Source organism: Peromyscus maniculatus, chromosome 7, assembly GCF_049852395.1.
Source record: "Peromyscus maniculatus bairdii isolate BWxNUB_F1_BW_parent chromosome 7, HU_Pman_BW_mat_3.1, whole genome shotgun sequence".
Classification (NCBI taxonomy): domain Eukaryota; kingdom Metazoa; phylum Chordata; class Mammalia; order Rodentia; family Cricetidae; genus Peromyscus; species Peromyscus maniculatus.
In genome coordinates, this window is record NC_134858.1 from 34,907,427 (window position 1) to 35,051,605 (window position 144,179).

The 144,179-nt window shown below is 42.3% G+C and overlaps 5 protein-coding genes across 7 annotated transcripts; 1 reads left to right on the top strand and 4 right to left on the bottom strand.

The window, feature by feature from the left end:
• Nucleotides 1-329: 329 nt before the first annotated feature.
• Spa17 (sperm autoantigenic protein 17) lies at nt 330-11,719 on the bottom strand. Of its 2 annotated transcripts, none has more exons than XM_042280651.2 (5): nt 11,561-11,719; nt 9,785-9,965; nt 4,791-4,861; nt 3,010-3,087; nt 330-651 (listed from the first exon to the last, which is right to left on the bottom strand). In XM_042280651.2, exons 2-5 carry the CDS (start codon nt 9,936-9,938, stop codon nt 505-507), a joined length of 450 nt encoding a protein of 149 aa, XP_042136585.1. In that variant the 5' UTR covers nt 9,939-9,965; nt 11,561-11,719; the 3' UTR covers nt 330-504. The 2 variants fall into 2 exon arrangements, with proteins under 2 accessions (XP_042136585.1, XP_042136586.1); XM_042280652.2 differs by having other exon boundaries at nt 11,258-11,575.
• A 49-nt stretch (nt 11,720-11,768) lies between these two features.
• Siae (sialic acid acetylesterase) lies at nt 11,769-51,966 on the top strand. The gene is made up of 10 exons (XM_006997695.4): nt 11,769-11,916; nt 15,686-15,847; nt 22,542-22,720; nt 28,264-28,402; nt 33,624-33,882; nt 35,187-35,296; nt 35,796-35,929; nt 44,230-44,387; nt 47,087-47,282; nt 48,679-51,966. The coding sequence occupies exons 1-10, from the start codon at nt 11,850-11,852 to the stop codon at nt 48,973-48,975; spliced, it is 1,701 nt and encodes a 566-aa protein (XP_006997757.3). The 5' UTR covers nt 11,769-11,849; the 3' UTR covers nt 48,976-51,966.
• A 1,062-nt stretch (nt 51,967-53,028) lies between these two features.
• On the bottom strand, nt 53,029-61,158 carry Tbrg1 (transforming growth factor beta regulator 1). 2 transcript variants are annotated; one of them, XM_006997693.4, is made up of 9 exons: nt 60,905-61,157; nt 59,020-59,090; nt 58,201-58,421; nt 57,205-57,341; nt 56,786-56,932; nt 55,431-55,528; nt 55,063-55,173; nt 54,065-54,207; nt 53,029-53,372 (listed from the first exon to the last, which is right to left on the bottom strand). In XM_006997693.4, exons 1-9 carry the CDS (start codon nt 61,046-61,048, stop codon nt 53,227-53,229), a joined length of 1,218 nt encoding a protein of 405 aa, XP_006997755.2. In that variant the 5' UTR covers nt 61,049-61,157; the 3' UTR covers nt 53,029-53,226. The 2 variants fall into 2 exon arrangements, with proteins under 2 accessions (XP_006997755.2, XP_076432163.1); XM_076576048.1 differs by lacking the exon at nt 55,063-55,173 and having other exon boundaries at nt 60,905-61,158.
• A 4,872-nt stretch (nt 61,159-66,030) lies between these two features.
• Nucleotides 66,031-74,481, bottom strand: Panx3 (pannexin 3). Its single transcript, XM_006997692.4, has 4 exons — nt 73,991-74,481; nt 72,113-72,255; nt 69,473-69,687; nt 66,031-67,547 (listed from the first exon to the last, which is right to left on the bottom strand). Exons 1-4 carry the CDS (start codon nt 74,169-74,171, stop codon nt 66,908-66,910), a joined length of 1,179 nt encoding a protein of 392 aa, XP_006997754.1. The 5' UTR covers nt 74,172-74,481; the 3' UTR covers nt 66,031-66,907.
• Nucleotides 74,482-121,450: 46,969 nt separating this feature from the next.
• On the bottom strand, nt 121,451-122,381 carry LOC102923614 (olfactory receptor 8A1). The gene is given in 2 exon segments (XM_015990703.3): nt 121,451-122,338; nt 122,340-122,381. Coding segments are annotated over 2 exon segments (930 nt in total).
• Nucleotides 122,382-144,179: the final 21,798 nt, after the last annotated feature.

Below are 144,179 nucleotides of genomic sequence, written 5' to 3' on the forward strand. Positions count from 1 at the left end.
TATAACAACTCAAACTATTAAACAAAAACTCAGGGCTCAGTATATAGCTCAGTCCAGGCTCTGGGGTTCACTACCACCACCATCACCAATAAAAAACAGAAAGCAGACTATACTTAAAAGGCAGTGAGGTTACCAGCAGAAGAGAAGCATGAACTGAAGCCAGTGTCCAGGAGTGGGGTAGAGCGGCTTTACTCACTAGGTATCAGACCACACAACCCAAGGCTGAAGCCTCAGGTACTACTGTTCAGATGCTGATATCAAAGGTGTTTATACACTGGCTGGGGACAAGCAGAGACAATTCTCCTGTTCCCAGGGAAATCTTCAAGGGGTGTGTTTCAATGGCATGTTTATTAAACAAATGCTCACGACAGATTTTCACAGCAGCAACAAATGTTATTCCACAACATCCAATTTCCCTTACTGAGGAAAAAATGACAATCACAACAATGATGGATTTGGAGTACTTTTCGTGTTTTCTAAGGGGGGGGGGGGGGACCAGTGTCCTCACTTGTCTTCCTCTCCTTTCGCCTGTTCACTCTTATCTTCTGACTTCATTTTCTTTACCTCTTCTCTGGCCTGATGTCCCCGGAAGACTGACTGGATTTTGACAGCAGCGAACTCCTCCTTTTCTCTTTCTTCCTCAGTAGACTCCTTCAATCAAAGGAGAGAAAGTGAGAGACTTTTCCAGAATGCTGCCTTTTTGATGCTGCAGAAATGGGTCTATAGATTTAACTAATTTCTAGATGCAACTATTTGAGGTCTGTTGCTTCCTGGGGGCGGGGGTGGTGTTTACACATTGTCACATTGTGTGTGTAACAAAGGCTGAATGCCCAAAGAGCGGGGATTCAGCTTGCCACTCTTTAATACGACTTAATACAAGATCGTTGTCAACGTCTTCTCTCTTGTTCCCAGATAGTACCTGTTTAAAGTTTCCTGAGAAATAGCATTGTGTCTGTAATCAGTACATGTGCTGTTTTGAAGTAATCATGATTATATAAGATGGATTAAGATGTTAATTCTAATTTCTAAATGTTTAGACAATTAAAACCATACATTTAGAGGTGGAACATCAAAAAGAAAGTCAGTTTACTAATATTGGGTTTATCAGAGTTGGCTAAACAGTGACATACAGTTTCTTCTTTTTCTTTTAAATTTAGGTATAATTTATAGATGGCAAAATTCATGGATCCTAAATGTAGAACTGAAAATATATATAACCCTTAATGTATCTTTTTTAAGCTACAAAGATAATAAACACACATTAAAAGTGTTCAAGTTAATCACTTGTAGTGAAAAGTTGAAACATTTTTCACATCCTCAAATCTTGCTCCTAAAAAGTAACCATTATTTTAGGTTGCATGTCTCTGTGTGTATTTGTGTATGCTTATACATCCTTCCAAAATCTCTTTTATGGATGAGCCCATTTACATGAAGACACATTTGCTTTTCATTTTGAAAACAAGACCACACTAATTGGAATGCTCTATAGTTACTTTCCCGTGAAACATCATATCTGGGTTCTCTTTCCTATGCTGTTATCTCATACATAATTTTGCTCAGTTTTGATGGGAGGGGCATGGCCACTGTGTTCCACTGTCCTAATTTAGTCATTCAGTCAACTACTGACGGAGCTTTGAGATGTTCAATCCCCTCCATTATCAACAGAATTTTAAATACAAACAGACTGGCATAAAATTCTTTGAGAGGATTCTCCAATATGGACAAGTGAACTACTCTTAAAAATTAATGGCACTGTAACACAAACTTGGAATAGCTTATAAAAGAGCCTTTAGAAGAGAAGTAAGGAAACGACTCTTTCTGTACTCCCTAAATTCCTTCAACATCTGATGCCATGGTTAGACTAATTGGGTTGTATGAGTATTATTCTACAATAGTTAAATAATGTAAGGAAAAGTTGTGTCTGAGTGGGTGTTGTTCATTTTAGGTATCAATATCGTTAACTGAGATACTAAGACATGAAAAAGAACTCAAACATTTGAACTCTGACATTGTACAGAATTAATTCTTTTATACAAAACCTGGTTTTCCTTACATTGTACAGAATTAATTCTTTTATACAAAACCTGGTTTTCCTTTTTCTTTTTCCTTTTTTTTTTTTTTTTTTTGGAGACAGAGTTACTTTGTGTAGCCTTGGCTGTCCAGGAAATTGCTCTGTGGACCAGGATGGCCTTGAACTCACAGAGATCCACCTGCCTCTGCCTCCTAAGTGCTGGGATTAAAGGCATGCACCACCATTGCCTCGTAAAGCCTGGTTTTTCTTAGTTTGGACTATGAAGAGTGCAGGCAATGATGTTTTGGAAAATGTTTAACTGGCTCTACAGAGAAATAATAGAACGAAACAATATTATCCTCCTAAAATACCACCAAAGCTCTGGTTTGTAGCGTTTACCTTAGTCTCAAGACCCTAAGGTGGCCGATTTTAAGTAACCAAATGAAGTTTGTCGCACTGTGCACAATTGTCTCCAAGTAACGGCTTTAGCACACCCCTGAATAGAGAGAGAGAGGCAGTATCTTTGAGGGTGGATTTTCCTATTTCTGCGTGGTTTGGATGGAGAATATCAAGGCAGGAAAGCACTTTTATAGAAGACCTTGCAGGGACCATGAGTAAGCCAGGCTGTGTAAGGCCATTTTATTTGGTGGTGTGTAAGTGTTTTCCTTTAGTTATCTCTAACCTTTGCCTTTGTGTGGTGGGTGGCAACAGCAACACGTGGTGGAAAAATTCCCCAAGTGGAATATTAATATGAAAGATGAGAAGAGGCCCAAGTTCAGCTGTCTGTCCTTTCCCATGGAAAGATTTCTGATCTAGATTTTTAAAGGGAAGAATGAGTTTATGAAAATAATCTGCCAGCTTATCACCGATGTTATCTAGAAAGCACAATTCTAATTTCAATAATATAACTAACATTGATATATATTTTGTGCACAACTTTAAACTTAGCGATGCCATTGTGTGTAGGAATACAAAAGTAAGTGGAAAATACTACATACAAAGGCCATAACTGGTGTTTCCTCTCTCTCAGGTGACTTGGACACTTCTTGTTCACATTTCTCAGTTTGTTCTGGGTCCTAGAAAGAGAAAAGAGGGCCACATAGGCATTGTGTTGAAGATAGCAAACTCTTAGACCGACTATTCTGCTTAAGGGAAATGGAAAGCTAAGGTATTGAGAAGCATGGGAAATTAAATATATATTAGTGTTTTTTTTTTTTAAACAAGAATTTGTCTTGCAATAAATGGAAGTGAAGGAAAACTCAAGGGATAAATGACTGCCTCACACTGAAAGCTGATAAGGTTTGGTAATAAATCTTGAGGACCATAGGGGGAAAAAGTTTATAGTTTCTACAATAGCAATAAAAGTCATTGTATTCCATAATATGAAGCCAGGTTGACTTTTTTTTTTTTTTTTTTTTTTTTGGTTTTTTTCCAGACAGGGTTTCTCTGTGTAGCTTTGCGCCTTTCCTGGAACTCACTTGGTAGCCCAGGCTGGCCTCGAACTCACAGAGATCCACCTGCCTCTGCCTCCCAAGTGCTGGGATTAAAGGCGTGCGCCACCAACGCCCGGCCAGGTTGACTTTTTAATGATAATTATAGAATAAAAACTAAGTCAATAGTACAGAAGAGGAGGTAATAGAGGGTGAATTTGATCAAAGCACCTTACGTGCATTCATGAAAATGTCAACTATTATTTTATGCAATTAAAATCAATAGTATATTAAACCAGGGAAGTGAGTTTCACTTTGGAAAAAGATGTATGCATAAAGAAGGAGCCAGCTCAGTCTGTTTTGACATGACTAGTCCAGTCTCCTACCAAATACAGGCACTGCTAACTCACTGCCTTCAGGAAGAGAGAGGCTTTAACACGGAAAATGGAAAATTGAAGATATGTAAATTAAAGGAAAAACATAAAACTCTGGAAACCCAAAGTAAAAGAAACACCTTGAATTTTCTGTGACACAAGGGCATAACATTTTCAACATTATCTCTTTGATCTCAACTAAAAAAACCCCCAAAAACCCATGAGTGCAGATAGTCAGAAAACTAGAAATAAAAGCATCAGCCTCATACCAGCAGGTGTACATGGACAGAAATTCACTTTTGAATGCAAAGTAACAGCTTCTACAAGACATTCTCCAAATCTACTGGCCTACATTGAAGTCTGAACTTTGCCAATGTCTCTGGAGTTTAACATCTGAGAAAATGACATTTTTCAGCTGTCTAGAGTAGTACTCTAAAAAAAATTTAATTTATTGTCTTTTTGTTGTTGTTCTTGTTATTGCTGTTGCTATCTTGAGACAGGGTTTCTCTGCATAGTCCTGGCTGTCCTGGAACTTGCTCTGTACACCAGGCTGGTCTAAAACTTAGAAATTTGCCTTCCTCTGCCCCTGAGCCACGAGATTAAAAGCGTGTACCATTACCATTATATTTAATTCAAATTAGTCTTTTTGCAATATGTAAATAAAAAAGTTGGACTAATAATGTTTTATTTTATGAGATATAATTCTTGACTTGTGATGCTCAATAAACTTTAAAGAATAAGAGATGGGAGTAACTGTGTGATAATCAAGCTCCTACTCCTGTTGGTCATCTTTAAGTTCATGTGAAGGATCAGTACTCAATTCAGATAGTTCAGAAGATAATTTCTCATTATAAAGAAGTTTTATTAAGTTATTAATAATGTTTGACACACTTCTCAAAAATTCGGGGAGACAATAATAATTTCTTTTATAGATAGAAAAATATAGCCAAATTTGGTAGCTTCATAGGACTATACCTTGAATGCGTGGTTGTTATAGAAGCGGTCATCTAGCTTAGCCCCCCATTCTGCTGGATCAAAGTTGGTTTCTAAATAACAAAAATAATTTTATACTTATTTTGTGTTCATTATAGTGAATCTAGAACAATACAGGAACACGAGCTTCTTGTTTCAAATCAGAGGTTCTTTTCTGACAGCTAAAAATCTTATTGACATTGAACAGCCCAGTGCTGCATAAATAATTACTAAATAATAATTATGACGACGAGTTTAACACTGAATGAGCCTTCCACAGACATTTACTCATAAGGAAATGAGAGAGAAAGAACAAGTGTCAATATTCTAAATAAATAGACACCTAGAACACTCATTAGCAACTGCATAAAAGTATGTGAAATACAGTAAGGAATCAGGGAGTCTGGAAAAGTGAAAAATAAAAGTTTTCAAATGAGACACATTAGAGACAGTTAACATAGACAAGAAGTACAAGAAGTATTTCCATCCAAAGATAATTTTCTTTAGTTTTCCATCATGAAGAATTTCATACTCCCAAAGTAGGATGCTCTAACAGGCCCCATGTGCACATTACATAGAGGCTACAATGATCCAATCATGGTTTTCTTATCTTATTTATACATTTTCTTCTGGTTATTTTCAGGCCAACCCCAAATACCGTTATTAATTAATCAACAGATATTTAAATTTGTACCTCTAAAAGAGTCTTTACAATATAAGCCTGTATCATTAACATATCTAAAATATTAACAATTCCTTACAATCATCCTGTATCTAGCCAACTATCCAAAATTGTCCCCATTGTCTAATATACTTATCTTGATCCTATCAGAGCCTCAAAATGGACACATAATGCCTTTTGTTATGCCTTAAAGAATTTTTAGTGGAAAATTCACCACCACCTTATTTTACTGTGCAATTTATTTATTAATGAAATTGGGCCAGTTTTCCTTTGGAATTTTCCAGTGCAGATATTTTCGACTGTCTCCACACAAGGGATTTTAACAGGGTCATTTGCCCTTGAATTCCCTGTAGATTGGTAGTTAGATTTGCAGGCTTCATCTGATTTAGGTTTGATTGTTTTGGCAAGAATACTCATTGGTAGTGGTACTTAATCTCAGAAGATAAGTCATATCCTGCTCTCTTTAGTTTTTAAATAATTTTTTAGGCCCCTGATGATTGTTCCTGAACTTATTTAGGGGTACAAACTGATAACATTCTAAATTAATCAGTACTTATTTTGGGGTGGACCCAATAAAGGAAATAGTCAACCATTTGGTTACCTTGAAATATGGCTCTTACAAAAACAAGAAGGGCCAGGCGGTGGTGGCACACGCCTGTAATCCCAGCACTTGGGAGGCAGAGGCAGGCGGATCTCTGTGAGTTCGAGGCCAGCCTGGTCTACAGAGCTAGTCCAGGACAGGCTCCAAAGCTACAGAGAAACCCTGTCTCTAGAAAAAAGACAAAAAACAAAAACAAACAAAAAAACCCAAGAAGGTTACAGGTTTGATTCCTTTACCAGCTTTCAGAATAACCAGCTGGCTCCCAGTACTTTCGTAGGTGGCCTGATGATGATTTCTTTGTGACTGATTTTAGCATTATGCGCTCACAAATGTTTAGTAACCTGGGTGAATTCTGGTCCATGGAGTTTTATTATTTTTCTTGATCCTCAATTTGTCCAAAATTTGGTCAGTGATGGCTTATTCATGTGCTTGGATGCTCCTCAGGCCTTTGCTAGCAATCCTAAAAATCATTAGGAGCTTGTTTTGTGGGATGGAAAGATGGTCAGCCTATTCTTACATATTTATCCCACATGTATGTAACTAATTGCAAGTTTGGTTCATGGGAAATAGTATTCAGAGATGATAATATAGGGATATTAGCCACTAACAGTTAGTCAGTCATGATTTTGAGGTTTCAAAATGTAGGGAGCCAGAAAAGACTTCCATTAAAAAATACATTTTAAAACAGTGGGTGCAGGCGTGAGTATGTGAGTGCATGTCTCTATATATGTATGGGTACGAGCATGCTATGGCACACGGTTGGAAGTCAGACGACCAGTCTCAGGATTCTGTCCTGTCCTTCCACGGTGTGGGTCTTCTGGCTTCACCAGGAGCCTCACTCTGAGCTGCTTCCATTACTAAAGAGAAAAGATCACACCAGTATTTCTAAATTCAGGTTCAAGATTACAGGGTTTTATTAAACTAACTATAATTTCTTTTCTTACACTCCAAATTTCATTCCCAACAACAGTAGCATACTTACTTGGTGTGTTCTCTCATAAACAGTTACAAAGTTTCTGGAATAACTCTCCACATTAGTCAGCTTTTATTACTGTCACAAGTACCTGTGCTAAATGGACTTAAAAGAGGAACGGCATATTTTGGTTGACAATTTTAGAGGTATTAAGGACTGATTTGCCTTGTTGTTTGGGCCAGTACAAAAAACGAAACAAAAGCCACCTAATATGTGTATTTGGGTTGTTTTCACAAACAATGCTAGAATGAAAAGTGCAGAGGTGGAGCTTCTGGGCTACAGGTTAAATAAATATGGAATTGTGGCAGATACTACAGAATTCCTTCCTTTCGATTTTGCTTTCCATCTCTAGTAGGAACGGGTGTGAGGGCTTATTTCTCTCAGCCTTATCTACAGACTGTCCGGTCAAACTCTTGGCTTTCTGACAGTATGAGGCAGGAGTGGCTGATGGCGGTTCCGTGTAATTCCGTTTCATTATGTGTATTTGTGTGTGTGCCTACGGAAACGAGGAGGAAGGCAGAGTCCCTGGAACTGTAGTCACAGGCAGTCGTGAGTGGCCAGAAGTGGGACTGCTGTCTGAACTTGGGTCCTTTGGAAGAGCGGTAAGTGCTCTTTACTCCTAAACCATCTCTCTATCCCCAGTTGAGTGACATTTTGACTTGAATTGCTATTATGGTCCAGTTTGACCACATTTTCAGGTTAGGGGCTATCTGTGTTTGCCTTTGTGCGAACTGTTTGTTGATATCTCTTGGTATTAGTGAGTTAGGACACACTATTTTTACAAGCTCTTTATTAGGTTTAACTTACTGAGACATAAATTGCAAGCATTTTTTTTCTCAGTTTGTTATCTGTGTTTTTGTTTTCTTCATTGTGCTTTGCCACATACAAGTTGCCCTTTTCTGTTGTCAGTTCTATCCATCTGCTCCCTTGTTGTTTGGGGGTTTGAAGCAAGGAAGCCAACTTAGCAAACCAGGTGTTTTCTTAGGTGATGAATTACATTTTCTCCTAGCATCGATATGGTTTCCTTTTCATATTTAAATCTGGAGTCAATTTATAATTTATCTGGATGTATGATATAAAGAGTTGATGCTATTTTGTTTTTCCATTTTTATCTCAGCATCATTTAAGAGCTCATTTTCTCCTACTGATTTGAGAGACCATTCACACTGTTTATTAACAGGTTTCCTGCCACAAAAATGAAGACTAATAACCACCTGTGAAAAAATGGTGGCAAGGGAATTCTTGCAGGCTGGGAGATTGGATTAGAAATCCACGATGATTTATTTTGGCTTTGCTGGGGAAGGCTAAATTCTTACACTGTATCAGTTGGAAATTCACGTTCAGTCGACATAGGTGGAAGTGGGTGTGGTGGTTAATTGTTTTCAAATGGCTTTCGTCATTTGTTTATCAGAGAGCCAGTATTCTGGGGCTGTTCGTCACCAGTTGTTTTTATTACTGTGACCTGGTAACAGTGACTCAAATATTTTTTTAATGGTATGTTCCTACGTTCTAAAATTAAACAAATGCCCAAAGATTTTTACTGCATGAATCTGCAAAATTAATATTATAATAACAAAATTCATGTTTACAAAAACTACTACTTTTAACTAAACGGTTTTAATAGCTTTTCTCCTCTAATGTTGCAGACTGTGCAGCAAATATTCACCCTGACTAGATAGGGGACAGACCAGCAGTAGTCAGGAAATCGGTGAAATTTGGAGTTCTTCAAAGGCAGGATCATAAGGGACAGGGGTGGAGTTCTTTGGTGTGGATGGGAGTTGTTTTATATTCTAGCCTCACTCTGGGTTCTTCCCTCTGTAAGATGATTTACAAAGGAGTGTCTGCCTGCCTGGGGCTGTTTCTAGTCTCCTCTGCCCAAAGTAATAATAACAAAGCTCATATACGATGATTGTTTCAGGCAAGAGCAGGTTCTCAGTACAAATTTAGGATTGTGATCATTCCCCTTTTGACCACTGGGTCAGACCCTCAGAGTCATGAATCTTCAAGGCTGGGATCTGGAAACTATTTATGAACTGAACTCACTTTGGCTCGAAATCAAATAGTTACTGTTAGTATAAACCTTAGTCTCTATGCGGGATGGGACCTGGAGAGTATATAGAATGTAAATTACCTTCCCCAACTGGCAATTCACTTGCCCAAGCAGTTTGTTTCTGTGCCTTCGCTGAAGAACAGTTTCATATACCCCAGCGAAAACCAATTTATCTAATCTAAGGAGGGTTGAATTATTTTTATAACACTTATAATACTTTCAAATGAGAAGAATCAAAATTTAAAGAAAACTGCAAATTATCCTCTCAGGAAGAGCAGGCAGTCAGCTAGGAGAGATGCCTAAGAACAGATCTACCTCCTTCAGCACCGGGCAGATGAGACATGCCGAGAGAGTGGCCTGGGGAGTGAACTGGTACATACTGTTTCACAGCAAGAACTGTGTTTGAAACCACTTGCCTCATAAAGGCTTTCTGCATAATGAACACAATCTTAAGTTTCTGTTGTTGCTGTTTTCTTTTTTGTGTATGTGTATGTTTTTTGTGTTCCCGTGTGTGTGTGTGTGTGTGTGTGTGTGTGTGTGTGTGTGTGTGTGTGCTGGGGTGTGTGGACATGTGTTTGCATACGTGTGGAGATCACAGGCCAGAGACAGGTATATTCCTCAATTCTAAGTTTTACCATAACGAAATGCTTAGTTTATTTAAAAATTCCTATTTTTTTAAAAAAGAGCTTACTCTCTCTTTTTTCTAGAAGGTTTTCAAAATACGCTGCGGCAAAAGCTGGTATGTTGCTCGGTTGCTCCCTCAGAATCTCCCGTGTCAGCCCTTCAAGAAGATTTCCAAATCCTTGTGGAATTCGGTAGTGGGTGTTGGAGAAGGGAATCGACATCTCCTTGGAATGACTTGCCTATGGTACCTGAAGATTCAGTAAAAAGCATCTAATTTTAATGTGTCTAATTGAAACTACATAATCACAGCTGTGACAAACCAACTCACAATCACAACTCAAATTATTTCTCAGACACAGTCTGGACTTTCAAAGGAAGAGTTCATACGATCCAGGCCTGGTGGTGATCTATCTCAGTAGGTAAAGATAGACCCGAATGAAAGCCCTGCAACCCATGTTGTGGGAGGAGAGAACCGACCCCCACAAACTGTCCTTGGACTTCCATAGGCAGGCTGTGTCCCCAAGGTTACATCCACGCACACTCAATAAATGAAAACAAAGTTCACCTCCAACCAAGTCTACACATTTCTTCTAGGGTTTTGAATTCTATAACGAATCACTGTTTTTTGTTTTGTTTTGTTTTTCCTTTTGAGACAGGGTGTCTCTACATAGACCTGGCTGTCCTGGAACTCACTATGTAGCCCAGTTTGTCCTCTAACTCGGAGATCCACTGACTTCTGTCTGCCAAGTGCTGGGATTAAAAGACATGCGACACCACAGCCGGAGAATTCTAGGATTATAAATGCAGATCCAGCCGGGAGGCGGTGGTGGCGCACGCCTTTAATTCCAGCACTCGGGAGGCAGAGGCAGGCGGATCTCAAATTTCGAGGCCAGCCTGGGCTACAGAGTGAGTTCCAGGAAAAGCGCAAAGCTACACAGAGAAACCCTGTCTCCAACCCCCCCCCCCCCAAAAAAAAGCAGATCCACTAATTTCGACAAATCAATTTTTTTAAAAGTTAGAGAACCACAGTTTTCACTAGATATTAAGTTCGTCTTTCTGTTCTTAAAAGGTGAGGGTTCTTTTTGCTAGTCCGCAATATTTAAGAGATAATGACTGCTGAGAAGCTAGTATAGTCAGTCCCTTGTACATCGCTAAGAAGAAACTGTTTAAAGGTTAAAATTAAAAAACAAAATGGTCAGCCGGGCGCGGTGGAGCACTCCTCTAATGCCAGCACTCGGGAGGCAGAGGCAGGTGGATCTCTGTGAGTTCGAGGCCAGCCTGGTCTACAGGGCGAATTCCAGGACAGCCAGGGCTACACAGAGAAACCCTGTCTCGAAAAAAACCAAACCAACCAACCAAACCTAGTCTTGGTTCTAGAAATTATTATAATTTGTTGAATAAAATTTCACTTTTTTAAATTCAAGGGCTGGTTTAACTGTAGCTGACACCGGCTGCTTGGGGGAGGGATTGGGTTTGTGACCCTGAGAGGCACAAAGGGGCGTTGGGAGGGGTCTAGGCTGGAGGTTTAACGAGGCCTGACCTGAGGGAGATTTCCCGTTCTCTCTTTGGGGCGGAAACAGGAGGTTAAATATCGAATCTTCGAGGGTTGTGAAAAGCCCTGAACCCGGCGGGAGAGCGCGGGCGGTAGAGGGGGAAGACAGGTCAAACCGTGGGCGGGACGTCGACGACCTAACGTTCCAGATTCTCCAAGAAAGGGCTTTCCGGGCTCCCTGTGTGCTGCAGGAATCGAGGGAGTGGGTGTCAGGGATGCCGAGTGACTCGGACACACGAAGGAAAAGGCGAAGCCTCCACGATGGAGAGGGAGTGGGGGAAACCGCCTCACCTCTTCTTTCTCTTCAAGCTGGTGCGGATGGTTCCAGTTGTTTTATCTCGTTGCTGGGTAACCGTTTTTTTTTTTTTTTGCTTTTTTTTTTTTTAAACTACGGCGGCCGGGAGGAGAGGGAGAGCGCCCTGTGTTGAGCCGCGGATGGTTTCGCGTATTGAGAGCTCGAGGGTGGGGCCCGCTATGTGACCCCGCCCAGGCTCCGCCCACACACAGACCACGCCCCCCGTCCCTGCCCCTGCCTAGGGCCCCGTCCGGAGTCCAGCACTAGACACGGATTTCCGCAAGCATGGTTTCCCTGGGGGCTGTGTTTGGCCTGCTGCTGCTCGTAATCGTTCGAGCCAGCAGAAGTGCAGGTGAGGTGACACGGCTCTGTGGGACCTTTGCCTTTCAGGTCCTCTGCAGGATCTTGGCTCTCGTTCCCTCTCCAGGTCTGGTTTGAGTCAGAACGGGTTCTTTCCCAACCTAGGCCTGGCGTGCAGGTACCGAGGGGCCGCCTGCTGCCTTGATCCCCACCCACGGTCGGTCCTTCGCTTGCAGCCAAGGGGGCAGAGGGAGACTTTAGTTTATCAAGTTGAAGAGGCTCCAATGTGCCCAGACCGAAGCCTTCAGGAGAGCTCCGAGAGAAGGGGGCGAAGCTAGTTAGATAATATTTGGAAACAGGTGACTGAGTCATCCAAAATACTTCAGCACCTGCCCCCTCAGCGGGGCCCTTGGGGAGGGCTTCTATCGGGATGGGTGCCTTGAGGGAATTAAATTTCACAAGTTTAAGTGGTTATTAGGGCTAAGAAATACATCCCCCTCACTAGCTCAGAATAATTTAAGGTTTAGCTCTGAATTTTGGTGCAGCGTCGAGAGATTGGTGGAGGGATAAGGCTCATCACCCTGGGGAGGGGACTAGCTCACATTGGCTATTCTGCAGGCCAGGGCTTGTCACCTGACTAACCTGAGCTGGACATTGCCCGTCAGAGTGGAGACACCAGAAGACAGCAGTCTGTCTGTTCATTCAAAGTAGAGTGACAATGCTGGATCCACCCACATTTTTCTTTGGATCACTGCAAGGGTGGACCCCAAAGACTGTCAATAAATGACATTTAGGGAGTTGGGATTATAGCTCAGTGGGATTAGAGCTCTTGGCTAGAAGGCTAGGAATTTGGACGTTCTTCACCACAGTAAATAAAAGAAATGAAGCTTGAGGTGAGAAGAAACGGCATGGTTGGGTTCTACTCAAGCACCAGACCGGCCCAGCCCATCCGTGGGTTTTCAGAGTTTCAAAGCTACTGCACTGTAGTGGCCGGTCCCCATTTCTCATCCCTCTCACGATCTTTGGGACCGATCATAGGAGGCAGGGAGAAGGTACAGACAGCAAGCCACTATTTTCTTAGTTTTTCTCTTAAGGCTTGCCATATTTACTACCATTGTTTTATTTCCTTTGGGCCGTATTACATGACCTTGATTTGCACTTGACAGTATCCATTCATGCTCCAGATTTCTCTCCCTTCTTCCTTGCATATCCTAATATCCTTCCGTTAACTCGCTCCTTTTGCTCATGTTTATAATGTAATAAAAAGTTACATTTAGCAATGAAAGTTACCTAGGAACTCACCACCCAGTTTGAGAACTACAACTCGGTGGCTTTTATCGAGACTGCCAGTGTGCAGTTGTACATTGGTTGACGGTTGACTTGCCATCAGAGGCAACCAACTCCCCTAAAATGTTTGTTAGTCTGCTTGTAGTGATTGCTTCTTTCCCACAGCGCTCATTCCTGTTTTCTACTTCACTTCCCAAAGGAAGGGAGAAATCCAACACCTTAAAAAAATTCATGTCTGAATATGCATGGTTGTTGGAGCTACGCCATTCTTTTCTGCCCCTTGCTCAGTTCCTCAGTTTGTTTCACGGTCTGTTCAACTTAGAATGCGAGCTTTGTAAGGATAGAGTATATAATTTTTCTTTGCATTATCGTCACAATCTAACTGAAGCAAAAAGGGAAGTTATAATACCTTTGGAATTAGATGACATGGATTCTAATGCTGTCATAAACTACCTTCTGAGGCCAGTCAGAAAAATTACTCTCTCCAGTATCTTAAGCACGCCATCACATGTGTAAGCCCCTAGTAGACTGCAAAATCCCTGGCAGCAAGAATTTTTTTTTTTTTTAAATCTATTATTGGTAGTATTTTCCCTTCGCCGTTACAGCCTCAGTGTGTAAAATAGTGTCTGGCACACAGTAGGTATCCACAAAGAGATATTTGTTGAATTCACAGCTGTTCTAACTATTCTTTAGAAATTGCTTAATTTAGTTGTGCCCTAGTCCCTTGATGGGTAATGTGTTTATATCTCTTGATCAGTAAGTAACACGATTTATACTATTATTATCAGATAGTTTCCACCTCTAGAATTCTTTTGCTCATCGTGAAGCCGTTCACAGAGAGGTTCTATAAATGTGTGTTGGCAAACACAGGCTGGCTTGAAAAGGCATCCCCCAGCCTATGGACTCCTGGCTGCACACGCCAATATGTAAGCAACATTTTCTTCCCTCCATGCCTCTGACTCCAGCCCTCTCTCTGCTTAGCTCTTATTTATGCATTTGCTTTTCAGCTTTTGTTCTGTATCTACCCAAGACAGGGCCCTCCCACACATATGCCTCCCGGTTGGTTTCCCCAGCAGGCTGCCAACCTGCTTATGCAATTCTGGGATGTTGTGGTCCCAGAGTATTTTGCTCATGGTACGTGCATCTTGAGCTTGTTAGGCCTTCTGGATGAACTTTGAGTGCCGTGGAGGCTTTGTGATCAAACGAAGTCCCGAGTGAGAAAGGGAGCTGAGGGTTTTTAGGCACTAGAGTCTGGTACTCGAAGAGCAGTATAAGTAGGCCACTAAGCTTGTGAGGAGACCCCCATTAGCGCTACTGCCCGGTTAAGAATAGCCTAAGGGGCCTGCCATCTTTTGTAGCTTCCAGGGAGGAAAATGTCGGCTTTGTTAATTCTAATTCTCTTTCCTGCCTATCACTTTTATTAAAAAAAAAAAAAGTGAAAAAACTAAACAACCCTCAATTTTGTAAATTATTTTCTTTGGAGATTTAAAAAAAAAACAACTCTTTTCTGTTGAGACAAATTGGGATGTAAGTTTTATGATTTTCCTAGTTAAATTTCTGTGAGCTCACTGGGATCATGTGGATCAATGCTTGTTATTTAAGAAGTACTTCGATATAGGCTGTGGGTTAAAAATAGAAATGATCTCGTTAAAGTGAATTCTTATTCAGTCTTGTTAGTGACTCTTAGCACAGAATCCAATATGCAAGTGTGCCTCCTCTTTCCTTTGCCTGTGAAATGGTGACAAGACCTTTTCTCTGAGATTTTAACCTTCTGCCTCTCCATGATCTTATTTTTGTGTCCTGAATTTATCTGAACTTACCAGGAAGATAAATTGCCACAGTCATAAGCGTGGTATACCGGGTCATCAAAAACAGAAACAAACAAAAACCAAACAAAAATAAAAACAAAAAAACCCCCACCCCCCAAATAAAATAAACCGAACAGCAATGACAAAATAAACAATAATAAGCACCAAGAGAAATGATTGAAGGGATTTGGCGGTGATAAGATGGAAAGGAGGAGATGAAGGTGGGCACAGCATTAGAGAAGCTGTGTTGGAGACCGGCTTCCTTCTATCCCTTCCTAGCTACTAGGAGTGGGCACAGTGATGGAGAGTTGGGGAAGGAAGTGGTTTGTTTTTCTTATAAACACCATCTGTGAGGTACATGGATGGTGCATTTTAGTGATTTGAAGAAGAAAAGTTAAGTGCTAGAGCCAAGTTTTAGAGCAAGGTGTGGGGTGTGGGGTTGATCAAGAACTATGAAGGGAGGGAAGGAGAATATGTACGTTGGTTGTTGCCTTGGGATCTAAGTTTTCCTTAATGACCATGTTAAGCTGCGATGCATATTGTTGGGAACTCTTCTTATGTTGCTTATCTAGTTAAGAGCAACAAGGTCTAGTTTTGGAAGATTATAAGGCTTGAGTAGATTCATTCTTTTGTATAGGGACTGCATGTTACTTCCTGTTTTACCATATCCACTTGGTGCTCAATCTCCCTGATGATATTTTCCTAAGTGTTTGCCAACGTTTTTAGGTATTGGTTTTCGCTTTGCCTCATACATCGATAATTACATGGTGCTGCAGAAGGAGCCTTCAGGGGCGGTGATCTGGGGCTTTGGTACACCTGGAGCCACAGTGACAGTGACCTTGTGCCAAGGTCAGGAAACCATTATGAAGAAAGTGACCAGTGTGAAAGGTAAGGCAGCCCATTCTCTGTTCAGTTATTGTCTTCTTCTGCCACCTGCTGGATTATCTGAAAATAAACGCTGATAGCTCCAGCTCAGGCTGTCTACCCACCCACCCACCCATCCATCCATCCATCCATCCATCCATCCATCCATCCATCCATCCATCCATCCAACCAACCATCAAAGTTATTTGAGTATTTACTATGTGGATAGCACCAAAGATACCACAAATAGTAACAAGGCTTAAAGTTCCTTTTGCCAAGGACCTTGTTGAACAGAACAAATTATGCAGAAGTTTGATGGACACTGATATTATCTGAGGAGTTCTAAGAGAAGAGCGATATCTACCTCAGCCTGGTTGTTATGGGAAAGTTGCACAGAAGATGATATTTGGGCTGAATTGTACATGCCAGAGAGCCAGTCATTCTAGATTTGAGAGGAATGGTCAGTGGTTAAGAGCTCTTGCTGCTCCTGCAAAGGACCTGGGTTCAGTTCCCAGCACTCACACTGGGTGACTTATAGCACCTTGTAAACTCCAGCTCCGGGGAATCTCATGCCTTCTTCTGGTTACTCTGGGCACCTGCATATCCATGGTGCACATGGATACACACACACACACACACACACACACACACACACACACACACACAAACACACCTTATAAAAAAGTCTTAACATTTAAAAAAAGAGTGAAATTGGAGATCTGATAAATAGCTTTGGCACTGGAGTCCACTGTCTAGGTTCTGATTCTGACGGTCATTTCTGGGTATATAATTTTGACATATTAGCAAATATCTCAGTGACAGTGTGTTTTCCCTGTATAAAGTAGAAGTGGTACTAATTCTTTTTTTGTTTTTGTTTTTGTTTTTTGAGACAGGGTTTCTCTGTGTAGTCTTGGTGCCTCTTCTGGAGCTCGCTCTGTAGATCAGGCTGGCCTTGAACTCACAGAGATCCACTTGGTTCTGTCTCCTGAGTGCTGGGATTAAAGGCGTGCGCCACCACTGCCTGGCGGTGGTACTACTTCTTAATGGATTATAATGAGGACTAAATGAGTAAACACACACGAAGTTGTTGGAACAGTGCTTGGCACATTAACTTGAGTGGTCATTACTGTTACTATTACTGCCACTATTATTTACCCAGATATTCAACTATTTATTGAGTCGCTACTATGTGCCAGATACTGATGATAAAGTGATGAATAGAAGTGATTAGCCTCCCCTTAGTGAAGCCTGAAGGTCAGGGGAGGTTAGGAAAGTAAAGAACACTTCTAGCTAGGTGAGCTATGTGCCACAGTAAGGAAGTGCGTGTGGGAGCTTAGCAGGGAGGTAGGGTTAATGCACTTAAAGACGAGCCTTGAAAGAAGAGGCACAAATTCATAGAGGGAACGTCCTGGATATAGGCAAAGGGGTAGGAGTACATGTGTAACAATGGAGAAGCGCCGTGGAGGGATGTGTTCTAGAACACTAGGCTAAGTGACTGGTGGCAGATGACAGGAGATGGGACAATGTGGCGACTTGTATCTTTGCTAAGGCACACATATCCTGGATCTATAGATTTTAAGCAATAAAAGCACACAAGCAGATCGAAAGGGCGTGACCACCATCAGATAGGGTTGGTGCAGCTGTTAGCAGGCTCTTATGATGTGCAGATAGATACACGACAAGGGCTTGACTTGAGAGCATGGCTGTGGTCTCTGTAGAAGGGATAGAGAGATATAAGAGTGGATTCTGGGAACAAGCTCAGGTCCTCCACAAGAGCAGCATGCACTCTTAACTGCTGAGCCATCTCTCCAGTCCCTCTTTGTAATTTGCGAGATATAACAAACGTGAAGAATTGCAAGACTGCCTGTGATTTCTGTCTAGTCTGTCCTCAAATATGTTAAGTAGCTGAGAATTACATTGAACTTCTTGTTCTTCTACCTTTGTTCTAAAGCAACAGCCTATGGGTCGAATGACTCTTTCACAGGGGTCACCTAAGACCATCAGAAATATCAGATATTTACATTATGATTCACCACAGTAGCAAAATTACAGTTATGAAGTGGCGATGAAAATAATTTTATGGTTGGGGTCACCACAGCATGAGGAGCTGTATTAAAGGGATGCAGCATTAGGAAGGTTGATAATCACTGTCCTGAAGGTGGGATTGTAAGCATGAACCACCACACCAGGTTTATGAGGTGCTGAGGTGAATCCAGAGCTTTGTATGTGCTAGGCAAGTACTCTATCAACTGAGCTATATCTCCAGTCCACTCTTTGAAAGCATATGAAATAATGGATTTAATTATTGGCATTTTATACATATGTATCATTGTATTTTGCTCATATTCACTCCCCTACCCATCTTCTGCCCCCTGACTCTGACTGCTTGTCTCCTTTTTCCCTCCAAATAGTCCATTCTGCTTTCATGTCTCATATTATGTTAAATATATTTTATTTAAATCTAGATTATTTGTGATAGAAAATGTGATATTTGTTCTTGTTTGCCTTATTTTACTTAATATGATGCTTTCTAGCTTTATCCATTATCCTACAAATGAAATAATTTTATTTTTTTTATGTCTGAATAAAAATCCGTTGTATATAGGTACATAACATTTTCTTCTTCCATCGATGGTATCTGGGCTGATTTCTTATCCTGGCTATTGTGAATAATGCCTCAGAGCATGTTAATTTTCTTTTCTTTTTTCTTTCTTTCGTTTTTTTTAAGACAGGGTTTCTCTGTATAGCCCTGGCTGCCCTGGAACTCACTCTGAGAACCAGACTATCCTGGTTCAGAAATCCACCAGCCTCTGCCTCCTGAGTGCTGAGATTAAAGGTGTGTGCCACCATTGCCTGGCTAGAGTGTATTAAATTTCATAGATTCTTAATCAGTTTATGTTTCCATTAGTAGTAGCGTTTGTTGTCATTTGTTTTCTTAATGATGACCATTCTGACTGAGATGAGATAGACTTTCCTTCTTCAGGTGATATAACCTAGTCTCAAGAGGGACATTTCACCTCTCCTCTGCTGTAGAACTATTGGTTGAAAGCACGTCACAGATTCTATTTGCTCTGGAGGGGAGAGGAGAGTACAAACCTGTAACTTTAGAATCCACTTTAAGGTATGTCTGCCACAACATGCTGTAGTTTATATAATTTTCATAAGCAGTTTTATTGACATAAAGTGTTCTATTTTTATTTTGTTCTTATTTGGTGGTGGTAGATTCAAATTTTAAGCTATAGATTAAATGTAGGTAGGAAGGGATGGTTTAGGCAGTAAGGCCTTCTTTACCTTTGGACCACATTTAAAAGGCACAGGCTCATGTTACAGCTGGTGGCGAGTCAGGGTTCTGTGTGGAGTAGTGAAGAGAGCTGTTTCTTTTAACCCTGGGTTTTCCTCCTGGGAAAATAAAGGCTGTGGGTATCCGGTCTCCCTTTTTAGTATTGGGCACAATAATCTGAAAAATAATTAACATTTGATGTGATTAATAATAAGAAAAGCAAAAAAATACTTTAGGACTAATCATCTCTACACAAATTATTTTTATCTTATCCTTTTGATTTTGGTTTCCATCTTGAGGCTAGAGTTATCTGGGTGAAGATGGAGAGAGAAGGGAGACAGAGAGCTCTTTCTTTGTGTATGCCCTTGGCTGTAATAGTCAGGGGCAAGCCACCAGACATGTTGTTACATGTGAACACATAAAGCCCTCATCAGTTTGCATGGCTTTCTGCTCAGTGTAGCCCAGGGTTGGAGTTTATCTTTCTCATTTACTTGATGGGGTGCTGGGTAAAAATGTATGCAGGCCAAGTAGCTGTATAATCAAGCAAGGAGATTAGTCTTCCTAGATGCTAGGAGAAAGGATGTAAGGAAGCAGAGGTCTTAATGCGTTGAAAATGAAAACTTAGAGAAACCTGGGCCAGGGCCGGCACAAGAATTTACAAAGTGGCAAGTGACTGTCGTCCAGAAGGCAAGACCAGAGCAACTGTGTCTCAGAAGGCCACGGACCAGAAGAAAGCCCATTGGATGTTGGGTGAATTATGGTTGCTGGCTCAGATTTACTATCTGCACCCATCCTAGTAGACCTGATGGGTAAACATACTTCCTAAAAGCTCACGAGTGGCCTATGGTATGCTCCCCATCAGCCAACCTGTCCTGACAATCTAAGTACTAGTCAGTTCTCCTTGTGAAACATGGTAGCTTCTGACTTTAGAATCCCACCCTTGGTCTAAGACATCCCAGGTGCTGTACTCCTTCTTGCAGACAGTATACACACAGAAGCAGATCCTATAATCTGTGTGAGTCATCTCTTGAATGGGTGTGCCCATCCATGAATTCTCTGCTGTACACCAAGTTTCTCCTGCTTTGTCACCCTATACAGCATTGTGTCAGGGCTTATTTTTCTTTTCTTAAATGAGAGAGGAAAAGCACTAGAAATCCAAAGATCTTAGGCTAGGTAGCCAAGAAGGAGGCTTTTTGAGAAGTTGAAGGCAAGTTTCTCTGGGACAAAAGATGTTGAGATCAGGGCTCAGTCTTCAGGTCCAGAGTTCCCCAGGTTCTAGGCCCATTCATTTTTCTGGCTGAGGTGAGATGGTGGTGCTGTTTTGCCAATTCTCTCTCCTTCTTGTCTTTTGTTGTTGGACATTGTCTTAGAGTTTCCATTGCTGTGAAGAGACACCGTAACCATGGCAATTCTTCGTATAAAGGAACACATTTAAATGGGGCTGGCTTACAGGTTCAGAGGTTTAGTCCATTAGCATCATGGCAGGAAACATGGAGAAGGAGCTGAGAGTTCTATATCTGGATAAGCAGGCAGCAGCAAGAGAGAGTTATTGGGCCTGGCTTGAGTGTTTGGAACACCAAAGCCCACCCCCAGTGACAGAATTCCTCCGACAAAGCCACACCTAATGCCTCTCTTCCTAAGCATTCAAATATTCGAGCCTATGGGAGACCAATCTTACTCAAACCACCATAGACATTAACACCTGTTGGAAGGGCTGGGGAGAGGAGTTTTTGTCACCAGCCATGGGTGCTGAAAAGCTAAGGGAAAATACCCAATTAATACCTCTGAATGCGCGGACGATTGCAGAAGTCTAAGAAAGTCCTGTGTTAGGCTTTCTGGCAGTTGACCCCATCAGCCCATTCGAGCAGTGTTGGTGGCAAGAGGACAGAGCCTCAGGGAGATGTGTCGGTGCAGGAAGCCTGGAAAGACCTTGGCAAGCCTGTATTAGGACAGATTGGAACGTCTGCCTGTTCAGAAGCGTGAGCCATACGGAGCACATCACACCTGTGCGACACAGTCTGTACCAGCTGCCCACTGTTTCCAAAACAGTGATTTTTCTGGTTTAGCAGTGGTTTTTCTGCAGTTTCTATGCTGATGCTTGGCTGTTGGTCAGAGAAATACAATAGTGAACACGTGGTCCTGGGCTTAGCAGACCTTCTGGAGGTGAGCGGCAAGCTCAGCTGGTTTTGCTTTTCAGAAAACCAAACATTTAGACATTTCCTCCAGCATTGCAAGCAACCTTTTATGACTTCAGTTTTTCCGAATTTTCCAGTGTGCATCTGGACATCTGTTTCTGCTTAGTTGTCTCTTAGTTGTCTAGAAAGAGCCTCGGGCAGTGTCCAGCATGGAGTAGGTATTTGGATGGCATTTATGTAATTATTTCTTTTCAGAGATTAGGAGAATAACTTTACAATGCTCTGTTGCCAGGTCTCTCTTTCCCTTTTAATTGAGATTGATCTGATGGCAACTGATAAGTCAGTTTGACATTTTTTATGTGAAAATTTTGTTTTCTCTGCCTTTTCTTTGTTCATATTTTACGATTCTACCTTTTTCATGTTTTCTGGTTCTTTTTTTTTTTTCATACTTTTACCATTTGGAGGACATTTTCCCTAAATCTCTGAGTATGACGCCGACAGCAGTGATCCAGTGACTGAGGAGGAGGGCAATGGGGGGGGGGGTGGTTTCCAGGGAGCAAACTATGGATTTCTAAAATAGGATCTTTAATAGCTTCTCCTTTCCTCAGTGGAGTCCCCAAACCTCAGGTTTTGTATGTCATTCTGAAATAATCTATGGGGCAAGTTAAAATATCTTTTCCACGGAGATGAATTTGTATGCCTCCCTCTACTTGTTGATGTGCCGATTCCTCCATGCTCCTGCTGGTTAATGGGAGAACCCAGTGCCACTGGCCGTGTTAGCAGTGTGGAGGAGGAAGGGGTGACAAGGGTGATCCTGCTTAGTAAAGGCAAGATTCAGATTAGAAATGATTCTTAGCCTGTGCTCCCATTTGATTGGAAAATTGCAAATTAGTTCAGGGTGCTGTGTAAATCAGAAAGATTAGATTATGGTAATATTGACAGTTGGATAGTGTAATGAGAATTCGATTTTATGGGTTTAAAAAAATTTTTTTTAACTAACCGTCCTTCCTTGAATTTTAATCTATGTGTATTTTTGTCTCTCCTAATTTAGGATTATAACTGGGTAACTAATTTTTCTTGTAAACGCCTTAGATAAAAATAAGAAAGGACTGGTACAGATTAAGATAAAAAGGCTGCTGTTCTCGACAGCCCCGTCCCCCTTGTCTGGAGTTTGGCCAGTCTTTATAGCTTTGAATACAGTTTGTCACAGAGCCTGGGCATGGCCACAAATGGAGTGTGTGCGGGGTTTTCTTCATTTTCGGTGGTTGGTTGGTTAATTCCTTGGAGTCTGTTGTTGTTTCAGCACAACCCTCCAACACCTGGATGGTGGTACTGGATCCCATGAAGCCCGGGGGACCTTTCGAAGTAACGGCACAACAGACCTTGGGGACAAGCAGTCTCACCCTGAGGGTTCACGATGTCTTATTTGGAGATGTCTGGCTGTGCAGTGGGCAGAGTAACATGCAGATGACTGTGTTACAGGTAATTTGGAGAGTCTCAGCTGACAGGAAATGTTGATGATAATGGGGAGGAGGAGGAAGAGAAGGAGAAGGAAAAAAAAGAGTAATAAGGAAAAGAAAGGCTGTTTTTTTTTTTTTTTTTTTTTTTTTTTTTTTTTCGAGACAGGGTTTTTCTGTGTAGCTTTGCGCCTGTCCTGGAGCTTGCTTTGGAGACCAGGCTGGCCTCGAACTCACAGAAATCCGCCTGGCTCTGCCTCCCGAGTGCTGGGATTAAAGGCGTGCTCCACCACCGCCTCGCTCTGTTTATTAAATACTTATCATGTGCAAGATCTAATCTGAGTGCTTTCATATTAAATAATTTTATTTAACAACCTAGAGAAGTAAGCTATTGATTAAATCAGTAGTTACTGGTTGGCACTAATTGTGTTTATATGCTCAGTTTTCTCCTTGAAGAGGTTAAACTGAGTTTCTGTTGTAGTTGATTTATCTCTTCTTGCCTTTCTTGACTAGCCATTTTGTTTTTGAGAAGTATTTAAGTTTGAGGTTTAGGACTCTGTACAACCAACCCACGCTTTCCTTTCAATTCTCTCTTTGATAAAAATATGAACTAGATGGGCTGGAGAGATGACTCAGTGGTCAAGAGCACTGGCTGTTCTTCCAGAGGACCCAAGTTCAATTCCCACCACCTACATGCTAGCTCATAACTGTCTGTAACTCCAGTTCCAAGGGATCCAACAGACACACATGCAGGCAAAACACCAACACCAATGCACATAAAATAAAAACAAATCATTAAAAAAGTATAAACTAGAATACTTTTATATACTGTAAGACTGTTTTTTTCTTTTTTGAGACAGGATTTCTTTGTTTAGCCCTGGCTGTCCTGGAACTAGCTCTGTAGACCAGGCTGGCCTCGAACTCAGAGATCCACCTGCCTCTACCTCCCAAGTGCTGGGATTAAAGGCATATTCAACCACTGCCTGGCTTGTTTGTATAGCTTTTATTCTTTATAGTTTCATTATTCCCTTTAAGAAAACCTATTGCTAAACAATTCTATTATAAAGATTGATATATATATATATACTTCATTTTACCCATGTTTAATAATTCAAAAATCTAATTTCTTGTATATAAATTTTTCTAATCAGTGTTTTGTGAACTCTTACTTCCTGCCTTAATTCGTTAATTATATGGAAGTATTTTGAATTTAAATGCCTATTAAGCTGAACTTGGCCTGGACCTTGTTGGCATGTTTGAATGGACACAGATGTGAGGTTTCATTCTGATAGAAAGCATGGTTTTGTACAGAAGTGGAATTACTGTTAAGTCATTAGAGAAAGCAGTGCTTTCCCTCATGTTTTAAGTACTTCTGTGTTTTCACAGGAAGGCATGGACCAGATCTGTTTGTATCTATATAGTAACTTTCTCAATTGCAGACTATGCCAAGGGATCCCATCCCAATTTCTGTCAAGCTAAATCAGATCTTGATTGCTAAGCGTAAACACGTTCTCTCTGCCTGGAATTTTCTCTGGAGCATCTTCTGAATTAACTCAGGGCTGAGAGCTCTGAGATGAAGGGGGACAGAAAAGAGGATTCTATCTGAAACATACATGTTAATTCTCTCTCTCTCTCTCTCTCTCTCTCTCTCTCTCTCTCTCTCTCTCTCTCTCTCTCTCAACGAAGCACTTAGTTTGCTAGGCAGCATTTTAGGTGCGATAGTACCATAAGCCACATTTTTCAGTCTTTTAACAGTTTGCAGAACCCTGTTTTCTGGTAGGAAGGGTGCTTTGCACGGCTCCCCCTTTATGTCTTTGCTCCTTCCCCTGCACGGAGTCCCAGGGCACATACGCACACACGCACAGTGTCTGTCTCTCTTCCCTTTCCTCCCTCCATGTGCCTTTTTGGGGAGGTAAGATTCTCACTATAACCTACCCCTCTTCACATTCAAAGAAGGAAATGGCAGATTGTATGCCCATCTTGTTGTTAGGGTAAAATGGAATTTTAAAGCTGAATGTTATTTATAACACTGAGTGAGATGTTTATAAATGGAGAAAAGTCTAAATGTTCATCTGCCACCTCAGGGTAGGTCTTAAGACTCAGATATTTCTAGTGAGGCTCAGGCTAGTATCAGACAAGAAGGCCGAGTTTTCAGTCACTGTGCACTCCCCTCTTTTGGATTTTACACATAGAGAAATTAATATAGAGAAGAGAGGGATGGGTACCACATTCCAATAGAAGACTCTTAGAAGTACTGTGGATGGCTCACATACAGTCATTACCTCAACCTTAGAACTGATAACGTAGAAGGTGAAACAAAGTACTAAATCTGCTAATTCTTCCATGTCGATTACTAGATACCTGTCTACCATGTGTATGCGTGTGGGCACACACACACACACACACACACACACACACACACACACACGTTTACATCTGCACACGTTCACATACACACACACACATGTCCTGCTCCCCCTTGCAGACCCCACGCTTAGATCCTCTGAGGGAAATAGATTTTTGACGTGTCTTCATTAATTCAAGAATGTGGTATAAAGGTTACAAAATGAACACTGGTGAGCAGCTGCTTTGAAGGGACTGGCCTGGTCCCTGGAGAGACAGCGGTGCTCTCCCTCAGCCCAGGCAGCGCTAATGACTTCAAATACCTTGGTATTCATTTACATCCTCATTTAAATACTTGGTAGGGAAATAATTACACTGAGGTGTTTGATGAGATGAAGTCTGATCTCAGCAGATGGAGTAAAGCTTCCCTTTCATCAGCAGGGAAACCAAGTGTCATTTAAATGAAAATCTTCCTGAAATCTCTTTATTCCTAAATTTGCTGCCAATATCCCAGAGGAAATGCTTCCATCAAAAAGGCAGTGGCATTGGGAAAGGGGACCAATTTCAGACGTCATTGTCATCAGGTACAGGAGGAATTTTCCCCACCCCCAATTTTTGTTAACACCCAGCTTTCCAGTTCTGGTAAATGTGAGAAAAGATGGAAACCTTCCAGCCAATGATTCGGACCGAGCGAGTTCCATGGGCTGGTAACAATACAGGAGAATGCCAGCCATCCTGACTCTACTGCCCTGGCACTACTCAGGCAGACTCAGCAATGGGGCTGCAAGACTGGGAGCATGTTCTCCCATCCTGCTTTCCCAAGCTGGCATCTCTTTGCTATGAGCTGCCTGCGTTCCCAGGCGGTGCGGAAGCTAGTGTGGGTGGAGAGAATGAAAGCAGGCTTCATCCACCGTTTCCATGGAAGCAACATACGATGCTTCGTGCTCAGTGCAGAACTGAATTTCAAAGGAGGTGACTTTTTACAGGTACCTACTGCGGAAAAATAATTTCCCTGCCAGGGCACACCGTGAGCACATCGGCTTGTTTCTCTTTGCCGTTTATTTTCCATTAAACCTGCCAGGTAATAAAAATCCTAAAGACAGATCAGGATTTCCAGTGGAACTTTCCTGAGACCGTATGTAATGTCTGTCCTGCGTATGGAGACCTGGACAGGCTGGAGTTGCTGCCACCCAGGAGACACATCAGACTGTGGCTCCCGCAGTGACCTGAGAGGGATTTCATTTGTATGTGGTTATGTTGTATGTGGTTTTGTTTGAGTTGGCGCAGTGGCCAACTCAAAGGCGATCCTGGGGGCAGCATTTTTCAATGAAATGCTGTGGGGCAGCCCAGCTCCTCTATCCTTTTCCTTCTCCTGGACCGTGGGCCGGAAGGCCAGCTGTATTCTCTGTGGTGGGTGGGAGGTAAAGCGAAGCAGCTGCTGTCTCTGTGGCTGGAGGCCAATGCAAAGTATCCAGGCTTCCTGTGCCTTGCTGTGGCAGCCAGACTCAGCTGGAGAGCCTGCTCCCTGAGGCAAATGGTAACTGGCCTTCCTGATGATGCTGCTGGTCCTTTGTTTTTTGAGAAGCTGGACTGCTGGGGAGGGGAGGGGTATAGAGGACTCAAGAGCAAACACATACGCAAATACAAAAGCAAACCAAGATATTGCCCATCTATTCTTTTTAAAATAAAGGAAACAACAATAACAACAAAACCTGTACTGGGTAGTTTTGTGTGTCAACTTGACACAAGCTATAGAGTCACCAGAGGAAGGAGCCTCAGCTGAGGAAATGCCTCCTTGAGATCCAGCTGTAAGGCATTTTTTCATTTAGTGATCAGTGGGGGAGAGCCCAGCCCGTGGTGGGTGGTGTCATCCCTTGGCTGTTGGTCCTGGGTTCTTTTTTTTTTTTTTTCCTTTTTGGTTTTTCAAGACAGGATGTCTCTGTGTAGCTTTGGAGCCTGTCCTGGAACTCACTCTGTAGCCCAGGCTGGCCTCAAACTCACAGAGATCCGCTTGCCTCTGCCTCCCGAGTGCTGGGATTAAAGGCGTGTGCCACCATCGCCGGCCTGGTCCTGGGTTCTATAAGAAGTTGGGCAGAGCAATCCATGGGAAGCAAGCCAGTAAGCAGCACCCCTCCATGGCCTCTGCATGAGCTCCTGCCTCCAAGACCCTGCTCTGTTTGAGTTCTTGTCCTGACTTCCTTCAGTGATGAACAACAATGCTGAAGTGTAAGCCTAATACACTCTTTCCTCCTCCACTTGCTTTTGGTCACGGTGTTTCGCCGCCGCAGTGGAAACCCTAACTAAGACAAAACCCCAAACAATAACCCAACAACAAACAGTGCAGGAAATGCAGAGGAAAGAAGACAGGGTGCTCCTAAGATGTAGAGGACTGGGCCTTCACAGGCCTTGTGAGGAAGTCACTGGGCAGTGCACACAGTCTGATCCAGAATGACACCAGACCACTGGGTCATGAGGGTTTGTGAAGTAGTTTGGGGAAATGTGGTATCTTTGGGCAGACACATTTCTTTCTTTAGTTCCTTGGGACTCTCCTGACCCTTTCCTTGGGCAGCACTTTTCAGATTACCTCTCTTGCAAGACTTTTCCTTGGTGACTACTCCCCAGGACCAAGATGAGAGTACCTTAGTTTCCAGTCATTTCTCGTGTTGTTCCTTTGTAATCTGTTTTTTTTTTTAATGGTATGTAGATTATATAAGTCATGGTCTATGTTGTCTCTACAGACACTCTCTAAACACCATTCTTAAAAGAAGTTCATTCAAATGCTTTGTGTTATCAGATATCAGAGGGAATGGGTCTTTTAGTTTCAAATTAGAGTAAGCTGTGGGCTGGGAGGTGTAGAAGGTTTACCTGGCATGCACTAGGCCCTAGGTCCAGTCCCCAGAACCATGGGGGAAAGATAATGATGTAATCCATCCTGTTCTTTAGCCTCATCTCTACACAGCTCCTCTTGTCCAGTATAGACCTGCTGTGGAAGAGATCAGGTTTCATTGTTTGTGAATTGTCTTCTGGAACGTGATTCATCATGGTCTCTGTTGGTCAGAGTGGATCCACCGTGTTTTGGTCCCACCCATTACTGATTTGATTATTCATTTGTTCTCAGTGTATCTAAGTGTCAGATGGAGCTCAGTGGATTGGACGAAGTGTTTACTGAGAAGCTGCAAGCCAGTTTGCCATCTATCAGGTTAACTGACCCACTGATCTTTCTAGATCTTTAACGCCTCGAAGGAGTTGTCTGACACTGCTGCCTACCAGTCTGTGCGCATCTTCTCTGTCTCCCTCAACCAGGCAGAAGAGGAGCTGGAGGACCTTGGTGAGGTTGACCTGTCATGGTCCAAGCCCACTGCAGGTACGTGAGTGCTTCTGCATGCACATCTCTAGGGGATGAGTTAGTCACTTAAGCAGAACCTTGTAATCAGAGGTTTCTGTCCTGCCAGCAACTCCCAAATACCCAGCAACCCCTTCCCAAATAATTGACTCAGAGGCTTAATATTACTTATAAATGTTCTGCCGGTAGCTCAGGCTTATTACAAACTAGCTCTTACCCTTAAACTAACCCATGATTCTTATCTATGTTCAGCCAGGTGGCTTGGTACCTTTTCTCAGTAGAGCATTCACATCTTGCTTCCTATTCTTCTGTTTGGCTTTCCCACCTAACTTCCTGCCCAGCTACTGGCCTGTCAGCTTTTTATTGACCTTTTTGAGTGACAGATCTTTACAGTGTACAAGAGAATTATTGCACAGCAGAACCTGTAGCCCCACTCCCGGTTTGGTTCTGCTTATCATTGCAGAACTATCCTTTTATTCCTATTGGGTCTCCATCCCATTCCCGATGATCATGGTTTCATGTTTCTTCTCAACTATCCACCCTGAATCTTCTGCTCGGTGTTCAGGAAAGGGCTCTTCCTTTTATCTTAGGACAGTACTGATGATGTTCAACGTGAGGTGTGCCAGCATCTTCCTTCATCATGGTAACCCTCTCTAGTCCACCACCCCCATGCCTGTGTCTGAGGACAACTTACTGATGTCCTTTCCGAGTGAATTCAGATCTGCTCCAGCTCCTTCCAGAGCCGTCTTTCATCACTCAGCTTTTATTCTGACCTTTCTCTCCATTAAACGCAGAGTTTTTATTTCACATCTCTGCCTCCTCCGCGGCAGGCTCTACACTAGTCCAAGGACACAGCAGTGAGCATGACACACAGTTCCTCCTCCAAGGGTTTAGCCTTGCTCTTTATTTTCACAAAATAGAACAAAGACAAATGCAACCAACATCCTTCTCATGAAGCCTCATCACTTTCTGTTGCTTTGTACTTTCTATAGTGTCTTTTGTTTTCATTCTTTTCACTGCCTTGACATGTTTCACTCTTCTTATTTTGTTTGTTTCAAGTCAGGGCTTCTCTGTGTGGTCCTGGCTGCCTTGGAACTCCCTCTGTAGACCAAGCTGGCCTCACACTTCAAGATCCGCCTTCCTGCCTCTGCCTCTTGAGTAATGGAATTAAAGGTGTGTGCCACCATCACCCCACAACATGGTTCTCTCTTTAGTCCTCCATAACCTGGTTCTTCTACCTCAACAATTTGTTCACCTCAAGCTTACTTCTCTCAGTACGAACTCTGTGACCTCTGCATCACTTGGCATTGTTGACCACTGCTCTTAGCTTCTGCAGACTCCTAACCTGTGTGGTAATTCTTCTTCCTGGCTCTCCTGCCACACTCCCCCCCACCTTTCTCTGCTTCCTTAATCTTTCCTTTCAAATGTGGTCTCCATGTTCTTTCTAGGTCCTTTCTTTTTTTTACTCTGTATACGCTTTACCTCAGAACTTTATGTATTCCTTCCTTTTCAAGTATCAGTGTATGTTCACCAAATCCCGGAGCACCCACCCAGTGCTAGGCACTGTTTTAAGTGCTTTGGGCAGAGCCATGCACGACACAGGTGGAAACACGTGACCTTATGTGCTTACAGTCGAGTGTGGGAAGAAAATACAGGAAACCAGTAATAAGTAAATTACATACTGCCTGATGCTTAGGGGCAGTGGGTTAAAGTGCATGTTTCCGTGTCTGATAACCTGAGTTTGATCCCTGGGATCCAACGTGGTAGGAGGTAGAACTAGCTCCCACCTCTCTCTCTCTCTCTTTCTCTCTCTCTCTCTTCTCTCTTTCACACACACACACACACACACACACACACACACACACACACACACACACGCGCCATCAGTTAATAAATAATTGTGATAAACATACTAAAGTGTTGGATGCTATCTATTCTCACAGTATTGGGATTCTGCTATTGAGAGAATTTCAGAATGGATTCAGGTGATGTTTAGATGAAACCTTTGCTCAAAGGACTCTTACTACATGCTATCCAAAGCTCAGATTTGGATAGTGTATAATACCTCATTATCTGAATTCCCCATTGGTGTCAGAACTCAAGACAGAATAGACTTGGATATCATGGGGCAGGTAGGATGGTGATGTGTGCTAAGGAGACAAAAATAAACAGATCAGCTCCATCAGAAAAGGGAGCTGTCAGGGAAACTCGGTTGGATACAGCGGTGTTTGCAGTCGGAGAACCATGGAGCCCATCTGAGCAAAGAGACATCTCAGCAGCAACCCGAGGGAGACAAGGCAGCTCTCGGGTGGGTGAGAAGGGCGGAGTGGGCCAGGTCTCTCTTAGATTTTCAGTTGCTCCCTTTTCTTTCACCACGTCCCTCTAACTGCATCACAGAAAATTTGATCTGATTTGGATGAAAGTAATTAGTTTGGACTCACTTGGATGGATCTAGGACACTCTCTCCATTTTCTAGCTCTGTATCCTCAAGCATTTCCAATATCCCCAGACAGGTCAATAACATAGTCCCAGGGACCACAGAGGCTGTGCACACACCTTCTGCTACTTCTCTTCAAGTGGCTTTCCACTTTGATTACTCAGACCTCCCCTCTACCACTGCCTTCTGCTAGTATTCCTCTGTAATATTTGCTCCCGCCAAATCAAGCACTCTTAGAATGTTTCCTATCTGATGCATGCCTTAATGCACACGCACATACACACGCACACTCACGTGCACACTCGTGCACACACACTGTAGAATGTCAGTTTTGCTGTCTAGTGCCTAGGAGATGGCTCAGCTGGTCAGATGCTTGCCATGCAAGCCTGAGGACCTGAGTCTGGAACCCCAGTGCTCATTTAAAAGGCAGATATGGCAGCATGTGTCTGTAACTCCATCACTGTGGAGATGGACAAAGTGATCTCTGGGGCTCGCTGGCCACCCAGCCTAGCTGAATAAGTAAGTTTCACGCTTAGTGAGAGGCCATATCAAACAAACGAATGCGTGAATAAACAAATAAATAAGGTAGAGGGTGATTGAAGAAGACACCTGACATCAACCTCTGGTCTCCACATATGTACACACACACACATACTTGCACATCTTGGCGCGCGCGCGCGCACACACACACACACACACACAAACACGCACACCCCACATACAAATAAATGAATTCTTGTCTATCCTCTGTCCCCCTAACCTCCTTTCTTCCTTCTCAGCTACCTTACTCCTCTACCTACCAGTCATTAGGTCTACCCTAAGCTGGCTACCCACAGCCACCGAACACTAGCAAACATACATTTGCTATGATTATATCCTACACGTTAGAGATACAAGTATGAATAAGACGAAGTCCTGCCTTTAGGTAATGAAAACTACATGAGGAGAGAAGTACTTTTCTATTGCTGTGAGACACCATGACCAGGGCAACTTACAGAAGAAAACATTTAATCAGGGCTTGGTTATAGCTTCAGAGGGTTGGTCCATGACCATCATGGCAGGGAGAATGGCGGCAGGCAGGCGTGGTGCTGGAGAAGTAGCTGAGAGCTACATCCTGATTTGCAGGCAGCAGGCAGAGAGAGGTGGTGGGGTGGGGGTGGGGTAGGGGCTGGGGGAGAGGAGGAAAATGGCTTGGCATGAACTTTTGAAACCTCAGAGCCCATTCCCAGCGACACACCTCCAACAAGGCTACATCTCCTAATCTTTGCCAAACAGTTCAACTAATTGATGACTAAACATTCAAATAAACACGCCTGCGGGACCGTCTCCTTCAGACCACCACAGAGGGAAACATTGAACAGATTATTACAGGAAGTGACTTGATGGAGCTATGGAGAGAGAGGAGGAAGTCAGTCTAAACTAGGCTTTTTAAAAAATATAATTTATTTTTATTTTATGGTCATTGGTGTTTTGCCTGCATGTATGTCTGTGTGAGGGTGTCAGAAGCCCTGGAACTTGAGTTACAGACAGGTGAGAGCTGCCATGTGGGTGCTGGGAATTGAACCTGGGTCCTCTCGAAGAGCAGTCAGTGCTCTAACCACTGAGTCACCTTCCAGACTTTTTATAAACCTTCATTTCATTTAATATTTTTTCTTTGTTACTAGCTCCACCTAAAACTTCTTTGTATCCCTTGAGACACTGTATTTTCCATTTTACTTAGCTGACCACTTGCCTTGTTCAGTCAACTGTAGAACTTATGAGAGGTTCTTTAGGGGTCTTTCATTGCTGCTGTATCTCAACCATTGTGTAGCTCTTGACACATAGTAGGTGCTCAGTCAATTCTAATTCATCTGCAATGGATTTGATTTTCTGCTTTTGCACTACCAGTTCTTGGGTTTGAGTCCTTGACAGCACTAAGCCAGGGCCTCATATGTGGTAGGTTTTTTACTGAGTACTGACTGAGTTAATCCCGTCGCTGTCTGCGTTTGCATCCCAGCTCCTCTCATCGACTTCCTCTAACGTGGAGCTCACATACAGCAGCTTAGGCTGGTTACTGGGCAGCATGAACAGATGGAATGAATCAGGCAGGTGAAAGAACAAAGCGGGGAACGGCTTGTGTCCCCCTTTCTGCTGGGTTTCTCAGCACTTACACGTCCACATCTTCATTGCTTTAGCCATGGAGTTGGTCATAAAATAACCCAGAAAAAAAAATACACCTCGTCTCTCCCTCCTGGCTGCTTGCCTTAAGTGAGTAGCTAGACAAGAGGACCGGCAGGCACAGGGATGGAAAATGGGCCTGGTGGTTTTGTACCACTTACCTGCTGAGGAGGACGAGTGGATTCCAAGTGCCTGAGGGTCTAGGGTACCTCAAAACCTGCTTCGTGTCTTGGCTCCCTGATTATGTCAGTAGATTATTTATAATCCGACTGGAACACAGTTGTTCCCATTTGCCTTCATGCCAGGCTGAGAGCTCTGTCTCCTCCTTATGGAAAAAACATTTGGGCCACTGAAAAAACAAACAAACAAACAAACCGGAGAGCAATCAAGAGAAACTGTCACTTACACTGTAGTCCTGCCCCCTCCTCCAAAAAAAAAAAAGATTCTCCTTAGGGGAGCTTTGGAAGCTACGCTTCATCTTGGGCTGCATCTTGTCTCTGCCTCTCATCTTACTCTGCTTCTGAAGGTCTTAGAAAGGGGCCCAGGGCTGGCTCATGTCCCCTGCTCTCACCTAGACTGATCTAACAGCCCCGATTTGTATTCCTTTGCTTTTCTCATGACTTTCCCTGTGACTGTTTCTCTGCCCAGGAAACTTGGGCCATGGAGATTTCACTTACATGTCAGCAGTGTGCTGGCTCTTTGGCCGTTACCTGTATGATACTCTGCAGTATCCCATTGGGCTGGTCTCCTCCACTTGGGGTGGGACACCCATTGAAGTCTGGTCATCTAGAAGGTCACTGGAAGCCTGTGGAGTCCCTAATACAAGGAATGAAAGATTTCTTCGGCCCAAGATAAAACCCATGAGGAGCGAGTGTAAGAGTGAGGGGTCCTTGTGTCCTTTGGGGAGGTAAGTGTGCACTGAATGTCTACACCGGTCCTGAGTGCGTGGAGTTTATCCATGCACAGGGCATGTGCCGTTATCATGAGCACTGTAGTCATCTGGGTACATGCCAAGAGGGGTTATGACCATTTAACTCAGTAACAGCAATAGCTACGTGCTTGCTGACTGCTTTCTAAGGAGGGTTCTGTACGGGGCTCTTACATGTACTAGTTCATCTGAAGTGTCCCTACTGCCGATGTTGCACAGATAAAAACACTGAGTCTCACAGAGGATCAATCATGGGCTTGTGGGCAGGACTGGTAAGGAGGCTGATGTGGCTGCAGCGCCTGGGTTCCTCCCGGCCACCGTGCTGTCGTGCCTCAAGAGCAAACAGCCAGACATGACGGAATGTATAAATATGCATTTAAAAATATATTAGTGTGCGGAGTATGAAAGCCTGCTTGGGAAAAGCTGGGTGGGAAGACTATTTGGTGAGAGAAAGACCTAGTTAGTTCAAAACAAAACAAAACAAACTAAAAACCACAAAAATAAAACTGTATGCAAATGGAGATGAATGGTATGCGCCCCACTTTTGGGAGCACGGTCTCATTCACTCCAGGAAGGCTTCTGGGAGGAGGAGAGCATTGCTTAGTACGGTTGGGATATCTGGATACAGGCTTGCCTGGGTGTGGGTGGGGTGGAGACATTAAGGTTGGACAAAAAGAATGGCCGTTAGTAGAGTAGGAGGGAGAGGCTTACCTAGCATGTGGTGGGGTTCAAAGCCAGCGCCTTCAGATCTCTGAGGAGTGGGAGCAAGAACTCCAGCAGTGTGGAAAAGTGGGGATTCTCACAGAAGCTACTGCAAAGTCAGATGCAGATATGTGTTCCACAGAGAAATTTGGGACCATATCCAAAGTTAAAAAAAAAATTCTTTTTGACTCAGTAATGCTGTTGCTGGGAGTTTATCTTGCAAAAAGAATTAAGCGTACGTGTATATACATTGGGTTAGCTATATGGAAGATAATCATGGCATTACTCACAAAAGCAAAACACTTAAGCTAGTCTAAGCAGCTTGTCTACTGAGTAGTGGTTAGCTGAATTTATTGCCTGCAAACCAGCCCTCCCTCTGGCTTTAATGGCCTGATCTGGAAATCTGCAAGGCTCACTGTGGACTCACACAGAACTGACTCAGAAGAGCCTGGAGGTAGAATTCCAAGATGTCCCCATGATTTCAAGTGAAATGCAATGGAATGTGCTGTTTTCATCCGAGGTTTGTCCAAGTGAACGTGGGTAGGCTGATCTGGTGACCATGCTCATCTTGCCTATTTCAGGTTTGTTCCACCTCATTTTGTGGCTGGACCTGTAAAGCACTCCGTCCTCTGGAATGCCATGATCCATCCACTGCAGAACATGACTTTGAAAGGGGTGGTGTGGTACCAGGGTGAGCTTACCCTTTCTCCATTGTGTCAGTTAGCTTTTGCTGTGTAACAAAATGCCCCAAGAAGTTAATGGCTTCAAAGCCCAGCAAGTTTATATTTTTGTTTAGCTCTCTTTTCTCTGGGTTAACAGGGTGGTTCTGTCTGTGCTGCTTCAGCTAGTTTTATCTGGGATCTCTTATTTGCCTTGGCTACCTTTTAAGTTATCCGGTGGCCAGAAGACCTAGGATGGCCTGTCTCTCATAACCATTGATTGGGGACTGTGTGCTGGGCATCATAATTCTCAGGTGGCCTGTTTTTAGCAGATTAGCTCACACTTGCAGTTCATTTCCATTATGGTCCTAGAGTTCCAGAAAGAGAAAGAGGGAGAGCCACGCCCAAAGCCTCTGGCCACAGCAAGTGATGATGCCAGTCTTGAGGCCACTACCTCAGGGCATGGAAGGGGGAAAAGAAGAATGTAAGGCTTTTTAAAAATCTACACCAAACTCCTCACAATTTTTTTAGGGGAGGCCAATGCGAATTATAACAGAGACCTGTATTCGTGCATGTTCCCTGCGCTCATTGAAGACTGGCGCCAGAACTTCCACTACGGCTCCCAGGGGCAGACGGAGCGTTTCTTCCCATTTGGATTTGTCCAGGTCTGTGTTCAGAGGAAGGGTGTTTATGGGCATGTGTGGAGGGTGTGTGCTATGCAGAGCGCTGTCCAGGGACTCGCATACCCACTTTTACCTTCACAGTGTGCTAGCGCCTAGCTGTATATAACCCTTCATTCATGTGGATTTCCGGAGGAGGTGATTAAATCTTTAAAAATGTTAATAAGCAACTAGTATTTCTTATTATAAAAGCACTTCAGTTTCACTGGAAAAAATTTAAAAGCTGAAACAAACTTCGAAACAAAAACCAAACAAAAAAAAAATCCCTACTACTACCACTACCATAAAGCTAAAATGATTGAGAAGCCAAGAAAAAGAAAAGTATATTTCTATTTGTGTACAGTTGTTGTTTTTCTTCATAGCTTATTGTAAGCATTTTCATGCCAATAAATAATATTCTTCATGATTTGTCATGATTACAGACAGAGTAGTCTGAAATATGGCTGCATTGTGACGTATTTACGTGATAGGGACTGGGTGGTTTCTCTTACTTTGCTCTTACAGGCTGTGTTATTTTCCTGAAAGCCAGATTCCTTGTAGCATAATTATTGCCATAGGATAAACTCCCAGAAATGAAACAGCTGGGTCAAAAGATATACCCCACCAAAGGCTTGGTCCACATCCCTATTTCTTATTAAAATTATGAATTTGTGTAATGTGTACCTTTAGCAACTATGTGTGAGAATGTGGACTGTCCCACACTGAGCAGGGTTGTGCATTTCCCAGCTGGCTAAGGCTGGCTCGGCTGCCTCACTAGACCTACTCACACACTGGTCAACCAACCAATCACGTTAACTTCCCCACTCTCTCCCTGACTTGCTATTATCCCCTATACCCATATTCTCTGTCTTCCAAACATTATGCACACTCTCTGTTTGACACAATTTTTTCCTTTTTACATGTTCCTAGTGTGGTCTTAGCCTGGATTTTAGGAAAGTATTTGTGACTATTTGAGTCTGGGTTAGATGCCGTGTAGTTGTATAGGTGGCTATGGGTTTTGGGGGGGTCAGTTTTGTGTTTCTAGTATGTAGTTGGTTGGCACCCTTTAAATAATGGCTTACTACATAAAATGAAAACATTGTCAAGAGAAGAAGCCGTGCTTTCGGTTAGAGGAAGCTAGTCAGAAATGTTCTGTTTTCATCCTTAGATTAAAGGAATACCATATGGGTCAAGTTCAAAAGTATGTTCACGACCTATCTAATGCCTAGACTTTTGAGCAGAGGTAGTTATGGTTTTCATGAACTAGGAAATTACATAGTTAAGATGTTATGAAAAGAAGGGCCAGCCATCAATGGAGTGGCCACTGTCATGGTTCAGGCATCACCTTGTGAACCGTAGATACTTTTATCTCATTATTCTTCCATCTCTTGTGTCTTGTCTTCTTTTATCCTACCTCTCCTTAAGAGGCCTTCTGTGTATGTGTGTTTGTGTGGTGTGTGTATATGTGTATTCCACAGTGTGTGTATGGAGGTCAGAGGACGAGTACCAGTCTTCACCTTCTACCTTGATTAAGACAGGCTCCTGTTGCTTACTGCTGTATATGCCGGGCGAGCTGGTCCACAAGCTTCTGGGGGGCCTCTCTGGTCTCTGCTTCCCCTCTTGTTGTGGAAATGCTGGAGTCACAGGTGTGTGCTGCTGAGCCTGGCTTTGTGTAGGTTACGTGGATCTGAACGCAGGTATTCATGCTTACGTATCACATGCTTTACCCACAGAGCCCGTTCCCCAGACACCATACCCTGTTTTTGAGAAAAGGTCTTTATTGACTTTCTTTCACCTAACATGGCTCAATGATCATTTTCTTTTTTATATTTGTATCCAGTTCTGTATTATTTCTTCTCTCTCAGCCTGTGTGCTTGGTTGTTTGAAGGTGACTAACTCTAATTCAAATAAAAAATATTCATTGGATACTTATAAACATGGCACCTGGTCTTTTCTCTTAAATTTTCATTTGTAGAAGTCCCTTACTCTTTAGCCTTAACTTTATCATCAACAAAAATGTGCTGATTCCTTGTAATATTATCATATGTATTTCTGTAAGTATGTGAACGCAAAGGGAAATGCTGAACATGACAACCCAACACAGTGGTTTAGGGCCTGGGTCTGGAGTTAGACATCTGGGATTCCAACTCACACCATGACACTCCTTGAGCTGTGTGCTTTTGAACAATTTGCCAGACATCTTTCTTATTTTAAGTAGTGCATAGCTTAATCTGTATGAAAACATGCTGGATGTTAGCATTTATTATTTTTGCAAAGTCAGGATATCATAGCTGTCTTGTTACGAGAGATGAAGTTTGGAGTTTGAAGTATGCCATGGTGAAGAGCACAGTTAGGGATACAGGACTGGAGCCCTGTGGAAGAGACCAGAACTGGTGGGGTACTTGAGTTACTGGTAGAGGTGTCTGGAAGCAGGAAAGAAAGATCTGGAGGTTGGGCTTTTAAAAGGGACCTTAGAGGAACAGATTGAAAACTCCCGTCACTTGTAACATCTTCGGAATGTGACCAGTTTTGTGGGTTTTTGTTTGGCAGTTTTATGTCTTCATTAGCCTCTGTATTTGTAAGAAGCACCACGGGAGACTGAACCATGCTCCACTGTTCTTCAGATTAGGAAAACATAGCGGTGCATTTGGGTGTGGAGTATGCTGGTGCCCCCACGTGGCCAGGGTGCAGTAGTGCGGTCCATGAAACTGGACCGTTGAAGGAATTCCCAGCCATTTTGAGGAAAGGCCCTTGGCTGGAGGGGCTGACCTAGCAGGTCTGTCTGTTGAACTTTAAGGCTATTTCCAGGGGCTTTGCTGCTATTATGACACTGGCTGGTGAATATGGTTCCATTTGCAGCCCTTGCATTGAAAGAAGTTGGATGACTCATTAGGGTGTGTGTGTGTGTGTGTGTGTGTGTGTGTGTGTGTGTGTGTGTTTCTATAGGTACATGTATATGCATGTGGGAGGCCAGAGGACAGCCTTGGGTATGGCTCCTCACGTGCTGTCCATCACTTTTTGAGATGAAGTCTCTCATAGCCTGGAACCCTGTCTGTGTTTCCACGGTGGGGGCTTGTGTGTTCTGGTGATCACACTTTCCATGCAGGTCCTTCATTGGCTGAGCTGTCTCTCCAGCCTTATTCTTTACATTTTTATGAGATTCTGCTGCAAAGCACGGGGCTTCATTTGCTATGTTAAGTCAGATTTGCATAGCAGAATCCTAACAAGAGAACTGGAATGTTCCTTTAATTTTGTGCCAGTCAGGCTCTTGTCACGGTTTCAACCTTTCTGTTTTTCTGATGTTGTGCTCATCACTCATGAAGCAGAAAACATCCTTAAAGTTTCATCTGGGCATGTGTATAGGAATGATGTCAGGTTTTTTGTTTTTTTTTTTCTGATGAGTAGGACTGGGTGGAACAGTCTGTGAGGAACGCAGCTTCTCTGGTGGGGTCAGGCATTTTGAAATAGTCAGACAGCAGTTTGGATGCTGGCCAGACTCTGGCCTGACTTACTGTTAGATCATGGTTTGTGAGAATGAGAGTAGGCTGATGTCTTGCATTGGCTGAGAATAAGATGCTGTCTAAATCATCAGAAAATGCCAGAAAACTCAGAAAGAACAAACCAGCAGGAACACATGTGTCACAGTGGTGCTAAGGCATTTTCTTCCTTTTTCTGTGATCTTTTATTGCTATATCGTAGTTATATGTAATGGTGGGTTTTACTAAGACATTTTCTTCATGTATATAAGCAATTTGGTTATATTCACCCCATTACTCTCTCTTGTCTCCCTCCCTCTCCTGCTAATCTTCCTCCTCTTTCCAGGCAGCTCCTCTTCTGTGTGTGTGTGTGTGTGTGTGTGTGTGTCCGTCCCAGTGTAGGATCATGGGTGAAGGTTTGTTAACAGGAACATAGATACCTTACCAGTAGCTACATCACTGGAGGAAATGTTTCTCCCTCTCTCATCAATCATTAGCTGCATACAAATCCTCAGGGAGGGGTTGGGGCGGGGACTCCATGAGCCCCTCCCCTTTTCATGACAGGTATCTTGTATCGGTCTTGTGCAGGTAATCACAGCGGTTGTGAATTCGAGTATACTAGTCACGTTATGTCTAGAAGTTAGTGGTCCATACCTTTAAGGTCTACCCTTCCTCTGACGCTTACATTCTTTTTTCCCTCCTTCCTCAGTGTGCCCTGACCTTTGGAGGGGAGGTATAGGCATAGAATGTATGGCTGGGTACTCACCGGTCATTTGTTCTCAGCACTTTGATTAGGTAAAGCATCTCTCAGGAGCCCCTGTTCTTTGCAGGCTAGGGGCATATCAGCTTCCAGCACGAAGTAGTTAGTCCTGTTTATTGCTCACTGTATAGGGTCTAGAGCACTTCCCGCTTACCCCGAGCGCTCCTTCACTAGCCAAAGACTCTCCCTTGACTTCCTGTCTCCTCTCAAAGCCTTCCTTCTTGTTTCTCCATTGACTCTTCCTCTTTAGGATATTCCTAATGAATTAGTCAAGGTTTGTGTGCCCCCCACTCCTTGACTTGCAACTAATGCCAAGAAGGCCATGTATGCTCTGCCCCCATCACCCAGGCCTCACTTCCTGATGCTCTCTGTCTGTTCCATGTGAGGCACACTGCTTGCCTGATTTTTTTTTTCCTTAGGTACACCAGACATACTTTGACTTTAATTCCCGACAGTTTCTTTTTCTCCTGCCTGCGAAGTATTTTCTCTTGCTGCATAATACTATATTTAGCAGCTTAAAACCATCCAGCATATATTTATTTATCATCTCACCGTTCCCATGTGGTATGAGCCTAGCACAGGTGCCTTAGCTGGATCCTGGGGTCAGGTAGAGCTGGGGTCAACTCTGAGGCTTGGGGTTCTCGTCTAAGCCCCCATGATTGTGGGCAAAATTAATTTCCCTGAAGCTTCTCTAGGAATTATGGCAGTTGGGTTCCTGAAAGGCAGCAGGGGCCACTCCCTGACTCCACCTTCTCTGAAAGGGCACCCCGACTTGGTCAGGCTCACCAAGATTCCTTCCCTTTTGGTGATCTTGAAGTCCACTGGTTGGCGACATTACATCTGCACATGCATTCTTTGCTGTGTGACAGGACATGATCCGAGGAATAACATCCCATTGCCGTAGTCTGCTGGTTAGAGGCAAGCTACAGGCCCCCACCACAGGGCTATCATATCAGATAAGGATATGGGTTAGTGTGTGCCATCTTCCAATTCTTCCTAACCTGCTCTGATATCCACATAGCTTGCTCTCTTATGCTGCTGTCTTTGTTCAGCCTTGGGCTCTCTCTTTTCAAAGTATATATATTTTCCAGTATACTTATTATTTTCTTGGTGATAAAGTGAGTTATTACATATATCTTATTTTGCTTATTATCATGTCTCTCCTCTGGAATGTAATCTTGTGAAAAAATGGCAACTTTGTGTTTTGTTCCCCACTCTATCTTCTTGGTGAGGTTGCTGCCAGAATGGAGTAAGCATTCATTAAGAGAATGAATGAATGAATGAATGAACTGACACTACACCAGCTGTTGACTCTTCACAGGCTCTTTCTGGAACAGTATTTTTTCCACACATTCTAGTTGTCTTTGGTGAGCTGCCCTAGATCCCAAGGAGACCATCCAAATGTTACTATGCACTCAATGCTTTCTTTTGGACCCGATGTCTAGTTGGCTGCCTGGTCCTGTTGGTTTGTTCCATTCCTGAGCATCCTGTTCCCATGATTACCCCTCTAGATAGGTCTGGCTTCCGTCCGTCCGTCCGTCCGTCCGTCTGTGTGTGTGTGTGTGTGTGTGTGTGTGTGTCTGTCTGTCTGTCTGTCTGTCTGTGTGTCTAGAAACATTAAGCTTTGTGCCACCATAATGAGTACCTGAGACAAGCCAACTTAAAAGGAAGAAAGGCTTGTTTTGGTCAGAGATTCCAGTCTGTGTCTGGTTGGCCTTGTTGTCACCATTGTGGGGTCATGTGTCAGAGGAGCGTGTTCACGTGATGATACCTGGAGGAAGGGGCTGGGGAAAGAGACTGGTGTTCTAATATCCACTTTGAAATGGACTTCCCAGGGACCTATCTTCCTTCCACTAGGCCCCATCCCTTCAAGATTCTTCCACCTCTTTAACAGCACTGGGGGCCACTTCTTGAATATGTGCACTTTTGTGGCTATTCAAGTTCCAAGGTAGGCAACGAATGTTGAAATGCTTCACGGCCTGTCAGTTTCTCTGTCCAGTCACCATGCCATCTTCACAACTTGCCTTTACTCTGTCCGCAGTTTCAGTGACACTCACTGAACTGAAATTCCTTTAAGGCTGACCATTTTCCAGTTCTCAGTTCAGAGGAGTTGAGCCACAGTGCTGGGAAGCTACCACATCCTGAGTGGTTCTCGTTGTTCACAGAATCAAGTAGCAACCATGTTCCCACCCTTGGCCAGCTGTCTTTCCCTACCCAGGGGGTCTGTATCCTCTCTCAAAACAGCAATTCTTCAAGAAGCATTTTTTTCTTCATCCAAGCAGGGCTCCTTGGATGGCCTCTTATATGTTACCTTTTTTTTTTTTTAATTCCTAAATATAGTATGTCTTTGTACAATAGTAATCACTGTCTGTTTGAAATGTACACTCAAATTGCTGTACCACCAATTTAGCTTTCAATCCATACTATTGTATGTGGCTGCCTATTACCTTTATTTTGTTATCCTCGGATCCGTCCCTTCAGCAAAGCTATAAAGTTCTTGTACTAGGCAGCTACTGCTTTGTCACAAACCACTTCCAAATCCCATGGCTCAGAATAACCTTTATGTTCACATACCCGAGGAACCTGGGGGTTGGATGATCTTGTCTCGGCCCCTTTGGGCTCGTCAGAGCTCTGTGGCTTAGCCAGGCCTCAGCTCCAGTTGAAGCCGAGCCGGACTTGTTAGTTGGACAGCTCTGTCCCACAGTTCTCATCCTTGTCTAGAGAGCAGTAGGCTAGCCCAGCCACATTCCTCTCTTGGCGATACCAGAAGTACGGAAACACAAGAAGAAGCAGGCAAGGCCTACTGAAGCCTAGGCTAGGCATACATTAATCTCAGCTTCCAAAAAGGCCAAAGCAAGCCTCATGACTGAACTCAGAATCGATGGGTTGAGGAATACAGTTTCTTGTAGTAGGAGGAACTGCAGAGTCACATTCAAGAGGTGTGGCTATGAGAAGGAGTGAAGACTTGGAGTGGTTTTGCAACTTGCCATATACAGGGTAGATTCTTTTTTGCTTCTCTGAAGTGCCAGCTCTACGCTGCATACTCATCTACCAGTTCCCTATCCCTTTGTAACAAACTACTCTAGATCAGTAGCTTAAAATGTTACTGTATCCACTCATATTCCATGGGATGGCTAGGCTGAGCCAACTTGGGATGGTTCATTTTTGTCACGTGTGTTGTTAGTGAGACTGGCTTGTGTGGCCATAATTTGACTAGATCTAGAGTTCACATGACTGGCCCCTCAGCTACTGTTTCTAGCTGTCACCATAATTTGTTCAAAGCCTCCTCTATTTACAATTTCTCCAGCAGAGTAGCTGGACATTTTTTTTTCCTTTCATAGTCAGTGCATGGTTTTAAGAACATGAAGCCAGAAGCAAAGGCCTCTGGGCAATGACTCAGAAGCTGCATAAAAATTCTGCTGAATTCTGTTGATCAGCAAACCACAGGGCGAGCCTGGATTGAGTGGGAGGAAGAATATGACCTGCAATACATTGTAAGAGGCAGGTGGCTGCTGGAGACTATGTCGTCCACCTTTGGAAAGACCTTGAAAGGCTGAGAAAATACTTGAGTAAATGTTTGGACGAAACAGTGAAGCAGAAGCAAAGTGTTAGTGAGAAGCATCCAGTGAGGAGTGTGTCAGTGAGGAGTGTCAGTGAGGAGTGTGTCAGTGAGGAGTGTCAGTGAGGAGTGTGTCAGTGAGGAGTGTGTCAGTGAGGAGTGTGTCAGTGAGGAGTGTGTCAGTGAGGAGTGTGTCAGTGAGGAGTGTCCAGTGAGAAGTGTCAGTGAGAAGTGTGAGGAGTGTCAGTGAGAAGTGTGAGGAGTGTCAGTGAGAAGCATCCAGTGAGGAGTGTCAGTGAGGAGCGTCAGTGAGAAGTGTGTCAGTGAGGAGTGTGTCAGTGAGGAGTGTGTCAGTGAGGAGTGTGTCAGTGAGAAGCATCCAGTGAGAAGTGTCAGTGAGGAGTGTCAGTGAGAAGCGTCCAGTGAGAAGCGTCCAGTGAGGAGTGTCAGTGAGGAGTGTCAGCATCCAGGAGTCCAATGCAGTAAGAATGACAGCGTCTTTCTTTTCCAGCTGTCTTCATACACGTTGATGAACACGTCAGATTATGGGTTTCCTGAGATCCGCTGGCATCAGACAGCAGACTTTGGCTCTGTCCCCAACCTGAGAATGCCCAATACTTTCATGGCTGTTGCTATGGATCTCTGTGACAGGGACTCCCCTTTTGGCAGGTATGGTTGCCTCTTCAGCTTTGCGTTAGCAGTGAATGTTCTTGCCTGTTGTCTTTCACTGTGACGTTCACTTGTCATGGGATGGATTGGACTGTGGGTTGGAGCTGAGACGTACTATGTATCAATCATCTCTGCTGGGATGTGCTGCGGTAATCCAAACCAAAGCACACCCCCTCCTCCAATCCAGAAACCCTCACCACCCCACCTAACAAGACCCCTTGGCCCCTCCCTCAGTGCTTCGATACAACAAAAACCTATGTCATGCTCACACTCAATCAGAGCAGCGCAGTGGAAGCTTGGCTCATTATAGTTGTTCTCAGATCCAGAGCAAAAGTCTCCGAAGATCTAGGATGTAGCTTAGTGGTAGAGTGCTTATCTAATGTGTCCCAAGCTCTGGGTTCGAGCCCCAGTACCATCCCTAAAGAAGTGAGTCTCCGAGTTTATCTTCCTTCCATCATTACTTTTAAGTCTGATATTGGGAAGTAAGTGCTGCCATCTGGAAGCCACGTGTCTTAGTGAAGGCTTCGATTGCTGTTACAAAACACCATGACCAAGACCACTTGGAAAGGAAAGGATTTATTTCAGCATCCAATTCTACATCACAGCCATCGTCAAAGGGAGTTAAGCAGGGCAGGAACTTGGAGGCAGGGGCTGCTGCAGAGGTCGTGTCGGAATGTGCTGCTTACTGGCTTGCTCCCCATGGCTTCTTGCTCAGCATGTTTTCTTATAGAACCCAGGACCACCAGCCCAGGGTGGCACCACCCACAATGGGCTGGGCCCTCCCACATCAATTATCAATGGGGAAAATGCACCACCGCTTTCCCACAGGCCAGTCTGGTGGGAGCATTTTCTCAATTGAGGTTCCCTGTTCTAAAATGACTCGGGCTTGTGTCGAGACAACGTAAAACATATCACACAAGTCACTTTTGCTTACATTGACTCACTAAACTAAGTCATGGCTAGAATCATCTTCAGTGAAAGTAGGCCATGGAATTCTATGTGGACTCAGGGAAGGGTGGCACATTTGTTGTTAGCACCAACGAACACTGCATACTAGCTGTAGGATACAGGACTTCAAATATGAAATGGAACCTGATATATGACCTTTAGATGAGAGAAGGAACTTGATAATATTAATTGAATGAACAAATAAAAGGCAGACAGACCCAAATGATGGACATCTGATCAGGTGAAGGATGGCTTTCAGGCAGGCACTAGATGTTAGCTGTCCTAGGCTTGGGTTGTTGCAGCACATCCCAGCAGAGATGACTGATACATAGTACATCTAAGCTGCACCCAGTAGTCCTGACTGTTCCCTTACACTCCACCCTTCTCTCTCCTTTTTTAGCCCTTTCTTGCCGTAAGGTTCTAAACCCAGTGAAGGTCAGAGCTTCATCTTGTTATGACTCACTGTTGTTCTTAAGGTCGCTAGCCACTGATCATTGACTTTTACAACTTTATGCTTTCTTTCCTCCTCTCTTTCTTCTTTTTCCTACTCTTTCTTTGCCTATTCTTTTTCCTCCTCCTCTTCCTTCTCCTCCTCCTCCCCTTCCTTCCTTCCTTCCTTCCTTCCTTCCTTCCTTCCTTCCTTCCTTCCTTCCTTCCTTCCTTCCTTCCTCCCTCCCTCCCTTCTTTCCTTTTCTTCTTCTTCTTCTTCTTCTTCTTCTTCTTCTTCTTCTTCTTCTTCCTCCTCCTCCTCCTCCTCCTCCTCCTCCTCCTCCTCCTCCTCCTCCTCCTCCTCCTCCTCCTCCTTCTTCTTCTTCTCTCTCTCTCTCTCTCTCTCTCTCTCTCTCTCTCTCTCTCTCTCTCTCTCTCTTTCTTTCTACATTTTGAGACAGGATCTCACTGTGTTGTCCAGACTGGCCTTGAACTTGTGATCTTTCTGCATACCCAGAAATTCTTTCCTCCCCTTCCTTCTTCTTTTCTTTAAAAAAAGACTTTGGGGGGCTGGAGAGATGGCTCAGAGGTTAAGAGCACAGCTTGCTCTTCCAAAGGTCCTGAGTTCAATTCCCAGCAACCACATGGTGGCTCACAACCATCTGTAGTGAGATCTGGTGCCCTCTTCTGGCCTGCAGGGATACATGCAGACAGAATACTATATACATAATAAATAAATAAATAAATCTTTAAAAAAAAAATAAAAAAAAATAAAAAAAGACTTTGGGCTGGAGAGATGGCTCAGAGGTTAAGAGCACTGACTACTCTTCCAGAGGTCCTGAGTTCAATTCCCAGCAACCACATGGTGGCTCACAACCATCTGTAATGAGATAACGATGCCCTCTTCTGGCCTGCAGTCATATATATGCTGTGTACATAATAAATAAATAAATAAATCTTTAAAAAAATAAATAAAATAAAATAAAAAAAGACTTCAGGGACTGGAGAGAAGCCTCAGTGGTGGGGACACCTGCCACTCTTCTAGAGTATCCCGTTTAGTTCCCAGAACTAACTAACTATCTGTAACTCCAGTTCTAGAGGACGTGACTTTCTCTTCTGGCCTTCATAGGCACCAGGTATGCATGTGATGCCAGACATACATGCAGGCAAACCATACATGCACATAAAATGAAAACAAACATATCTTTGAAGAATTTTGTGTTTTACCCTTACTTGAGTGCTTTGAATACTCCCTCTTATAACATGTGGTTATTGTTGAGCTCAGTCCCATCACCCCCCCCCACATGTTCTTTGTGCTGCAGCATCCACCCTCGAGATAAACAGACTGTGGCCTATCGACTGCACCTGGGGGCTCGAGCTGTGGCTTATGGTGAGAAAAATTTGACCTTTCAAGGACCACTACCTAAGAAGACAGAGCTCTTGGCTCACAATGGGCTGCTCAACCTCACATATGACCAGGAAATCCAGGTGCAGAGGCAAGATAACAGGACATTTGAGGTGAGACTATCAGGGGGAAAAATGAAGTTTGGTTTCGCTCTGTGGTAGTTGGGAATCTTTTCCCATGAGGCCCTCTTCCATCCCTGCGGTGTGTGGTGAAACAGCTGCTGGTTGGCGGGGGTGGGGTTGGGGGGTGGCGGTGAGCTTCTCTCAGGGGGACAAATGCACAACTGCTGATCCGTTAGTTTGGACAGAAATTTGATAGCGCAATCAAGGAAGGGAAAATCAGCCCCTAATAAACCATATTCCTTTCCTGTGCCCTTTCTCAGGGCATCCACCTTTGCCCAGAGAATGGCCTTATTCACATTTTATTTGTTAAATGATCATTGCTCTAAAGCAATCCCCTTTTGTGTCTCACTGTGCTAAAATCTGAAATTCTTTAGTTTAGTTTAGTGCCTCCTTTGAAAAGCTTAAGCTTGGTGATTCCCAGCTTAGTATGAACTAATATAGCCAGTCTGCTCTCTTCCATGATCCAGCAGGGATCACTACTATAGAACTGGGGCCACTGATTAAAGGGATTAATTAGAATCTCTTACAGTTGAGAGGAGAGGCATTCCTAGATGGGTTGTCTTTGGGAAGACATCGGGCTGGGAGCTGATGTGTGAAAAGAGGATACTGTAGGACATGATAATGGTGATGGGTAACCTTCATGCAGGAGTTTAGGGCTGTAGCTCCAGTGAGTCCACACACCTCAGACACCTGGTCAGTGTCCATCCTCTGCTTCTTTCCACATGGGCTTGAGGTGAATTTAGAGACGGTCAGGAAAGCTCTGCACTCTCCCTGTCCTTAGCTGGTCATCTCCCTTTCACGTGGCCCTGGAACCATGGTTGGGGTTAGGGCAGAATTTAACCTTTAGGTTCTGTATAACTTGTCTTCTCTGGATTGCTTTCTAATGTCTAAGATTCAGTAGTCATGGTTGCTTTGTGTCCTTGCCTTACTGCATACCTTCTCTGGGAATGCCAGAGAGCCACAGCTGGGTTGCTAGCTTACTCACATTCTTGCCGGCTTTGACATCTGGAGGGAGGGATCAATTGGAGAATGTTCAGGGGTCCAGCCTCTGAATGCTGGACTGCTCTTCCTTGTCTCCCCGGAAAGTTAATATTTTTAAATTGATTTTAATTATTTAATCATTTAATTATTTAATCGGACATTAAAATTTCTTTTTGGTGCTGGGATCAAACCCAGGGCCTTGTACATGCTAAGCACATGCTCTTCCACCTTTAGCCTACATTAACATTAACATTTATTATTAACTTGTGGCTCATCTGGTCCAGGGTCTGGTCTTTGGCTCAGAGTGACCTCATTTTCCCTCCTTTCTAGTGCGTGTGAAAGAGCAGTTCCAAGTTGTGTGGGCACACCCTTCTGACTTGCCTGGCCATTCTGTCTCCTCTTATAGATCTCCTGTTGCAGTGACAGTCAGTGCAAATGGCTTCCGGCTCCTGTGAACACTTTCTCCACCAAGACCCTGATCTTGGATATCAGCGCTTGTCTTGGCACCGTGGTTGCTTTTCGCTATGCCTGGACCACATGGCCCTGTGAATATAAGCAATGTGCCATTTACCACCCTCGCAGCGCCTTACCAGCTCCTCCCTTCGCTGCTCTTATTACACACCAGGCTCCTGGACGTAGGGCAGGGGCGTCCGGGGACATTTGGCGTAGTGCCAGCTCTTATATACAAGGGCCAGTCCTTTAGATTTGGGCATTGAAGGAGTTTGAATGATGACAGCTATTGCTTTTAAGAGCAATTTCTAGAAGCCTCATTGAATAGCTCCCAGCCAGCATATGGCTGTTCCTGTCTTCTGAGATGAGTACTGGCTAACAGACACTTGAAATGCTCATCTTTGTCTCTAGTTACTCAAGCCTCTGTGCTGACTTTTAACTAGAACGTTTGGTCTTACTACCATCCACTTCCCTGGTATAAAGAGTGAAATGCCCTATTTCTGCCCTTTCACCCAAAACTGTGAACTCTCAGGCCTGCAAGAGATTTAAAGGCCGCAGAGGCTGATGCTTCCTGTGTTCTTTACAAAAACAAACAAACCCCTGAAAATGGCTATGGAATGCTAAGAAGTTTCCATCTGGGGAGCAGAAATCTTTCTCTCATCAAACGTTACTACCCATGACAAATCTTTCAGGTAAATTAGACATACCACGTATTTGTACCCTCATTAAGCTCCCCAAAACTATCTGTTTTCAGCTCAAAGATTCTAACACGAATCTTTGAGACATGTCAGTCCTATGTTCAAGCATACTGACAAGTGCTGAGATTAGGCCTTAAGGAATAAAGAGAGAGGGCCCAAAGGGTGGAGAAATCATAGCCATAGGGACAAATGAAAGCAATTTTACTTGGGGCAAAGAGGTCCTTAAAAGTAAGTCTCAGGTCCCTGAGAGGTAGAATTCAAGTAAGGCTAATCCCCACTGAAGAAAGAATTAGGCAGAAAGGAGAGCTGCGTGTAAGCTTATAGAACAAGTGCAGGCAAGGCAGAGGTGACAGTGCCATTTACCACCTGATGAAAGACAGCTGACAGCTCTGTTATAAGCTGGAAATAAACCAGGTGTGGTGTGCACACCTTTAATGTCAGCACTTGGGAGACGGGAGATGTCTGAGTTCAAGGCCAGTTGGTCTACAGAGTGAGTTCCAGGATAGCCAGAATTATCTAGAGAAGCACTGTCTTGATCACCCACCTCCCCCGAAAGAAATTGGAAATAAAAGTATTATAATTAGTGATGTGTTTATATGTAGAGTCAAATTGTTAGAGACAGATTTATAAAATATCCCTGAAGCATGGGAAAGGAGTACAAGTGTCACCCGCACATAGCTTTTTTGTTCTTTGTGAGAAATGGGAACTGAAGTAGTAAGCATTTCTCATCATTCTGTGAGGCTCTGGTGCCATTAGAAGCAGCAAGAAAGCTGATGTATCAGGAGTTTATTTGGTTAAAAACAAAGAAAAAAACCCAAACTATACATTCTGCAAGGACCCTTGACTTGTGTGGATTTCTAGCCTGCATTTAACTCCTCCTAATGTCCATACTGTGACCTCTCTGTATCTGGCCATATGAGAACATAATCCAAGTAACCACCAGTTCCTGAGAAAAAGTCAAATCTACCTGCCTGTCCCTCTGCCAAACCCTGGTGTTAATTTCACCAAATCAGAGTAAGGACCATTACTCAAATTCTTTGGTCAAATTATGCAAGCTTTATTTTCTATCAGACAGGGCTGTTGTTTTTGCTCTTTTTTGGGGGCCCACCATCCAGCTTCCAAATAAATCATACATGGAGGCTTATTCTTACATATAAATGCCCAGCCTTAGCTTGGCTTGTTTCTTGCCAGCTTTTCTTAACCTAAATGATCTCATCTACCTTTTGCCTCTGGGCTTTTACTCTTCTCTATTTTTGTATACCTTTCTTACTGTGTTGCTGGTTGTGTAGCTGGGGACTGGCCCTTTGCGTCCTCTCCTCTCTTGCTCTTTCTTCTCTTTTCTTCCCCAGATAGCTCTTCTATTTATTCTGTCTGCCGGCCAGCCCCATCTATCCTTTCTCCTGCCTTGCCATCGGCCATTTAGCTCTTTATTAGACCATCAGGTGTTCTAGACAGGCAAAGCAACACAGCTTCACAGAGTACAACAAATGCAACATAAACAAAAGTAACACACCTTAAAACAATATTTGACAACACAGGGCTATCTCCCTAAATCAGGGTTTGAGAAAATAGCATCGAACACGGGAGACAGAGGGCTTTGTATAGTCCAGAAACCCTGCAAGACTAGATTTTCAAGGATTGGTGGATTCCTAGAGGAACTTTGGTTATATAGGAATTTAGCTGAACATTTAAAAAAATTCTGGCAGAACACCTTTATGAGGGTGCATTCAAGGTCTGAATCAAACTCCATAGGGTAGGGATCATATCACATTCCAGAAACAGGTGAAAACACGGCCAAGCTTGAACTTTGCAGCCAACAGAAATGGACTTATTCCGCCGCTAGAGGTGGCCGAGAACCCCAAGCCAAGGTCCTTCAACACCCAGTAATTGGTACATACAGTACAACCTTTGTTCAGGTAATGCATGCAGTAATGAAATCATGTCTGAATCAGATTTTTAGTGTTTGAAGTTTAAAACATTGTGTGGGGACTGTGTATTTCCTCAAATGGAAATACTTTTTAACTGTTTGAAAATTAATCACTGGCTAGAAAACTGGGTTAAAGGAAGTGTGTAGGTAAAAAACAGGCCCTGATAATCACTCAAGGAGAAACACTGCTGTGCTGACTTTGCCTTGGCTTGTATTTCATATGTGAACTTCTTCAAATTATTTTACTTTGAAAAGATGTAGCTGTTGACTCCTTAAGTTTTTTAAATTTTCTTTTTCCAAGACAGGGTCTCACTATATAGGTCTGGCTGTCCTGGAACTATGTAAACCAGGCTGCCCTTGAACTCAAGAGATCTACCTACCTCTACCTCTGAAGTGCTGGGATTAAAGGCACAGGCCACTACATCCAGCAACTCCTTAAATTTATGCAGTTAGTGGATTAAGGTTTGTAGTTCAAAAGTTGTGAACTTGTGCTAATCCACCGAATTGTAAAATATGTCTTTTGAGACAGGATCTCACTTCTAGTCTTTGAACTCAGAAATCTGCCTGCCTTTCCTTGTTGGGATTAAAGGTGTGCACCACCATGCTTGGCTTAATGAAACTTTGTCTTTATTCAGGTTGTAATCCAACGAGCTGATATTTTTAGATGGTAAAAGGTGCATGCTCTAGTAACTTGACACAAAACAAGACCAGTATTACTCATGTTCTCTCCTCTTCCAGTCTTGTAGACAGGAAGCTATGAACTTGGGCCCAAGTAATGTGGTGCACTGATCCAGAAGCAGGAGGCACAAAAGGGCACCCCTCCCCTGACTTTAACGCTATGTAGACTCCAAAAAGTCCAATTGTGTAGAATGCGGTCAAAATGAAATGACAGTGAGCCAACTAATCCTTAGGTCATATCTGAACCTGTGTTCACATTGGGTACAAGTATATTCTTTAGGAAGGAACCGAGTTAGAGAGGACTTTATCCCCCTCAAAAGATGTGCAAAGTTCAACCAAAAAGATGAACAAATATATGAGTTCCCAGTCTGGAGATAGGCAGAGAACTTGTTCTACTGACTTGACAAGAAAATAAAGCTGGGGCCTGGGTTATAGGGGCTGGTGACCCAGTATTCCTAACAAGATTAGAATTTAGTGAGTCAAGCTGTTAGAATCTCTGTTTACCTCATGAATCAGCAGGTGCCATGAACTCACTTTGTTAACTGAATCCCTCCCTGATGCTATAGTTACAGCCTTAGGGAGGAGATTAGGTCAAAATGGCTCTGCACAGAACTAGTCCCCTATAACAGGGACCTGGCCACTCCTTCCACATGCAGTCATAGCAAGGCAGCTAGCTAAGAATGGGGGCGGCAGCGGGGGGGGGGGGGGGGGGGGGGGGGGACGGACGGACGGACGGACGGACAGACGGATGGGACTACTGCCAGGGGCAAGCTATCACCAGGGGCAAGCTACCGCCAGGGCCAAGCTATCACCAGGCATCTTGAACTGTGACCTCCCAGGTTCCCAAACTGAGAAATAAATTTGTTGTTTACAAGCTACCTAGTTTATGGTATTTTGTTACAGCAGCCCGAAGAACTAAGCGTGTTTTTAAAGATTAAGTTCACTTCAGGGAGAACTAAGCAAAAGTGATCCTATCCTGACTACAAGAAGATAAAAATAAGCAGAACTGTCAAGAGATATTTATTACTAAAAATAAAAGCAACTGAAGTTTATCCCAGGGTACACTGTCAGCATGGGAACATCCACGATGAAATGTGTTAATATCTTCTCTGCTTCTCGAATGCCGCCTTCTTCCACACGAGTAAGTTTTAGTTGAAGTTAAAAACTCGTGATGAAGAGAAGGACGCAGCCTCTACCTTCTTCAGTCTGAAGGCTGCATTGGGCTGCACTGTGATGGTGACTTCAGGTGCTGCAGGTCAGTGTCTCCCAAGGGCTCATGTGTCAGGAACTCTGGCTGGTAAGATGACACAAAGGCTTCATGCTGAAGCTCAGGGAGGTCCAGCGATCCTGGAAAAAACAACTCCTTAGCTGCATCGTTGCCTGGGAATCTAAGGACTGACTGATTTGTTTGGACACAACCTCTTAATTCCTTACACTTGTAAAAGTCAACCCTATTTTGTCCTCGGTTGGTAAAATGAACAGACAGGTTTTTTTTTTTTTTTTGGTTTTTCGAGACAGGGTTTCTCTGTGTAGCTTTGCGCCTTTTCCTGGAACTCACTTGGTAGCCCAGGCTGGCCTCAAACTCACAGAGATCCGCCTGCCTCTGCCTCCCGAGTGCTGGGATTAAAGGCATGCGCCACCACCGCCCGGCACAGACAGGTATTTTAACAATGGGGAAAAAAAAGAATAGATGTAGTGAAATGTCATACCCACAAACCCGTATGACCCTAATATCCCTGACCACTTTCCATTTGTGGAAATGTAAGATCGGGCCAAAAGCCATCACTGACCTTTGACTTTACCTTAAGTTTTATTCTCTGTACAGCAAACCTGCCAGTTTCCACTTGGTCTCACTTAAGGTACAGAATGAGACACTGAAGTTTCTGGACAGGCCCCAGGCAGTCTTCACGTCCCCCTTACCCTGGACTCACCATGCCTGGCTCAGTGAAGCATGCTACTTACTGCCCACTGGTGTGGTGAGGGTACAGGAGTCTAAAGATGGTTGGTTTTCAAACCGGAAAGGCAAAGTTAAAAGATACCTGGTAGAATAGAATCCTCATGGTCATCATCAAAGGTCTGTGAATCAAAGGCTTCAAGGCTCATAGCTGCATCGTTCTCTGGAAGCTCCTGGGACAGCTGCCCCTTCCTGGGTTTGCAGGCATCAAACTTCACCCACTGATAACTGTGGACCAAAGGGAATCATTCTTAAGAGCTGCTAGTCCAGAATAACCTGCCCTACCAAATGGATCAAGTTATTTTTTTCCATCAGGTCTTCCCCGATATATACCTAAAAACCATCAGCTAAGAAAAACAACCCAAACTTGAGCAGGCAAACCTCTGGTGACAGGTGACAGTGTTCCACACAGAAAATGGCACAAATTGAGCAGCCTTAATTTGAGTTCAAAATACTCCAAAACATTTTGTGTAACCATGAATGGGAAATTCCACATCTCACAGGACAGTCACAATTAAAATGAAGGTGCACTAAAAATGTTATAAAACTGTCCAGGGGGTATGTATAATATGTATAGGAAACAACTGGATTTTCTGTTTAGACTTAGGTTTTAACCCCCAAGTTACCTCTTGTGCATATAAAGTTGTCCTCCCCTACCCCCCCCCCCCCCCCCCCCCCCCCCCGCCCAAACTTGATCTGAAGACCAAGAACTCAAGAGATCTGCCTGCCTCTGGCTCCTCAGTGCAGGAATTAAAGGTGTGCACCACCATGCCTGGTCCACATATAGTCTTTAAAAACCCAACATGACCACCAGTAAACCACATCTTAAGCACATCTCATCAAGCATTCTGGATACAGAGCCATCAACCTGGTATGCAGCACACTGGGTAACTGGCTTCCTGCTCCCCTGTCTAGATGGGTAGGAATGTGGGTCAATGTTGTGGCATGTGAAGAAGCCAGCACACCTTTGACACAGAAATGCATACATGAACAAAGGAGTAACTGGCACTCAGCTGCCAGTTTAGGACACTGGTCAGCTGGCAACCGAGTGCCTATCAGTGGAACAGGTTTGCTCACACTTACTTGACACAGTTTTGAGCTTCTGGACAACTCTGAATCAGGTTGTGGACGATTGGATGAGAAAACCCAAAGAACTCAGCACCACATGAAAGCAGGTTAGGCATCAGTTTCCCCCTAAGCAGAAAGGAGAGAGCTTTAACTTGATGAGAGCTTAGGAGGAGGTGAAGACAGGCTTAAGAATGGAATGGTGGTGTGACCAAACACCACACTTCAGCTTTCCTAACACACTCTGAGGCTAGCAGCTAAGGAGTCTGAAGGATACAGCTTAGGTTTCTGTAAAGCCAGAGATCTCCAGGCACTGAGACAGCAAGGGTCTCAACTGTACCAATGGTGACCCTTTTAGTGTGCCCTCAAGCTGGTGGCCAACTTACGTTGCAGAACTGATGGTCCTGACCAGTTCTTCATAACAGGCATCTGCAGAAGAGCCGACGATGGTATTCTGGGGGTCATCTTCAGGAACAATTTCAAACTGAGAATGACAGAACAAAGGTCAATTTGCAAGGGGGAGAAGTAGAGTTGTATGACTCCTACAAATAGTTCCCGTCTCTCTAGAGCTGAAGCTACTGCACAACATGCCAGGAGATGGGCACAACAGCTTCTTACCATGTTGTTAAAAATTCAAACCCAAGCAAGCAGAGAATCCCGTGATTTCGAATCTTTACATCTTGCTTGACTGGGCCAGTGGTCAGCACTGAACTTGCTCCATGCCTTTCTATCCACTTACAGCCCTAAGTCCAAATACAAATGGTATTTTTATAGAAATGAGATACATTGTTCTGTGTTACCCTCTATTTCTCTGGGAAACTTATATAAGAGTACCCAGAAATTGTCTGGGCCAAAGGATACTTTACCAATTTTTACTGTGTATACATTTTTCTTTATCTTTGCCAATACTGGATATTATCAAACTAAAGTCACCTGATGTTAGGGGAAAAAACTGAAGCTAAATTTTTATCATAAATAAATCATACTTAGAATCTTGTTTGATTAGTGACCTAAGAACACTAAGAAATTTTTTTTCTTTTAGCATTTTGTCTCTCAGAGGAAATTAAGAATCATGTGATTTTCATTAAACTTCTGAGACCCTGATTGGATACGCACTGCATTTACAGATGTTGACAATGTGGTACCCTGCACAATGGTAGCTTTTCCTATTAGCACACTTTGTGTGGAGTACGCTGTGTGGCTGAGACGATGTCAAAGACCAGCTCCACTTGCCAGAGCTCCGATAGTGATCAGTTTCTCACACCGTTAGGCAGGCTCAGCTTCTACTACTGGGGTCCTTACCATGCTTCCAGCTCAGTTTTTGAGATTGGAGGCTCTATCAGAAAGTGAAACAAGGCTCTCTGAAACTGCAGTGTTTGCCTGAGGGTCCTTGTATTTTAGCTGAGGCAACAATGTATCAAGTAATCTGTATGCATTTGCCCTTCACCTAAGCCCACTGGTTTTAGCCTCAAACAGTAACAGTATGTGTGGTAAAATTACTATGGTTTAAGGAAAAGATACCACCTAGAGAATTAAATACAAATCTGTATCCCAGAAGCTGTCATAGCTGTGACAGAGCTAGTCAGTTCTCCTGTGTCTTGGTGCAGTACAAACATTGACTACAGAGTGTGTTACAGTGTGTCAGAAGAAGGAACAGTTACAAAGCCAAGGAGAAAGGAGGTTCTCAAAACAAAGAAAACAACGGAAGGAAAAGGGCCAGTCATCCTGCTGGAGTGAGTACCTGCGGCTGCACACCGCCATCCTTGACCTGACAGGTGTACAGACACTTCTGCTCTGGACACTTCATGCTGGCGAACACCCGAGTACTGCAGTAGCCCACAGGGTAGATGGCACTCTCATCATGGAAGCCAGGCCGGTTGGTGATGATCTAGAAAAAATCCCCCAATCTGGAGTTGAGCTCATTTAAGGGTTTAGAAGCCCAGTTTACCATGGCAGCCTTTAGAGCCACTTTGGGGCTGCGAAGAGTGACAAACAGAAAGTGATGGCCATGAGCAGACAAAACTGACCTGGTTTCACAGGGACTAGAGATTTTCTGGGGTTGGTATGGATCAGCAAAGGGCTGCTGCCAGTGGGAACAGGGAAGGCTCAACCCCACTCCCATGGTTCTGATTATCCTGTCTATATGCTGGTCTCACTCACCTCCCCCAGGCTATATACTGTTAGACCCCCTAGTCCGATGGGGAACACAGGCCGTCCTGAGGGATCCAGGGCAATGGGCCGAACCAGCTTGCGAGCACCTCCCTCCATTTTCTTTTTCTTGGATGTTTTCTTCAGAACTGAAACGCAAATCTGGGGTCACCCACTTTAGGTCCCTGCCATTGCCAAGGGGAGGGGAAATTTACAAGTGAATGGTAAAGGCAGCAAGCCAATCCTGGTTTACAGATGCTCTTTATGACGGCATTTCACACCATAAGCCCATCATAAGATGAAAATACTGTAAGTTAATGCAGATAATATACCTAACTTAACAAACATCATGGCCACAGAGTCTACTGTGGAGTATCAAGTGTTTCCACAAGTGTGTGTGTGTGTCTAGGGGCTGTGGCTTGATGCCATTAGCGAATATCAGAGTCTCACACTGCCTATCACTATCCTAAGAAAAGATCAAAATTCAAAGTCCAATTCAATGCATCCTGCTTTCATAAAATTGTAAAGTTGGAAAAGCACTGGGCTGAACCATTGCTGGAACTGAGGTACCATCTGTAGTCACTAAATAGCCATATGGGCCTGTCCCCCAAAGCCCAAGATCTAACTTGCCTACTAACAGTCATCAACTTTAACATAAGCATTTCGGGGCTAAACATCTTACATTTTTCAGTAGCCTTCAACTGTACAACAGGAATCCCTGAGCTAGCGGTGTGCTCAAAAGGCCACCTCGCCCATTTCCCGGCCTCTAGGGAAGAGTACAGTGGAAGGAGTCCAGAGAGCAGGGGCAGGAGATGAGGAGCAGAGGCCTCAGGCTGCCTGTCCCATCTATCACGTCTAACCAGACTCTCTCCAAAGTCGCTCCCATGAGACACGTGCTTCTCAAGGATGTTAGGGCCCTTTATGAAACACATGTGGCCCCTGGTGTCTACTGGGTCTTCGTCATCGGTAGAGCCACTGAGGCAACGGATACACTGTCTTCTTAAATACCTTCCAGTTTGTTGTTCTCTTTGCCCCTTTCTTTTTTCTCCTTCTTGGATTTCTTCCCAAATGGTTCCTCAGCCCCAGTGCCGGGCCCAGCTCCCGGGAGAGTCCCCACGGAGCTGGCCACACCATAAGCCAGGGGCAAGCTGGAGCTGTGGGAAGGAGCTGGCGCCTGTGGTTCCCCTTCAGTTAGAGCCTGAAGCTGGAGGAGCTTCTTCAGCAAGTATCTGAGGTTGGAGAGGAATGGGAGGAGAGGCGTCAAGTTCTGGTTTTTCTTTTTTTTCCCTCAATTCATTGTTACTTAAGTACCGGGAAGTACAGAATTATATACAAAGATTATCACACTCAAACAATAAGGTTCTTATTAGAGCCTGGAGACATTGAAACCCCACAGGATAATCAATACTTGAAGAAATCAAGATAATAGCTAGCGCTTCTCTTGCACCAGCAGGGCTCTTCTACCTTTAGGGTGGAAGGCCTCAGGCGTCGGAAGGGTGTTCATATGAACCCACTGTGCTTTGCATAGGGAAATACAGACCGAATATTTGTAGAATGAAAAGTAGTGTTTTTTATCCCTTGGTTTGCATAACTGGAAAGCGACAATAACTTATTACATGTAGCAAGAAGGCTTTGTCAGAAAGATAAGAGGAACTCTCTTGCCATCAGAGTCCAACAAAACTTGGGTGGGAAAACCACAGGTTTGGATTCTTTGTATTGTCTCAAGTGGTCAAGCGGTTATGCAATGTGCAAGAATCCTCTGGAGAAAAAAAAATCTCCAATACTACTACCACCATTACTAACAACAACAAAATGAAGCTAGCTTACCTTCTTTCTTCTTTTGCTTTAAGGAATTTTTCCTCAAGACGAGCAATTTCATCACAAATAGCAGCATTTTCCTTTAAGAAAACAATGGACTGTAATCACATAAAATGAACTTAAAAATGAAGATATTTTCTGGGGACAAGATCTGTATCTCAAATAAACAAAACCCCCTCTGTGCTTCAGGATAAAAGGGAAACGCTATTCTGCTGTGCACACAAGCTATTAACACATCTTTACAGGACTGGGAGATTGCTGAGCAGGGCAAGGCACCTTCTGTGCAAGCAAGATTGCTTGAATTTGATCCCCAGAACCCAGACTGGAAGGAGAGAAACGACTCCTGACAATTGTCTGCTAACTTCTACATGTGCTTGGTGGCACACACACATTAATAATAATAATAATAATAATAATAATAATAATAATAATAATAATAATAAAAGACATGCCTTTAAAAGTATCTGTGGGTAAAGTTTGGGTTCCACGGCAGGCAGAGTAAATTACATAATTTCTTATCCAATGAAGGGACATCTTTCGATGAACAGGGGCACTCTTAAGGCGTATGCCAGAACAATATGGTACACCAGGATTTACATACATTTGGCAAATCAAGGTATGTGGTCACTTCAATTAGTGTAGCCTTTGGCAGAGAAAAGTATATACCACCTACACCTGAGTTTACACACTACAAAATTCTAAGGACTAGCTGTGCTCAACAGCCTTGACCTTGACAAGGACAATCTATCTCAAAATATTTATAGAACAATGTATTAGAGAGAAAAAAAGGACAAAAGAAATTAAACATTGTGTGTAAAATCCTTCGTATCATCATTCCTTACTTAGGACTGTCTAACTTAAGACTAATTCTGAAGGAAATGCCCATTTGGATGCTTCCCAGGTGGAACCTCAAAATCGATGTTCAAAACATCCTCTTGCTTCACAAGATTTTCGTACACTTAAAGGAACCATCATCCTTAAATAACGAATTTTAAGCAGTAGGCAACTCTAACATGAAATGACAAAAGGGAACAGTAAATAAGGAGCTGCACTGATGTACTTTTTTCCCTCCAACACACATACAAATGTTTTAGGAATGACAGATTTAATGTCAAAACTTTCCCTTATGCATCTAAAAGGCCTAATATGTTCAACTGAAATTTTGTAGACAGAAGAGTTAAACTCCTGATTCAGATGTGTGAGAGCATTTGGAACGGATATCTATTTCCAAGCACCGAGGTGACTCTGGTTAAGCCAGGACAGTCTATTAGATTTATCAGACCCTACTAAGTCTTGGTTGGCAAAGCAGTTCATTCACTAAATCCGAAATCCCTACAATTAGGGCAGGAAGTGGAGACACACCTCCACAACAGGCTGTAGTGTGCTTCCTTATGAGATGAGTTCCACTTCCCGTACCGAGTTAGAGGGAAGGCAGAAATACTTAGAGAAGCCTCGTCAAAGGGAGCCACAACCCCGGCCTTTCTGAAAGATTCAGATGCCTGTTTAAGCAAGGTGTCAGCCACGGCGTTGGGGTTGGGGTGTCAGCCTGAGAAATAGGCTGTGTAATGTAAATAATAAACTGTAATCAAGATATTCAAGTCGGAGTCAGGGCAAACCATCTCTCGGGGCTTCAGTGTTCTTGCCTTAAAAGACTCTTAATACTTAGCTCATTTAGAAAACGAAACGTGGCAAAAAGGTAGCGATTACAGTTTGCTGGTGGAGCACTTCGTAGTCCTCGTTTACAGAGTAGACAGGACTAGAGAAATGGTAACTTATCTAAGGATAGGGGGCTATTAAAGTGATGAAATTAACGCTGGGCTGATACTGTTTCTCTGGGGGAGGAACAGATGGGGAAACCTGTCCCCAGGGAGAGAGCGGCTGAACCCAGACTCACAAACACCGTGGCCTTGGCCGCTTTGCGCAGCCGCAGGTACTTCAACCGGTACTTCTCGTTCTGGCTCTTCTTCGGGAGCCTTTTCATCCTGGCCTTGGACAGCGGGGTGCGCGGCTCGGAAGCCAGGCCGCCCAGCAGGCTCATGATCCGGCCCCAGCTCGGGGGCTGCGGGGCGCGGAGGGCATGGAAGGGAGCCACAACCAGCCGGCGCTCCCCTGCACTTCCGCGTCAGTTTCCGAAGGAAGCCCCGCCGGAAGTTGCGCAAGACCACTGCCACGTGTAACTTCCGGGTTTGGGAAGCTGCGGCTGGGACCGGCCCAGCGGAGGGGACTCGGAGGGTGGGTGTGGCTCCGGGCTCCGGGGAGAAGCTGAGGCTGGAAAAGACCGGTTCTACCCGGGTGTTGGAGTGCGTCAAGTAGCGAAAGAAAGACAAAAACAAACAAACAAACGAAAATCCCAAAACAAAACCCTTCTGCGACCGTTCCCGTTCTCCCTTCGCTCAGGCGGGTGCGAGTCAACATCTGCTTTTCCCAGGTGCTCTGAGCAGACCTTTCTGCGTTTAAGGAGACTTGAATATTAGTGCTGGAACACAGCTTCCCATTTATGCTACTCGCACAAGTGTTGTGAACTTCGGGGATAGGAAAAAAAAAGCCCTTGATTGTCCCAAAGCTTGGGATCTAGTTGCAAACAGTTTTAATAAAATGTTAGCATAAAGTCGGCGTTCAGTGGTTTTTGAATGGAACCAAGAGTGTTTCCATACACATACCCTCTATTTTTAAATAGTTTAATCTTTTATAACTCAACTTTATAAGGTCAATTGAAGGATGAACACATCTTTAAGTGCAAGATCGCCCTAGAGCGGACAGCAGGCTTACATTGTTTTAGTAGTGCCACAAAACCAGTTGACTGAGCCTCTTGTTCAGTTTTTTTTCTCTCAAAACAATATTAGTAATGAGATGGGTGGGATTTCCAAACTAGTGTCCTGATACAGAAGGGAATTGCTGTAAAATTATCAAAATCTAGACATTTAAGGTTGTACATGAAAGTTCAGAAAGATGTTATATAATTAAGTTCACCGAATTAATAAAGAAAAATTTACTAGTAATAAAAACAGCAGAATTCATTGTTACCCAGGTACTTCATCTCTGAAAGCTGTAAAAACAACTGCAGTTTTGACAAAACGGAATTTTTCCCCCCAAGACAGGGTTTCTCTGTGTAGCTCTGGCTGTCCTGGAACTCGCTCTGTAGACTACGCTGGCCTTGAACTTACAGAGATCCGCCTGCCTCGGCTTCCCAAGCACTTAGATTAAAGGCGTGCGCCACCACCACCCTGCCACAAAATGGATTTTAACACAGAGAAAAACCTTGTAGATATTTTCCTGTAACTGCCCAGGTTATGAGCTGCTTTTGATGGATGTGATTGTGTCTAATGACACAGCTCCAGGGTGCCATTTGCCTTCACAAATATGCCTAAGGCAGCCCTGTAGATTTAATTCTGGAAGCTCTAGGTGCCTTCACAAAGGTACCCAAGGCAGTCCTGTAGATTTAGTTTTGGAAGCTGTCAGAATTGTGACAGGCTATAAAATACACTTTGAAAATATGTACTGGAATCTTAGCCTGAAAACAGTCGTAGTAATCAAAATTGACTTTATTCTTACTAAAAGCATTATTTTTAATTGCCTGATTTGCTGTCTAACTGTACTGACTTTTTTTTTTTTTAAAGATTTATTTATTATGTATACAGCATATATCCCTGCAGGCCAGAAGAGGGCACCAGATCTCATTACAGATGGTTGTGAGCCACCACGTGGTTGCTAGGAATTGAACTCAGGACCTCTGGAAGAACAGTTAGTGCTCTTAACCGCTGAGCCATCTCTCCAGCCCCTAACTGTGCTGACACTATTTGTATTATTCATCTTCTTCATGTGTCATGTCTACTGAGAGGAAACTCTCAGCCTCTGTTTTAGTCTGCAGGCTGTTTTGGCCAATGGACTTTAGTGGAATATGAACAAACATGTTTATTGTTTCTTCTTCATTAGAGACTTTCTCTTTTACAATTAAGACACTTTTCTTGCATATTTTATAAATTAAGAAGGTATTATTTATTTGTTGGCCTTTAAAGACTAGGTTCTTTAAACTCACTATGTAGGGGACAACGATCCCGAATTCCTAATGCTCCTGTCTCTATCCCTCAAATTCTGGGGTTATAGGTATCGACAGCCATGTCCAACTTGGGGAAAATTTTTTTTTTACATTCTTGGGCTAGGGTCTAACTCAGTGGTAGAATACTTGTCTGGTAAATGAAAGGGTCTGGGTTTGATTTCTAGCTCTCCTGAATGAATGAATGAAGAATGAATGAATGACAGAGGACCTGAGTTTGGTTCCCAGCATCCACTTCTTGTGACTCACAAACATCGGTAATACCAGCTCTAGGGGATCTGACATGGGCCCTTCACTCACATGTGTATTCCTGTCCTCCATAATAACTAAACTAAACATATCTAAAAGTTAGAGTAAAAACAAATCAACAAAAACAAAAGAAACCCATTATGTTGAGCTTGATCCTATTCATGTTAAACTTTTGACCTCCATCATCAGACCAATACAAAAACAAACAAACAAAAAGCCACCACCAACAAAAACAACAAAAAGCTCACCCAAGAAACCCATACTGCTGCCTCTTTGAATGAAGTACTCTTAACATTTTAGTATACGTGTTTGACATTTTCACAAACCATAGACCATACTGAATACAATGTTTCTTTTTGCTTATTTGTTATCATCTTTTAAAGAGTTATGACTTCTTTGAAAGCGCTGCTTCCTTTTACTTTTTTTGGTGTGTATGTGGTGTGTGTGTGTGTGTGTGTGTGTGTGTGTGTGTGAACCTGAGTGTGAGGGTGCATTCACATGTGTAGGTGGCATATGGAGGACAGGGATTGATTTCTGAATGTCTTCTTTAGTTGCTTTTCCATTTTTTGTTTTTTGTTTTTTTTGTTTTTTTTTTTCGAGACAGGGTTTCTCTGCGTAGTTTTGCGCCTTTCCTGGAGCTCACTTGGTAGCCCAGGCTGGCCTCGAACACACAGCGATCCACCTGGCTCTGCCTCCCGAGTGCTGGGATTAAAGGCGTGCGCCACCACCGCCCGGCTGCTTTTCCATTTTTTAAAGGCATTCTTTTTTTTTTCTCATTGAGTCTGCAACCATTTTGGTTAGACTGACTGGTCATTGAGTTCCAGAAATCTGCCTGCCTTGGCTCCCCAGTGCTGGGGTTATAGATGTGCACTGCCACACTTGGCGTTTCAGGTGAGTGGTGTGGCTCTGAAATTATTGTCCAATGCTTGTGCAGTGAGCAAGGTACCCCATGAGCTCTCTCCTCAGTCCTGTGGGCATAACTTAAATGTCTCTGAACTGTTTCAGCTGTGGCTGTATTGTCTTTTGCACAATTATTTCTACATTGTTTGGTTTTTTGGGTCAGTTCATGTGACACACATCTCTGTGGCCAAGGCCCTTTGATATTGGACTATGTGCACGAGTTTCTGCGTTCCAAAGCCTGGGGTGCTACTGACAAACTTGTTTTCTTTTACTAACTTAAGCAGCTAAGTGCCTACTATGACACAACTGTTAGAAAACTTCATTCAAGAAGGAAGACAAATACATTTGCAATATTGATATAGTATGGATGTTTATTTCTGAAGTCGATTTTGCTTAGCAACCATCTAGGGAAAGAGGGAGAAAACAGGAAGGATTCTTGAAGGAGCTACTCCTGGGCACCCTAAAGTAGAAGTAGTTGTTGGTACAGTAAAGGGCAGAGACGTCCACCCAGGAGGCAAGACTGCATGTCCAAACACTCAGTGTCATGAGAAGCATGGGTACTGCAAGTAGCTGATTACGGTGAAAGCAGTGTGCAGCTGTTACGGGGTTGGCTTTTAGCTTCCAGTCTTGTGGAAGGAAAGACTTCAGTCTAGAGACACAGAGTTTAAGCAGTAGTTTATTTAGCAATGCAAAGCAAGCCTTCCAAAGAGAGACTGAAGTGGGCTGTTTGAGGGTGTGTGTCTATGGCCAGAAGTCCAAAGTGTTCTCTGTTGTGGATTTTTAAGACATTAGAGGTGGGTAGCATCTTCATGGGGTAAGGTGACCTGCTTTTCCTCCCAAAGCTTGGTGGGTCAGATTTCCTTTTTATGGTATTTCTTCCCATGATCCTCTAGAAATATCCATGATACCAGTGGGTTGAAGGGGTGGGGACAGAAGGAAGGTGAAGGAGGAAGGGAAGAAAGAGGAGGAGGAGGAGGTGGTGTTATCAGAACTACTTCATTATAGCAATATCGAAGCTGGGATCTTTTGCAGACAGAGATCCTTTGCTAGGGTACAGGTGTGGTGAAGTGCCCTGGTGTTTTGGTTTTTGATATAGCAAGAACTACTTATCTGTAGCTTCAAGGATGTCTAACTGCAAAGGCACATTCTGGTAGTCAGGACACACAACTACCAAAATGCAGCTGTGCTTCTGTTGTTGTTGTTGTTTGTTTGTTTTGGTTCTCTCCTATCTGATGCTTTTCAAAGTGCCATGACTGATCTCACATCTGTCTGTCAGTTAAGAAGGTTATGTCATTCCATAGTGCAGCCATTCTGTTAGTCTTAAAATTAAAAGCCGAGAGCAGAGTTTTAAAGCAGTTTGTTAAGTTGTACAAACATGCTTGGGCTGTCTTCTAGGCCTCTTTTCTCCCTGCTCCACCACTCATGGCCATCTTTTTACCTAATGGGGAAGCAAGAGCAGAGAATGGAGCAGTAGGCAGCGTAGATCACGAAAGGCTTCTATACACACTGGGCAGTTGGACTTTTATTAATGTCATCAGTAAGCATCTATAAGATCTTAGCCTGCTTTACCTTAATTTGTCAGAAGCAACATGGCTTTTCTACTCACCTATATGAAGAAGAATCTAAATGGCTTGTATAAAAATTCTCTCAAGAAATATATAACATACAGCTTAAAAATGTTCATTAAGAGACACCATGGTACTGTGGGTAAAGCACAGCCTATGGAATCAGAGCAAAGCTTTGGTAGTTAGATGCAAGGATGGACTCATGAATTGGAGAATATACAGAAGTGAACCAATGTGACTTTCATGTTTAACATTTATTTATTTATTTATTTATTTATTTAATTGCATGTGGAGATCAGAAAATAACTTGTAGGAGTCGGTTCTCTTCTTCTACCATTTGGGTCCCAGGATTGAATTTAGGTCATCAGGCTTGGCGGCAAGCCCCTTAATCTACTGGCCTTCAGTTGTTGGGTGTAAGTGAAGGTGTAGTATTCCTTGAACTATTAAGATTTATGAAAATGTTTGTAGTCCATAATCTGAGCTCTTGTGGAAAAGACGCTTTAGTTTATATAATAAAAAGTGTATTTGATTCTTAAAGATTCTGTTCATGGCCTTTTCTTCTGTCCTTACATCCCAAGAGCAGATTACAAGTTAAATTGTCTCACTTTGCTGGCCATGGAGGGCTTGGCAAGGCTGAAGATGTCTACAGAGCAAGATGACAAGCAAAATCAAAGTGTTTCTAGGGGTTTCATATTCTTATTAATCTCTTACTAAATTGTTCTACTTGCTCATTGGGGTGAAGCAATCATGACTCCTAGAGTGAGTAGACATTGTGAGAACTTTCCTTCATAAATGGCCTTTAGAATCTTTCTGTGTTCAGTGTCTAGACTTCAATTTATTCAGTGTCACTGTCCTCAGAATGCTCTAGACCTAATTTTTCAGATCTTTGACTCTTTTCTAGACTTTTTCACATTGAATTTTCATGCACTGATTCTATCTTCTTATAAATATAGGATATTCAGCCTAATCCAATCTTAATCGATTTTAAGTGAATATCATCATCATCATCATCATCATCATTATCATCACCATCATCTTTATTATTTTTTTTTGTCTTTTACTCTGTACAGCTTGTGAAGAAGGAGAGTTACTTTAGACAAAACTCATCTCTCCATGGTTCCTTTCTTAACTATGGGTGTTCATCACATACCTGTTGGGTGAGATGTTTAGGTTTTGAGGGTTCTAGCCCGGCCAATAGAGTCATAAAATCGACTACTGTGTCAATGTTGTGTTTTTGGGTGGTTGTGTCCTTCAACACACATAAGACACTCAGCCAGCTAAAAGAGATGAGCTCAGAGATGTTAGCTCGGAGGAAAAGAAGGATCACATTGAGGTCATTAATGGGGCATCCCAGCATCTTTCTACTGAGGAGATCAAAAGCTGGGAGCATCTCATAGATGGAGAGGAGTCGTTTGTCCCACCGACATAGCCGTGTAAGGTTGTAGATTATCACTGGAACCAGTATGGTGTATACTGTTGCACTGGACAGACTTACAATCTGGAAAACAGACAGGGAAGTCAGCCTGCATGTGATCAGATCTGGCACATGGGTCTCATCATGTAGCAGCCCTGTCTTGATGGAGCAGCTGAATTCTTCTTGGAATAAGACATCTAAATGGAAGTGGCCAAGGTATAAGTAAGTGGCTGAGGTGAAGAGGAGTAAGAGGGAGTTCCTCAGGAGGTAGGTGGCCACTAGCGAATGGGAGCGCTGCTTGCACGCCAGATACCGCTCTAGCAAGGGGAATTCAAAGTACCGTTCTTTCCGGGCCCTGGGGAAGGGAAGAAAGAAGGCACTGTTAGGAAGCATCATTTAGAACCACACCCCAAAAGTCATGGGGGAGACTAGTTGGTCTGTGTATATAACATGGCATTAATTTTTAAACTCTATTTTTATTTTACATGCATGGGTGGTTAGCCTGCAACATCTGTTGGTGCACTACATGCACACATCACCTGCAGAAGCCAGAAGAAGGCATAGGAGCCCCTGGGACTGGAGTTACAGATGTTGTGAGCAGCCATGTGAGTGCTAAGAGTCTAACTCTAGTCTTCTGTAAGAGCAGCCAGAACTTGTAACTGCTGATCCATCTCTCCAGCCCCAAACATGACATTTTTAGTATCTATGAAAATCTGTATTCCCTCCCTAGTCATAACCACAGTTCTTCACCCAGAGGAGGTGTGTGAGTACTCCTCAGTTCTCCAAACATTAAATACAGTGTCTTAAATCCAGGGATGATCAATAAACCATGAATGGTCACAGTCCAAGTGAGTTTCTGCCCAGCAAGGTTAACTGAAGCTCAAAGCCGAAGTAGGATTTACAAAGCAATAAGCTTATGATTGGGAATGTAAATAATGGAATTCTGTGTTCTGAGTTTGATTTTGAGGTCAGTTCATTCATTTTATGCAAATTAATACATCAACACTGTTGTTGAAAGCCGAGCTGGTGAGGTACGAGTAAGCCTGTCTCTGCTTTGAGGAAGCTTTAGTGTCTGCCTTGAGGGGAAAGGCAGATAAGATAAGCCCAATTAATGCTTGTTGCTAAATGCACATAAATCATAGTAGTTGTGAATATTGGGAGATGGAGTAACAGTGTAAGTTAGAGTGTTCAGAAACCATGAGAGAGAATATTGGCTTAACTATGGGTTCCCAAATGGTAGAAAGGAACATTTTTGAGAGGACATTGCATGCACGTGAACATGAGACAGATTATAATCGATCACAAATCTTAGGTAAACTCACCTTTCGGCGGTGCCCACTGGCTATGCCAGATCCATTTAAAAACGACACCAACCTTTTCTCTGAGCTTTCTCACTTCCTTCCCCTCTGTTACCTTTTCCTTATTTATACTATTTGTCATCTGCTAAGACATATTTTATGTGTGTACTTTGCCTACTTGCTGCCTGTTTTCCTTCAATAGACTCTTAACCCCACACTGGTAAGTATAGCTTCATTTCCTTTGTCCCCTGTCCTGAACACCAGCATACTCGTGTGTGCGCGCGCGTGCGCGCACACACACACACACAGACACACACACAGACACACACACACACACAAAATCTAAGAAGTCTGGTACTCAGATGAATGATTAATTCCATCAATGATTTGCTCAAGGATAAGGAGGAAAGTACTTAGGCAAAACAGAAGGTTTTTGTTGTCTAGGCTAGGTTAAATATCCCATATCCTAAATCTTTGGGGTCTGGGAGTGTTTCAGATTTTGGTGGGGTTTATATTTTTATTTTGGAATACTTGAAAGACTTTACCAATGATATCTTTAAAAAACTGCATTTTTGAGCACTGGGAAATTTGGAGGTTAGGAATGCTCAAATTGTAACTAGAAGTTTGAAAAGTAGTTGACATTGTGTGTGAGGCCTTGGATAGATATTTGAGACTTCCAACATTTTTGCTAAGCATAGGGGGAGTTAACTGAGGTTTCTGAGTAAGGCAATAGTAAACAAAGTAATATTTTAGAGCTATTAATTCCTGTGGCTCAGTGTGTTCATCTGTAAACTAGAGGCAGAGTCTTCTTCTCTCTACAGGAATGAGAAGAAGGTTCATCCCCTCCAAGAATGAAGGGATGAACTGAGTACTTTGCTCTCTTGAGAAGGATGGCATAGAGAAAATATGAAGATGATTCTGCATGGGTATCAATTTAATGCTCCACAGAGTCCTTTAGAAAAACCTAGAGTGGGCAACTCACTTCTCTAGCTCATCCCAGAAGACATGGGGGTCGGAGCTCTTCTGCCGGATCTTCAACATGTGCTGCACCAGGCGGATGGAGCGGTTGTAGGACTTGTCAAGTTCGCTGATGATGAACAGCAGGTCAGAGCTGAGGGCGGGCACAGCTGCATATTGCCACAGCAGCACTGGCAGATACATGGCCACAGCCAGGGCCAGTAGAGAGTAGGGGAGAGCCTGCAAGGAGCACAAGGCTGAGGAGGGAGCCCGGGCTGCTGGGCCTTGAATGAGAGCTAAGTGGGGCTTCACTGCTCTCCTCTTCCCACTTCAGAAGGGAAGAGAGTGTATATAGTTGACTACCCAAAGCTCTCTGCCCATGTGGAATAATATAGTGAGGCTGGTAGAGAAGGGACATAATAGCTCCATGTTACCTAGATCCATGGTCTACGGGTTTTCTGACCTATGATCTATCTGGGGCTCCAAGGAGAAGAGAAAAAATGGAAGCAGAAGAGGGATAGGGGATAGAAAGTGTCTGGTAGAGAGATATCTGCTTCTTCTGCCTCAACAGTGCAGACTGAATATCTAGCTGAGATTCTGATCAACAGTGGCTCTGACATCCTAGGGGAGAGAAAATGTTTTCTTCTATGTACCCTGCCCTATGTTGGTCTTTTCTAGTCTCTGAATCCTCAACAACGTTGAATGACACCACCAGACATTCTCTTGGAATTATATGGGGTTCATTTCAGGCATGCTGATAGTGAAATGGACCTTTAGGAATGTGTAGATCTTGTCTTCTCAGCTATACTGGTGTTTTTAAAGATGCTCCAACCCCTCATATGAAGATAGGCATGTATACATGAAGAATATCCAGGGTGATGTGTCTATGAGCCAAACAGAAGAGTTAGATCTATTTCTTGCATCCCTCAGAGGAGCCAACCTGCTGACCCCTTATGTTTCCATTGTTTAGATTGCTCTTTGTTATGGTGGCCCTGGCAGGGTGGATAGGGCCTTCCCTTGAGTTTTCTTTATACTTATGCATCTAACAGAGGCAGAGTCATCTTTTTTATTCACGGCACACTCTCTACTTATGAAGGATTTGTGAATCTACCTTTGTTGCTAGGTACATAGGATGCATTATTTCACTTGGTTTTCACAAGTATGCTAATTGGTGGGGTGCCATCCCTGTGTCTATTTTATAGCAGGGGCACTGCATTATGACCAAGTCATGCATCTGCACAGCACCACACACCCGGCAGGTGGAAGGACAGAGATCTGGAGCCAGGATGGAAGGCTTACCATCCTGATAACCCCTTATTCTCCTGATGACCCCTCGACCTGCAATTTCTTCCGGGGTGCTTTGTCTTTGTAGTGGCAAGTTTAGAGGAAAAGATGGAGAGTACATCTGGTGTGTGTGTGTGTGTGTGTGTGTGTGTGTGTGTGTCTGTCTGTCTGTCTGTCTGTCTGTCCGTATGTTTTCAGAACTACAAAAAAAAAGACTAGAATAGGTAAACTGGGGCGTCAAGTGGGATTATAACCATTTTACTCCTATTCAAGAAATAACACCCCCTGAAAATGAGGCCTTCACTTCTAAAGAGTGTGTTCCTAGCAATGGGGTGGAGCCAAATAATCCTGGTGACACTGATGCTCAGGCATTTTGACCTCCCAATCTGTGGACTTGTCACTGTCTTGGCCTGCTGACCTGCCAGTGACAGAGGCTCTGTGGACTTCTCCACTAAGTCTTTGATTTTGCCTTCTGGGATGACAAGAAAGAGCAAAGAAAAAAATTTCAGCACAAAGTGAGCAGGAGAGGAGGAGACAAAAGCAGCAAAATATTGAGAGCTGGGGGTCAGCTGCCTGATGCAAGACATGGTGTGGGGGGGAAGCAGGGAGTCCAGACAAGAACAAACGATTTGCAACTCAGAACCAGAAAGACCCAGGAATCAAGGGGATGGATGAAACTGAAAAGCAAGAGTATAAATAAGTTAGTTTGAACCAGGATACTGAAAAGTCGGTGTGAGATGCAGACCTGCGGATTTTTCTGTAATGTACAGTATCCAAGCAACCACCTTTTCCCATTCCTGATGGAAGGCTCAGAGTTTTGTCTCTGGAGAGACTAAGCCACTCTATGCATGAGTCTACTGTGGGCAGAACTATCCTGAGGGGGGTGAGGAATGAAATACTAAATGGTGGGACCCATGGCTGAATGAGTACTAAATGGTAGGGCCCGTGGCCGGGTTCCATGAGGACCAGCAGTCAGACTTGATTCTAGCTGTATTCTAGCCCTCTCCTCAAATTAAGGACCGAATGACTCTTCTCAGAGATAACAGACAATCCTGGGATAGGACTAGATACTGATACTTGAGTTTCTTTCCAGTGAAGTGTACCAGCGGGATCCCCTTCACCTAAAACTGCTTGTCAACAAGCCTCACCCACAGGCACAAAACTCCCAGTCAGATGAAAGCTGGCAACCAGACACCAGCAGGCATTTGAAGAACTCCTGGACTATGAAAGTCAGCTGCCAAAATGAACGGGCAAGGACAGAGTGAGGTGGCAGGGAGCGTGGTGGGCAAGGCTGCAGTTCAGTGGGAGGAGTATGGTGGCTCAGTCGACCCCCGACTCCCAAGCCAGGAAGCCATCCTGATAGGGCCTTTGTCTGTTTTACCTTGTGAGGCCAGAGAGACTTCACCTTGTACTGGCCGGCCTCGTCCTGCTTATGGTGAGCCAGTGAGTCCCAGCAGGAGCTGTCCACATAGGCCGCCTGTCTGACACTGAAGTTGCTGGGAGAGAAGCAGCTGATGGGAGACCCTGCAAGAGGAGCAGAACGTTGAGTCGGCCTTGGTTGCAGCAGAGGGATGGAAATCATCCGAGAGTTTTCTGGGTGAGGGACATCCTTACTACTTGGTAACTTCTGTGGCTGGCAGGCCTTGTTTTCTTCCCGAGTCTCAGCTTTCTGGGCCCTGTACTGCTGGGTCATGGGAAGGCAGGTCATGACGGATAGCACACACAGTTGGGCCCATGCAAACACGAACTGACTTGGTCTTTTAGGTCTGACGGGCTTTTACTCTCAAGTCCCGTCCCCCGTCCTCCCCCTGTTCCCCCCCACAGGGAGCTACCAGAGACTCCTTGAACTCAGCAGTTTGCCATCAGAAGGCTTGGCATTTGATAGTGACATTTCCACTTAAAAAAGATGACATCCCCCCCCTTTTTTTTGAGACAGGGTTTCTCTTTTAGTTCTGGCTGCCCTGGAACTCACTCTGTAGACCAGGCTGGCCTTGAACTAGGATAGATCCGCCTGCCTCTGCCTCCTTGAATGCTTGGATTAAAGGCTGTGCTACCACCACCCAGCAGAGAGATGACATTGTCTAAAATGTACTTTTGGAATTATTCTATGTGTGTATCGTGTGTGTGAGTGGGCTGTGCCATACTCCTGGGGGCCAGAAGGCAACGTGTAGAAACTGCTTCTGCCCTTCCACCGTGGTTTCATAGCTCCATCATGTGTGTCCTGGGCCTGAACTCAGGTTAGCAGACTTGGCAGGAAGTGCCTTTATCTGCTGAGCCATCTTGTTGGCATTGCTTAGTTTTGAGACAGAGTCTCACTATGTGTCTCAGGCTGACTTCAGGCTTGTCATCCTCCTGCCTCAGGCTCCAGAACGCTGGGATTACAGGTGTGTGCACCATACCCAGATTAAAAGATGGCTCTTTTGCTTTGTACAGAGCGGATGACTATTGCCTGGATTCCTACATGGAAAGGAAAACGGGCTTGGAGGAGAGGACCTCGCTTTCCTGTTTCTTATCAGAAAGTGGCGGAGCTGCGAACCAGTCCTGTTCCATTCTTGCAGGTGAGGAACAGAGAGAGGAGGAACACCCCATCAGGAAATGCAGTAGGCTAATGGGCACAGACAGAAAAGGAAACAAGGGCCCAGGTGACCGAGGTAGAGGGAGCAGCAGGCTTTCCCAGTTAACCAGTGCTTACAACATTACAAACAGGCGTGTTAGTGTCTGTGTACGTCTAGAGTCATGGAGGAGAAGCAGGGGTTTGTTGAGCGCCTCCAAACCAGGCTGTATCAACTCTGCAAGTGGGGGTGGGTAAGAAGAGGGCCCAGGAGGAAGAAGAGTTTGTTCAAAGTGGGCTAAGAGGGAGGGGCTTCAGGTTCTGAAAAGATGACAGAGTCCCAACCTCTCGTAGCTATAGAAACCAAAACGATAGTTTTATCATTGATTTGACTTAAAATGTAGGACTGCTAAAGTGACACCTGCTATTTTAAATTGTATTTAGTTTCTTAGTTTCAGGTATATTATAGTATGTTGAGCATATTCTCTCCTTCATACTCCCCACCCTTACTCCATCCAGGCCCCCCCCCCCCCCCCCCCCGCACTATTATTTTTTATTGTATGATTTCTGCCTTGCGAGTGCATTAGACTCTCTCATGACCTGCCTCTTGGGAATCCCGTCCAACCCAAAGCCAAGAAACCCACTTAAGTCAGGAGCTGGCTCTCGCTTTCTCCCGGGTGTAGGGTGGAATGAAGTCAGGTCTCTTACCTGATGAGAACTCCTGGGCAAAGGCCAGAGACATCAGCAGCAAGGGGAAGCCCACCGTAACAAACTTGAGCATCTTGTCCAGGGGCAGTTCCAGGCGCAGTCCCTTGAGGCGAGAGCCCCTGCGGTCAGGTAGCAGGGCATCAGAGAGCATATACTCTGCCGCGGTGTGGGCGAGCGACATGTTGCAGCCGAGCTCGGGGGTGCAGAGAAGGCTGCCACCCTTAGCAATCCAGGGACAATGAGGTGAAGAGGAGGCCGCTTCACGGAGCTAGTTTGTAGCCGACAGTGCCGCAGCCCCAGCCTCACACACCTGTGCTAGGGCCAGGCAAACGGTTCTCCACACAACTGTCCAGGCTCTGAGCCAGACACTCTGGCGATTAGAGGGGAGGCGTAGCCTCGGTGGGTCCTCACTGGAGGAGGGTCAGGCTTCACGTGTGGCTGGTGCCGGGCCGCTTGCCTGGGTTGTCTCCCAGAGGACGAAGCCCTGTGGCTTTATTCTGCCTTCTGATTAATACAGTATTTTCAGCAGAGTGGTCGAGAGAAGGAGGGGCCGTGGGCTCAGCCCCCCCATGTAATTGGTGTGGAATTTGGGTGGAGACTGCTTAAATGTGTTGAAGCCTCTCATTTTGTGGTTTGGGGTGGGAATGGCGCCCCCCAGGATTCAGCGAGGATAGTTTACCCCTATAGAGCGGGCTTTGTCCCGGTGATGAGTGTCTGTCGCCTTAGGTCCAGACGCCTTCCCAGAAACTGCCCTGCATTTGATGTTAGCTTGCCTTCCCCCACTCTGGTCTTCTTTCGGGAGTGTTAGTTACAGTTTTCTCTAGGAAGCTGGGGGAGGCCTGACAGTGTGGAGCAGTGGGAAGAGCACGACCTTTGACCTTTGGAAGGAAAAGTTGCCCCGGAGGACCCAACAGTGTGTATGTTTTAACTGCATGATTTCAGGCAGGTCGCTGTGTCTAAGTTTTCTCTTCTCTCAAGGTTCAGCCTGTGAGAAACCATGGGGCTTGGATGTGTATATGAGAACGTGCTTGCTAGCTTGTAAAGCAAAGGGCACGTCTACATTCTGGTAAGTGTCCACAGGGCCCAGGTGTTAAAGGCTTGGCTGCCAGCCTGGGACACTCTGGGGAAGAGGTGGAGCAATTGAAAGGTTGGACCTAGGCCACTGGGGCATGCCCTTGATGGGGATATTGGAACCCTCAGCCCATTGTCTTACACTTGCTTCTTGGCCACCATGAAATAAACAGCTTCTTTTTTTCCCTGTGTACTTCTGCCATGAGCCACTGTCCACCACAGGCTCAACTCGACAGAGCCAAGTGACTACGGATTCTGGAACCATGAACTAAATAAACATATCCTCCCTTTGTGTTTTCCCTTTGTAACGAGGAGGCCTCGGGTGTGATGATCTCGACTCCATCTCCACCTTTCTTCCCTTTAAGTTGATTATATCTGGTACTTTTTCACGCTAACAGAAAGTAGACTAGTACCCAAGTATCAGGTCAGGTTGGCATCATGTGGTTGGGTTGGAGAACAAGACAGTCTTGTCTATAGCACTGCCCTTAAACTTGGAAATGAAGGCCCTTAACTGGCCTCCTTTTGGCCTTCCTTGGCTCTGTTATGCCTGGGGGGCAAGGAGTATGTGGGCTGATGGGATGCGCCCATTCTGTGCTATGCAGAACCTGTGTGCTCTTCAAACTACTTTACAGCATCCTCGGCTCTGCAACTCCTTACCCATGGGCCTTGGCTTGCCTCCAGGGCCTGTGTGGGCCCTTTTCTCAGGCTCAGGTACACCTTCTGAAGGGATGGCGACGGTGTGGGTATACACTCAAGGTCTAAGGAACAGCTACTTAGTATGGTTGGAGTTTAAAAGCCCTGACATGTCCACATATGCAATTGTGAGCCCCCACATATAGTGTGGGACTTGGCTGTATTGGAATAGAGACCTGGGATAGTGCAATGATTCTAAATTGAACCGAACATTATTGATCCTTACAAAGTGTGTGTGTGTGTGTGTGTGTGTGTGTGTGTGTGTGTGTGTGTGTGTGTGTGTAGCTAGGCAGGTAGAACACATATAACAAGTTTGTTAGCTTGGTTGATACTTTTTCATTTTTTAGATGTATGTGGTATATGGGTCTCTATAAATACTTTTATCTTGTGGCCACAAACGTTTTGGCTGGGCCAGCCTTTCCCTCATCTCACTGGCTAGAGGCCCACCCTAATTTAGAGTTGCCCCAGCATACTAATGATTTAGGTATCTGGACCACAAAAGGAATGCTTTTTTTCTGCCCTCCATTACCCTTTCTGGAGTCTCATTTCTGCAACTTTTAATTACATCCATTTTTGTCAATGTTTATGGTAGGTTGTTATGCATATGTAGTCTTTTGATTCTCAAAAGTATTTGTCTTTTTGAAGTATACTATAGATACATAGTATACCATGCCTACATGTGTAGTTCGGTAATGCTTCCTCTGATCAGGAAGCAGAACATCTGACTCCTCTCCTCAGACACTGTAAAGTGTTCCTCTTCCTTCTAACACTTCTCACTTCCCCAAAGGTAGTTGCCACCCTAACTTCTAGTTGCATAGGTTAGTTTTGCAATTTTAACACCTTAAAGATGGAGGGCCAGGGATATAGCTCAGGAGTAAAACAGTTGTCTAGCATTTGCGAGGCCCTGGGTCCAACCACTCTATGGAACCTCCATCCCTTCCTCCACCCCACAAAAGGAACAGCAGTTCTTTTTTGTACTGTGAGATGGCTTAGTGGGAAAAGACATTTATTTGCTGCCAAACCTGACTCCTATGTATATGAAAATTATCCAGTTTGTTGCTTCTTTTTGTATTCTATATTCATGAAATTGTATTAATTTCTTGATATTTGGATTCACAGTTCAAAATACTTTTGAGATTCATCCACGCTGTTATGTGAATCAGACAGCCATCCCATTTTATTATAGAAACATACATATACTTATGCTTTCACACGCTGATAGTCATTTGGGCTTCCAGGTTCTGGCCACTAAAATAATGTTTCTGTGCACCTTGTAATTTGTATCTATGGTGGGCACATGTATGTTTTTATGTTGGATATATGCTCAGAAGAGGATTGCTGGTCACAGTGCCATGCAAATGGTCACCTTTATGTTTTTCACATACTTTCACAAACAGCTTTTGAGAGTCCTAAGAGGCACACCTCTTTGCCAGTATTATTTTTTTTCCCAATTAAAAGTTTTAAGACATTTTGGAATGTGTAGAAAAGTAACACATTGTGGTTTTTAACTTGAAATTTCTCTGATGACTAATTGGCTGTTTTGGTCACTTGGATGCCAGTCTTTTATGAAGTGTGTGGAAGACTTTTGCTTGCTTTTTAGTTGGTTTTCCTACCCTTTCCTTAATATTCCGAGACTATTTTGAGAAATACGTTTTATTTAATATCCTTTTGCTGTCCACTGGTAGCATTTTCATTTTCTTCATGGTGTTTTCTGATGTCTTGAAATTCTCATTCTACTACAATCCGTGGATTTTTGTTTCTCTTTCTTTAAATTAAATTTTATTATTTATTTATTCTTCTCTCATATAATACATCCCGACAGCAGTTTCCCCTCCCTCCACTTTTCCCAGTACCCCCACCTTGCCTCTCCCCCAGATCCACTCCTTCCCCCTTCAGAAAAGAGCAGGCCTCCCAGGTACATAAACTAAACACAATAAGACTAGGCACAACCCCCATATCAAGGCTGGATGAGTCAACATAGTAGAAGGTAAAGGTCCCAAGAGCAGGCAAAAGAATCAGAGACAGCCCCCACTCCCACTGTTAGGAGTCCCACAAGAACACCAAGCTACATCTTTAAAAAACAAACAGAAAGTGCTTTATGTGTCCTATACAGGAAACCATCAGTTATTCCAATAAAAAAAATTAAGTGTTCTCTAAATATTTTTGCTTCCTATTTCTCTTTGTGCCTGGAGTCTATCTAGAACTTTTTTTTTTAAACATAGGGATAGAATGGAGGTCAAGGTATGTTATTTTTCATGTGTGTATCCAATTGATTCACTCAGTTTATTGGAAAGTCCACCCATTCCCAGGCAATGTATTGTTGTTACTGTCAATCTGATGACTGGACTCCACTTGCCTATTTTTGTACCAATTCTATAGTATCTTAACTATGAAGGCTTTATAACAGGTCTTGACACTATCATGTGATATTTCCAGTCTTGTTCAAGATTATTGTGGATAACATTACTCTTTTTACTATTTGAATTTTTCAATCAAATTATGAATTTCAGTAAGGAAATCCAGCCAGAACTTTTGATCAGGTCTTTTAAATCTATAACTTAATTTGTGAAAAATAGGCTCCATTTGCTTATGTATTAGAAATTTCTGTTTATTGCACTTTTTAGTCTCTTTTTAGACTTATTTTTTTTTTTTTTTTACTTTTTTGATAATGTGTGTCTGTATGTGGATATGTGCATGTGTGAGTGCAGGTGCCCATGGAGGGGTTTATACTACTTTAAACCATATTGGATAAGTGAAAAAAATTGAGGAAAGTATCCATTTTTTATCCCAAAGCCAAACTTATTACCATGCTATTAATAACATCCCCATATCAATATTTTGTTATATAATTTGAAATAAACAGCAAAGCTGAAATAATTTTATACTAAACACCTGCAATTTTTAATTTTATTATTTATATGTTTTGTTATCCATCTATCCATCATGTGCTCACCAAGCTATCTTTTAAAATATGTATTTCAAAATAAATTGCAAACCTTCTTTTTCTCTAAAAACTTCAGCATATGTATTATTAACCTATTTTTGTGTTGATTTGCAGTTTATTTTTTTGGAGGTAAAATATACATACAATTGTATGTACCAAGTTTAATTGCATAAATGAAATTTGAAACATTCACAAACTTCTGTAATTTGCATTCTATTAAGATCAGAGCATTGTCATGGCCAGAAAAATCCCCTTTGATTCTGTTTTAGAGATCATGGTTTTTCTAGTGGAACTCTCCATACTTTAAAAATATATAATCTTTTAAAAATATCTACTTTTTTCTTTCCTTCCTTCCCTCCCTCCCTCCCTCCCTCCCTCCCTCCTTCCTTCCCTGCCTCCCTCCTTTCCTCCCTCTTCCCCTCCCCCTCTTTTATTTTACATCCCAGGGAAAACTGCGGTTTCCCCTCCCTCCTCTTCTCCCAACTCCCTTCCCCACCCTCCCTCTGTTCCCAACCCCCAGTTCTCTCCTTCTCCTCCATTTCTGTACAGGAAAGGGCAGGTCTCCCATGGATATCAATAACATGGCATATCAAGTTATAGTAAGACTAAGCACCTCCCTGTGTGTTAAGGCTGGGCAGGGTGACCCAGTATGAGGAGTAGGGTCCCAAAAGCCAGTAAAAGAGCTTGAGACAGCCCCTGCTCCCACTGTTAGGAGTCCCACAAGAGGACCAAGCTAAACAACTATAACATATATGAGCCTAGGTCAGTCCCATGCAGGCTCCCTGGTTGTTGGTTCAGTCTCTGTGAGCCTCTATGAGCCCAGGTTAGTTGATTCTGTGGGGTTTCTTGTGATGTACTTGACCCCTCTGACTCCTACAGTCCTTTCTCCCCTCTTCTGCAGGATTCCTCAAGCTCTGTCAAATGTTTGGCTGTTGGTCACTGCATCTGTTTTCGTCAGTTGCTAGATGAAGCCTGTCTGATGACAACTGGACTAGCCACCAATATATGAGTATAGCAGAATATTGTTAGGCATCATTACATCGACATTTTCCCCCCTCTAGTCGTGTTTGGTTCTATCCTGGGTCTCTGGGTCATCCAGCCTGTGGGTCCTGGTGCTCCAGACAGTGTCAGGGGTGGGTTTACTCTCCTGGCATGGGTTTTAGGCTAGACCAGTCATTAGTTGACCCCTTCCTCAATCTCTAAGCCACCCTTACCCCAGCACATCCCATAAGCAGGACTGACTGTAGGCTGAAGATTATGTGGCTGGGTTGGGGTCTCAATCCCTCCACTTGAAGTCTTGCCTGGTCACAGAAGATGGCCAGTTCAGGCTATGTATCCGCTATTGTTAGGAGTCTTAGCTGGGGTCATCCTTGTAGATTCCTGGGAGATTCCCTTGTGCCAGGTTTTTACCTGATCCTGAAATGCTCCCTCTTCCCAGTAGCTTTTTTTGGTACTCTCCCTCTCTGTCCATCCCCAACCTGATTGCTCATGTTCCCATCCCCACTCACCCACAGTCCACTCACGAATTCTCTTCTATTTCCCCTTCCCAGGGAGTTCTGAGCATCCCCTTCTTGAACCCTCCTTGCTACCTAGTCTCTCTGGGTCTGTGGATTGTAGCATAGTTATCCTTTACTTTGTGGCTAATATTCACTTATGGAAACTCTACATATTTATGTAATTTATTTGTTTTTTATTTCACTGACCATATTAATTAGAATTATTTTATAATCTCTATCAGTAACTCTGGAATCTAGGCAATCTATGGATTCACTTATACTGTCTATTCTTTGTCTTCATTGTTGACTGATGCTATGGTTTTATGTGGAGTGTCTCAGAGGTCCACATGTAAAAAACCTGATCCTTGGGAGCTGAAGAGATGGCTCAGAGGTTAAGAGCACTGGCTGTTCTTCCAGAGGTCATGAGTTCAATTCCCAGCAACCATATGGTGGCTCACAACCATCTATAATGAGGTCTAGTGCCCTCTTCTGGCCTGCAGGCAGAACACTGTATACAAAATAAATAAATAAATAAATAAATAAATAAATAAATAAATAAATAAATAAATCTTAAAAAAAACAACAAAACTTGATCCTTGATATGGCATTACTGGGGAGGTAGAAACTTTAGTGGGCCTAGTAGCAAGTTTTGTGTCATCAGGTGTCACCCTTAAAGGGGACCATAGGGTCCTGATTTCTTCCTCTTGTTTTGTTCTCTCCGCACCTCTTTATGACCACAAGGCAAACAGTTATGCTCTACCACAGGTTCCAGCCATGATATGTCTCAAAGACTGAAAGTAATGGGTCAATCATGGACTAAAATGTCCATAAATTGTGAGGCAAAGTAAACTTTTTTCTTTATCAGTTGCTCATATCTGTTATCTGTTATTGAAAGAGAAAGCTGAGCAAGATTGTCATATGATCTTAACTCTTTGCATACCTGTATTTTAATTTGCAACTTATATGGAATATCATGTATGAGAAGCCAAAGAATCACAGATGCTCTGGTTAGTCTGTCACCAGAGGCGGGCCTTGTTTCTTCTGTTAGGCACACAGGTGGAGATGCTGATCACTACCTACTCCGGAACATGCACGGTCAGGCCTGTGTTGAAGAGGCACTAAGACACATTCTGCATTAATTTTCCACATTCTGGGGTATGATCTCCCCCGCCCCCCAGACCCCCGATTCTGGAGTATGTTCTCTCCAGGGTTTTGACTGAAGGTCTTTCAACTTTGAAAGACTGAGAACTTTTTACTCTCTTGAGAGGATCTTCTTTCAGCTCCTTAGCTTCCAATTATAGGTAGCTTCAAAATGTGGCCTATGTTTGGGAGGGCGGTGAGTTTGCAGGAGTGAGCTTAGCACTAGCCCCTCCCAAGCATCCCGGGGTGGAGTGGAGGATCTTTCACTTTGCATAGGATTCTGAGCGGATGTCAGCTCACATATTCCTAGCATCCTGCAAATGTCCCATGTGGAAAACCGACCATGTGTTTGAAGCTCCTCAAGTTTCCATCTGTCATTCCACCCCTGTAACAACAACTTAAGGCTTTGATGGCTCATTTTCTCCCTGACAGAGGACTTCTACTTGGACCAAAGCCAATGGCGAATTGCTGCCCAGAAACAGAAGCTTCACCCAGAGTAAAAAATCCTGTCTATACGTACACTTCTCGTTATGATCTTACAAAAGAGTTTAGTTAGGATATTAAATCTATAATTTCTATGTCTTACAAGATAATATTTACAAGGTAAGGCTTACAGTAATATTTCATTATTTTAATTTGTATTTCTTTTGATAAGTAATGAATTTAAGTATCTCTTTACATTTGCATTAACTATTTCTGTGAAATAAGTTGCTTAGTAGCTTTAAACAGTGAATGCATCATTTTCACTTTCCATAGGTCAGGAATTTGGGAGCAGCTAAGACAGATTGCTCACAAGGTTTCATTCAAGAGATTGGCTTTAGCAGCTGATGGAGACAGATGCAGAGACCCACAGCTGAACATTAGAGGGAGTTCAGGAATCCTGTGGAGGAGGAGGAGAAAGGAGTGTAGGAGCCAGAGGGATCAAGGACACCAGAGGAAGGCTCACACAGTCAACTAAGCTGGGCTCATAGGGGCTCACAGAGACTGAACCAACAACCAGGGAGCCTGCATGAGACTGACCTAGGCACGCTGCACATATGTTACTGTTGTGTAGCCTGGTCCTCTTGTGGGACTCCCGACAGTGGGAAGAGTGGCTGTCTCTGACTCTTTTACTGGCTTTTGAGACCCTGTTCCTCCTACTGGGTCATCTTGCCCAGCATTAATACGTGGGGAGGTGCTTAGTCTTACTGCAACTTGATATGCCATGTTTTATGATGTCCATGGGAGGCCTGCCCTTTCCTGGATGGAGACAGAAGAGGAGGGGTTGGGGTGGGGGGAAATGGGAGAGAGGGACTGGAAGGAGAGAATGGGGGCGGGGGAGAGGCTGTGGCCAGGCTATAAAACAAATAGATGAACAATAAATAAATAATAAAGGAAAAAATGAAAACCATTTGTTTTCTACCCATCACTAGTTGTAAGTTGGCAGATTCTTTAGCTCTTCCTACCATAGTCTTTGGAGTTTCCTTTCAGTTTTGCTTCAGTCTTGTTACGACTCTTGATTCTGCTTCATGTATTCATTCTAAACTGGATTTTTTTAATATGTTGAGGATGTGAAATTATTATACATATTATCATTCCACCTGGAGTTCTACAGACATCATCATCATCATCATCAAGACAATGAATGGTTTCTGAGATATAAAAGTGTCAAATCCACATATAAATATGGTTAGCTATCAATGGCTAAATAAAATAAATTCTACAGTGTTGGATTATAAAACAGGAAAAAAAAAGAGATTGGCTTTGCTCACTTGAAGGCTGAACTGGGATTGGGAGAATCATATCCCAGATGGCTCACTCACAGGGCTTTTGGCAGGAGGCCTCTGTGACTGGAAAAATGCCTCACTTCCCCACAAGTGGCCCTCTGCCTAGGACTGACTATCTTACTAGGTGGTTCCTGACCTCTTCTGAAGTGAGCAGAAGTGAAGAGAAGCATACGACTCACAGAAAAAGCCCAGAGCTGCTGCTGAGGACTCTGGATTTTCCCTCTGTGAAGCGGATGAAGATGGTGGGGAGATAATGAATAGGACATGAGGACTATCGATTTAGTGATTGCTGTGTTAAACTAACCCCCAAAGAACATATCAATATCATATAGGCTAAAGTGTGAGAGAAGGAACCAATGATGACTAACTCAAAATAGGATAGTTTTAGTATAAGGTTCAATGTCTACCGTTGATCCAATTATCCCTTTACAAATACTATAACTTGGGCTGGAGAAATGGCTCACTGGTTAAGAAAATTGGTTAACCTTCCAGAGGACTCAAGATCAATTCCCAGCACCCATGTTAGAGTTCACAACTGCTTGTAACTCCAGTCTCAGGTAATCCATTGTCCTCTTCTGGATTCCAAGGGTACTAGGTGTGCATGTGGTACACAGACATGCATGCAGTAAAAACAACCATATACACGAAAATAAATAAATAAAATAAAAAAGAGAACAAATGCTACAATTAATTAGGAAGCTGACCTGACAAGATGTGGTGACACAGGTTGTCAGTCAGCACGCAATCTTTGGTTCAGCAAATACAGGGAAGAAGTGTAATATAACAAGCGATTCTTAACACAAAATGGTGTTCTCCAACACAAAGTTTATCAATGGTTTAGAGGCTGTGCCAGAGAAGACATCCCGAGTGATTACTACATGATGATAATTGAATTTGATCCCTAGCTTGCTTTGTACACACACACACACACACACACACACACACACACACACACACACACGAGAGAGAGAGAGAGAGAGAGAGAGAGAGAGAGAGAGAGAGAGAGAGAGAGAGAGAGAGAGAGAAATACAGTGTGCACCCAAACAGACTGTGCATAGAAATATTGATGGAACTTGGCTAATTTAATTTCTGTCCCCCAGATTTAAACATTAGAAGGCCATGAAGAAACTGTTGTAGGTGCCTCATCTGGTCACATGTCACCAAAGAAGGAAAAGAATAAAGAACAAGGAATTGCACACACCCACAACTCATGTATGTTTTCCCAACTGTGTACTTATGAAAATTGTATTTATATTTGTGGGTACATATACATTGAAAATGGGAGAAAATATGAAGAGGAGTGAGATTCAGCACTTTGCATGTGTATGCCAATAGCTGAGTTTACTTTGCATATGAAATTGGATCCAACAAATTGGGAATTGGGCTCAAACCCCAGGATTGTTGAAACGCCAGCATCTGAGACTAGGCTGGGCACAGTGTTCTGCTGGAGAAGAACCAGATATTATCAATCATGAATTTCGTACTTACAAAAAATTGGACAAATTTCTCTTGGAATGTAGTTTGTCCTCATAAGATAAGTATGCTAAGAAAAGACGAGATCTAGAGTGCTCCTTCTGTGTTCAGAGGAGCTCAGGAGAGTTCAGATGAGGGCAGCATTAAAATGTGGAACTAGATACAGAGCAAAAGAAGACTGATTGAACCAGGGAACCGGGTCCCCCTCTGCTCTGTGTCTTTTGTATTGTGGTCTCAAGAAATCTGGCTCCTTTACTGCCTTATCACGTCTCCTTTTTCTTTTCTGAAAAATGTCAACCACTGTCAACTGCTTCACTGCTTTCATATGTTTATGTGGTGATACTGTGTTCCCCAAAATATTGTACACCCTAATAAACTTATCTGGGGTCAGAGAACAGAACAGCCACTAGATATAGAGGCCAGAAAATGGTGGCATACATGTCTTTGATCCTATCACTTGGGAGACAGAGATCCATCTGGATCTCTGTGAGTTCAAAGCCACACTGGAAACAGCCAGGCATGGTGACTCACGCCTTTAATCAACCCCAGGAAGTGAGCCTTTAATCCCAGGAAGTGATGGCAGGAAGCAGAAAGGTGTATAAGGCATGAAAACCAGGAACCAGGCTGGTTCAACTTTTTGGCTTCTGAGCAGCACAATTCAGCTGAGATCCATTTGGATGAGGACTCAGAGGCTTCCAGTCTGAGGAAACAGGATCAGCTGAGGAACTGAGGTGAGGAGGCTGTGGCTTGTTCTGCTTCTCTGATCTTGTGGCATTCACTCCAATACCTGGCTCCAGGTTTGTTTTTATTAATAAGACCTTCTAACAATTCGTGCTACATGTTTAAGCTTTGATTCTTAAAGTACTATATTGGTTTAACCATGCTCTTCAACCTCTCAGGGTTACTGTGGATGACAATTATATGTTGAAGCCAAGAGAATTGTTGAGAAATCTTGAGCCCCTTTAAAAAAATGGAGGTTGAGGTTTTATCTTTTAAATCATTTTGAAGCCATGAAACTCAGAAGATAACATCAGAAGTTTCTTTCTTTCTTTCTTTCTTTCTTTCTTTCTTTCTTTCTTTCTTTCTTTCTTTCTTTCTTTCTTTCTTTCTTTCTTTCTTTCTTTCTTTCTTTCTTTTTTTTTTCCAGACAGGGTTTCTCTGTGAAACAGTCCTAGCTGTCCTGGAACTCACTCTGTAGACCAGGCTGGCCTCAAACTCACAGAGATCTGCTTGCCTCTGTCTCCCGAGTCTTGAGATTAAAGGCACCACACCACCACCACCCAGCTAATCAGAAGATATTTTCATGACCTTGGATATTGCAGTGAATTCTTAGATTTGACACTAAAAATAATAGAACTGAAAATCGACAAACTTAGACATTTCCCCAAAGAAGGGGTTTATATTTCAAACAAGCATATGAAAAGATGCTAAATACCATTAGCCATTAGGAAATTATAAAGTAAACTCACACTGAGATACCACTTAACATCCAGTAAGATGCTTATAATAAAAAAAGATGGGCAGCCTGGAGAAATGGTTCAGCAGTCTCCATATATTGCTCTTTCAGAGGACCTTAGCTAGATTTCCAGCACTCACGTGAGGCTGCTCATAATCACCTGTAACTTTGATTCTAGGTGATCCGATGCCCTCTATTGGTCTCCATGAGCAATGGCACACACATACACACACCCGCACCCACACACATACACACAATTGCAACAAAAACAAATGGGTAATAACAAATATCAGTGAGAGGATACAGAAATTGGAATTCTCATACTTGAATAAAAAAACTGCATTTCTTTATTCATTTAGTGTGTGTGTGTGTGTGTGTGTGTGTGTGTGTGTGTGTGTGTGTATGACATAAAGGCCAGAGGACCACATGTAGAAGTTGCTTCTATGCTTCTACCACGTGGGTCCCAGGGATCAAACTCAGGTCATTAGGCTTGGTGGAAAATACCTTTATCTACTGAGGCATCACATCAGCCCAAATGCTTGTATTTTAAGTACTGTTGTATTCAAATGTAACCCAATCGTCACACAGTCCACTTATTTGAAAAGTACAATCCTATGGCTTTTAGTATGTTCACAGTGTCCTGCAAACCATCATCACAATCCATTTTAGAGCATTTTTAATCACACAGGACAGTAAATCTGTAGCCATTAGCATCTGTTCTCTACCCTTTCCTTACTGTATACCTATCCATTTTCTCCATTCCATGGTCCCAGGCAATCACTCATTTACTCTATTTTTCTGTCTGTCTGTCTCTCCTTCTCTTTCTGATTTCTCCCCCTCTTGGTCTCTCTCTGTTTCTCTGTCTCTCTCCTATATATCCTATCCTATAGACCTTTCCTCCTATTCAGGCGTAATTTTACCCTCCTTGACTAACATCTTGCCACCCTCCACCCTAACCATGCATGCTTGTGGTAACTAAAATTCTATTATCCCCTTTAGTGAAATCAGTTTTTCAATTTTACATATGAATGAGATCATTCTGTTTGTCTCTATATGCCTGACTTTAAAAAAGTGTCTTCTAATTTATCCACGTTTTTGCAAATGCCAAGATTTTGTTCTCTTAATGATGTGATAGCATTCCATTGTGTATATACATCATATTTTCTCACCCATCCATCCATCCATCCATCCATCCATCCATCCATCCATCCATCCATCCATCCACTGATGTACACCTAAGTTGATTCCATGTCTTAGCTATTATGAATGGTAGTGCATACATTTCTTCAATATACTGGTTTAATTCCTTTGGATGTATATACTTAGCAGTGGACTAACAGGAGCACTATTTTAAATTGATCATTGAATTTAATTTTGAGCAAACTCTGTAATGTATTTTTTTTTACAATGACTATGCTAATTTATGTTGCTGCCAACAGTGTGTGAAGGGAGAGCCGTCACGCATCGCTGATGGGAATGTAAAAAGGTGCAGCCTCTGTAAGACAGTTTGGGATGGCCTTGTGTTTGGTAGTGGGTTTTTTTTCAGATTTGACATTAAAAGCATAAGCAACAAATTTAAAACTAAGTAAATTAAACTCAGACATAGTAGTTACTGGCAAGTTGAACACAGTGACACTGTATGACCTAAACTAAGATGCAAGCAATACAATACAATACAAAACAATAAGGTATCACTGTATTTTTTTGTTTTTTTATTTTATTTTATTTTACAATACAATTCAGTTCTACATATGAGCCACGGATTCCCTTGTTCTTCCCTCTTTCCTTCCCCCCAGCCTACCCCCTATTCCCGCCTCCTCCAGTTTTTTTTTTTAATATCACTGTAAACACGATCTAGCATCTTTTTTTTTTTTTGAGTAAAACCAAAATTTATTATAAGCCACAGTCGTCCTAGGGACCTCCATGCTATATATATAGCCTCCATGGTTCTATGGGTTGTAGTCTGATTGTTCTTTATTTTATATCTATAATACACTTATGAGTGAGTACATACCATGACTGTCTTTCTGGGTTTGGGTTACCTCACTCAGGATGATTTTTTCTAGTTCCATCCATTTGCCTGCAAATTTCATGCTTTCATTGTTTTTCTCTGCTGAGTAGTACTCCATTGTGTATATGTACTGCATTTTTTTCATCCATTCTTCCATTGATGGGCATCTAGGTTGTTTCCAGGTTCTGGCTATTACAAATAGTGCTGCTATGAACATAGCTGAGCATGTATCTTTATGGTATGAATCAGCATTCCTTGGGTATATGCTCTAGAGTGGGATGGCTGGGTCTTGAGGTGGTTTGATTCCTAATTTTCTGAGAAACCGCCATACTGATTTCCACAGTGGTTGTACAAGCTTACATTCCCACTAACAGTGGAGGAGTGTTCCCTTTGCTCCACATCCTCTCCAACATTGACTGTCATTGGTGTTTTTGATCATAGCCATTCTGACAGGTGTAAGGTGGTATCTCAGAGTCGTTTTGATTTGCATTTCTCTGATGATTAAGAATGTTGAGCATTTCTTTAAATGTCTTTCAGCCATTTGTGTTTCTTGTTTTGTGAATTCTCTGTTTAGCTCTTTTCACTGTATTTTTTAAAAGAATTTAAAATAAAAAAGCAATTGTCATGCATGTAAAATGATAAGTACACATAAAACACAAGAAATCAAAACGATCACACTCCTATCCAAATGATGAACATTCTTAACTACTTCATGCTACCTTTCCAGAGATTTCCCTGTGGGTTCATATTGCCTTATTTTCCTAAAGTAATATTATATATACTGTTTATAATTTGCATTCCCCGCGTCACATTTCACAATACATAATTTTGTGCTAGAGGGATGCCAGTAAAGTGCTTGATGTGTAAAGACGAGGACCCAAGTGTGGACCCCTGACAACCATGTAGAAAGCCTGGTGTGGAAGTACACACCTGTCATCCCAGAATCAGGGAGGTGAGGACAGGAGCATCCCTTGGGTTTGTTGATTTTCTCAGTGGAGAGCTACGGGTTCAGTGAGATACCCTGTCTCAAAAGAGAAGATGGAGAGCAATTGAAAAAGACATCAGATGTCAGCCTCTGGCCTCAACACACACGAACATGTGTACACACATACCCACACAAATGAAATAGAAGACATTATTTTATTTTATTTCACTTATACACCTCAGGCTCTAGGAAAGACTCTTTGATTTTTCTATTTATACTGGTGAAGATGACAAGTCCACACTGCAACATGAGCTTTATATTTTAAATTCGGGGGTCGGAAACAGCATTACTTACCACCTTTGGGATGTGCCTTATCATCTTCATGTTAGATAAAAGACTTGACATCCAGAGAAAGATCACAGAGATTAATCACTGTCAATTGCCTTGGCGGTGGCAGAGCCATGGTTGGGACTGACATTACTCTGATTCCCAAGTTTATGCCGAACACTGGGTCAGATAGTTCTACTTGCCATCCTGCTGACAAATATCTGAGAACAAGGAGGGAAAATGGGTGGTTCTAGAGCAATGTCTACAAACAGGGCTGCAGGAGGACTCAGGAGGCCTCTCTCTACCCACAAAACAACAAATAAACTGACAAAATCAGAACCAACTTCACAGGACTTCGAGTACTAATACAGACCTTGCGGTGACCAGGGAACACATAATTTTTCAGCAAGAGAGCATGGTGGCTTTGAAATTCTCCTGGATACTTCTCCAATTCCAACTCCTTGGCAGCAGCTTTGGAGACAGCAGCCCACATTCCTGGCACAAGTTTCTGGCAGAGAGCACAACAGACCTCTTAAAGAAGGCTGAAGTTTTTAATTATAGAAATTCAAGGTGAACAGCATGTTTCCTTCCATTCAAGGAGATGGCTATTTGGTAATATTGTGATATTACAATGTTACATTACAATAAATGTACAATATTATAATGAATGTAATATTTACATTTCCTTATCCAACTGACTGCCAGGGGCATAACTTTTGTTCCTCTCTGTGCTTCAATCAAAATCTTTTAAAATGTCTGTTTAGGAATGGAGGGATGATTCAGTGGGTAAAGTGCTTGCTACGAAAATAAAGTGTCATGAATTTGAAAGCTCAGAACCTATGTAAAAGCTGTCATGGTAGTGCCTGTATATAACTGCTGTGCTCCCATTATGAGATGGCATGTGGAGACTGGAGAATCTCCAGAAGATCCCCAGCTAGCTAGCCTGCCATATGCAGCAGCAAACAGTGAAAGAGACCCTGCCTTACTGGAATGTGAGGATGGCTATGCAAGGTCCTCTGACCTTCACATGCATGTGGTAACATGCAGGTACCTGCATACATGTGTACACACACACACACACACACACACACACACACACACACACGCACACAAACTTCAAATAAAATATTTATTTAATTGGTACTCAGTATTTACAGGGTATTGCGGCTGTCTCAGTACATGCAACATTATGATGACTGGGTCAGGATGATTGGGTCATTTCAGACACATCATGGCTCTGTGTTGGAAACATTCAGCATGCTCTTCATGATCTTATAATAAACAATTGATTATTTCCAACTATATTCACACTGCTGTGTCATAGAACATTACACATGTATCCAACTGCATCCTTCTACCCATTAAGAAGATGAATATTTATACATTGTGAAATGACTACTACAGTAAGCAATTAAGTCACTTGCCATCTTATGTAATTTTTTGTGTATTTTGTAAGAAGACCTAAACTCTTACTTCAAGCAGAATTTTCAATATACAATATGCAGTTATTAATTGTAGTCTTTGTGCTGTATGTTGTTTCTTTATATTTATTCATTTCATATCACTGGAGGTTTGTACCCTTTGACCTACATGTCCCTGTTGCAGGCCCCTCCCACCTCCAGTGACCACTGCTCTGTTCCATTCAGTTAGTTTCTCCTTAGATTCCACATACAAGAGTCCACAAGAATAATCGTCTTTCTGCCCATTGCTTAGTTTACTTAACATAGTGTCTTCTGGGTTCAGGTTCAAAGGTGAGTAGTAGTCCATTGTGTATGTATGAGGGGAGTGCAAAGGGTTTGTCTGAAATGATGTCAGGGCTGAGATGACCTTGTGGAATAGGAGTAGGGAGCTGGGACTTGTAAGTCACTAAAAGGTGATTATATTAGTTGCAGTGAAGCACGGTATGGTGACTGGGACAAATGGTGTATTGACTAGAAAGCATAGGAGGAAAGAATGGAGAATAAGCTATTCTGGTAAATCAGGACTTCACAAAGCATTGTGTGATTGTGACAAACTAGAAGGCTACATGCCATTGCTATTTTACTCATCATTATTACATGTTTATTTTATTTTAGTGTATATGTGTTTTGTGTGTGTGCACATATGCATCAGAGTATGGAGATCAGAGGATAATTCTGTGGAGTCAGTTCTCTCTTTCCACGTTAAGTGGGATCTAGGAATTGAACTTAGGTCTTTAGGCTTGCCTGGCAGGTGTGTTTCCAGCTTAGTCATGTTGCCTGCCTAGAAGGCCTCAGGCACACTCAGATTGAACACTGCTCACAGAAGGCCTGAGTAGGTCCTAAGCCCTCACCCTTGGCTGACCTTCAGGTAGCATTATTTATAGGAGTCTAAAAGTAGAAACCACCCACGTGACTATAAACTAATAAATGGACAAATAAGATGTAATATCTCCACACAATGAGATGTTATTCATCTATAAAAAGGAACAAAGTCAAGCATGGTGATGCATGCCTGTAATTTCAGCACTTGGCAAGTGGAGTCAAGAGGATCAGGGGTTCAAGGAGAACCTTGCTACATGGTGAGTTCTAGGCCAGTCTGGTCTACATGACATTCTATTAAAAGAAAAAAAAAGAAAGTAATGGAGGTGTGAGGCCTGCTCTGTCATACATAAACCCTGAAATCATTATGGTAAGTGAGAGAAGCCAGCATAAAGGCCACAGAGGCTTCAAGTTCATTTGGATGAAACATCCACAATAGGTTCAGGCCACTGGTGTTCATGGGCTGGCAGTAACAGGAAGCAGGGAAATGGTAGTGTTTTTGGGGGGTGGGGTGGGAATGGTAGAATGCTTTGCCAGTAAATAGTGTTTACCAAGATGTACTAAAAGCCTGTGGATGAAAACTCTTAAAATGCTTAAAATGGTGAATTTTATGTTATGTGACTTTTATCTCAATACGAATAAAAATAATTGAAAAATAACACTCACTTGTGTTCTAATAAAATTGAAACACATTTGAAAAGAAGTCTCCATGGCAACAGTCTCTGTGGTGACATCCGCTCAGGAACTTTCCCTGGTGTTGCATCATCCAGCACAGACTCCTCCAAGGTTGTTAGAGAAAAGTGAACTTTTAATGAATCCCGGAGGATTTTTCTCTTGAGTCTTGAGGAGAGATAGCCTTGTGGGGCTTATTTGAACTTTGTCTTAATGAATTGTTTTTCTCTATGTGTAACTTTTGTGCAGTGGGGTAGAGAACAGGGATTAGGGTTTATTAATGACTCTGAAAAACGTAGCCACATTCTAAGTAAAATAACTGGCAAATGATGAGGCTGGAGACATGACTCGGTAGTTAAGAACACTTGCTGCTCTTGCAGAGAGGATTGGGTCCCCAACACCCACATGGTGGCTCACAACTGGCTATCACTCTGATTCCAGGGGATCCAACACCCTCTTCTGGTCTCTGCAGACATTGCATTCCACTTGGTGTACAGACATAAATATGGACAGATCATCCATGCTTTCTCTCTCACTCTCTGTTTCTCTGTCTGTCTCTCTTTGTCTCTCTCTCACTCTCTGTCTGTCTGTCTCTGTCTGTCTGTCTCTCTCTCTATCTCTGACACACACACACACACACACACACACACACACACACACACACCCCTTAAAAAGGGAAAAAACCAAACCCCACTAACAAGGCATTCACTGTGGAGACATGTAGCACAGAGGAGAAGCATGGCGGATCAGTGTGTCCATGTATTCCCGAATATGAAGAGGCCTCCTCGGAGAAAAGTGGGCCTTAGCTATGGTGTTGTGACTCCCATTTCTTCTCCAAGAGGAGAAGTTGCAACTTTTTTTTTTTTTTTGATTTTTCCAGACAGGGTTTCTCTGTGTAGCTTTGCACCTTTCCTGGGACTCACTTGGTAGCCCAGGCTGGCCTCGAACTCACAGAGATCCTCCTGCCTCTGCCTCTCGAGTGCTGGGATTAAAGGCGTGCGCCACCACCGCCCGGCGAGAAGTTGCAACTTTTAACTGTCCCCAAACTCGAGTCCTTTTGCTGACTGGATTTTGGAATTTTTTTCAAGGAGATAGTAATTGATTTGACTGAAATGTCAGTTTCTAGCTGGTTTGTTGAGAGAGGTGATTCTTGCTCAGTAGTCCTGGCTGGTCCTTGCTTTGTAGTCCAGGGCTGCCTTTGAAATCATAGAAATCCCCTTGCCTCCCAGAGTCGTGTACCACTATGTGAGGTTTTTGTTATTTTTATCATAAATATAACATTAAAATGAGTTTCCCAGATAAAAGGGGAAGTGATGTGTCCAAATACAATCATCTTCTAACTGTGTTACACTTGAAGGAGTGGATTTTATTGCTCCTGGGACCTGAGTACATAACGAATGGAATTGGTTCATGTCTACTTTTAAATTAGAATGCATCGTGTGACATTTTCACACAGGTGCATGGCATGCTTTGATGACGTTCATCTGACACTGCTCTCTCGTATTGTTCCTCCTGTCGTTCTTCTTGCTCTCCTTTCAACTAGATTCTGCATGTGAGAGAAAACATGTGATACTTGTTCCTCTGAATCGAGCTTATTTTGCTCTATGTGATGATCTCTGGTTCCATCCATTTTCCTGCAAGTGATGTAAAACTTGGTACTTCTTTTAAAAAATGATTTATTTATCTTCATTTTATGTATATAAGTGGTTTGCTTGCATGTGTATGTGCATCACATGCATGCCTGGTACCCTGGGAGGTCAGAAGAGTGTGTTGAAAAACCTGGAACTGGAGTTACAGATAGTCATGAGATGCTATGTGGGTGTTAGGAATCAAACCAGATCCTCTGGAAGAGCAGCTGGTGCTCTTGACCATCAAGGCATCTCTCCAGCCTCATGATTTTGTACTTCCTAATGGCTGATTAATAGTTTATTGTGTACATATATACCAATGGAAAGGAATTTAGAGAAGCTACTGCTGGGCATCTGAAAAACAAAATTAGGAGTTCACAGTTACATTTGTAGTATGACTTAGGATTTTTTTTTTAAAAATATATATATAGAGAGAGATCTTTTGCTCCTTTGAATGATGTCCACAATCTTCTCTCTTTTGAGATCTGTTCTAGCTTGATTTCTGTGTCCTGAACCCAAAGTGTATAGTATCTTCAGCAATAGGGTTTCACCATCTAATCATTGTGTCATCAAAGAGCAACAGCAGTAGGCTGTACTTTTTGGAGCATCTGGGCCTTGCTGGTCAATAACTCATAGGGAAGTCTCCTGAATCTGACACTGGGAATTTCTATTAAAAACCTATAACTTCTCAGTACCCGTGTAGGCTACCTTTATTTTAAGATCTTTTAGACATATGTATTTTTAGCTCATAAAGTGGAAGTTTTCTACATGGCTCTTGCATATGTCCTTTGTTTTTGTTAACCTCCCCTGTCTACATTCAAGGGCTGATGATAACTTTTAAATAATTCACCCCATGTCTTGTTTATTCCTCTTTGTATCTCATGTCATAGTACACCTCTCTTGAATATATGCTTATATTAAGACTGGCTTTCTATGCAGTTTAGAAATTGCTATTTTTAGTTTTTCTTGGACAAAAGGGAGCCTCTGAGCAGACTGGATTCTTTTCTTTGAAATGCAGGTATGCTGCCACCAGGTGGCAGTAGCAGAAGGGTCATCCTGCGGGGACAGAGGCTGCGTTCAGGCCTGTGCTGCTTAATCCCTCGGGTTTAATGCACAGAGTGAATATACACTCAACACAAATACACACTTATTTTAAAAAGTAAATCCTAGCAAGCATTAAAATAAAGTTCAATGGAAACTATATTTTCGAGGGAAACTTCAAAAAATAGCCAGAGAAAAATTAAAATATTACTCAATCTTTAATTTCCATTCTGCTTAGAATTGCTGAGTGTGAGAGGATTCGGTGAGTGAGAAAGAATGGCCCACCCGTGTCTCCCTGAAAGTAATGCCTTCCAGTGGGTGCTTCGATGGAGAAAGATTATCACCCCGGTTACAGTAGGAGTCTTTCTTCCGAACTGTTATAGGCACAGTATCAGAAGCAGTGGCAGAATAGACATTTATTTTCCTCTCCAAGGCAGTGTCCGCAGCTGCTTAATGAAACAAACGCAGCAGCAGGCATGAATAACTATAGAATTCAGCTGAAAATGGTGCTGAAACAATGGCTTTGCTGCCCTTCCCAATTGTTACACTGTGTCTTACAGAGGCGGCCACAAGGATTCCCACTTGGCATCAACCTGTGCCGTATTCCACAATGGGGAAGGGAGATAGGAGGTATTTCCTCCCATTAGTTTCTGTGTGGAAGTAAAGTGAGCATGACGTACTGCTGCTTCCTGAGTGAACACAAAGGCCACACTCTCTTACCTTAACTTTGTGAGAGACAGAAATCTCTGGATTTCTACACAGGGCATTGTATATTTATCTGCAAACCAACGACAGCCATTAGTTCTCTGGTTGCTCTCAAAATGCGACACGTTCTGTGTATTTACACGCAAACTGCAGGTGACAGCCCAGGGACAGAGCCATAGGGATGTCTGAGTTAAAGAGGAAGTCATCATGTGCAATTATTACTTCCTGAGGGAACCGTAGACATTAGAGATGTGTCTCAGATGTAGCATAGTTCTGAACTCTGTTTACTGAGGAAGTGTCTAGCATGAAGCAAGAAGGGAACAGGCTGCAGGCAGATGACTCCTCCGCTGTGAATCAGCCCAGAGCAGCCGAGTCCTGCACAGTAGAGTGCTGGCTCCTTCTGGGTCCTTGAAGGGTAATATCTGTGAGAAGGCCTTCTTTTTGATCTCCTGTGGAATCTCCCAGAGGGAGCAATGACTCTGATTAGTGACAAGATACAGCAAGGGCAGGCAAGTGTTTGCTTTCTGTTCCTGGAACTGTGAAGGTCTAGACTTGACTTTACAGGCTCCATCTTAGGGAAAGGGCCACCGTCTCAGACCACCTCCTGTACTCAGTTCTAGGAAGGACCTCAGGAATGTGCCATAATAACTCGAACAGATACAGAGCAGTATCCTCCTGCAGACATCCTGTCTGTGGTTCATGGCCCTTGGAGATATCTAGATAATCCTTCTGAGCAGTCCAGATAATCCTGTCCAGCAGGTTGTGGTTCCCCGCCAAAAGTCTAACCCAATGGTTTCAAATGTGGTTTCACGCCCAAAGTCTAGACCAATAGTTTCAAAAAATCACCTCGCCCCATATGCCTTCAACCCAATCCTAGGCATGTAATTCCTGGCTTGTGGTTTTTTTCTATAAAAACTCTCTACACCGGGGCTCATGGACACTGCTGCATTTCCTTCCATCTGCTGTGCGGTGGCCCAGGTTGAACCTGAATAAAGACCCTTTTGTGCTTGCATCAGAAACAGGCTCCTTGGTGGTCTCGGGGGCTTTTGCGAAATGGGTACAACAGAACCAATAGCTGAGTGAACTATTTATGAAGAAAAGGTTTATCCTGGCCACAGTTAGAGCTTTCAGGCCATGGCCTGGGGCCTGGCTGCTTTGGGCCTGTGGTGAGGCAGCACCTCACTGTGGAGTGAGTGGTGGAGCAGAAGCGCTCATCTCACCTCCAGGGGGAGAAGACAGAACAAGGAAGAGGCCAGCGTCTCCCATTTCCTCAATGGCTCTAAGGCCTTCTACCAGGCCCAACCTCTCAAATCTTTCTCCATTTCACAAAGGTACCTTCCTGGTGGCCAACCCTGCCCATACATAGGACTTTGGATCACAGAGGCACCTTCCTGGTGGCCAACCCTGCCCATGCATAGGACTTTGGATCACAAAGGCACCTTCCTGGTGGCCAACCCTGCTCATGCATAGGCCTTTGATCACAAAGGCACCTTCCTGGTGGCCAACCCTGCCCATGCATAGGACTTTGGATCACAAAGGCACCTTCCTGGTGGCCAACCCTGCTCATGCATAGGCCTTTGGTCACAAAGGCACCTTCCTGGTGGCCAACCCTGCCCATGCATAGGACTTTGGATCACAAAGGCACCTTCCTGGTGGCCAACCCTGCCCATGCATAGGCCTTTGGATCACAAAGGCACCTTCCTGGTGGCCAACCCTGCCCATGCATAGGCCTTTGGATCACAAAGTCACCTTCCTGGTGGCCAACCCTGCCCATGCATAGGACTTTGGAGGACTTCTCCCATTTTGCTCTTGTAGCTGTGCAATGATTTAGGCATTATGTTACCCACTTCTTTCTAAATATAATGGAAATTTCTGTGGTTCCACAGAAATTCATGCTATTTTCTCTTCCCAGAAATCTCCCATCTTCTCCTGGTCATTTAGGATTCTACTGATCATTTAGGAATCATAGTACAAATGTCACCTTAATTATGAGAGCACTATCTCACAATAAACACATTATAAATTGAAAACATCATTAGTTAAAAATGTTTAATCCATCTAACCCACTAAACACGCTAGCTTTACTCAGCCTACCTTACACTTGTTCAGAACACTCACCTTATTCTACAGTTGGGCAATGTTGTCCACTGTTTGCTTATTATTTGAGAATATTCCCTGGAGGTTCATGTGATAAAGCTAAGGTCATCATTATAATTTATTCGTTTAACAGATGGTTTAGTTAGTACTTGTATTTAACCCATGACTGTTATGGTTTAAAGGTCAACCTGTTATATGACATGCACATACACACATGTCCATGACATGTATACACACATTAATACAAGGAACAGCTCATTGCTCACCTTATAAACCTCTCTTAGGAGAGACTTTTATTGGACCCCATAACATTACCCAAAGCAAGAGTAGTTACTTTATGAATGCCTTGCGTCTTTGCCTGCCATTGCTTTGGACTCTTGATGAATGGATGCATGCTCTGGCCTTTGCTTCCAGAACAAACATATTTCATTTATATTTGATGTTCACTCTGGCAAATATTTCTTAGTTACAGTCATCTTCTGCTGCTTCTCTTTGAAAACCTCAGCACTGTCAGAAGCCTGTTAACCTTGTCACCAGTCTTCACGTTATAAGTTTGATGCCTCTGAAACATTGCAACCATCCATAACTTGCTGTAAATTGTGTGTGTGTGTGTGTGTGTGTGTGTGTGTGTGTGTGTGTGTGTGTATACAGAATTATTGGCATACTTTTAGTGAATCAGAAGAACTTCTTACCTAGCTGGGATTGTTATAAACCAGGAAGTATGGGCTTCCGTATTTGTACTTTCCTGTTATCCACAGGGTAGCTCTCTTCTTCAGGAAGGTAGATTTCATGGGTGCTGATGGTTTCTGTCTTACTGATTCACTTTCTGTACTTTGATATGTCTGGTATCATCAGTTGTGAGAGCCTTTACTCATCTGCTATGATCACCACTGACCTTTACCTTCATGCTGGTTAATTTGAGGTTTATCTCAACAGTAATTATAGCCAGTATGGTACCTTGTCTCCAAAATGGAGGGCTCTGGGTTTGGAAGTTTAAGTTTATCTCAGTGGTAGGATGCTTGCCTTAGCTCTGAGAGTGACCAAGAGTAGTTGTTCTCTTGTTCTTACCAGAAGTGGGGCACACCACTGGGAATTTTGTTGACATGAGATCTAAAAACACAAAATACAACATTTCCAAACTTTTGCAATACCCTTGAGCATCAGTTGTGATCAATCCTATGGCTGACTTGGAACTGGTGACTCACCGCATTGCCCAGATGAGTGAATGAGAATCTGACTACATATTCATTTAGGTAAAGAGTAAAAATCAAAATTTGATATATGATTTCTACTTTCAAATTGTTGTAGAATATATACATATATATGTACACACACATACACACACACACACAAACACACATATATATTATATGTCAACCAATGGTGAGTTGAAGGTATCTTTAATAGACCATTAGCATACCATGAGTTCTCACAGTAATGATGTTAAAATATACAACATGATTCCAAGCAAAGACAGAGCATAAAATAAAGATATGGCTATTGTCATGAAAGCCAAGGCAAATCATATATTAAAGCTATAGTCATTTAGAAATATGAAACCATGAAATAATTTTATGAAACGGGCTACAGGCTGGTTCTTATGTAACCTCCACTGACAAGGTGCCTGTGTCTGTTTCCACATATGTGCATTTGTATAACATAAAAGATTGACCTCTGGCATACCTATGATATTTAAAATATACAATGTGGCCATCACATGTATTAAATGTCTTTAATAAGGATGCCCTTTGCTTATTGGGCTTGGAAATATTTGGGGGTGTAAGAAGGTATTTTAAGAAGTCTCCCCACAGATTTTGAGTTGGTCCTTTTGCTTGTTGACACTAGAGGGTTAATATTTGGTTTTATTCCTTTAAATGTAGCTCTTGTAAGACAGTTGACTACAGAATCTGAAGTATAGGTTCATTTTTGCTCTTATTAAAATAACAAAGAGAGACTAGAAGGGATTCAAAAATACAAATACAACCTGAGTACTGTGGAGAACAGAGGGAGAGTGAAGGAGAATTGTAACCAGATGTGGAGTGTGAGAGAGCTGGGCACAGCCTGGAATGTCTTCCCCACCCCTCCTGCTTCTCTCAGCCTCCCATCTGGGTATTTCCTTACTGAAAAAAAAGGGACATCTCTTGGTCTCAAAACATGAAATCTCACCCTGGTGAAGTCAGCAGGTGGGGATTTTTTTTAGAAAGATACAGGGTACTTCATAGAACAGCAGAGAAAGTTAAGAAACCAGATTTGCAAAATGATAAGTATCCAGAGAAGCTAGGCAGCTAGAACCATAGCTGAGGCCATAAGTAAGGGATGTACTGGCTTAAGGCATGAGGATGAATGACCATTGACTCCCGATCCACCTGATATCACTATATAACATACTTCATTGTTAGTAGTTGTCAATTTGTCTTTTCCACTGTAGGCTCAAAATTATCCTCAATTTTTAAAAAAATATTTATTTATTATGTATACAGTGTTCTGCCTGCATATATGCTTGCATGACAGAACAGGGCACCAGATCCCATTATAGATGGTTGTGAGCCACCATGTGGTTGCTGGGAATTGAACTCAGGACCTTTGGAAGAGCAGCCAGTGCTCTTAACTACTGAGCCATCTCTCCAACCTTCCTCAATTCTTTGTACTGTTTTCCCAGAACATTTCTGAGTGGAAGCATTAGTTGGGGAGGCTGAGTGTCCTTCTGTATTGATCACAGAGGGCACAGGTAGATGTTTCCTCAAGCTCTATTATCTGGTGTAAGTAGGTACTAGATTGTCCTGACAGAGAAACAGGTGTGGATGTGGAAAGCCACACACTAGCTCTGCCTCACAATCCTTCAGATCTCTGAATTCTGCTTCTGAGGGAGGCTACTCCTGATCTTCAGAAACCCAGGTCAGGTGCCTCCATATCATATTTTCACACAAACCTGTACTTCTATTTGGAGGAGTGATCATAGACACACTTGACTGTGGTGGTAATCTAATTATACTGAAATGTGATTTTGATTGTATGTTAATAAATAAAGTTGCCTGGGGGTCAGAGCTATTAGAGCCATAGCAAGAGTGTGGCGGTGGTGGCACATGCCTTTAATCCCAGAAAGCCAGCCTTTAATCCCAGGGAGTGGTGGTAGAAAGCAAAAAGATATATAAGGCATGAGGACCAGAAACTAGAAGCATTTGGCTGGTTAAGCTTTCAGGCTTTGGAGCAACACAGTTCAGCTGAGAGCTATTGGGATGAGGACACAGAAGCTTCCAGTCTGAGGAAACAGGACCAGCTGAGGAACTGGTGAGGTGAGATAGCTGTGGCTTGTTCTGTCTCTTTAAATAGACTAACAGACAGGAAATAGGGCCCTGATTCGGGAAGCTGGGACACCGCAGGCGGAAGGGTGAGATTTCAGCTCTGAGCTCTGACCTCTCGGCTTTCTCTTTTGCATTGTTTCTGTGTTTCTTATTTAATAAGACGGTTGGTTACATCTATATCTGACTGCTAGAATTAACTCCATGCCTCTTTGTGATAGATGGTTGGCATGGGATTTTGCAAGTCAGAGAGTATAGATTTCAGGTCTGTACACAGATGAGTGCTACATTTGCTCAGGGATTCTCCAGAGATAAGGTTTTCTTCCTTGTCCTGCTCCATCCAGGACTAAAGTGGAGGCCAGTCTGTATTTTTGCCATCTCTCTGAGAGGAAAGTCTGTTCATTTAATTAATTCAGGGTTTATCTTCTTTATCTATTGGCTCATGAGAGTGGTGAGGGAGGTGACATGGTGCCATCTCTAACTATCCTATCTAGGTTCCACATGTGAAACTAAGGCTCTAGATCTCCAGAGACTGACATACATTCACAGGCTGCTTGTAGTCTTTATTTACAATTTCAGATTTTGGCTTGCTTACCTCCTAATCGCCATGTTACAACTGTTTCTCTCTCACATAAACTATATGGTGAAGTAATAATATATATATATATATATATATATATATATATATATATATATATCTCACATATATTTGCTGTTTTGAGACAAGGTTTCTCTGTGTAACAGACCTAGCTGTCCTGGAATTCACTTTGTAGACCAGGCTGGCCTCAAACTTACAGAGATCTGCCTGTCTCTGTCTCTGGGGTTCTGGGATTAAAGGCGTGAGCTATCATGCCCAGCTGGTATATGTATTTTAAGTTGTACTGCACTAAGAGTTTAATAAAAGAAACTTGAGGAGGAGAGTATGCATAATTCTACTTTCTGTCCAGTTTTTCTGAAACCTAAAACTTCTTAAAAAAGACTAAGGGGTTGGAGAGATAGCTCAATGGTTAAGAGCACTTGCCGCTCTTGCAGAGGATCCAGGTTTGATGCCAAGCACCTACATGAAGGTTTACAACCATCAGTAACTCCAGTTTCAGGGACCTTATGCCTTCTTCAGACTTTTGAGGACACCAGGCATGCACATGGTACACATACATACGTTTAGGCAAAACACTCACACACCTACAGTATACATTAAAAACAACTAAATTATTAAATAGAGATTTTCTGGTGAATATTCATCTCATTATATATTTTGGACAATGGGCCATGGATATGATATGGGACAGTCCTTATTCTTTGTGCCTAGATGGGTTTGCTGAGACCCCTATCAGAGCATATTTCTTAAATTCCTATCTCTTACACGGCAACTTTACAAATCTCAATGGGCATCTAGGGAGGTCACTGCTTGAGCCTACACAATGGCTGCACCTGTGAATGCTGATGCTATATTCTAGATCATCACCTTATTGATGGCAGACCAGCCTTTCTTCTCTTCACTGCTATTTACAGGCACCATTCTTCCAGGCCCTATTTGGAAAGGATACTTACGTTTCTTAAGCTAGGAGGCTAGAGAGTTTTCCTGTGAAATTGACAAGTCTCAAATGCTTTGGATCTCTTGAGGTGGTTGTATAGTGTGGGAGCCCGTTCTGGGGTTCCTCGTGGCTTTACCCAGCAGGTCCAAATAGAGGATGATCAGGACCACGGGCCTGAGTGCAGGTGTCTGAGATGGTCTGCACTTGGCTGTGCTGGGGGAGGAGGTCTTTTGCTCCACCCCTTGGCGTCTCTATAAAAACCCTGGACCAGAGACAGTCCGGGCCCGTTGGAGTAGGTTCCAGGCCCTCTCGAGGCTATCCTTTATTTTCTATCTGTTTATCTCCGCAAGATTCTCTGCTATAAATCCTTCTATCTAATATTTCCTGCTGCTCGCACTCAAGAAAACTCTGGGAAGCTGTGGGGGTGGTGGGTAAACGCCCCACAGAATGGCGCCCGAACAGGGACTAAAGAAAAAAAGGGACTGAAGAAAAAAGGGGACTAAAGAAAAAAAGGGGGAACCAAAAAAAAGGGGTGACTAAAGACAAATGAACAGGGACTTAAGACAAAGTAATAGGGACTAAAGATAAAGGAAAATAAGTTTTATTACAGAGTTTTTGGTGAAAGTGCTGAGTCAGCCCTGCCAGTGGAAAGGCATGCCGGTGTTATGGAATATATATATTTTTATATATATATATTTTTGGTGAGGCAGGGGTTTTATCCTCGAGAGAAAAGGAAAGTGGACTGGAAGGATGTCCGATGCTGCAGCGAAATTCTCTTCTGTCAAAATTTTCTGTCTTCTATCCCTTTCTCAAATTCTATCTGTGATAAGTATAAGGAATAGGGTAGTAATATAGTTTAGGAAAAACTTAGACGTGTAAGATTGTGTAGGAAAAAATAAGTAAGGCAACTAGACAGAAAAACTCTTCAATTTTCTAACTTTGGGGGCTTTGAAAGCAAACTTGGGAAAAAAATCTTTCTTTGGGCTTTACAGGTAGTAAAAAAGCTCTTCTTTGAGCTTATGGGGAAGAAAAAGTTTCCTATGGAACCTGGGGACGGCTGAAATGCTAAGTCCAAGTGGCAGGAGAAAGTAATTTCTCCCTGAGGCAAAAATGGGGGTGTAAGAAGTCCAAGTTTAAAGTTGGGAAGTTTTGGGAAATGTTGGTCTTTCTCCTGGGGGGAAAAAAACCTTTCTCTTAAACTATAAAGCTTTTCTTGGAAAATTTGGGGGAAAAAAATCTCTAAAAAGCCTTAATCTTTCTCAAAAGCTCTTAAACTTAAAAACTAAAGCCTTTCAAAACTCTCTCTCAGAAGGACAAAAATTAGAATCACCTGAAGATATTAGTATGGGGACCACCTGTGATTAGCTCTAAGGGAAAACAACAAACTTAAGACAGCAAAACCTAAGTTCTTTCAAGCTTTAACAATCCTCCCTGCAATGCAGGAGGCAGGAACAAGTTCCTAAAAAAACGTCTTCTAAGCTCTGTCTCTTCAAGCTAGTAAAAGACAGTGGGTCAGAGTACCCTGAGGGAAACGCTTGGGGAGAGTGTGGGTGAAGAGCTACAGAGAGCCCAAAAAGGGCAGGAAACTTTACCTGAGAAAAGCAAAATAGTCAAGCTTCACAGTTACAGCTGAGCTGAGGCAGCAAAGGTTTTGAGTGAGCATTTCAGAATGAAAAGGTGCTCCTAATCCTCCTAATGCAAAGATCCCCTGAAGCAATGCAAACTGTTAGCATTGAATCCTCGCTTCTGACCAAAAACCCAGAGGTGACTGGCCAGCGTCTCTGAGTTGGAGTGCATTTCGGGGATACTAGGGTTCCTGCAGTTGTAAACTTCCTGGAGCACAGAGCTGAGGCAGGAAGGTGCAGCACCCAGGGGAAGATTGCTAATGAACAAAGCTAAAGCCGGTGGGAAAGGCACAGTTGCGCACTTTCCTACAAGTCCCGGGTTGATAGGTCCACAACTGCAAAAAGAAATCTGAGAAAAAGCTTTCCTATCAGAGAAAGGACCTTTCAGGGAAAACAGTAAAGCTGAACTTTACTGTGTCTGAAGCAGTCGTGCTGCCGAGTCAGAACGCTGTCTGGGGAAAGAGCCCAGCCAGGGCAGAACAGAACTAACCAGGAGTAAAGCTTTCTTTTCTGTCAGAGAAAGCATCTCTTTGAGAAAAGCTTTGTTTCAACTGACTCCCTGAGATAGGGAGTGTAGCCCTGAGGGGTGATTGCCTCTGGCATAAGCTCTGTCCTTGAGCACCCAGACAAGCAAATGCAACCCACTGGGGGACTGGGCCAGGTGAAGACCTGATGAGGCAAAGCACCTGTCCTAATGGGAGTTTAGAAATGGCAAAAACCTCCCTTGTTAGATTTTCAGTCTGTACGCAAACCACACAGACCCCGAAAACAGACAGAAAACCCCTACCTTCAGTAGCAGAGAAAGCCACCACTGTAGTGTTGGAAACTGTTTCTGGGGTAGAGGGGATAAACTGAGACCAAACTGGATACTGTCTGGGAGAAAGACTCTGAAGAAACAGAGGGGACAGATTCCTCCCCAGAAAATGTATGACCTGACAAAGCTGCTAGAGTTTGAGGCAGATTCGGGAGGAGAAAAAAAAAGCCCCTACCTCCAAAAGCAGCTAGCAGAGGAACAGAGCCGCAGATAGCTGAAGCTCTGCATCTGGGGAAGGAAGGAACAAGCAAAATGAGAATAAAATCAGTGGGAGAAAATCTCTCTGAAGGAGCTATGGAAAAGCTCTGTTGTACATGATCTTGTTTTCACTGACTGGCTAAGACAAACACAAGCCCCGAGGAATGTTGCTATCAGAAATGCCGGCCTCAATGCGCGCTAACGAGGCAGGTGCGGTTCTGATTCGGGGGCCAGTGTCAAATGAAGGAGAGACACCTGTTGAAGCCAGCTGAGGAGAGACCAGAAACCTCCCAATGTCCCATAGTTGAAAATGTAAAATGCTTGTTCAAATCTCCCGTTGCAAAAGCCAAAAAAACTTTGTTCAAACCTCCCGGGCAAGAATTTGTGAGCAAGTCTGGTAAAAGAGAACCAGTTGACTCTCAGACCCAAAAAGAACTATGAGAAATGATATAAGGGACTGATACAAGGAAAATGATATAAGGGACTGATATTATTATGGACTGATACAAGGGAAATGCATTCTGGGAAAGGTAGTTTTTCTGCTAAAGATGGCGACATTGCCCTGAAACACTTTTGTCAGCTCGAAAATATGTTCATGGTAAACTTAAAATACAACTTTTAAAAGAATAAGGAGGAAAATCGTCTAAGGGTTTAAGTGTCAGTTCCAATGAAAAATTGAAAGGATACCGAACTAGGTGCTTCGCGGTTTGGGGCTCCATTGGTAAAATGCCTTATTTACCCTAATAGCTGTGCAAAGTTTTTACTGTAGTTGGATGACAAAAAGCTACCTAATAAGAGCAAACAAGTCACTTTAAAATCCTTAAAATATCACCTAATAGCTGTGCAGTATTGGTGAAGAGCTTTACAGCAGCTAAATATGATAATTTCACCCTCAGTGTGAAGTTTTTCAGTAGAACAAACCAAAAGTGCTGCTGTGATAGAAACGTTTGTTTGAATTGAAATTCTTAGGGGAGCTATTATGAATTTGGGTGAAGGGACAGCCTCTAGTTAAAAACCGTCTACCGCTGACAGTGCATCTCTGCCTGTCCGGAACTGCTGAGAGAACTCGCAACTTTGGGGTGTGGCTTTGTCCTGAGAGTGTTACAATCCCCTAGCAACAAGTATCACAACTCTATAATGACAACACTCACTAAATCCCAGTGCTTTATAACAAAGCTAACTATAAACTGTAAACTTTAGAAATGATGTACGTACTTCCTGTCTAGTTAAGAGAATCTTTCTGATAGATGGTGATAATAATTAAGAGTAAGAAGTAGAAAAAAGGAAAATAAGATATGTGAGTTTGTAAAAATTCTGTCTTGTTAGATCTCTGTTAAGAAATCTTTAGGTGTTTGCTAAGTTAAATATATGCTAATGGTAGCCCTATATAAGTTTGTAAAATAGATCTATAGAGTTCCTTTAAGAATATAAGCTTGCAAGAAGTATCTAAGGTAGTCTTAAGACATGTAGTAATAAGTTTGTGAGAAGTAAAGATGCTAGTTGTAAATGTAAGTTTAAATAAGAAATAAGATGGAATGAATATAAGTATATAAGAATTAATAAGAAATATATTTGCTAAAGTAGTGCTATAGTTTCCTTAAAGTATAAATAAGTAGATGTTAATATGTTGTATGTGAGTTTGTAAAAACCTGTAAATGTTGAATATGAGTCTAAATGCTTTGCAAGGCAAAAAATGTTATATGTGAGTTTGTGAAAAAGTGTAAATGTTAAGTGTGAGTCTATTAATGTATATGGTGAAAACACCTGAGACACAGGAGATAGTGTCCTAGTAGACTGCAAAGTAGGCAGTCTAAATGATTTCAAAAGCTCCAGAAGCCGCTAAGAAGCTAAGAATGGCGGACGCCAGAACCAGCACAAGGCATCCGCAGCTGAGATCCGTGGAATATCAACGCAGCACAGAAAAACCTGAGCTAACAGCAAAAACGGTGCGGTTTAAAATCTTACTATAACTAAAAAGGTCTGTCTGTGAGAACAAAAGTTGCAGAGACGCTTGTTTGAACAAAAATTATTAACTGCAAAAAGTTTTGGTTAAAAAAGTCTCTTCATATTTGGAAGTAAAAGCCTGATACCAGAATTTATTTCTTATTTAAACTTTTTGAACTTAAAATGAGATAAAATTACAAAAACATTTTGGTTATGGATTTCTTCAAATTTGGAAGACTAGTACCAATATTTATCATTTGAATTTTGGTACTTAAATGAAATGAACAATAGAGATTTCATTGCAATGGGACAATTTTGAGCTTACTTATAGTAATGACCTAGGAACGGTTTTCTGGAATTGGGTTAAAAATGAAACTGTTTAAATGAAGAAATGTATTTCTACTTAGAATCAAGATGCAATTTTGTGTATGCGTATATGCTTTATTAATTGGAGATTTATGAATTGTTTTGTGGAACTGTTTATGTAAAAATGGAATTACTTATGGAACTGGTTTTGTGTTACAAATGGAACTGTTCAAACAGATAAGTTTGGGTTCCTCTAACTAGGTTTGAGACTTTGTTTTAAAAATTATAAAGAAAAGGAGGAGTTATGAGATTGAATTATGTTCGCAGAAACCTATTGATATTAATGCACCCTGGTTTTGTGGAGTTAAGAAAATGTTTAAGTTTGATGTGAATACATCGAAGTTTTTCCTATGTTCTGTTAACAAGAAAATTCAAATGAGTGAGTTAAAGTTGTAAGACGGAGAAAATTGTTAACTATATATAGCACCATATATGCTAATTCTAATGGTTCTGTTAAGAGTTTGCTTTGAGTTGTAAGATTGAGAGAATTGTGACTATGTATAGCAATATTTATGTTAACCTGTTAATGGTAATGATGAAGCTAAGGGATTCTTTAAGTTTGTAGTTGCCTTAAGAGTTTTGGTTTAGAAAGGGCTTGAGGCAGCTAAGGCTGCTGTGGTCACCTTGGACCTAATTCAAAAGAGAAATGCCATCTATATCATCCTCTACTCCCATACTGGGAGGTGTAACAGCTATGGAGATTGCTGTAAGCCATTAATAGTTATTTTTTTATATATTAAGAAGGGGGGACCTGTGGGAGCCCGTTCTGGGGCTCCTTGTGGCTTTACCCAGCAGGTCCAAATAGAGGATGATCAGGACCACGGGCCTGAGTGCAGGTGTCTGAGATGGTCTGCACTTGGCTGTGCTGGGGGAGGAGGTCTTTTGCTCCACCCCTTGGCGTCTCTATAAAAACCCTGGACCAGAGACAGTCCGGGCCCGTTGGAATAGGTTCCAGGCCCTCTCGAGGCTATCCTTTATTTTCTATCTGTTTATCTCCGCAAGATTCTCCGCTATAAATCCTTCTATCTAATATTTCCTGCTGCTCGCACTCAAGAAAACTCTGGGAAGCTGTGGGGGTGGTGGGTAAACGCCCCACAGTATAGATACTCTTCATCTAAAGCCATGCTTGCCCAAGCACGAGCCCAGCTCGGCAGCATTAACGCCACCCACAATCTTAGTAGATATGCAACTTCTCCAGCACTTGGGAAGCCGAGGCAGGAACACCTCAAGTTAAGTGGCAGCATGAACTATATTACTATATATAGTAATACAGAAGATTAAGCTCTTAATCTTCAATCTTTTGGTCTAGTAAATGAACAGCAGTGGACTAAATCTCAGCTCTTTGTCCTCATGATCTTCATTCCAATTCTGGCTAAAGTTTGAAAATCATTCATCAGGGCTGTTGAGATGGCTCACTGGGTAAAAGTGCTTGCCACCAAGGTTGACACCCTGAGTCTGATCCCTGGAACCCACATGGGTGAAGGAGAGAACCAGTTCTTATAAATTGTCCTCTGACCCCAGTACATGTGTGTGTGTCCCTTCCCCAATAAATGAAATTTAATAAATAAGCCACTGATTTGTCTACCAATTGAGCACTTGTTTTGATTATATTGGAGTTGTGGGTCCTGAAAACATAGCGTTCAATGTCCTTTGGCCATTTTAAATCAAATAAAAACAAAAATGTAATATTTAGAATGGCGTAATAGTTAACACATCCTTTGAAGCTAAAGAACTTTATGTCTAGCTCGTTTTGACTGAAACATTGTAGAGCTGTTTCTAACCATTTCCTGGAGTACATGCTTACGCGCTTTGTCTGGTTGTATCATTGGCCCAAAGCAATAAAACTTGGAATTAGAATTCATATTGGAGCTGTCTTACTGCAAATCCCTGGCGAAGAGAAGTAAAAGGTAGTATAGACGACTTTCTTGCTGCCTTGAGAAGGGGCAGCATTGTACTGGAGGATTTCCTGGAGGAGGGCAAGGCAGGTGAGTTATAAACCTTAGTAGTTGACAGAAGGAGGGAGATGGAGGGGAGAGAGAGAGAGAGACAGAGACAGAGACAGAGACAGAGAGAGAGCACCAGAGAGAGCCAGAGAGACAAGTCAGAGACAGAGTCAGAGAGAGACACACAGACACAAATACACACACAGAGTGAGAGAGCGAGAGAGCGAGAGAGTGAGAGAGCGAGAGAGCGAGAGAGCGAGAGAGCGAGAGAGCGAGAGAGCGAGAGAGCGAGAGAGCGAGAGAGCGAGAGAGCGAGAGAGCGAGAGAGCGAGAGAGCGAGAGAGCGAGAGAGCGAGAGAGCGAGAGAGCGAGAGAGCGAGAGAGCGAGAGAGCGAGAGAGCGAGAGAGCGAGAGAGCGAGAGAGCGAGAGAGCGAGAGAGCGAGAGAGCGAGAGAGCGAGAGAGCGAGAGAGCGAGAGAGCGAGAGAGCGAGAGAGCGAGAGAGCGAGAGAGCGAGAGAGCGAGAGAGCGAGAGAGCGAGAGAGCGAGCCCTCTGCTTTTAGCGAAGGTGAGTATAAGCAGCCATATGCCAATAGGATAGGAGGGTTTCACAGAAAGAGTGAAAAAGCCCAGAGTACCAGGGAAAGCCCTGAATGTCCCCCAGGAGCGCTGTGCCCTGCTCCCACAAATGGGGCACAGGAAAGAAGGAGAGCCCATGCCATTAGCATGCAATCCGCATTGTGTCTGTTTAAATGCACCAGGCCTCTTGTTTTGTTGTAGAATGAGGATAGAGCCCCTGTGACTCTACCGGGGCTTGTTACACTCAGGTTCCTTCTATTTTCAAGTGAAAGCTTTAGCTCTGAATTGTGGCTCCCATTCTAAAGCTGCTGTGCATTTGATGGTAATGTCCCTCCTTCTCATTGCTCTGCTTTGGACTTTTTCAAGCAAGTTTGGACAATATACAATTGGTGAAATAAATGATAGGCTACAGAAGTAGAAGGGGCATAGATGTCAGAGAAGGCAATCTATAGACCAGGTGGATAACAGCACTGGTTTCTCACTGTATGACTTTAGTAGACAATATTCTAAGAGTGACCACTATGTACAATATAAAAGGCTCACATGTACATTATTAACTGATAGAAGCCAACTTGAAAATACTAGAGAGCACAACTCCAACTATATGACATTCTGAAAAGAACAAATGTATGGACACGGGAAAATGATCAGTGGTGTACCTGTGAACCAACAATACTCTGAAATACAAAGGAATGTCTCCCAAATACAGAGCCTACTGCAAGGATCAGAGTGTAAGCAGTTTATTGGGATGTGCAGGAAAAAACACCAATAGTGTTTGGAATGTCAATGGTGGCTGAAACATATTCCAAAGAGAACACACACAGACACACACAAACACACAGACACACACAGATAGATAGGCAGACAGAGACACACAGACAAACCCATGCACGAGTACTAAATCACTAAACAGTGCAGACTGGAGTATTTAAGAACCATCTCTCAAGAGTCTTTAGCTAGGGCTGTTCCCCACTATGTGCGTGGCTGGGGCTCTGGCAGACCTGCATTTCAAGTGTCTGAGAAAGCCTTCAGACATAAAGACGGAGACGAGAGAGCTGGTCTTCTGCCAGAACCCCAAGTCAAGCAAATCCCACAGATGTGGGAAAGTCATTGCCATCACCTGGTGTAGCTTTTTGTTAATTCCCACACTAGGATCTCCATGAAGGAGGAGAGCTTTGTCTGCTTGGACCCCTAGCATCTAACAGTGCCTGCCATAAAATCAACACACAGTGAAAAAGTTAATGAAAAACTGATACACACACACACACACACGCACACGCACACGCACATGCACACGCACACACACACACATGAAATAGATCTCTTGCCTCCAATTCCACAGGAACCAGCCCAGAAAGCCAAACAGCAACCCACAGGGCCACTGGTCCACAGCAGTCAGGGTTTGGTCAGTGACTGCCATCATCCCTCAGTTTTACTTTGTTTTTATTTGGGCCAAACAGCAAAAGCCAAACGTGCCCTTTAAATCAGTCATATGGTATACGCCCTCCTTCTAGTTAGCTCACACTAGCGACCTCCAATCAAGACAGTCCCAGAGTGGGTTCTTTATTCACCTGAAAGTTTCCACACTCCTCTGCTTGACCCTTTGCCAAAACAAGAGATGGCAGCTGAATCACTTGAAAGCTCTAAATAAGCCTCTGCTTGTTCTCATTTGGTGGTCTTTGTTACTTAACCCTTTCTTTTCCTCTTTGTAAAATGAATGAATATGATGATCTCCCAGGAAGTGAGCATTAGCTGATCCTGGATTTGTAAACTGTGATGTGAGAGATAAGCTATGTATGCTATTTCATGCGTGGCATCTGCCTGTCTGGGGAACTGGAGAAACACTTGTAAGTGGGACAAGCAGATAGAGCTCATCTTTCTCTATAGAATCTTAGAATTGTTGAGAGGGACCCATGTCCCCAGTCCTTCTCTGCCTGTGCACCTCTCTATGGATCTAAATTGAGGTGCTCAATCTGAATCTCTGCCTTTCTTTATACTACTGGGGACACCAGAGTTCTGTCTTAATACTCACACTATAAAGTACATGTACTGAAGACAGACCATATCCCTAGACCAAAGGAATGTTTCTGGAGAGTTGAAATCAGGAGAGCTGATCTCAGGTGTGGAAACAGAGCAAGGGCATGAGATACACACACACACACACACACACACACACACACACACACACACACACGAGCGAGTCTAGGAGGTGGAAGTTTTATTTATGTTTTTCTTAAAAATTTTTATTAGCATTTATTAATTGTACAAAACAGTGGGTTTTGTTATGACATTTCATAGATATGTATAATGTACTTTGATCACCTTTAGTTCCCTGCTATCATATCCTGATCCCCTCCAACTGTTCCCCTTCCTGTCTCCAAGTCTTCCTTCTACTTTCAAGCATTATCTCTATTTTTTAATTATTATTGCTATACACATACATACATATAAATATATAAATACAACCTGATGAATCTATTTAGAGTATATATGTTTTTAGGACTGACCACTTGGTATTGCAAAACCAATTAAGGGGCATGTCCCTGGGGAATACTGATTATCTCTCAGCAGTAATAAATTGACTTTAGCGCTTTATCTAGAAGTGGGATCTTGTGCGGGTTTTCCCCATCCATATTGCCATACATGTCAACTGGTATCGTCTTAAAACATTCCTTTGTATTTCAGAGTATTGTTGGTTCACATGTACACCACTGATCGTTTTCCCGTGTCCATACATTTGTTCTTTTCAAAATGTCATATAGTTGGAGTTGTGCTCTCTAGTATTTTCAAGTTGGCTTCTATCAGTTAATAATGTACATGTGAGCCTTTTATAGTGTACATAGTAAAGTACAAATAAGTCCTACAACTCATTTTTCTTAACACTGAATATCTCACTGGATGTACAGGTACCCATTCATTTAACTTTGCACTCATTGTTCATTTTGAGGAGATGTTTGCATATCTTGTTCTTTATCAGATACATTATTCACCAATAGTCGCTTCTAGTATCTGGCTTACGTTTCTAGTCTCAGTTAATCAAGGCATTATTTTAATTATTTGAGACAGGTATCACCATGCACCCTAAGCTGGTACTGAGCTGCAGGGCTCAAGTGATCTACACCCTGCCTCCTGTATAACTGAGATCATGTGTGTTTTACATATTCCCACATTGCATATGTTTCTTTAGAATTGCATAGAATTTTAATATACATAAACAGCATCATGTTTTATTTCTCATCATCTTTATTTTCTCACTGTGTAGGATATCTCTAAGCCGTATTGCCTGTGACTATTACTAACTATTGCAAAGTCTCCATAACAAATGATCTGCTAACTTCCTCAAAGGTGGACTCCTATTTTGCCCATTTCCTATCACCAAAAATAATAGCATAAAGTGTTTTTTTGCATACATCCTCCTGTGCACGTGGGAGGCAATGCATTTGAGTCATATACACCTGGGCCAGGATTAATGGGTCCTGTGCACACTTAGCCTTATGCTTCCTGAGTAATGTCTTTGTGTTTTCTAGACCAGCCACAGTGTACAAGTATTCTTCCTCTCTAACATGCATCCCTCTCCAGCTTTTAAACTTTTGTGGGTCTCACAGGTGTAGGAAGACATATCACTGGTTCCTGTTTTTAGTGATCTGAGAACATCTTCATGGGCTGGGCAGTACTACAGGCTTCCTCTGTAAAGTGGGTTCTCTGTGCATTGCCTATTTATTCTGATCATGATTGTGATTTTCATCATTTATCACATATGGGGGTTTGGATATTAAAATGTTATCCCATTTATTATGTTTTTTTTTTTTTTAGAGTGGCTTACATTACTATCAAATCTATCACTGATGTCCTTTGCTGCATGAATTCTATAACTTTATTATAATTAAAATTAATCATTATTTTTTTCTTTATGGCTTCTCACCTTAAGATGAACATTTTCCTTTATATTTTATTCTAACTAGAGTCAAATTACAGTGATAGGAGGCACATTTCTTGGAGGAAAGAGAAGAAAAATAAATGAGTAGATGATCCGGGTGGAAATGACTGTCTTAACATCTGTTACATCTTTCTAGGTGTGTTAGAAAGCTAAAAACTACACTTCCCAGATTATTTTGAACCTAATTGCAAAAATAATTGGTTTCTGTTAATTAAAAGCATTTGTGTGATATCTGGAAGGTGAGAGTACAAATGTAATCACAATTACCTAGTGCTTGAAAAAGGTTACTGGGCCTTGTTTAGTAGTTCAGTAGGTTTGGAATAAATCTGAAAATCTGCACATGTAACAAGTTTTCAAGTGACATATATCCTAGGGTTCTGTCTTTTATTTTGGTCTCCCAAGTATGAGAAAGATTCTCCATGGAAACATCAAGAGCTCCCTGATTTCAGATCACAGCCATTGGAGAATTATATGAGGGCTCCTTACTAGTCATCCTAAACCAATGAGCACATATAGGATGGTTAATATTGACCATCAACTTGACAGGGTCTGGAGTCACTCAGGAGATTAGCCTCTGGGCCTGTCTTTGAGGGAGTTTCCAGATTAGTTGGGATGATCTACTTTACATGTGAGCAGTACCATTCTCACTTTTACATTCACGTCCTTAAACAACACAGATTCCACATCTGAATAAAACTTGTGATAGTGCCTTTTTGAAATTGGCTTATTTTTTTTTAACATGATGATTCAATTTTATTTTCTGTCTATTTTATTTTAAGTGGTGTAATTTCTGTTTTCTTAATGGCTGAATGGTATTCCAGTATGTCTACAGGTCAAATTTTCTTTATCTATCTGTTAATGGACATTGCAATGGTTAATTGACTGGATTTGGAATCAACCAAGGGACGCACACCTAGGTTTACCTGTGAGGGACTCAAGAGAGGTTGAGGGACTCAAGAAGGTCCGCCCTGAATGTAGTAACTTCATGGACTGAAGTTTTATGCTAAATAAAAAGAGGAAAATGAGGCAGCCAGCTCCATACTCGTATTCATCCTCTTCTGCTGCCTGACTGCAGATGATGATCGTGTGGGGATGTGCACACATGAGTGCAGAGCCTGCAGAGTTCAGAAGAAGGTGCTAGATTCCCTGGAACTGGAGCTGTAGGCAGTTGTGAGCCATAAGGGTGCTGAGTGCTGAACTTGGGTCCTTTGCAAGAACAGTACACAGCTCTAACTGTTGGGCAGTCTCTGCAGCACCTCTGGACTCTTTTTGAGCAGTGCTATCAGTTTCTAATACTTTCTGACTGCCTGATATCCACCATGTGGTTGCTGGGAATTGAACTCAGGACCTCTGGAAGAGCAGTCAGTGCTCTTAACCTCTGAGTCATCTCTCCAGCCCCCCAATCTAGGGTCTTCAGGCCCTCCCTTCGCCCCGCCTTGTGGGCGTGATAGTTACCAAAACCTCAATGGGGGTTGGAACTTCCAGACCAGAGCTGGAATGGCTACCCACTACATCATATGAAGGAAGTTCTGGTTCATTCATCTCATGCTTTTCACTTCAGACCTAGAGCCAACCAGTTCTTTAGAAATTTGCTTTCTTTAGTGAGGAAACAAAAGTTCAGAAACACAAAGTAGGTTCTAGACGGATTGTTGCTTCTGGAGTCATCATTGCTTTCAGATCTTTTCTGACACAACTGGGAAATTGAGGACCACAGAGTTCTCAAATCATCACTGCTTTCATTCCATAAAAATGTTTACCAGGATATATTTATTTTGTTGTTCATTTTGGGGTAATTTTCTTATGTGGTATATGATTTTTCTTGTTTTTGTTCTTGTTTCCTTCTTCCTTTTCCTTCTCCCCCTCTCTATTAGAGCATAAATATATGTGTGTGTGTGCACACTTGTATATATGTGTGTGTATGTACACATATATATGTGTATGTGTGTTTGCTGAACTTACCTTTTATCTTGTGTTCTGTTCTCTTTGTCTGGATTTCTTCACTGAGGCTCCTACTTTAATTTGTTCTCCTTTGCCCAGTTTCTGTATTTACTGTTTTCCCATAAAAATCTCATTTCATTTTTAGTTTTCTTTTTTATATATATACATATATATTTGTGTATATATAATAAAGAAAAGCAGGCTATCAACTTGAGAATGGGGAACATGGCAGGGGTTGGAGGGAGGATGCTTGGGAGGAGTCGGAAGAAGGGTGAAAAGGGGGGGGGACATGATATAATTCTATTTCAATAAAAATATTTAAAAAATACTAAAAAGTTGCCGGGCGGTGGTGGCGCATGCCTTTAATCCCAGCACTCAGGAGGCAGAGCCAGGTGGATCTCTGTGAATTCGAGGCCAGCCTGGACTACCAAGTGAGTCCCAGGAAAGGCGCAAAGCTACACAGAGAAACCCTGTCTCGAAAAACCAAAAAAAAAAAAAATACTAAAAAGTATTTCAACAATTATTTTAACTATCAATAGCATTAATTTTTAATACATTTCTTCATTATTTCAAGTAAAAATGATTTGTTCCCTATCTTATATTTTGCATACATACTCACTTCAGGAATTGGGAATAAAACATGTGAATGTTTAAAAGAGAAAGGTGCCTCATAGACTAAGATATCTAAATACTTGGTCCCTGGTTGTTGGTGTTCTTTGGGGAGTGTTTTGGAGGAGCAGCATTACTGCAGGAAGTACATCAGTGGGGGCTGGTCTTGAGAGTTCGTAGCGTCACCCCACCTGCAGTTTTTTCTGTCTCCTTCCTGGTTGTGGTTCAAGATGTGACCTCTCACAGTCGTGAATATGGCCGAGCAAGTATATTGTGGAGTTGAGTCTTTTGAGCGTATGCCAAAGAATGGTATAGCTGGGTCATATGGTGCATTCATTTTTAGCTTTTGAGGACTTTTTCCACACTGATTTCCAGTGTCCGACCCAGTTAGCAACCACAGCAACAGTGAAGGGAGGTTCCCATCCCCCACATCCTTTCCAGCAATTGATGTTGGCTGTTCTATTGGTCTTAGCCATTCTGACAGGGCTAAAATGAAGTTTAAAGTTGTTGTCATTTGTGTTTTCCTAATTGCTAAGGATCCTAGGCATGTTTGAGACATTGTAAGCCACTTTCCTTTTAAAGAAATCTATTCACGCGCGCACACACACACACACACACACACACACACACACACACACACACACACGAATATATGATATATATATATATATAATCTTTAAAGTTTTAAATTTATTTATTTTACATCCCAACCACAGTTTCCCCTTCCTCCTGTCCTCCTAGTCTGGCCCTCACACCTCCCTTCTGCCCACTCAATCCACTCCTCCTCAGTTTCTGTTCAGAAAAGGGCAAGCCTCCGTGGATATCAGCGAAATGTTGCATATGAAGTTACAGTAACTCTAAGCACCGCCCTCCACCCCCTGTGTTAAAGGGTGGACAAGGCGACCCAGTATGAGGAATAGGGTCCCTAAAGTAGGTAACAGAGTCAGAGACAGCCCCTGCTCCATCGGTTAGGATTCCCACAAGACAGCCAAGCTGCATAACTGTAATACATATGCAGAGGGCCTGAGTCAGTCCTATGCAAGTTCTCTGGTTGGCGGTTCAGTCTCTGTGAGTCCCCATGAGCCCAGGTCATTTGACTCTGTGTGTTTTCCAGTGGTATCCTTGGCCTCTCTGGCTCCTATAATCCCTCCTCCTGCTTGCACCTCAATTCCACTCATCTCTCCATGTGTCCGTATCTGCCCTGGGCCCTTGCAGCCTGCCCCCTAAGAAAACAAAAAAGTAAAAATAATAAAAAAAAAAAGTGAAAAAAAAATCTCATCATACAAGCTAAAATGGGTCATGGTATGTCACCTAGTAGACCCCTTTGCCTCAGCAGCTTTGCTTGCAAATGTTCATTGCAATGAGTCATGTCTGATTTGAGGCCTCTGGCTTCTGCTGCACCATCAATACTGGATCCTCAATAGGACTCTTCTCTGATATTCTACTGTTGTCCTGTGTCATGGGGATCTGGCAACTTTGGTTCTGCAGGACCAGCTCCTTCACATGTTCCAGCAGCTCCTAGATGGGATAGATGTTGGGGTATCTTAACATCTCAAAGCCCTGGATCTGGGCCTGAGTGGTAGTTGAATTGATCAGCCCATGGGCTCTCTGGTGGCCATGACACCAGGGCCAACTCTTCTGCTTTGCCCAGGCAAGGGCCATCTCTTCCACACTCATAGCACCAGAGCCAGCTCTCCAGCCCTGCCCTGGTGAGGGGCAGGGCCAGCTCACCTGAGTGCCAAAGCTGCCAAGGGGCAGGGCCAGCTCTGTGCAGCCCTCAGGCATCAACATGCTCATAGTCTTTAATCATTTCCTGAATTCTATTGTTTACTTTGTAATTTTTCTGACTCAAAGTTTTGTGGTTCCTTCCTGAGTCGTAGTGGTTTTATAGTGTGTTTCAGATCATTTTGAAAGAATGTATGACAGCCATTTATGTGTTCTTGTGTCTTGCTTTATGTTTCCTGTAGGAGACCATCCTGCTTTTCTATATGTGTTTTAAATGGAATTTCATCTTGATTATTTTTTTTTGTCGTTAAGCTCTGTATAAAACTGTTTTTTTTCCCAGAATGCAACAGCAAGGATTATTCTGCAGATACAAGTCTAGACGGGGACTCATTCCTACACCCAATACAGTGAGGTAGGGAGGAGTACCTCTTTCTTGGGGAAGTTAGTTTTTATAGGCAAAACCCATAAAATTTCTTAGAGGGGAGGGGGTTAGTACGGGTCCATCCTTGATTGGTTTTCCAGTTTTTCCTGGGCCTGGACTTTATCTTATTCTAGCTTGTCTGTTTGCCTTGTCAGGAGTTTTACAACTTCTCTCCGGGGTCAGGTCATGTTATCTCTGGAGAGGGGCATCTCGTGGTTAATTGGTTACCATCAGACATCCTGACTCTGTTCTTTTGTTCCTGGGGCTGGCGCCATCATTTCTGGGGACTTGAAACTGGCCTGGGTCTATCTATATTGAGATATCTTTGTCTAAGGCCCCCTTTTTGAGACAATAGAGTGAGGGTCTTGTTGTGCCTAGATCACAGTCCCCAAAGCCGCCACTGGAGACTTTAGGTACAGAATGCAAAAGTAAGGTGTTGTCTAAGTTTGCAAGCCGCCAGGGAGGCTCTTCTAAATCTCTCACTCACAGCAGGGAGGTTGGAAGGAGCACTCCCCTTTCTTTGTGAGGCTAGTTCTTAAAGGCACAGACCATATAATTTATTTTAACCCGCCTCCCTTTTTAGTCTTTTGGTTCAATATCCTGACTGTGTTTTCCAAAGTCCCTGTAGCAGATACAGCCACCTGGGGAAAAGGGGTCTAAGTTCTTATCTACACTTACGAATCCTGGTTTAAGCTTCTCTTTGTCTGTAGGGGATAGAGTGGGGGGTTTTACTGAGGATTTACATTTCCCCCTTTCTTTCTTCCTAGAGGGGCTCAATCATGGGCCCCTAACTTGCTCTAATTTAAGAAATTTTATGTTTTCACTTTAGGGTCTGTACATGACTCATATTTGGTGGTGAAACTACTGTTTTTAATCCTGCCTGTAGAACAGGCAATTTCTGTGAAGTGTTCATGATGCCTCAGTGCCTGGGCTCTCCTAACTTTCTACCCTTTCTGCTTTTATCTGGTCCCCTCTGCCCCCTTTCCCTATTGTTGCTGTTGTTCTGTTTGGGTTTTATGCCTACTAGCAGATTCTCACAGCTCTGGAGACTTCCCAGTGGCAGCACTACTGTGGTCCTTGCAGTTCTTATCTATTCCATTACTTTCCACCACTATCAGAGCATGCAAACCTCCTTTAGTGGTAGCTGCTCGCCTACACTCAGCCTGTGGAATTTGGCACAGGATAATTGTGAGGAAGCTTGGGTTTTTCAGATTTCATAGACAGCTTTGGTGCATTTTCTGTTGTTTGCCATCAGCATCTACCAGTAGATTAGCTTATTTATGAATTCAGAACCCCATCATGCCTTCAACTGCCCACTAAGCTCTTAGTTTATGGTAGACATTTCAAACTCAAACCTTAACAGTTGCTAAGGACATAACATAAAATGTCATGTTGATATTCTTGTGGAGGAATAACTTGGGAGGAGAAGGGGAAAGAGGAAGTATTCTGATGAGAAAGGGACAGTGCACAACTTCATTATTTATAGGATGGCTCACTCTGATGTGTGTAATCTTATGTGAAAAATGTCAGAACCGAATTAATATTTTCACGTGGACAGTAATAAGATCATGAATAACTCTCAAGTTGTAATGCTGATGTTTAATTTATACGTTACAATAAAAACATTAACTGTTAAATAAAGGATTTAGGAAGGAGGAAATGAATCCCAAATGAAAGAAAAATGACTATGTCTTAGGATTTCTATTGCTGTGAAGAGACACCATGACTATGGCAACCCTTATAAAGGGAAACATTTAATCAGGGTGGCTTGCTTACAGTTCAGAGATTCAGTCTTATAGGTGGAGTTTTTCATTGGGACTGCCAGTCAGCTCTGTCCCACCAGCCAGCTCCCAAATAACTACAGAGACTTATTATTAATTATAATTGCTTGGCCAATAGCTTAGGCTTATTACTAACTAGTTCTTACTTAAATTAACACATATTTCTTATCTATGTTCTGCTGTATGATCGTACCTTTTTTCAGCATGGCATGTTCATCTTGCTTCTCTTTGCATCTCCTGGTGACTCCCCTGACTCTGCCCTTATTTCCTGCACTTCCTCCCACCTGGAAGTCCCACCTAATCTTTTGCTGCCCAGCTATTGGCCAGTCAGCCCCTTGTTAATCAATGATAGTACTACATACCTAAACTGTACAAAAAGATTGTTCCACAGCATGGTCCATTATCATCATGGTGCAACATGGTGCCATGCAGGAAGACATGGTGCTGGAGAAGGAGCTAAGAGTTTTACATCTTGATATGAAGGCAAAAGGAAATGGACTGAAACACTAGATGTGGCTTGAGCTCAAAGCCCACCCCCACAGTAACACACATCCTCCAACAAGGCCACACCAACTCCAACAAAGCCACACCTCCTAATAGTGCCACTCCTTTTGGGGGCCATTTTCTTTCAAAACACCACAGACCTTAAAAATTCAACAAATGAGCCGGGCGGTGGTGGCGCACGCCTTTAATCCCAGCACTCGGGAGGCAGAGCCAGGCGGATCTCTGTGAGTTCGAGGCCAGCCTGGGCTACCAAGTGAGTTCCAGGAAAGGCGCAAAGCTACGCAGAGAAACCCTGTCTCGAAAAAACAAAAAAAAAAAAAAAAACAAAACAAAAAAAAAATTCAACAAATGAAAATAAGAGCTAGCTGCAGAAGAAAGGAGGAAATAAGTAGAAGGAACACATACTCAATCATAGAGGGAAGTGATTGTTTTGTCTTCACAGCTGAGTAGGCTTATGGAGGTTATTGCATAGGTATGTATAATCACTTATTCTTACATGGAGAAAGATCAATGTTTACATCAAAAGAGTTTTCTCCTCAGTGTTTTGTCCAAGGCAACCTTCACCTCCTTGTTCCTCAGGCTGTAGATCAAGGGGTTGAGCATGAGAATCACTGTGGTGTAGAAAACAGAAGCTACATCTTCCTGGGCCAGGGAACTGGCTGTGGAAGGCTTTAAGTACATGAATGCAGTGGATCCATAGAACAAGCCCACAGCGGCAAAGTGGGAGCTGCAGGTGCTGAAGGCTTTGGACTTGCCCTCAGTGGAGCTGATGCGAAGGATGTTGGAGAGGATAAATGCATAGGAAATGAGTACTGTTAAGCTTGTGACAATGATATTGAACCCAGCTAAAAAGAGGACAGTCATCTCCACATCATAGGTAGTAGAGCAGGAGAGTTTCATGAGGGGGAAGATCTCACAGAAGTAGTGGCTGATGAGGTCTGCACAAAAGTCTAGTTTTAACGTGAGGCCAGTCTCTATTGTTGAGCCAATGAGTCCCATGGCATAGACAAAAGCTATCTGCAGGGAGCAGAGGGCAGGAGACATGATGATGTTGTAAAGCAAGGGGTGGCAGATGGCCACATAGCGGTCATAGGCCATCACAGTGAGCATGTAACACTCAGCGATGACGAAAACAAGGAAGAAGTAGAGCTGTGACATACACCCCCCATAGGAGATGAGGTTTCTTTGAGATACAAAGTTGATGAGCATTTTGGGGGTAATGACAGAGGAGTAGCAGAGATCCAGGAGTGACAAGTTGCTGGGGAAGAAGTACATGGGTGTGTGAAGATGTGTGTTGAGTCCAATCAAGGTGATCATGCCCAGGTTTCCCACCATGGTGAGAGTGTAGATCCCCAGGAAGAGGAGAAAGAGGGGCAGCTGGAGCTCTGGCCTGTTAGTTAACCCCCCCGATGATGAACTCTGTCACCATGGAGTGATTTTCTGCAGCCATTGTGTCTGGATGGGAGTCCTGTGGGGTGGGAGAGAAGGAGCTTGTGAGGGGCTGTCCTTGTTCTCCTGTCTTGGTTTTCTGCATTTGACACTTGCTGAGCTGCCCTGGTTGTGGCAGATGCATCTTCTCCACACTGCTGCTCTTTGATGTCAGAGCTAGCCTAGGGTTTCAGAGATCTTGAAGCTGAGAGCAATAAGGGAGAGATCTGAATTTCTTACCAGTTTCACAAATGTCTCAGAATTGTGGTTCTGGGCCAGCAGTTACCTTCTTACACAAATTATCAGGTTTCATTTAATAGGCATTAAACTAAAAGTTTATGTTGGAGACCAGGATTCTGTTTCAGCAGTTTCTCTAGGGATGTTGATGTTTCTCTACTCTGTAACTAACCAGAGGCATTTTCATAGTTCATAACTGTCATGTGTGCAATTTCCTTTAAAAATTTATGTGTATGTGTGTTTGTCTGAGTGTATGTATGTGTATCACATGCATGCAGGAGTCTGTGGAGGTCAGAAGAGGCATCAGATTCCCTGGAACTGCAGTTCCAGACATTTGTGAGCAGCCATGTTGGTACTGAGAATGGAATGTGTGCCCCCTGCAAGAGCAGTAAGTGCTCTGAACTACTGTGACATCGCTCAGGCCTCCTGTATGAAATTTCTGAATATTCAGTTAATGAACATTCTAATATTTGAAATAGGTGCCCTGTCAGAATGACTTGATTAGGATAATTCCTCTCTTATTGAGTTGCAAGTCAAGTTCTGTGTCTGAGACACAGTAACATCAATTTAAAAGTTGGTTGTGGAAATATCATGGGACAAATCACATTTAAAAATATTCATTCAAAAGTTGATCAAGATAACTCACACATAGGATCCCAGCACTCAGGAGGTGGAGGCAGGAGGATTGCCTGTTCAATTGTATAGTCCAGTTTCAGTACAGCTGGACTATACAGTGAAACTGTTTCATAACAAAAATAAACAATTAAAATCTCACTTAAATACCATCTTTCTATGAAAATTGGAGTTGGCGTCTACTAGTCTCAGTGACTCAGAATCCTTGAGGTTCTTACCTGTGGTCCCAGGCATTTTCATCCCCAGTGTCACCCGCTTTGTGTGACCACCTGGAGCATTTAGAAAGCACCGATGCCTGGATTCTGTCCAGATGTTCAGAGCACACAGTATTATCTTCAGGGAATGCTCCACAGGTAACTTATGGTTATTGCTAGTTTCAGAAAATGGTATCAAAACATGGCACCCTCAGACTTCTAATGGCAATTACTGAGATTGTAGACATGTCTATAGGAAGCAACCATCAATGCTGCTGAATACGTTATCCACAAATTCCTTCTTGTGTTGGAAAATGTACTTTTTTTTTTAAAAATTTAAAAGTGTCCATCGGGTTGTACATTTCTACCAGAGATCAGTGTTATAAAACCTAAAAGTTCTGGGTTAAACATGTGTGGAGAAGCATTTCTGAGAAAATTAATGTACCAGAGAGACTTGTAATTGAACTCACATCTGTTGTCTCTAGTTTCTTCCTTTGACTCTCATGTGAAGTCTTGGAGGGCCCACCTGCCCTCCAAGAACTGTGTGACTCGGGCAGGTTGTGTCCCCCACATCCTAGGATGTGCACAGAAGAAGAGCAACACTGTCCAACAGTTTGTTGTTTCTTAGGAAATTGAAACACTGAAAGTTACATTTTATCTGAAGTTACCCAGGTCTTTAAAAAATTTTAAAAATAAAAAATAGATTATTTTAATTCCAGCACTGGGGAGGCAGAGGTAAGTGTTACTCTATGAGTTCAAGTCCAGCCTGGTGTACAGAGTGAGTTCCAGGACAGCCAAGGCTACACAGAGAAACCCTGTCTGAAAAAAGGAGGAAAAAGAAAAAAGATTCTTCTCTCATATAATACATCTGATCACAAGGGACACAATTAAGAGTCAGTTGAAGGACTATGACACCTGGTCTGTTCTGTATTTGTTCAACTCTCTTTTTTTTTCTGTGTCTTCTCTTTGTGAGTCACTTCATCACCGCTTAAAACTAATTTATCAAAAAATTATATGAAGGATATTGAAAAATCTACTGCACTTTTAAAAATCAAAAGTGCCATATGTGTATTGTACTTATTAGAGATTCAGATAAACAATGACAAAACAACAAAGAAAAATACCAAAGAAGAAAAAATTCACAAAATACATGAATATAAATATAGCTTCTCACTTAAAACAGTATTAGTAGGAATTTTTTGTATATTTGCATCATGTTATGACAATGAATTATGATGAAAATATTCCTTACATTTTAAGAGATAAGAACTTTTGAATGTCTCCACCAGAGTTAATAACATACCTTGAGGTTACCTAAGACTTGAGAGTGCTATCCTTCTGTGTACTCAGTATATTTGTTTAACCTGCCTTTAAGAGGACAATGTAGCAATCAACCTTAATTGCCTCCATATATGCAACTTTTACAACCTAAGCCCATGCAAAGCTGTAATCTTTTCTTTTATTTAAAAATCTTTATTTCATTCGATATATTATGATCAGATCTGAATTTCTTACCAGTTTCACAATTGTCCATCCCCCAACTCCTCACAGATCCTTCCTACCTTCCTACCTGCCAAATGTTTTCTCTCTCATAGAACAACTAAAAACAAACAGAAAACTTCCAAACCCTCAAAATCAAGACAAACAAACAAACATACAAAACCCCAGAATGACTAAGATAAAAAACACAAGTTACAGTGCATGATGAAATGGAGCAAGAACACTCTTCTGTTGCTGGTGGGAGTGCAAACTTGTACAGCCACTTTGGAAATAAATATGGCAGTTTCTTAGAAAATTGGGAATCAATCTACCTGAAGATCCAGCTATACCACTCTTGGGCATACACCCAAAGGATACTCAGTCTCCCACAAGGACATTTGCTCAACTGTGTTCATAGCAGCATTATTCATAATAGCCAGAAGCTAGAAACAACCTAGATGCCACTGAACCTAAGAATGGATAAAGAAAATGTGGTATATTTACACAATGGAGTATTACTCACTGGTTAAAAAAACAACAACAATGATATCATGAAATTTGTAGGCAAATGGATGGAGCTAGAAAAAATCATCCTGAATGAGATGACCCACACTCAGAAGGTACATGGCACATACTCACTTATAAATTGATATTAGCTATAAAATAAAGGACAACCATGCCAAAATCCCATACCCAGAGAGGCTAGGTAACAAGAAGGGCCTAAGGGTGGACACATGGGTCTTCCTGGGAAGGGAAAATAGAATAGATTTTGTAGGTGTTCTGGGGGTCATGTGGGGATGGGAACATGAGGGATCAGGTTAGGGGATGGACGGGGAGAGTACTGAAAGAGATCACTGGAAAAGGGGGGTGGATTTCAGGGTGAGGTATAAAATTGGAACAAGGGAAACTCCTAGGAATCTACAAGGATGAGCCCAGCCACGACTCCTAGCAATAGCAAATATGTAGCCTGAACTGGTCATCTCCTGTGTCCAGGCAAGACTTCTAGTGGAGGGACCTGGTTACAACCACAGCCACACAACCTTCAACCTATAGTCTGTCCTGCCTACAGGATGTACTGGGATTGGTGCCTAACCCAATTGTCATCAGAGAGGTTTCATCCAGCAACTGATGGGAAGAGATGTAGACCCACAGTCAGACATTAGGTGGAGCTTGGGAAATCCTACAGAAGAGGCAGAAGAAGGATTGTAGGAGCCAGAGAGCTCAAGGACATGACAAGAAAACTCACAGAATCAACTAACTGGCAATCATAGGGGCTCACAGAGATTGAACTGACATCAGAGAGCCAGCATAGGGCTGACTAGGCACTCTACCTATGTGTTACAGTTGTGTAGCTTTTTTTTTTTTTTGTGGGACTCCTAACAGTGGGAGCAGGGGCTGTTTCTGACTCTTTCACTGGCTAAGGAGACACTGTGCCACCTTAATACACGGGGAGGTGTTTAGTCTTACTGCAACTTGATATGCCAAGATTTGTTGATATCCACGGGAGGCCTGGCATTTTCTGAAAAGATATGGAGGAGGAATGGATAGGGTGGACAGAGGGAAGGTGGAGAGAGGGGCTGAGAGGAGAGCGAAGGGAAACTATGGTTGGAATGTAAAATAAGTAAAAGAATAAAAATAATGTTTGTTCTTTGGGTCAATTGCAGTCAGTGAGGCAATCCCTTATAAAAGTGTGTTAAAGATATTGTAAAATATCTTACTCCATGTGATGCTTTCTGTGATGTTCAATAACAAAGCCCTTGTTAGTGACAGACACATGGACACAGACATAGATGCAGACTCCCAGGGACAGTTTCACAGGAAATCTTTTAGGCAGACATAGATTCAGACTCATTTAACAGACAGAAATGATGGAAGACAGAGGGAGAGCAAGGTATCTCAAGTATGGGCTCCCCTTTGGTTAAATGACGCCTAGGGGAAATGCTTTGATTTTTTTCTTTAATTCAACACCTGTGCATTATTAGTGACTCCCAGTTTATTATTAATGTGTCAAATCTAGGCAACACATGTCTAAAATAAAGTAAATTGTAAAACTCTGTTTAGGATTTAAAAACTGTTTGATTCTTTTAATCTGGCATTTTTTTTCAGGTGTTAAGAACAAGTCTTTAAGTCCTTAGATTGTGGTTTGAATAGAAGAAAATCTGTGCTGCTAAATAAGCTTCTCATGTTAAATTATTACTGGTAGTGAATTTGGCTTTATATTAAAAAGTATTGGAAGTATATGTGATCTCTTAAATATTTCATTTATTATTAGAGATCAATTATTTTCTAGATATAAATGATTAGTGAAATCCCACCTCATCCCTTTGAATCAACCTCTGTTTCTAGAAGCGATATGAAACAGAAAATTTGCCATGAACGAGTATTCTCCCGAATTAGACTGTTTTGATCTATGAAGGACACAGTGAACATCATTCACTGAGTGCTGTGAAAATGAGAGAATACTGGAAGAGGAGAGCCTACACAGCCTGGATTAAAATCTCACTTCTGTAGTCTTCTAATTACATACAAACACATCACACACCATATGTCTTCTGTGAGTTATACTACTGTGACCTGTATATTTACCAAGCTTGTAGAGGCTCAGGATTGTTGTTGATGAGAACACAGCACACACAGAACAAGGCACGTGGAGAAGAAGGAAAATGAAAGTATGATCAGAAACACACTGTATAAAAAAGATGAGGTTATTGAAGAAAGAGTTTTCTTACAAAGCTATTCAAGTGCGAAATTAAATACCTCTGTGGAAGGGAAGTGACAGTCAGCCCCCTGGAACCTTTAAGGGATGCCTTTGATCTCCACAATTAGCCAGTGCAGAAAACAGGTAGTATATATGGATTCATGTGTAGTGCTAAGTTTACTCAAAAGGCCGGGCACCGTGAGGAAAAAGGAGTCATCATGATTGGGGAGTTGGGGTCCTGTTTACATAGGTATACATAGAAAAGTCTCCTGGGAGGAGTCACATGGGGACCATGGTCCTCTCTAAAGGAGCAATTAGTCTTGGCTTGTACCTGCTCCCCACTCCTTTGTGTTAATTTCCCTCTGAGGTAGAGGTATCGTGATGGAAAGTTAGAATGCAGTTCTAGCAATGGGATAATTTAGTACCAAGAGCTCTTTCACTACTCTGATTATCACTACCATTATCACCATCACCATCATCATGGTATTCACAGCTACCTCAAGTCACTACCAGCAGCAACATCACCCGCAGTTACTGCCATGGTATTTGTTGCATGTCACTACTAATTCATCATGCATGATGCACCATCAACTCGTTTTGAAACAATTACTTTAAAGGGTTTTGAAAACAAACTCAAAGGTTGTACTCAAACAAATTGGCTATTTTCAGTAAAAGAATGCAAAAGGTCAATCCTCCCTTTCCTGTTGACACCAGAGGACCTGATTTTGGTTCTCAGCATTCATGGTGGGTGGCTTATAACTACCTGTAACTCCAGCTTCAGGGTATCTGACACCCTCTTCTGGATTCTATGGATGCTTGAACTCGTATGTGCCCATACTTACACACACACACACACACACACACACACACACACACACACACACACGGGCACACACACACACACATACCCACTAAATAAATTAAAAATATGTACTGCATAATAAGACCTATGAAGATATTCATGTTGCAGAGATTTAGTCTGAAGTCCTTACTTGGTAGTAATTACAGATTACCTATAGCTATGCTAAGCAATACAGGGAGATCCCATGTTTGACTTCTCTGCTGTTTTACTGAATTTCCATCTTACAAAACAATAGTACATTCTCACCCACTATACTCACACAGACTGTGGTGTTATTGTGTTCCCCAAAATATTGTGCACCCTAATAAACTTATCTGGAGTCAGAGAACAGAACAGCCACTAGACAGACATAGAGGCCAGAAAAAGGTGGCACACATGCCTTTAATCCTAGCATTCCAGATGCAGAGATCATTCTGGATCTCTGTGAGTTTAAAGCCACACTGGGAACAGCTAGGCATGGTAACAAGAGCCTTTAATCCTAGGAAGTGATGACAGGAAGCAAAAAGGTATTTAAGGCATGAGGACAGGAACTAGAGCCTGGTTAAGCTTTTAGGTTTTTGAGTGGCAGTTCAGCTGAGATTCATTTTGGATGACAACTCAGAGGCTTCCAGTCTGAGGAAACAGGATCAGCTGAGGAACTGGAAAGGTGAGGTGGCTGTGGCTTGTTCCATTTCTTTGATCATTCAGCATTCACCCCAGTATGTGGCTCTGGGTTTGTTTTTATTAATAAGAACTTTTAAGATTCGTGCTACAACAGTCCATTGATTTTATTTTTTCCCCTCTCTGTGAGAGAGGGTTTCTCTCTGTAACAGTTCTGGCTGTTCTGGAACTTGCTTTGTAGAACAGGCTGGCTTTGAAGTCATAGAGATCTGCCTGCCTCTGCTTCCCAAGTGTTGGGATTAAAGGCATGTGGAACAACTCACCAGCTCATTTCATTCTTATCTCCTGGCTTAACTTATTGCTTCCTATGTGTTTTTGTTTTGTTCTGTGTTTTTTAACCAACGTGATTGGTTTCTTGGATCTACTAGTACAGTATAAATACACAACAGAATTTTATTCAGGTATTTGAAAGTAAAATTGAAATTATAAAAATGGAAGTTGAATTTTATTGATTTGTAAAGAAAATAAAATGATAAATATTTGCAGAAAAACAGGAAAGACTGGGGGATAGTGCATCAAGCAAGGTGACCCAGGCTTACAAAGACAGACTCCACACATTCTCTCACATTGCCCTAGCATCTAACATTTATGTTTGTTCATTGTGTTGTAGTGAGAGTATGTAGAGGCCAGCCAACCAGAAAGACAGCCTTGAGAGAGAAAAAGAGGCTTCAAGGGAGAAGGTAATAGAGCACACACACGGTGTGAGAGCAGAATGGGGATCCTGGGGGAGAAAGGCTCAAGTGGAGATGGGGCTATGAGGGATGGTGATGAGAGGGGTGAGGGACAGGCTCACCCTAAACTAAGTAATTACCAAAGTGCCACAGGAAAACCTGGTATACTGGCATTTTATGTCAACGTAACACAAGCTAGAATCATCTGAGAGGGAGACTCAATTGAGAAAGTGATTCTGTAAGATCGAGTTGAAAGATATTTTCTTAATTCATGGTGTGTGGGGGAGAGCCCAGTCCATTGTGGGTGGTACCATCTCTAGGCTGGTGGTCCTGGGTGCTATAAGAAAGCAGGCTGAGCAATCCAGGGGAAGCAAGCCGGGAAGCAGCACTCCTCCATGACCTCTGCATTAGCTCCTGCCTCCAGGTTCCTGCTCTGTTTGAGTTCCTGTGCTGACTTTCTTTGGTGATGAACAGTGCCGTGGAAGTGTGAGCAGAATAAACCATTTCCTCCCTAACTTGATTTTTGGTCATGGTGTTTCATTGCAGCAATAGAAACCCTGACTAAGACCCCTGGAAATCAGTGGAGCTCCAAAAGGTTTAGTCAACCCCAATCCTCCAGCCCTGCCACCTTGGTAAGCAAAACCTCCCCTGCAGGTCAGCTGTACTCCACACTTCGCAGCCCTCCTTGATGGATGCTCCATGGTCCTCGAATGTGTAATATCCTTGGTTTTTCTACTTCACACCTGCCTTTACCTTCACTGATCAAGCAGTGGCCTCTCAGGACCTCTTTGCCGGGACTCCAACCAAGCCACATTTTAGTTGCTTCCCATGGTGCCTCCAATCTTGCATTTTTCATGCCTTCAAAATCACTCTCGTGTGGATGCTGATGCTAATTTTGTCTGAAAACTTGTGGTGTAGCTTGGATTCTTTGGAACACACTTGATCTATTTTGTGTGCTTACCCATGGGAAATAACTTTCCTAGGCAGCTACCTTTGAGGAATAGTGAAGCCATTCATTGGAGGGTTTCTTCCTTTAGATGAATTTGGGTTTCCAAAAATGGAGTCTCTGCAAGGTGCAGTTTTGATCTCAGGACACGTTTCTTATAGCTTCAGTGCAGTGAAAGAGGTTTCTCTTAGTGATGTCTATAACAGAACTGCTTTCTCAGCAACAGTCTGAATGCTTGCTTGTACTTAAATTTCTTCTGCAAACAAATTAGTTCATTTAATTAAAGTTCAACCTCACTCATGTTCTCATGATGTAGACAAAATAAAACCAGATTCTTGGCCAAAATATTACACAAGTGACCCCAACTTACTTCCTGATAGAATTCTTGTTCTATTCTGAAACCTCCTGAACCAGGCTCCCATTGCCCTTGTTTCTCTCAGAATTCTCCCAAGTTCTCACCAGAATGGCCTATTAACCTTGGCTTCCAGCACTGAAGGGTCTTTCTAACCCTAAGTTGCTAATACTTCTTCTATGTTTCTGCCACAGAACAGTTTCAATGGCCTAAGATATACACGACCAGGTTGATCCCAGAAAGAGTTACACATTTAAGTACCAAATTTTTCTTAGTTAATTTTTGCTGCTGTGATAAAATATTCTGACTAAAGCAACTTAAGAGAGGATGGACTTATTCAGTTTTGCTGTTGAAGGGTATAGTTCATCGGGGGGGTGGAGAGAGCAGGAGCTTGAAACAAATGGTCACACTGCATTCATACTTGGAAAGCAGAGAGTGAGAAATGCTTTGTTGCTTTTCAGTACTGTTTATCCATTGATACAGTCCAGGATCCTAGCCAGAAAATGGTGCCATCCATAGTTGTTAGGTCTTCCCATCTCAATTAATGTAATCAAGATCACCCCTCACAGCTATGTCCAGAGGCCTGTATCTAGGTGATGATGGATTCTGTCAAGTTGAGCGTTATCACAACCACATCACAAATCTTCAGAATTAGAAATCATACAATGTCTATTTTTAGCCCACGATGAAACTAGAAATAAACAACAGAACAGTAACTGAAAAAACCACGCACATGTGGCTATTAAAAAGCATTGTAAAATGTGGATAAAAGAAAAATATCCCAACATTTAAAAATAACTTGAACTAAAGGAAAGTTTAAAAAAGGTTAAGAAATTGTAAGATTCAGTGAAAATGCTTAGAGGGCATGATGGTGGTGGCACATACTCTTAATCCCAGGACTACCAGAACAAAAAAATATGCTTAGAGGAAAACACAGTATTAAATACAAATATTAGAAAAGGAGAAAGATCATGAAATAATTATCCAAGTTTCTATCTTGGGAAACTAGGGAAAGGAGAGCTAATTAAAGTAAAAGTAAACAGAGGAAGATAAACAACCAATTTAACTCAGTTCCACTTGTTTCTGGCACAAATGAAGAAAGAAGAAAGGGGACAATGGAGTGAATTTCAAACTCACCAAAAGACACTGGTAGAATCTTCACAGGTGAGGATCAAAAAGACACTAATCATGGAAGGTCAGAGCTAGGGGCGAAGAGACAGAAATGCAAATCAGGAAATTATCAGAACAGAGGCAATCATGAAAAGAAAGCAAGTAAAACGGATACAAATAGAAAAGAAAAAGTCAAATGATTCCTACTTGTAGTTGATATTATACATAAAAGATTCCAAAAATTCCATCAGTAAACTTCTGGAAATGATCTATATTTTCAAGAAAGTGGTAGACACAAAATAAAAACTCATAAAAATCAGAAGTCTTGCCGGGCGGTGGTGGCACACACCTTTAATCCTAGCACTCAGGAGGCAGAGGCAGGTAGATCTCTGTGCTTGAGGCCAACCAGGTCTACAGAGCGAGATCCAGGACAGGCACCAAAACTACACAGAGAAACCCTGTCTCAACAAACAAACAAACAAACAAACAAACAAACAAATAAACAAAATCAGAAGTCTTTCTATTGATTACATGCTGAGAAAGATTATAGAAACTCTCCCATTCACAATAGTCTCCAAATATTAAGATATCTAGGAATAAGCCTAATAAGTGAGGTGAAAGACCTTTACAATTAAAACTTTGCATCTCTGAAGAAAGAGCTTGATGAAGACACCAGAAGATGGAAAGACCTCCCATGCTAATGGATTGGTAGAACTCATATTGTGAAAATGACCATCCAACCAAATGCAATCTGCAGATACAATGCAAAATCCTCACAACATTCTTCACAGAAGTAGTAAAAATATCCTAAAATTCACATGGAACCCTAAGAGATCAAGGATAGCCAAAGAAATCCTGAGCAGGAAGAACAATGCTAGAGGGATTACCAGGTAAGATTTCAAGCTGTGTTACAGAGCTATAGTAATAAAAACAGGATGGTACTGGTAACAAAAGAAAGCAAAATAAAACACCGAGCCAACAGACATTTAAATTAGGGGAACAGACTAGAAAACCCAAACATGAGTAGAGCCATCTGATATTTGACAAACATGTCAAAAATATACACTGGAGCAAAGATAAGCTCTTCAACAAATGGTGCTGGGAAAACTGGACGTCCACACGCAGAAGCTTAAAACTAGTCCCACATCTATCATCCTGCACAAAAATTCCAAATAGGTCAAAAACTTCAATGTGAAACCTTAAGTATTGAAACTGCTTGAAGATAGAGGTGTAGGAAAAGACTTTCTGAGTAGTACTCCATTTGCTCAGTCATTCAGGTCAACAATTGACCACCACCCCCTACCCACAATGGACCATGGATCTGAACAGAGACATCTCAAAAGAAGTAATAAATATGGCCAAGAAACATGTAGAAAAGTGTTTAACTTCCTCAGCAATCATGGGAATCAAATTAAAACTACTTGGACATTTTGTCTTACTCTGGTCAGAATGATTAGGATCAAGAAATCAACAGAAACAAGTGCTGTCCAGGATTCAGAGAAAGTTGAAACTTTATTGATGGTTGTTAGGGTTGCAAACTGGGGCAATTCCTGTGGTAATCAATGTGAAGAATTCTCAAAAGGTCAACTGGATCTACCATATGACCTAGCTATATTCCTCCTCAGCATGTGGTCAAAGGACTGGACATCTTACTCTACAGATACTTGCTTGACTGGGTTCGTTGCTGTTCTACTCATAGTAGCTAGGGAATGGAAACACCCTCAATGTCTTTCAGCTGATAGACGGATAATGGAAATGTGATACATATACACAATGAAAAACTATTCAGCTGTAAAGAAAAAGCAAATCATTAAATATTTAGGTAAATGGATGGAGCTAGAAAATACCATACTACAATAATTCACACCAGGAAAGAAAAGCATCCAATATTCTCTCTTATTTTTGGATACCAGCTCTGAATCTTTTTTTAAGCTGATAATATAATAAATTAATTTATTATTCAAAAAGAAAAGAGAAAAATTTAGAACATATCTGTAAAAGTATCTGTAAAAATCATAGTACCTGCCTACTTTGCAGTCAGCATATACATAACTTTCTGAGCCCAATTAAAGGGAATAACAGGGATATTTTTGAGGCATATTCAAGAAAAGTGTCCTTCAATATGCTTTATAATATAAAAATATGAATCATCATCATTGAATTCAAGACAATATAGAAAGAGTGAGCACTAAATATAACTTAAGCTTTAGCCAGAAACCTCAAACCAGACAATGACTCATGGCAATGCACACTTGCAAGTGATGATGAATGGATTAAAGGGTGAAGTGTGTGACTCCCTGGGCCATACCACAGCTTCCACGATGGGGTTCTTCTTTTTTCTTTATTTTGTTTTTTAGGTGTTTTTTTTTTTTTGGTTTTTGTTTTTTCTTTTAAATTTTGTTTTGTTTTGTGGGGGAGGCTGCAAAGGTGGAGGGCAGATGTGGGGGTCGGGGTGGGGGGAAGATGGGTGGGATCTGGATGCATGATGTGAAATCCACAAAAAAATCAATAAAAGTTAAAAAAATGAAATAAACTGTGGTGGTAATCTAATTGTATTGAAATATTATTTTGATTTGTACTGAAATATTAATTTGATTGTATGTTAATAAATAAAGTTGTCTGGGGGTCAGAGCTATTAGAGCCATAGCAAGAGTGTGGCGGTGGTGGCACACGCCTTTAATCCCATAGATATCTGTGTGTTCAGGGTCAGAGCTATTAGAGCCATAGCAAGAGTGTGGCGGTGGTGGCACACGCCTTTAATCCCATAAGATCTCTGTGTGTTCAGGGATACAGCCAGCATTGGAGACATATGCCTTTAAGACCTAGGGGGCTGTACATTCAGACAGTGACGAGGCAGTCATGTGTTTGGGTTTACAACCAATGAGAAGGCAGAACAACATACTTTAAAAATACGAACCGAGAGGAAGTAGGTCTCTTTTCGCGAAGCTGGGACAGCAGGAGGAAGGGTGAGATTTTAGCTCTGAGCTCTGACTTCTCGGCTTTCTCTTTTACATTGTTTCTGTGTTTCTTATTTAATAAGACGGTTGGTTACATCTACATCTGGCGCCCAACGTGACAAGAATCCATTAAAAACTGCTTGGCTTGGCGGCAGGTCCGCTTTCCCGCAAGGGCGGCAGGCGGCCCGCGGCGGCGGCGGCGGCGGCGGCGGCGGCGGCGGCGGCGGCACACGGCGGCCGGCGGCGATCGGCTTCTTAGTCCGAGCTGCTGGCGTCCTAGTCCGGGTAGCAACTTCTAGCCCGGGCCTAGGTCTGTGAGCAGCTTACCTAAAGCCGGTGCTACAAACAACTCAGACCTGCCCTGCCGAACAGGACCCTGCCTGTAAAGCCAACGCACGTGGTCGGAGCTTAAGGAAGCCAGACCCAAGCCTTGACTCGGCACAAGAGGGAACACGTGGCTGCATTTAAGCTTTAGCCGGCTACGCTTTCTTGTGCGTTCTCTCTTTCCTCTCTCTCTCTCTCTCTCTCTCTCTCTCTCTCTCTCTCTCTCTCTGGATTTACACCTGGAACACTAGGTGGCTGCTTTGAAAATCCCCTCGGATTTCTACTGTTCTACGCAGATTTGGTAAGTCATAATATATCAGATATTTTAAAGGAAACTATCTAAAAGAGAATTTTTTTCCACATTAAAAAACAAATGGGTTTTATGTGTACATTGGAAGAAAATTGGTTTTTGTTCGAAATTTTAGGCAGTCTGGCAATGGAACAACTATATAATATTAGTATTGGTGGAATTATGCACCTCATCACTATAATAATCCACATTTTAATATTTAAAAAGATAGTCAATTTAAGTGCCAGGATAACAGCGTTAGAAGAACTTGTTAAACCTGTAAAAATTCAGACAGAAGAAATTAACAGTGAAGTTGTTTCAAGTCGGGATCATAAGGTTGCAGAAAGAAAGCCTGTTTTCACACAGTCACCCTTAATTTATCCTGTAACAGTACAGCAGATGCCTGATCAAATGGCTACACAAAATACTTGGGCTCCAATTGAAATGTTGGATTTAAAAAGGTTTAAGGAGGCAATAGTATCTTATGGCATGCATTCCCCATATGTAAAGCAAATGTTAAACACTTGGTCAACATATAATAGGATAGTACCACAGGACTGGCGGGACCTCGCACAAGGTGTTCTGGAACCCAGCCAGAGACTTCAATTTCTGACTTGGTTTAAGGAGGAGGCTAAAAACATAGAAAAACAATGGAGGGATAAAGGAGTACAAGTTTGCCAGGATCAGCTTATGGGCGAAGGCCAATATGCTTCAGCACAAGCACAATGTTTATATGATGTCCAAACCCTAATTTTATGTCGAACGGCAGCCTTGAATGCATGGGACAAAGTTGAGGAACCAGGAAAAAAATCTGAGTCATTTACAAAGGTGAAGCAAGGCCCAAAAGAGTCTTTTACAGATTTTTTACAAAGACTGGCTTCAGCAGTAAAGAGAACGGTCTCGGATTCAGAAGCTGGTAAGGCAATAATTGAATCTTTGGCCTTTGAGAATGCGAATGCAGCATGCAAAAGAATAATCAGGCCATTAAGGGCAAGATCTGCACCTATGGAAGATTGGATTAGAGAAACAATTAATGTTGAAGCTGATGAGCATGATGATACATGGGTAGGAGAAGTAATTTCAAAAGGTTTGAGGAGTGTTAGATGTTTTGGATGTGGAAAGCAAGGACATTTGAAAAGGGACTGTAGACAGGTCATTTCCAGAAACAATGTTTCTTCAAGGAACAATGGCAACAGAATGCCCCTTCCTTCTGGAGTATGCAGAAGGTGTGGTAAGGGAAAACACTGGACCAACGAATGTAGATCAACAAAGGACAGACAGGGTAATCCTTTGCCTCAGTCTTCGGGAAACTCCCAGAGGGGCCTCAGGCAGGCCCCCAGTGCAAATCCAGTTCAAACCTTTCCGGCAGCCATAGAGGAAATGCCTGCTCTGGAGAGCGATTAAATAACCAAATGGCTATTGGAATAAATCATGCTGGTCAGAATGATGAAACAGAGAGAATAGAAAATTCAGGAGAAAACATAAAGAAAATTTTTTGGCAAACTTCTATTAATGAACAAAGACCAAAATTAACGATAAAAATAAATGGTGTTTTGTTGTCTGGTCTGGTAGACACAGGTGCGGACGTTACCATAATTGCACCAGAATTTTGGCATCCAACTTGGCCTCTTCAGGAGGTAAACGTTCAACTGTTAGGAATTGGGACATTATCTCAGGTGAAACAGAGTGCAAGATGGCTCGAATGTATAGGTCCAGAAGGACAGAGAGGAAAATTAAAACCATATGTGGCTAACATAACTATGAACCTGTGGGGTCGAGACTTGTTGCAACAATGGAATACTCAGATTAACATCCCTCCAATCTCAGAAACAAATCATAAACTAGCACATGTTACTGAGAGAAATATTAGAAGATATTGTTCTAATGAGTGGTCACCAGCCGTCCATATTATACAAGAACAGGGCACAATAACTGATGATCTTCCAAAGACACCAACAGCTCTACCTTTAAAATGGTTAACAGACAAGCCTGTATGGGTCCAGCAATGGCCTTTAACAACAGAGAAACTCCAGGCTTTAGAAGAGCTGGTAGAAGAACAGTTAAATGCTCAGCATATTGAAGAATCAACCAGCCCTTGGAATTCTCCTGTATTTGTTATTAAAAAGAAATCTGGTAAATGGAGAATGGTAACAGACCTTAGGGCAATTAACAAAGTAATTCAGCCAATGGGTTCTCTACAATCTGGGATGCCTTTGCCTACTCTGTTACCAAAAGGATGGCCTCTCATAGTTATTGATTTAAAAGACTGTTTCTTTTCAATACCCTTACAAGAAAAAGACAGAGAAAGATTTGCTTTTACAGTGCCTACTTATAATAATTCTCAACCGGTTAAAAGATTTCAATGGAGGGTCCTCCCACAGGGAATGTTGAATAGCCCAACTCTGTGCCAATATTTTGTACAACAGCCATTGGAAGTGATACGTAAAAAATTTCCTAAATCTATAATTTATCATTATATGGACGATATTTTACTAGCTGACTCAAATGCAGATACTTTAGAAATAATGTTTGAAGAAGTAAAGAAAATTTTGCCTCGCTGGGGATTACAAATTGCTCCTGAAAAGATACAAAGAGGAGATTCTATTAATTATTTAGGATATAAAATAGAGCTACAAAAAATTAGACCCCAAAAGGTGCAAATTCGGAGAGATAGACTACAGACTCTTAATGACTTTCAAAGATTATTTGGAGATATTTCTCATCTACGAACTATTGTTGGGGTAAAAAATGATGAACTGACTAATTTGTTCAAAACCTTAGAAGGTGACAAGGACTTAAATAGTCCAAGAGAATTATCACCTGAAGCTGAGAAAGAATTAGCATTGGTAGAAAAGAAAGTGCATGAAGGACACGTGAATCGTATTGATCCAAAGCTGGATTGCATTTTGGTTATCTTACCTTCTAGGCGTTCTCCTACTGGAATATTAATGCAGAGGGAAGATATTATATTGGAATGGATATTTTTACCAAATAAACCAAATAAAAAATTAAAAACTTATGTGGAAAAAATCTCTGACTTGATTTACAAAGGAAAATTGAGACTTCGTCAATTAGCAGGCATAGACCCAGCAGAAATTGTCGTACCATTAACTAAGGAGGACATTGAAAAATTATGGACAGAAAGTGAACCTTGGCAAAGAGCTTGCAGTAATTTTTTGGGAGAAATTAACAGCAAATATCCCAAAAGCAATAGAATTGATCTTATAAAGAGAGCTGAATGGATCTTGCCTCGAATTGTACGGCAAAAACCCATATCTGGAGTTCGTACATTTTATACAGATGCCAACAAAGAAGGAAAGGCAGGTTACAAATCAGAAAATTTAAGTAAAGTGGTTCAAAGTCCGTATAATTCAGTGCAAAAATCAGAATTGTATGCTATTCTGTTGGTATTAATGGATTTTTCAGAACCTCTCAACATAGTAACTGACTCTCAGTATGCTGAAAGAGTGGTGTTACATATTGAGACTGCAGAATTTATCCCTGATGCTTCAGAATTAACTTCACTATTTATTCAATTACAAGATACAATCAGGAAAAGGAATCATCCTTTATATATAACTCACATTCGATCCCATACTGGTCTGCCAGGCCCTCTAGCACAAGGCAATGAAGAGATTGATAAATTATTGATAGGAAATGTGCTGGAGGCCTCAGAATTTCATAAAAAACATCACGTTAATAGTAAAGGTTTAAAAAAGGATTTTTCCATAACCTGGCAACAAGCCAAAGAAATAATAAAGAAATGTCCTACTTGTTCCTTCTACAATCAGACGCCATTACCAGCAGGATGTAACCCAAAGGGTACTCAGAGAAATGAAATCTGGCAGATGGACGTGTTTCACTTTGCAGAATTTGGAAAATTGAAATATGTACACCACACTATCGATACTTATTCAGGATTTCAATGGGCAACTGCTTTGAGTTCTGAAAAAGCTGATTCTGTAATCACTCATTTGCTAGAAGTTATGGCCATCATGGGTATACCTGCACAAATCAAAACTGACAATGCTCCATCATATGTCTCTGTTAAAATGAAACAGTTTTTTGCTTATTACAATATAAAGCATATTACAGGCATACCACATAATCCTACAGGTCAAGCAGTTATAGAAAGATCAAACAGAACTCTAAAGGATATGCTAAATAAACAGAAATGGGTAACAAAAACCCCCAGAAATAGACTGCATAATGCTCTTCTAACTTTGAATTTTCTGAATGCCAATGAGAAAGGAACAACAGCTGCAGAGAGACATTGGATAATAGAAAAAACTACAGAATTAAATCAGCCTATATACTTTAAGGATGTGCTGACCTCAGAATGGAAACCAGGGTATGTATTACATTGGGGACGTGGTTTTGCTTTTGTTTCTACAGGAGAAGATAAGCTGTGGGTACCATCAAAATTGATAAAGGTTCGATTTGAACAAGAGAGACCTCTTAATTAGAGGAGGTGATAGTTCATCAACCAGCATGAACATCCAATTTAAACTAACTTGTATCAATAACACATGCCTTTTCATTTAATCAGATAATAACTTGTCAAAAGGAAACATCCCCAAAATTAGTCTTGGGGAAAGGTTTTTGTTTTTGTCTTTTAGGAGAATGAAGGTTAAGGAATCTGAAGAACACTGGACAAATGAGACAACTGAAGAAAAGGGACAAATCATCTATCCCAAGAAACAGAGTGAAACGATGTATGGGTATATATTATCTAAAAAAATTTTATGTCTTCCTAAATGTTTGTTTCTGCTTTTCTCTAAAGATTTAACACTATTGGTCTTCTAACAGTCCCAGTTCAATTAAAATTTAAAGCTGACTTTGGAGTTGGAGAATGGCTCTCTCCTTCTTTAAAATCAAGCATGTTGTTAAAAGGAAAATGCAAACTCCCTGTATCATGCCAGAATAAGAGCCATTTCTGCTATGGTACAGGACAAAAGCAAAATTAATTAAGGGACTATTCTATTACTAATCTCAACTCTTTGATTCTATTCTGATTCTTTAAACTGTTCTCAAAGTATAAATTTTATATCAATATACAAGATTAATATATATATATATACATTTTAAACTTTGTTAAGATATGAATGGTCACATAGAGTACTAACTAATTCTAGAAAAAAGGCTAGCTGCATATATATGTTTTTGTGTTCGAGTCTCTTATCAGTTTTCTGCAGGAAATCACGGCCTGGCCTATCATCAACTGAAGTCTCCAGAAAGAAGATGGGGCCCCACAACAACAACAATTCCACGTGGACAATAATAATATCATTAAGCTGACAAACATCATCCACAGATCAGCTTTGAACTACAAGGTGCTCAGAGCAAATTTGAGATGACTAGCTGAGATGATCCAGTCTCAAAGACTACTTGAATAAGGACTTGAGATAAACCCTCAACTTTAGCATTATACACAGACTGGATAATGAAGGATATAGTTACCTCTCCTAGAATTTGACAATTAACCTAAAATTTTTCTTTCAGGATAAAGAAAACTTCGCCCATACCCAGCAGGAAGCAATTTTAAGAATACGACGCCCACATTCCCAAAGAGGTGGTGTGGGGCGGGTGGTTTTTTGGTCTTTTTAATGGGTTTTGGGTCTGGGATAATTTTCAGTATTTAGGGGGGTTGGTTACAAGTTATTGTCAAGGGTTAGGAAAAAGGCTAAGCAAAGGAGATTAGATTTAAGGTTCTTGTTTAAAAAAAAAAGAAGAAAGAAAGAAAAGAAAAAGACAATTACTAGTTTTAAATACTTTACATTGGATTGAATTGTTTTATATTGTACACAAATTTGAAACTGATATTGTTAGAAAATGCTATATGTATATTTCTAATTGTATTTATTCCATCCATTTAACAATGTAATGCAAATTTCTGATCCTTGAATGTTATTATTATCAACTATTAGGATATAAAGAAATGAAAGCTAGTAGTTAGACATTATCATAGAACTTGTAGTCATATTGGATATGTTTTAAAAATTGAGCAGAGATGTTTTAGACAGGTCATCTTCAAACCCTTCAGAGATCTACAGAATATGGCATTTAAAATGTTTTAATAACTTAGAAAATTTTTCTTTTTTGAGACATGTCGGCTCCTGGCAGTACCAATCTACTTTAGAGAAAATATGGGCATTGAAGAAACTGCATATGGAGTCAACTTTCATTCTGGCAAAAGTTAGCCACTGGACAACAAAGTATCCTCGAATCAACAGGACAAAATGGACAGACAGATCACGAAACAAGGGACTACTGATTCTTGCCAAAACAAGTGTGGTTATGGCTTTATCAAAAGGCATCTTCTGAGGCCAGGACAATATGGCCCCATCCCTGAAGTGGCCTTCGCATCCGGAAAAGGTACGGTGCCCTTTTCTTCGAAGGCAGCTTAACAGGCAGAGGGCCGATGGATTCTGTTGTACAATGGAACAGCAGCTGAAAGCTCATGCCTCTCAAAAGTAGACTGGCATTTAATAGAGGGATGTGGAGAAGAAGGGGATGCTGAGATGAAGCCATATATACACAGCCAAGAAGAATGGACAGCTGAATTAAAAAACTGTCAACAATTTCCAGAATTTAAAATCCTGAATCATGACAGGACACTAGTGGAATTCAGGTGTTTCTGGTACGTGGACTGCTCTCACCCAATGTGAGGTTGAACTGTTGACCTTGTGTACATCCTACTTCACAAATGAGTCTGTCAGATACACTAAGCCTATAGGCTGAAGATGATGCCCCAACACTGCGGAGAAACCTCAGGTGACTGCCCAGGCAGCTGGCTGTTTCTGTCAACTCACAAAATTTTTTTGGAAGTTGCTTGCATGCACTTCCTGTTTTTATTTTTGTTAGCTAATATTATTCCCTTCTTGGGTCTCTGAGGGAGTTGAAGATTAGTTAGTTATGGTTGAAGATTAGTTAGTTATAGTTGAAAATTAATTAGGATAGAAAGTACATTAGATACATCTTGGAATTATCAAAATAGGATAGATAATGGAATTATTTTCTCTGATTCGTCAAATACCTGTTTAGGTATTTATTACTTGTATATATTGTATATAGTTATTGTACTTTTGTATATAGTTTTTCTTTTGTTAGTCATAACCTTTTGCTTTTTTTCTTTTTATTAAAATAGAAAAGGGGAAATGTGGTGGTAATCTAATTGTATTGAAATATTATTTTGATTTGTACTGAAATATTAATTTGATTGTATGTTAATAAATAAAGTTGTCTGGGGGTCAGAGCTATTAGAGCCATAGCAAGAGTGTGGCAGTGGTGGCACACGCCTTTAATCCCATAGATATCTGTGTGTTCAGGGTCAGAGCTATTAGAGCCATAGCAAGAGTGTGGCGGTGGTGGCACACGCCTTTAATCCCATAAGATCTCTGTGTGTTCAGGGATACAGCCAGCATTGGAGACATATGCCTTTAAGACCTAGGGGGCTGTACATTCAGACAGTGACGAGGCAGTCATGTGTTTGGGTTTACAACCAATGAGAAGGCAGAACAACATACTTTAAAAATACGAACCGAGAGGAAGTAGGTCTCTTTTCGCGAAGCTGGGACAGCAGGAGGAAGGGTGAGATTTTAGCTCTGAGCTCTGACTTCTCGGCTTTCTCTTTTACATTGTTTCTGTGTTTCTTATTTAATAAGACGGTTGGTTACATCTACAATAAACATTATAAAGACCTGAAATGTAACATTTACATAAGGGACTAGCTCTGAATCTTTAGATTTGAGTATATAGCCTGAAATAACTGCAGAAGCCAGGATACAGGTGCTGTGAAGGAGGAAAGGGGAAAAAGAGGATAGGGGAGGCACTTTAACTAAGGAGAGGTGAGGGAGGATGATGCAGAGGGAGAGAGAGGAAACAGGTATTAAGAACATTAGGATGGTTGAAAAAGACACAGGGAAACATTATTTTATAAGCTTACTTAGCAATAACATATATAATATTTCACAGGGGGTTGATAATCCTCCTTCTAAGAACCATAGACTATCTAAGAATACCCCCAGTGTCAGGCATAGAGAGCTATTAAGTTGTTGGCTGGGGGACAATGATTGAAGAGATTCCTTTTTAAAATTTTTTATTTTTTATTTTTAAAGACTTATTTTTTTATTTAAAGTTTTTTTTTCCATTTTCCATACCAACCACAGTTCCCCCTCCGTCCCCTTCCCCTGCTCATTCCCCATCTTCCTCCATCCATCCCTCATCCACTCCTCAGAGAGGGTAAAAAAATATAGGATCCTGCCATTGCCCTTAGTTGCCTTCCAGAACTTGAAGGTAAGAACCTGTTGCTGAAGACACCGTACACTTTCACACTTAACTTGGAGGGATCAAGCTGGAATTGGCCTGGAAGTCTCTTCTTTCATACTATTGGAAAGTGCTATGCAAGC

Coding starts and splice junctions, on each gene's coding strand:
- Tbrg1 (XM_006997693.4), bottom strand. CDS start 61,048: ATGAGCCTGCTGGGCGGCCTGGCTTCCGAGCCGCGCACCCCGCTGTCC. Junction 59,091..60,904: donor CGGCCAAGGCCACGGTGTTT/GTGAGTCTGGGT, acceptor GTTTTCTTAAAG/GAAAATGCTGCTATTTGTGA. Junction 55,529..56,785: donor ATGGCGGTGTGCAGCCGCAG/GTACTCACTCCA, acceptor TGTCATTCTCAG/TTTGAAATTGTTCCTGAAGA.
- Siae (XM_006997695.4), top strand. CDS start 11,850: ATGGTTTCCCTGGGGGCTGTGTTTGGCCTGCTGCTGCTCGTAATCGTT. Junction 33,883..35,186: donor TCCTTGTGTCCTTTGGGGAG/GTAAGTGTGCAC, acceptor TGCCTATTTCAG/GTTTGTTCCACCTCATTTTG. Junction 35,930..44,229: donor TCCCATTTGGATTTGTCCAG/GTCTGTGTTCAG, acceptor TTTCTTTTCCAG/CTGTCTTCATACACGTTGAT.
- Spa17 (XM_042280651.2), bottom strand. CDS start 9,938: ATGTCGATTCCCTTCTCCAACACCCACTACCGAATTCCACAAGGATTT. Junction 4,862..9,784: donor CCTTCTAGAAAAAAGAGAGA/GTAAGCTCTTTT, acceptor TTTGTTATTTAG/AAACCAACTTTGATCCAGCA. Junction 3,088..4,790: donor ATAACAACCACGCATTCAAG/GTATAGTCCTAT, acceptor TTCTCTTTCTAG/GACCCAGAACAAACTGAGAA.
- Panx3 (XM_006997692.4), bottom strand. CDS start 74,171: ATGTCGCTCGCCCACACCGCGGCAGAGTATATGCTCTCTGATGCCCTG. Junction 69,688..72,112: donor AGTCTCTCTGGCCTCACAAG/GTAAAACAGACA, acceptor TGCTCCTTGCAG/GCTCTCCCCTACTCTCTACT. Junction 67,548..69,472: donor TTCTGGGATGAGCTAGAGAA/GTGAGTTGCCCA, acceptor TCCCTTCCCCAG/GGCCCGGAAAGAACGGTACT.